General features: G+C 43.1%; 1 protein-coding gene across 4 annotated transcripts; it reads left to right on the top strand.

Annotated features, from left to right (window-relative positions):
* Positions 1-16,014: 16,014 nt before the first annotated feature.
* Positions 16,015-111,067, top strand: HESO1 (Nucleotidyltransferase family protein). 4 transcript variants are annotated; one of them, XM_087678223.1, is made up of 11 exons: positions 16,015-16,229; positions 26,535-27,022; positions 50,670-50,777; positions 50,864-51,100; positions 51,204-51,371; positions 60,396-60,574; positions 60,683-60,778; positions 60,872-60,941; positions 61,095-61,222; positions 91,289-91,405; positions 109,015-111,067. In XM_087678223.1, the coding sequence occupies exons 2-11, from the start codon at positions 26,671-26,673 to the stop codon at positions 110,314-110,316; spliced, it is 2,757 nt and encodes a 918-aa protein (XP_087534349.1). In that variant the 5' UTR covers positions 16,015-16,229; positions 26,535-26,670; the 3' UTR covers positions 110,317-111,067. The 4 variants fall into 4 exon arrangements, with proteins under 4 accessions (XP_087534349.1, XP_087534358.1, XP_087534369.1 ...); XM_087678232.1 differs by lacking the exon at positions 26,535-27,022; XM_087678243.1 differs by lacking the exons at positions 16,015-16,229; positions 26,535-27,022 and adding an exon at positions 27,070-32,469.
* The last annotated feature ends 10,829 nt before the right edge of the window (positions 111,068-121,896 follow it).

A 121,896-nucleotide genomic window follows, 5' to 3' on the forward strand; every position in this document is an offset into this window, starting at 1 on the left:
AGAGGAAGCATCCATACCATTATATGATGGGTGCCGAGTATCTCGGTTGAAGACATTGCTTGCACTCTTAAGTGTGCAAGCAAAATACGGTTGGAGCGATACGAGTGTGACTGAGTTATTCAGGTACCTTGCACACAGACTTCATTGTTTTTTTTTAAAAACAGTATTATTGCAAACATGGATGGATTTTTCAAGGTGTTTTATGATTTTTTCAGGTTATTGAAATATCATATATTGCCACCTGCAAACACCATGCCTGAGTCTCGTGATGATGCACGACATGTTTTACGGAAGCTTGGCATGGACTACAATAACATCCATGCATGTATCAACGACTGCATATTGTTTCGAGATGATACGAGACTATGGAGACATGTCCAAAGTGTGGTGCTCACAGGTATCGACAGGACTTGCAAGGGCAGACCATCCCTCAAAAAGTCCTCAGACACTTTCCGCTCATCCCCCGCATAAACCACATGTTTCGCACATCTGCCATGGCAAGCTTGACAACGTGGCATGTGCAGAATAGGTCTACGGATGGAGTGCAACGAATATCAGCAGATTCGCGCGCATGGAGCCACATTGACTCTACCTTCCCAGGCTTTGTGCGAGAGCCAAGGAATCTTCGGCTCGGTCTCGCCATGGATGGTGTGAACCCATTCGGTCTGCGCTCGACTTCTTACAGTGTGTGGCCTATAGTGCTTGTCAACTACAACATTCCTCCATGGCTTTCTACGAAGAAAGGACATCTCATCCTTAGCTTGCTCATCCCGGGCCGCTACAAAGTAAAAAATATGGACGTGTATCTTCGTCCATTAGTCGATGAGCTTAAGATTTTGTGGGAGGAGGGGGTCACGGTGCAAGATATGAGCAGGCGCGATGGTCGGCGGTCAGCCAACATTCGAGCCATTCTCATGTGGACGATGCATGACTTTCCGGGATTGGGAGAGTGCTCAGGTGAGCAGACCTTTGTTCTCGCCGGTAATATCTATATTTTATTTCATTCAATCAAGTATTCACTAGGTCGTGGATCGCCTTGCAGGTCTCGTTACCTCAGGTTATCATGCATGTCCATTGTGTGGGCCACAGTTAGACTCCCGAAGGTCACGAACCATGAAGAAGATGGTATATCAAGGACACGCCGCTTTCTTGCCGGAGGATCATGAACTCAGGGAAGGTTTTCTTGGACGACCTCCAGCACGTATGAACGCTGCAAGCTGGTACGAGCTGAAAATGGTAAACCCGGAATCACATCCAAATGGAATGCGACGATTCTCAGTTTTCTACGAGTTGCCATATTGGACCCACTTACAGGTCAACCACTTGTTGGATCCCATGCATATTTTCAAAAATGTGGGCAGCTTGCTATGGGACCACATCACAGGAAAGAGAGACACTATAGGGTCACGAATGGATTTAAAGGAGGTAGGTAAGATGGAGGCGCTTTGGCCGCAGTCGAGTGCTGAAGGGGGAGTGCAGCTTCCTCGCGCTCCCTGGGTTTTGTCTACCAAAGAAGAGCGCATTGTGAAGCAAGTAATCAAGTCTATCCGCACTCCGACGGGTATGATGCGTTCTCTCAGGTCCGCATTTTCTAAAGATGACCAAATGTCTGGGCTAAAATCCCATGATTGGCATAAGATATGTCAGGTTTGTGAACAGAATGGATTTTAATTAGCGTGGACATTTTGAAATTTGAAAAGTGACCATTATTCTTAATGCTTTCTCATTTGTGGCAGTTTGTCCTACCGATCGCGATCGCGGGATGCCTAACTCCAGAAATTCGCGGGGCCATTTACAAGCTGTCGACTTTGGTGCAATGGATCTCACAGAAAGAGATTAAGACGTCCTCTATTGAATCCGCAAGGCGGGGAGCAGTTGAGACGGTCTGTCTCTTTGAGAAATACCTGCCCACTAGCATGCTCACGATACAAGTTCACCTTCTTGTGCATCTTGTGGATGAAGTGGAGATTGCTGGACCTGTCCATACGCGATGGATGTTCTTCCTGGAGCGCTTCATGAAAACCCTGAAAGGCTTTGTGCGACAACGAGCTCGTCCGGAAGGTAGCATGGCGGAAGGTTGGTTGGTGTCAGAGGCGTTAGTGCATATCTGACAATGGCTACCAACGGTGGAACCAGACAATGAAATGCTATGGACGCTGAAGGACGATGACAGGCTGACTGGAGATGTGGTGGTTGGAAATGGGGTAGAAAAAAGAATGGATGCCTCAATGGAAGAGAATGTGAATCGCTTTTGTATGTTGCACCATGCCTCCATGGAGACGTGGCTCGCCAAGTACCAGATTGCAAGGCAAGATCGAGAGGAAGCGCGAGCTGAATTTCGACGCAGTACGCGTCACCGACCGATTCGATATCCCAAAGGCATGGAGGAGATGCCGCGGTTTATGTCAACACGATGGTTGCATGGAGCCTTAATCGCAGCATCCAGCAAAGGGACAGAGGTCTCAATGGAGGAGTGGGAGTTCTCGAGGGGATGTAGTCCAAAGGTAATGAGGGGTTTAGAATGTGTCGTATCTAAATTTGTTTGCTACATCTAATTTGAGTGTCTCAATGTGCAGTACAAAATATATAGTGCAGCGTGGTCGCGCGGATGGCATTTTCGGGTGGAGCGTATTGACAAAATGCGCTCCACAATGGACTGTGGTGTCATGGCAAGGTTTGAGCAAGAGAGCCGGCGACGAGCAACGGATCCGAACACGGTTGTGGATGAGATGGAGTATTTTGGGAATTTGCAAAGTATTATTACGGTGGATTACCGTAGCTTCTCCATGATAATATTCGATGTGCAGTGGTTCAAAGTGGTACTTGGAGGAGCTGGCGCAACAGTTCGACGAGGTTCATCTGGATTTCTCGAAATAGATTCCGAAAAAAAATGGATGGATTTGCGCGACACCTTTGTGTTGCCGGCCCATTGTGAACAGGTACAACTAGTCATTTGCTTGCTAATTGTAATACGACATGGTTTATGTCACAATGGTTTGAAGACGGTTTGTAAGTGTTTGTGAACAGGTAATCTTCTATCCAAATCCTCGACAACCTCGATGGTGGTATGTTATACCTTCCACTCCTCGAGGTGCGAGAGTATACGATCAAAGTGATGTTCCAGGCATAGATGAAGAAAATATGCAAATAGAGGGATCGAAATTACAAGGGGTGGAGGCCACCTTGAGCTTGGAGCCCGCATCGGCTAACAATGATGGAAATACAGAAGTCGTAGAATTTTTTGAGAACGAGGCAGACTCGTTCTTTTGTGGTGACATGTCTATCGACCTTCCAGTGTATGCAGAGTTGTGTCAGGAGATTAACATGGGACCATAGAATACTTCATTCTTGGAGAATTGTATTACTCAATTCGTTGTTTAGATCTTCCATAAAGGTAGATGAGATATGCATTTTAAGAGGGATTTTTCAAAAATGATTTATATTAATGTGCTTTGTATAGTTTAAATTGATTATTCTAACATTATTTTTTATCTGTGCAGGTATCGACATTTTCAGGATGAGTCGAGGGATGAGCGATGAGGAGTTTCAGGAGATGATGGCACGTATGTCTCCAGATCAGCTCGCGAGATTCAGAGAGATAGCAGATCAGGAGCTGTCTCGTTCTTCGTCAGGGCGCTCTGCTAGATCAGCTTCAGCGCGATCAGATGCTTCAGCTTCGAGCAGACAATCTCGACGCTCGCGACTTGGGCCAGAGGGAGGGACTGCGACTGCAGGAGGATCAGGGGGTGCTGCTGTGGAGACACGGACGCGGTGTCTCCGTCTCGTCGTTCAGCTGGAGCTTGATCACCTCCAGGATTTGTCACACCTGTGGTCCACTCCAGTTACTCCGGCTTTTGCGCAGCCGTCGGCAGATGTCACGCCTTTTGGTGGCACTCCTTTTGGTGGCACTCCTTTTGGTGGCACCCCTTTGAGTGGCACTCCGGGAGAGGGTACCCCCGTCGGTACACCGGATGTTCAGGGGTCTCCTGGATATGCCCAGGAGCGTGGATGGAGATGGGAGAGGGCCCATACAAGGCACACTCCTAGGGATTATAGATACCTAGTGGATGGCAAGTCAGGAGCCATCATCATGAATGATGAGGGGAGGAGGGTGATGGCTCGCATGAGGGAGTTGTGCCAACAAGTTTTTCGGCACAACGTCCTGGATCATTGGAGGAACATACCGGAGGGGAGCAAGGAGTACATAGTAGCATCCTTGCACGAGGAGTTCCCGGTGCCAGCCGCAGTGGATAGATTCTCTACGGGCTGGATCGCATGCGTGCATACATGTCACATAGACGATCCGACGCACGCAAGGCAATCAAGAGTGGGGCTCCAAAGCCCGAGTGGTTAGATGCAGACGACTGGCGCCGACTGAGGGAGGAGGCTACAAATTTGCCAGGACGTTGGAGTCAACAGCGGGAGGCGGCGAGGGCACGAATCGAGGCCGGATCGGTACATCATCTTGGGAGTGGCGGCCACAGGACATATTTGGAGGACTTTGTAAGTTTCTCTTTTGTTTTGCTTATTTGTTTTTTTGAGATATTCTTTGTACTAACAATCATGTTTCTAACAGTTAGCATTTTGTTTTCTTTGCAGCACTCCATTACAAATCGCGATCCGCAAGGCCTTGAGACTCGATATGCAGAGAGGCACGGTCTCAGATCATTGATTGACCGATTGTATAGACGGGGCGGCCCAGTAAGTCACTCATCTTTCTTGTCCGTAGTTACCATGAGATATTTGAATGCATTATTGTATGGTGGATTGATATGTTGTTTCTTTTTCTGCAGAATCCGTTTGATGCTCCTTTACAGCGGGAAGAGCTTTCGGGGGATGACGATTTGTAGCTCGCCCTTGGATCCTTAGAGCTCACATACCTTTAGTTTTTAGTCGCCCGATCTATGAAGACATTTTCTATGTATTAGTGATATTGTTTTATGATTGTACCAATCGCATTTTATGCGATATCATGTATTTATTTCATCTATCAGTTTTATGATTTCAGTATACATTCTTTTTGTTTGCAAACGCTTTGTATGCAGCAGTGCAGAAACTATTTTGTATGGCTCTCATACAGCACACAGTGCTATGTGTGGCAGGGCAGCTTGCTGCCCTGCCACAATTTTTTTTTCTTTGTTACCGTCGCTATTTGCGTCGCAAATTTACTGCACCCGTCGCTATTGTCGTCGCTATCAGCGTCGCAAATTGTCTGTAACCGTCGCTATAGCGTATAGCGACGCATATAGCGACGATTCTATGGCGTCGTCAATAACGACGCTTTTTGCGACGACGGGGGCAAATTTTGTTGTTTGTATTTTCGTCGCTTTAAACGTCGCTATAAGGTCTATATCTTGTAGTGATAGCTTTAATGGATCAAAAACATTATCTAGTACTACATCTACAATTAGCCCTTGGTTTGGGAGAGTAAGGAGCAGTCCCACATCTTCAGGTACATCTACTAGCATTGTAGATAAAGAAAAAGGAAAGAAGAAAGTATCAGATGATAATGATATATCTGCTAGTCATTTGGGATTAGATGGATTTTCTAGTGACTCAAATATTTTGGATTATGAGCTTGGTATTCCTTTAGATAGAACTCCAAGTGTATAGAGAGCACATGGTAATGTAAAGGTTCCATTGAGTGATCTAGTGATATGCAGATCTAGCAAGGTTAGATACTCTATTAAAAGATAGATTTTGAAGGCTATACAACTCATCATTATGCTTATATGATAAAGGTGGTTGAGAATGTTGAGCCTACTTGTTTTGAGAATGATGTTGGTCATGCTCATTGGGATACAACGATGGATGAGGAGATGGATGCATTAGAGGCCAATAAGACTTAAGATCTAGTGCCATTACCTAAGGGCAAGAAAGCTATAGAAGAACAACAATGAGTTGAGGCTCATCTTCTACTCCACTTTGTCTCTCTCCCTCTCTTCCAACATGGTATTAGAGCTTGAACACCTAAAGCATGAAGGCTTGGCAGTGGCCATTTGACATCAAGACATCAGATCTGAAGAGAACATCATCAAAGGAGACTGTGCCTGCAACCCGTTTTTTTGCAGAAGCTATATCTTACTACAGAAATGGTTATGGAGAAACGGTCCATGCACCTGATCGTTTCGACATGGTCTACAACTTTGCAGAAGAAAGGTTTTTCAAATTCCTCACAGATTTTGAGATATTCAGCACATACCTGTGCATACTAGCTGTTTACTGTAGTAAACAGTAGGTGATTCCAAGGCATTGGTGGCTTTCATCCTAACAATGTATATGCCCTTATTATCATGCATTTGAGGATAATATTGGAGTGTTAAATGCTCAATTTTGGAGCTTATTTGCAAGCTGAAAACGGTGAACTCGTTGTTGTCTTGAATTTGGAAACAATATACCTATAGGGTTGAAGTATCTGTGATGCTTATTTGCTACTGACAAATTATTGGATCATACCACCTGAGTGGTAGACGCTTTTTGGTATATTGGGAGTGTTGAAAGTCCAAAGTTTGAACTAATTTGTTGCTATTATACTAGGGTATTGACTGGTTATTGTCTGCAGGAAGGATACCTATCATCTTCACTTGACATTCACTTGACATACATGCAATATATTCTGACCGGTTGGACATGTATCAACTCCTGCATAGAGTGGCAACTGAATGAGATGTTTTGGGGCTGTTTTGACATCTGAATACTCTTGTTTTAATAGAGAAAATACTACTGGTCATAGCAGTGGGCTAGCTATATTTGGTACTTCTACTTGCATACAGTACAAACATTGATACTTGTATAGATATAGTTTGTTGCTGGGATGTTTTGCCACTACCATAGAATGTTTTGAACAGGTTTGAGCTTGGTTTATGCTCAGTTGGCTATGTTTTTTCATGTTGAAATACAGTTTATAGCAAGCACATTGTCAAGAAAATTGTCCTGAATTGCAGGAAACTGTCATGAATAGTAGGAAACTGGTCATGAACTGTAGAAAAAGGAGTCAAATACTTACAACTTATATACACTGCAACTATGGAAAATGCTCAAGGCACTGATAATATCACCCAAATTGTGGGAGAAAAACTGGACAGCAAAAATTTTGCTTTATGGAAGTTCCGTATGAAGAATTTTTTGGTTGGCAGAGTTTATTGGGACTTATGTATAGGTGATGGGGCTGAACCTGAAACACTTGAAAGGAATCTGACAAATGATCAAAAAAGGGCTCATAAGCTATGGATTGAGAGAGCATGCAAGGTGTTACATTGGTTTTCATTATGTATATCAGATGCTATGGTTATACAAATTATTGGATGCAGTTCCCCAAAGGATGCATGGGACATACTCATGAAGAATTCTGGAAATGTAATACATGCAAGAAAGATTCAACTAAAGCAATAGTTCAATAACATGTGTAAGAATGGCAAAAGCATTCAAGCCTACACTACAGAGATCAAGAACATAGCAGATCAGCTTGCCACCATTGGATCTTCAGTGTCTGAGGATGATATAATTGTAGTGACATTGAATGGACTTGGCAAAGAGTATAAAGCATTTGATATGTCTATTTCTGTGAGAGCTGAATCCCCTGATTGGGATGAGTTGATTGCTTTGCTGCTACATGAGGAAGTTAAGCTTGGGCTGAATACGAGTTTTAGTATGTCTCAAAGTAGAGACATTGCTCTTTACTCTAGCCATTATGGTAGAGGCGGCAAAGGCTGTGGCTCTTTTTGAGGTCAAGGAGACACTCGAAATGCTTATGGACAGCATCAATAGAATGCTTGGCATGGCGCAAATACATAGGGCCAGCATGGATCTGGCGGCTTTAGAGGCAGGAGGAGATCACCCCATGGTAGAGGTGGTGGATCTGGTTCATGGCAGTCAAATGATCAGTCAAACAGAGATAAGGATTGTCATTATTGCGGTAGATATGGACACATTGCTAAGAATGCATCTAGGCATAACATAGATGAGAGATAATACATTGATTTAGGGGCTTCAAATCATATGACAACCCACGGAGAATGGTTTGATGAGATGGCTGCAAGTTCACATGGTTATGTGTGTTCTGGGGATGACACCCAACATGACATTCAGCACATAGAAATTATTCTATCGTTGTTGATTCCTGATGGCAAGAAAAAGAGGCTACATGATGTACTACATGTACCTACAATAACCAAGAATCTTTTGTATGTTGGACAGATGGAAAAACAAAATCTGCAGATGAGATTTAATAGAGATGGATGCTTTGTTGAAGAATATGGTAATGGATGCCCATTGATTGCTAGAGGCCGAAGAGATGACATAATGTTTACTCTTGATCTCATACTTATATGCTATGCCATTAATGCATGTGCTTGGTGGATGTTTTGCTAATGATTTGCCATCATTTTGGTGATGATTTGGACCTACAAATACTCAGTTTCAAACAGTAAATCACTATCGTACAATAGTGGGCTGAAGTGCCTCTGATTGCCTTTGGTTATGCCTATTGGTTTCGGGCTATGTCTTGGATGTATGTAATGATGTATTGACATTCAGGGACAACCTTGAACTTAGCTTTCATACCAGATCATTGATGAGCTTGAGCTCGGCTTTGGAAAGCATTTGGATGCTCCATCTTTGATGTACTTATGGCATGTACTTCGCTTATGTTTGACCGGTCTTGACATGCTTGGCCTATGCCACTATTACATGCTAGTTACATTGTTTGGAGCAAATTGCTACTAAAGCCTTGTCTTGGCTTGAATTTGGATTCCCAGAACTTACTTGGGATATTTCTTGGCTTGCCAAAGTTGTATTTGGGATACAATTGATGTCTATGGATGCTATAATTGGAGGCTACAAAGCCTATATTCTTATGATGTCTTATTGATGCTTGGTCTCGTATCTTCCATCACTGGTGCTATCATATGCCTTTTTGAGATTCTTGGCTTGATCCATACAGCTTTTGTGCCAGTGGGAGCATCTTTGGATGCTTGACAAACATTGAACAAGTAGTTTATGCTATTGAGCTTTGAGTCTTCTGAGACTGGGATCTTCTTCACTTGGATGTTGCATGGTTGATATGCTGTGGTCCGCATACATGTATTTGGGTTGATTTGGGCTTTGTACTCTCTCAGCATGCACCTATTTGTGTTAGGTCTTGGCAGTGTTGTGTACACTTTACCCTATTACATAGGGGGTGTGTTGGCTTACTGACATATTCATTCGACATGTTTGGGTGTTTGCTTGATGTTCGTATGGCTGTCACATACTGATTTATGCCCACTTGATATTGTTTATGCTTTGATAGTCAGTAGTTGACTTGGTGCATTCATTTTGCCTACAATTTGCTCTCATTGTATCTAGTTGTAATTTATTACAGCAAGCGGTTATTCATGGATTGATGTGGAATCTTCACGCTGAATCATCCTGATTTTATGTACTTTTGATGATACTTGGTGGTAGCATTATTAGCTATCAGTTCGTGATCATTTTTCCTTGGTTTTGGTGGTATTTTGGTTGTTTATAGAGCAGAAAAAAACAAGCAGTTTTGAACTATTTGCACCATTTTGGACTGCATTATGGATTCTTCTTCCAATGATAGTGCTATCTTCAATATCACTAAGCTTGATTGTACGAATTATGCCTATTGGAAGAGCCAAGTTTGGTAGGTATTGGTATAGAAATCACAGATAAAGCCACTAAGGATGCATGGCAAGCAGCCTGAAACTATGACTGATGACAAATGGGATGAGCTTGATGAGTTATGCAAGTCCACCCTCATCTTGTCTCTCACTGAACATGTGCATTACAATGTGGTTGAGGAAACACAGAATGCTTGACATCTTTGATAAGATCAAAAACCTCTATGACAAGAAAATTTCAGCAAGTCAAATGTATTGGTTGAAGCAACTTATGGACCTGCACATGAAGGAGAATATGACGATATCTGTTCACTTGAGTCAATTCCATGCTATTCTCAAGAACTTGACTTCGCAGGGCATTACCTTCAATGATGAGGTTACTCCATTGTTTTTGCTTGGGACTCTGAGTGAGTCATGGTACTTGTCTGATGTAGAGAGTGTCCTTCTGCAGGAAGAGATCAACCATAAGAACTTGGATGCCTCTCATGTGTCGCATGCTTTGACTATTAGAGGCAGAGATGGTAGTGGAAAGAATGACCATGGGAATGGCCATGGTAGAGACTCGCAGAAGTCTCGGTCTAAGTCGCGTGGTAAGTCGCGCAGCAAGTCTTGTGGAAGAAATGCTAATGTGGCATATCATCACTGTGGCAAGAAGGGTCATATACGGCCACAGCGTCATGAGTTGCGCGATGAGAAGCGCAAAGAGAAGGGGAAAGACAAAGTACAAGGAAAAGTCATTTGATCGCAGCATGGTACTTGCAAAATCCAGTGTGAAAATCGAGGAGATAAATGTCATGTAGACTGATGACTCTGATGGGGAGTACATACTTGCAGCTAGTTCTTGTGATGCTATGCCATTGAGACCGAGGTTCACTCTATGTATGCGTTGTATTGGCTTTTGGATTTTGGTGCTTCATTTCATGTTACCCATGCCATGAGTAGTTTCACTCCTACCGCACTGTCTCTGGTTCAATTTGCTTGGGTGATGACTGGTCACGTACTATTATTGGCATTGGGGATGTACGGCTTTAGTTCTCTATTGGCAGTACTTTTCTCTTACAAGATGTACGTCATTTACCCGCGCTTACACGTAGTCTTATGTCTGCCATGCAGCTTGATGATGATGAATGGCCCATACGTCCTTGAAGGGAATGAAAATGCTTTCTAGTTTGCAGTACGTACCGCCCCTTGACTATGCATGTTTTGATTCATGTGAGCATTGTCTTTATGGCAGACAAATCGAGAATATACATAAGAAGTCTGGTATGACATGCATGAGTGAGCCCTTGGCATTGGTACATTCGGATGTCTGTGTGCCCATGCCCTATTATTCTATGGGTGGTGCAAAGTATTTTGTGATGTTCATTGATGATTTTTTGCGTAAAGTTTAGGATTACCCCATTAAGCTTAAGTTAGATGTATTGGCTGTGTTTCAGATATGGCTTGCATTGGTTGAGAATCAGACTAGGCATAGGTTGAAATGCCTTAGGGTTGATAATGGGGAAGAATATGTGTCACATGCCTTTGAGCAGCTACGTGACGAGAGGGGTATTAAGCGTCAGTTGACCGCCCCTTGTAACCCACCCCAGAATGGTTTCGCTGAGCAGATGAATAGAACCATCCAGGAGTGTGTACGCAATATGCTTAGCCTTGCAGGCCTACCATAGAGCTTTTGGACTGAGGCAATTAGTATAGCTGTGCATGTCATAAATAGATTACCTTCTAGTGGTTTGGATTTCCAGGTTGCAGAGGAGGTATGGACTGGGAAACCTCCACTATCTTATGCGAATCTACGTGTCTTTGGATGTGAGGCATTCTACCATGTGCCCAAAAATAAGCGTACTAAGTTAGATCCTAAGAGTGTCAAATGTATTTTCCTTGGCTATGGAGATGCAGGTGAGATGGGTTACCACCTCTGGGATCCGTAGGAGTGGAAAGTCATCCGCATCCATGATGTAGTCTTCCATGAAGACAAGATGCATAGATAGCTTGAGAAGGTGGTAGAGATACACGTGGTTATATTCCAAGAGGAGCCACATGCTCCTGCACAACCAGTTGGACAACCCGCAGTAGCAGTTGGTACACATGGCTAGGGTATTGGACATGCAGCAGAGCCTGCAATGCGGTTTACTAGAGCTAGACATCCACCTAATAGATTTGAGCCCTCGATGCATTATGTCTTGGTTACAAATGCAGGAGAGCCTCTCACCTATGATGAGGCTATGCACAGGGGTGACAGTCACTCTTGGGAGAGGACTATGCAGTCTGAGATGGACTCCCTGCATAAGAATATGATTTGGGATTTGGTTGCATTGCCTAATAGCAAGAAGGCTTTGCCTTGCAAATGGGTATACAAGCTGAAAAGTACCCCTGGCAACCCAAGCCGGCTTATAAGGCAAGACTTGTTGCTAAGGGTTTTAAACAGGAGCATGGCATTGACTTTGATGAAGTCTTTTCTCATGTGGTCAAGATGATCACCCTACACTTGGTTTTGGCCTTAGTCGTACGCAGCTTGACTTGGACACATATTAGATGGATGTCAAGATTTCATTCTTTCATGGGGATTTGCATGATGAGATTTACATGGAGTAGCCTAAGGGCTTTGGAGAACCTGGCAGGGAGCACCTAGTGTGCAAGTTGAAGAAAAGTCATTATGACTTGAAGCATGCACCTATGGAGTGGTATCATAAGTTTGATGCCTTTATGCAATCACAGGGCTGCAACATGAGTGCTATGGATCCGTGTCTTTACACGAAGAAAGCCCGTGATGGCTCATTGCTTATTTTGGTACTTTATGTGGATGATATGTTGATACTAGGGAAGCTCATTATGAGATGGATGCTCTTAAATCTCAGTTGAAGAAGAGCTTTGAGATGAAGGATTTGGGATAGGCCTCTCACATTCTTGGTATGCGCATTAAGCGCGACATGCATTAGGGACTACTCTACCTCTCACAGAGGGAGTACATTCATAAAGTCCTTGAGTGTTTCCGCATGCAAGACGCCAAGTCTATTGGTTGTCCATTACCTTCTTATGTGAAGGTTTCACAAGCCGTCCACAGACAGATGAGCTAAGATGGCCAAGATCCCTTATACATCAGCCATGGACAGTTTGATGTATGCCATGATAGACACTTGACCAGATATTGCCTTTGCAATTGGTGTTGTGGCACGCTATATGGCTACACCTCGCAAGAAACATTGGGATGCCATGAAGGGTATCATGAGATACCTGAAAGGCACAACAGATATGTGTATTTGCTATGGTAGTCAGGATATAGGAGTTGTGGGGTACACAGACTCCAATTATGCAAGACATACTGATAGTAGAAAGTCCACTTCTGGCTATGTATTCATCCATGCTGGAGGTTCTATCTCTTGGATGTCTAGGGTTCAGAAGTGTATGGCTCTCTCTACCACTGAGGCTGAGTATGTTGTAGCCATTGAGGCTTGCAAGGAGGCCATATGGTTGGGCCGTTTGGTTCATGACCTTGGGATTGATTCTATACCTACACTGCATTTGGATTCTATGAGTACTATTTAGCTAGCCAAGAATCCAGTCTTCCATGCGAAGACGAAACACATTGAGGTGAGGTCTCACTTCATACGTGGGGTCGTGGAGGACAAGTCAGTTGACCTTGTCAAGATTTCCACTGATGAAAATCCTACAAATTTGCTCACGAAAAGCCTCACTATTGAGCGCTTTGCCTTTCTCAAGAGATTGATGGGCATTGGATGAGATGACGTTTTTTCCTCATCCTGTTGTACATGTGTACATTGTACTGTCTTTTCTTTTTCTTTTCACTCCTCACTGGGGTAGATTCGCCTTTAAGTGGGAGGTTGTTGGGGGAAAAGGTGCCTATGCCTAGCCGCTTGTGTATTACTACACTTACAATACCCGCCAATGCACACTGTAGTTGGCGGGTGTCCATCACCATTACTTTATTCTTTATTCTTTTAGCGACAGTTTGAATAAAGGAAGGCCTGATCACACATTGTGACTGTTGGAGTTCCCATTTGGTCTCTCTCTCTTTCTTGCTCTTGCTCTCCCGCCATAGCTCTTCCAAGCAAGCTTCGATCCTTCTCACCTTTCAAGATCTAAGTGCTCAAACAGAGGTGGGTGTAGGTGGCTGGAAAACACAAGGTCAAGACGAAGGTGAAGTTGAAAATGGAGTTATGAGTTGGAGACAGAGATGACCCGAGATGAAGAGAGGCTAGAGAAGCAATGTATGGAGTTGTGCCATGCTCAACTAAGCTTTGATACCATATTGAAAACACGGATCTAGAGCATGGCAGTTATGGAGGTTGGAAAATGAAGACTAGGTTCATAGTGACATGGACAATGACTAGACCAAATGTTACACAAGTGAATTAGGTTCCAACATGGAAGCTTGGACTCATAAACACAATCTTGTGTAAGAGATTGATAATGACAATGATACTAATTGAAAGCACAAAGCATCATGATATTGCATTACTCATCTTGAAAGTGATAGTCAAGTACAATGCTTTATAGTAGTTGGGTTGTTCCACTCTCCTCATTGTGAATGTGGGATTTATGACATCTCTTCCTAGAGCATACATCATTTGCCATTTCTCAATACTTGGGCGATGAGCCCTCCTTGTCAGGTATGCCATTTACCCTTATGTTCAATCACCTAACTCATCTTTCTCTCTCTTCTTAAAGCGTGTTGTTGATATGTGCACCTCCTTCTTTTGATTCACCTTTTTTCCATCTCCTTTTTTATGTTCTTCTCCAATACCTCTACCCATCCTTGTTGCATGGTCTCAAGCTTAGTATCCATTTCCTTGGAAATTTCCTCCTTTATGGTAGTGATCATGCATTCTTAGATCTCCCCTTCCTCTCATCCAATGCTTTTCAATGCCACAATGTTCTCTTTTAGTTGTTGGATTTTTGTTAATGTAGTTGGCTTCTCATTCTTCCATTGTTTGTCTTCATTTTCGAGTTGTATGGTTTTGTCTAATAAACCATGCTGCACTTGGTTAATGTTGTTGTCCAAGTTTTTTTTTGTCATAGCGATTAGCATTTTCATGGCTTTTGGTAGTGTTTAGCTGAGAGAGAGAGAGAGAGAGAGAGAGAGAGAGAGAGAGAGAGAGAGAGAGAGAGAGAGAGAGAGAGAGAGAGAGAGAGAGAGAGAGAGAGAGAGAGTGTGTGTGTGTGTGTGTCAATCATGCAACCTAGGATGCACTAAAATTACACACAATAATGAGCAACACACAACAAATTGTTGCCTCTTAAAGGGAGGAGCCAAGCACATGGAATGTTTCTTGTCTATTTTTTGCAATAACTCACTTGTTTAAGTTATGAAAACTAAGGCCCCATGTATTTAAGCCATTGGAATGCCTTTTTGTATGGCCACCCTTTCCTTTAATGTTTCAACCATGAGATCCAAGTTTAAACATTATGCTATGCTAATATACATCCAATAATTTTTAAAGTGAAGAATATTGAAGGTATTAAGGTGCTTATAAGAGTAGGAGGGTTGAGATGGGTGCAATAAAGGAAACACCTTTGAGTTAGTTATGTGACAAAAGAAAGAAAGGACATAGGAATCTTTCTTAGATGTCACTCAATGATTTGCTAAAAAGTGACATATTACTAGCTCATAAGCATAAGAACTCTTCAAATTGTATTTATTTACATTACATATTCTAAATAAACAATTATGTTAGAGCAATTCAAATCTTGTGGATATCAGCTCTATATTAATATACTCAAATAAAAAAATAAACATTTAAAATTCCTCAAAAATACATTTTTGACTAGATGGAGTGTAATTGGCCCCTTTGCCATAAAGCCTTTGGTATTTAAGTCTTACTCTTAATATTCAAGAAAATATGATTGAGAAACGTACACAAATCCCATTGTACTCTTCTTAAACTAGCGAATCAAGCAATTTGGCCTTAAATTTTGAAAAGTGAATACTCTTTTAGAAATTTTTTCATTACAAGCTAAAATCCTTTGAGGTTTAAGAAATTCTTTTAGCATCTAGGCTAAAATCCTTGTAGGTTCAAGTGTGATAAGAAATTCTCAATGCTAAATTGTGATAAGCTGAGACACCACTTTCCCGATGAGTGCTTAAGCTATTGGGACCTTGAGAAATGTACACAAATCCGATTGTACTCTTCTTAAATTGGCAAATCAGGCAATTTGGACATATATTTTCAAAAGTTTGTATTATTTTAAGAACTTTCTTTACAAGCTAAAATCCCTCTAGGTTTAAGAAAATCTATTAGCATCTAAAGAAAAATCTTTCCGGGTTTAAATATTATAAGAAATCTTCAAAGCTAACCGGCTTTGAGATGAGGTGAGATACCACTTTCCCAACGAGTCGTTAAGTTATTGGGACCCCTTTTATTCCAAACCGAAAGTTGAAGCCAAGTGGGCGACCTTTTCCTTTGGCATCAGACCCGAGTTCCTTTGACGAGGCTGCATCCTGTTCTGCATCGGGCATCAGTCGCGAGTTCGAACCTTGTCCGATGCCAGTTTACCATTCTACGACGTCCTGTCATTGCAGTTCCCGGCATTGAACTCACAAGCATGATCCTGACTACCGCGGCACAGACGTCTGCGTCATCGTCGGAGGTACGCTCCCCCTTCATGTTTATCAGTCGACATGCTTTTCTACCCAAACAACTCCTCAGGCCAGCTATCAGTTTATGAGGATTCTTCTTTCATGCATCTCTCTCTTGGAGATTCTTGTCCACATTCTATGCTGAATAGCTGCTGGCTTTGAGTCATCGGGCTTTGATCGATCATGTTTAGCTGCTCAGGACATCAGATCATGTATACAGGAAATTTCTGCATATAATTCTTTGTCAAAGCTACAGGCTTCCCTGAAATCAATCCTTGTTGAGTTTGTTGAAAGGTATGAGAAGGGATCTTCCTCATACGGGATACAGGTTTTTCATATCCTGACCAAAGGCCTTCAAAGGATTATACGTTTTCGAATGGTGCTGCGTTCATACAGCCCTTCTGGAACACCTTCCTAACCATGTTGTATGGGCTCACCTTGACATCATCTTTCAGTCGTTCTATTTCTAAGAGACCTTTTAAGAAGATATCCCATGCATGAGAAACCAGTTACCACCTCAGAGAAGTGTGTCATCCCTCGATAAGCGATTAGCAGTGAGATTGGACGCGTTGCGAGTTCTAGAAGCCTAGATGACCTTGCACTTGGCCCTCAGTTCAATCGATCAAGTGTTCTAATCCAACTATGCACTTGTTAACAAGCCTATGCAACATTGTACTTGGGTATTGACCCAACCAATCAAAACTTATTAAGTATTTCACCAACCATGCACTCTATGTCATACTTTATGTGGATAACTGGATCATCACACGGACTTATATTGATTACATAGCTCACACAAGGAGATGTTGAGGAGGGAGTTTGAGATGTTAGACCTTGCCACTTACTTCGTTTCTTCCTTGGGCTTGAGGTGTTTCAATTGCATGTGAGGGCATTTTCATCTCATGACAAAGATATGTGGCTGAGTTGTTGACAACTTTTGGCAATGACTACTTTGAGGCTCATCTCATACCCCATGGACCTAGGGTCCAGGTTGTCCCAGCATGAGCTGAGTGTAGTGACAGAGTCATTAGCTATAGGAGATTGGTTGATCCCTAATTTGGCTATTCATACCCGATTGATGCTTCTACTTACGTTGCTGTTTTGAGCTCTTTTATGCAGAAGCTTCTTGAGCCCCATTGATAGGCAGTTTTGTAGGTGTTGTAATACTTGTTGACACTATAGGTACTTGTTGACACCATAAGGCAAGGATCATGTGTGGAGAGGGGCTCATTGAGAGGTTTGATTGATTTAGATTAATAAGTTAATTAAGACACCTAGATATTCACTAAAGGGTTTTTGCTTTTCCTTGGGCTTGAGTGTTATGGCTTAGAGCAATAAGAGAGAGCCTACGGTTCCTCTTTCTTCTATAGAGGAGTGTAGAGCTGCTTTGTTGGCAGCCCATGATGCTGTATTGCTGAGGCGGATGTTAACATGGATGGTCTTTCCACAAAGATAGTTAATAATTCTGTGTGGCAACCATAACTAGGAATCTTGTGTTTCATGCTCGCATGAAGCAAATTGAGATCGAGTACCACTATGTTTGAGAGCAAATCTTGGATCAGGAGTCGGAGCTAGGGTATTGTCCTTTGGTTGACAATGTGGGGGGCATTTTCACAGACTTTTCCATTGCCTTTACTTATTGCTCAAATTGTGCTTCTTGGGAAATCAAACACATGTAGGATTGCAGAAGGGTTGTAATTAGTCCATCATCATTGCTTGGATGCGAGCCCTTCATTGAGTTAGTGAAGGTTGTTAGGAGCTTTGTCTAGTCATGGTCACTTGGGTTAATTTAGTCCATTTGAGTCAATTTGTGGCTAGTGGCATTTTTGGGCCAGCTCATGGCTTTAGTCCTCCCTAGACACATTTTGTGCCAATTCTATCTCCGATATTCTCACTTTTACTACTCTCATTGTAGCTACACATTGTAGCACATACAAGGGCTTTCTTCTATCAACCTCATCATGAATGTGAGTTTTGCATTGCTTTCAACATTCCACTTTGATGTTCTTGTCTTTTGTTCATGTGTTCCTTCTTTTGTTGCCATTTTGGACACAACTTCAACCTAGGTGCATCATTAGACAACTACATTTTGCAGGCCATATCGGTCTTCTCTCTTGTAGATTTGTGTTTTCCACATTTTTAACCATTGATGGCTTCCATGTCTGTCTTGGATAAAAAGTTGACCGATGACAACCTAAAGGTTTAGAAAAGATCCATCAAAAGTAGTCCTAAGTATGTATTCATCTTGGTAGATGATTGAAGGCAAGACTTTGATTGGCTTTGGTTGCACTCATTTTCTCATTTCCAAGGTTGTCTTTGCTTTGTAAGTGAGCACATGATGGTTTGTCTCTTTGGAAGTATTTGAAGGATAGATATATTGGGATGGACAACCTTTGCCATTATCTTTTAGAAGGAAGGCTTATTGATTCTAAGCTTGAATTGCCAAACCTTTGTGAGCAAATACAAGAGCTTATCGATTTGATGGGTCAGCTTGTAATGCCTTTAAAAATGATGTTTATGTTATGTAGACTTTGCAAAAGCTTTTTGGGTCTTTCATACTTTCAAGACTGCTATTAACATTCGAAGGAAAAATTGCTGGAGTTGTTTGCATTTCACATCATGCCATAAACAAAGATTGCCACTTTCACCATTAGAAGTTTGAAGCGTATGGTAGAGGTTGCGGTTGGAGACATGGCTAAAAGCAACATAGAGATGGAGACATGGGGTGCTATTGCGTATTAAGTTAAGTTAGCCACTTAAACAGCCCCAAAACAAGCTTAATTTAATGAAAATCCTAAAACAGGGAGCAGTTTGAGAGAGTGCAGTGAAACCCTAATTTGGGGGGGTCCATCCTCATCTATAACTAGACAGGTTGCTCCCATTCAGCCTCAATCCTGTCTGTGTAGGTTTCTCACCCTTGAGTGCAGATTTCAGCCATTAGTCTCCCACCACGTGGCGGTCCAACCTTCGCGATTGTTGCTATGATCTCATTCTATTGTTGCGTTGTATTGCCGCATTTTACTATAGTGCTTTGTTGCGGCATTCTACTGCGGTGTTCTACTGTGGCATTCTACTATGGTGTTTTACTATGGTGTTCTATTGCTATGTTTTGCTGCTTCACCCACATCATCAAGCATCATCCTTTGCAGTTGCCTCAGTCTCCTCACACTTTGGTGATCAACGTTTGGTGTTTCTCTCACTCCGTCACCCCGACTGGTGGTCATAGCACTTGGGATCCATCTTCAGTGGATGGCACTCTTTGACATACTACTTTGCCCTTGGGCACATTGTATACTCTTACATTCATTTACAATGTTCATTCACTTTCAGAGTTGTGTTCTTTCTATCCCTTCTTCTGTTTGTGTTTGAGTTTTGAGTTTTGCATTTAGGGTTTGAGTTTTACTTTCTATGTTTATGTTTGTCTCGTTGTGCTTCTGTCGTGGTTGTACATTGTGTTTCCTCAGTGCAAACCCTAGCAATGCCTTTACACTCTTCTTCACATCGTATCAGAGCTAGTACTCTTATAAAGAGTATCCTGTGGATATTGTGGAGTGCTAGTCTTTCCACGAGGCACACAATACAACTCGTAACCGAATCATAATGTCATAGTCACCTTCTCGTGACCCCATGCTGTCTTAGTGAGGAAGACAACACTCCATATTCTCCCTCACCATCACCCTCTATGTTTACACCCATGCAAAATATCCCTTTGTGGCTGCTGCCATCAATTTCCGCGTTCTACTACTGCGTTCTATTGTGGCGTTTTATTGCGGCGTTCTACTGCTGCATTTTACTGTTGCGTTCTATAGCAACGTTTTACTGCGGCGTTCTACTACTATGTTTTGCTACTTCATCCACATCATCAGGTATCATCCTTTGTAGTTGCCTCAGTCTCTTCACACTTTGGTGATCAGCATTTGGTGTTTTTCTCACTCCGTTACTCCGATTGGTGGTCGTAGTACTTGGGATCCATCTCCAATGGACGTCACTCTCCAACACATTGCTTTGTCCTTGGGCACACTATATACTCTTACATTCATTTATAGCATTCATTCACCTCAGAGTTGTATTCTTTCTATCCCTTCTTCTGTTTGTGTTTGAGTTTTGAGTTTTGGGTTTGAGTTTTGCTTTCTATGTTTGTGATTGTCTCATTGTGCTTCTGTCGTGGTTGTGCACTCTGTGTTTCCTCAGTCCGAAACCTAGCACTGCCTCCACACTCTTCTTCACATTGCCTTTTGGCCATGACCGGTGCATGCCATGTCTACTACTTGCCTTTTGCATTGGCACATGCTCTTGCTCTCTTGCCTTTGCGGTGGAACTTGTTGCATTGGCCCATTTCCATGTTTGCTTTTTGCTCTTCTTCACCTTGCTTTGGTATGTTTGGTAAACATGTCTTGCACATGACATGATTAGTTGAAGATTAGGATGTACTCTAGTATCATAAACTGAAAAATAGCCAACAAATCTTACACTCACTCTTTTATAACTCATTGATTAAAACAAAAAACACAAAATTGGAAGGGGAAACAACTCTCTATGCCATTGTGCTGACTAAGGCATTCTTCATCTACATGGTTGTGAGATGCAAGTGGTGTTAGCTAGTCATCACTCAGACAGGCAGACACCACGTGGCAGGCAGTCGGCCAGGTGCCACGTGGCCTGCACTCAGACTGCAGCAGTCAACCGACGTGACACCTATATTTTTCTGGTCATTATTTTCAGCCTATTTATAGGCTTTGTCTCTAGTAGTCTCAGTTAGTTGTGTCCCGCAGATTTTAGGCTACAGACTGTGGAGGCTGCCCTTCGGGCTGATGGAGACCGAGATCTTTGAGGTGGAGACATACGCAGATGTTCTCTCTACACGCCCTTGTTCTTGGAGACCCTGGTGATAGCTTGGCCCCAATGACTGTTCCTCTCGAGCCTATGCCTCACGAGGGGTCTTCTTTGGATGAGGAGCCTAGTTCCTAGCCACCTGATTCACCGATTGCTCCTATGTTGTTGGTGGACCTTCCAGAAACTTCAGCAGATGGAGAGCACTGAGGCGAGATCTAGCCTCCTCCTTGTTGGGCTTGCGACATTCTCTGAGATTCCGGGATTAAGCGGGTCCTTGAGGAGTGGCAATCGCAAGATGGGGACTGCGGAGGTCACGAAGGCACCAGGCACCAGGCACCAGGCACTAGGCACCAGGCACCAGGCACCAGGCACCAGGGACATTCTATGTAGCTTGTTTGCTCTAACTACTATTTGATGTCCCGTGTTATGCAGGATAGAGAGCCTACCTCAGTGAAGGAGGCTTTACAGTCTGATCATTGGCAGAAAGCAATGGAAGCCGAGTTGGAGGCTATTGAGCGGAATGACACTTGGTACCTTGTGCCTCGTCTCTCTCATAAGAAGGTGATTGGTGTCAAATGGGTCTTCAAGACCAAGTACCATAGTGATGGCTCTTTGGACAAGCACAAGGCTCGCCTTGTTGCTAAAGGTTTTTCTCAGTGTCCAGGTATTGATTTCCATGATACTTTTGCCCCCATTGCTTGTATGGCAACGATCCGTGCTGTTCTTGCCAGTTGGATGTGAAGTCGGCCTTCTTGAACGGTGATTTGAAGGAGGAGATCTATGTAGAGCAGCCTCCTAGCTTTGGTTCCTCTTATGGGAAGGTTTACAGGTTGAAGAAGGCCTTGTATGGCCTGAAGCAAGCTTCGCGTGCTTGGAACGAGAATATTGATTCGTTTCTCTAGGCAAAGTTGGGATATCGGCACTCTAGGGTCGTCCGTAGCTTTATGTGCACACTTCCGAGGGTGGTTGTGTGTTGTTTGTTTTGTATGTTGATGACTTGATGTTGCTACAGGTGACCCTGCCCAGAAGGTCGAAGAGATGAAGGCAGCCTTACATCAGAAGTTCGAGATGACGGATTTAGGACTTCTCCATTTCTTTTTGGGCCACGAGATTTATCAGACTTAGAGTGGGATTTTCATTCTTAGCAAAGATATGTCTAGGAGATCTTGGTGACTTTTGAGATGGAGGATTGTCGGTCCATTTCTACCCCTATGGATCTGAGTTGGAAGGCCACTTCACACTCAGATTCTCCTTTGGCGGATGCTACCCGCTACCGTTAGGTGATTGGATCGTTGATTTGGCTCCTCAACACACAAGTGATCCATGTTTTGCTGTAGGTCTCTTGGCTAGGTTCATGAGTGCACCTCAGTGGGTGCATTGGCAGGTTGCTCAAAGGATACTACGGTTTTTGAGGGGGACCTCCGATCTAGGGATTTCCTATCCAGTAGGTATAGGTGCTTCTGATCTTGTTCTTGCAAGTCCGAGTGATTCGGATTGGGCTGGTGATGTGGACCATAGGCAGTCTACTACAGGCTATTGTTTTACCTTGTGTGCAGGTGTTATCTCTTGGAGTAGCAAGAAGCAACCCATGGTAGCCCTATCTTCGACTGAGGTGGAGTATCGGGCCATGTCTTCTACCACATGTGAGATTGTGTGACTTTGGCGATTGTTCGAGGAGCTTGGTTGCCCCCAGACTTGTCCTACTATTTTGTGGTGTGACAATGAGAGTTGCATTGCCTTGGCACGGAATTTCGTATTCCATACCTGGACGAAGCACATAGAGATCTAGTACGACTTCATCAGGGAGAAGCTTGTGGATGAGACCATCGATGTGGAATATTGTAAGACTGAGGATAATCTTGTAGATCTGTTTACGAAGGCACTTTTCCAAGCTCTACTTCGCCAACATTCCAGATTGCTCTGCCTTATGCATTGTCTAGGATCTAAGAGGGGGTGTTAGCTAGTCATCACCCAGATAGGCAGGCGCCGCGTGGCAGGCAGTCGACCAGGTGCCACGTGACCTGCAGTCAGACTGCAGCAGTCGGCTGCATTAATTGCAGCCGACCTGTATTTTTTTGGTCAATATTTTCAGCCTATTCATAGGCTTTGTCTCCAGTAGTCTTAGTTAGTTGTGTCCCTCAGATTTCATGCTGTAGACTGCGGAGATTGCCCTCGGGGCTGACGGAGACCAAGATCTTTGAGGTGGAGATATATGTAGATATTCTCTCTGAACTCGTGTATAATTCTGCATCCTTATACAACATTCTTCACTGCAGATTTTCTGTGTTTCACTGTCTCTTTCTCTCTCTCCTCTCTGTGTTCACTCTTTGTCTTGGTCATTCTCTTCCGCATTGCTTCACTCTGACAAGTGGGTCATATATAGTATGAACTTGGTGTGCATAGAAGAGCAGACATGAATAGGACAAAATGAATGGCGTGATCAAATGGAGTTGAACACCAAAAAATATGTAGACTTTAGACTTATGCTTTATTGTACCTTTATTTTGTTTTTGATGAATCGCTTATGCATCTCTCTCTCTTCACACGCACCACCTCTCTTACTGAAAATAGACAAGAGAGGAGAGAGGTGAAGAGACTAAGAGCACACATAAAAAGCAATGGAGACTTGAAGGTGGCACAATGAATGTGCCATGGCCAAGGATGGACTACGTAGGTGTAGTCTAGTTGTAGAATCATTGGTGTATCCTCATGTCAGTCACCTAACATGCTAGTGAATAATATCCTACAACATCACCAAGGCACGTAGTGGATGCCAACTTATGTAGAGCTTGACCTCAAGCTTAACATGAGCTCGTAAACTCCAAGCATAGTCCTAAAGCATTGAAGCTTCTCAGCTCTCAAAGCCTTGGTTAAAATGTTTGCAACTTGATCCTCGATGTTGACATAAACCAAGTCAATACACTTGTCAGAATCCGTTCTCAAATGTAATGGTATTGGACCTCTATGTATTTGGTCTGCACATGATGCATTGGGTTCCTAGCCAATTGAATGCTACAAAAGGTTATTATAGTAAATGATAATCTTCTTATCCACTTGTATCCCCAAATCTCCAAGTAGCTTGTGTAACCAAGCTACCTTGCATGTTGCAATTGCAACACCTCTGTACTAGACAAGGTAACTATCAGGTGTTTCTTGTTGCTCCAAGTAATAGCAACATTACCAAAGGAAAATATAAAACCACTGGTAGATCGCCAGTCTGAAATACTACTAGCCCAATCTACAACTGTGTAACCATGCAAGTCCAATTGTACAGTTGCACCATGGAATAAGGCATAGTTAGTGTGGACTTTACCTAGTGCAATGTGCGCAACATTGCATCCAAATGTGGCTTTCGTGGAAGCTGCGTAAAATTGACTTTTCAAACCAACTATGTAGTATAGGTTTGGCCTAGCGATCGTCAAATAGATAAGGTTGTCCATAATCTTTCGATAAATAGTGATATCGTCAATTAAGTTACCCTCATATGCACTAAGCTTAGCATTAACATCCAAAGGTATAGAAATAGGCTTGCAATTAACCATACCATACTTCTTCAACATGTCCAATGCATACTATCCCTATGACTTCGGATGTCATACCATATACAACAGCAGTGGGTGTCTTGTTTATAATGTATACATCAGTAGCAACTGGTTCAGTCTAATAGTAATGAGGCAAGTTAATTTTTGTCATCAATGCATAAGTCACCTCTACAATATGTATGTTTTTTAGCTCAGCAATTGTGGGAGAGGAAGAGAAGGGCATCTCCATCTCTTGGTGATGCAACGGAAATGAAGGGAAAAATTAGTAGATGATGCCGAATCCGCAACCTGCCTTTGCCTTCTCTGATGGAGAGGATCTTTGTGGCTCACTGAGCACCTTTAGCTCTGATACCATGTCAAAAAAAACAAGACAGAGACCACAGAGAGAGTAGGGTTTGCGGGGAGAAACACTGAGTGTGTATAGCAAACACTGAGAGAGAAGAGAAACTCAGAAACACAAGAAGAACACGGTGATGATACATGAATCTTGCTATGGGAAGAAAAGCTGATACAATGGAGTTGAAGCTCAGAAGATGACTACATTGTCCCGTCGCTATTTCAGGTGGCAGCACCTGTGGGAATTTGCATAGTGAAGGGAGCGAAATGCAGTCCTCTAGGCAGTGGGCTATCAAAGTAATCATTGGAAGGAGAAGGATAGTTGTTGAGGGAGCAAACCATAGTCCTTCAATGTCATTGGAGATGTGGAAGATGATCACTAGCTGTCGAGGGAGCGAACTTTAGTCCTCAGATGCCAGGGAGATGAGATAGGTTGCCAAATGCCAGATGAATGATGATGCTTGAGACTTGGGAGCTGCAAATGCAGAAGTTTGGAGTGATGGGCTGTAAAATGTAGATCAGGAACAACCCAAAAGCTAACAATTGTTGCTAGAGAAGGTCGCTAGGTGGTAGAAAGTTGTTGCCAGGTGATATGGATTGACGCTTGGTAATGTGAAGGCCTCCAAATGCCAAAACGCAAATGTGAGCAAGTTGCCAAGTGTAAGGAGCTAACACTAGTTGATGGAGAGCCTCCAAATGCAACAAATGCAGAGAAAAGGAAGATGCCAACTGATGGAGACTAATGCCAAGGATGTGGGAAATCCTCCAGGCAGCTAAACATAGATGGAAAGCTGGTCTAAGATGACGCTAGGATGAGAGAGAAAGTCTCCATGCTGGAGGAGAGAGATCGATGCCCACCACGAACCACATTATCCGCTTGAAGGGGTGTGAGGACAGTGGAGAGTGTTGAGCTAAAATGCATAAACAGCCTTAAAACATGCTTAATTAATGAAGAAACCTTGCTTATTTACAAGAAATGCGATCCTAGAGAGTTTCGGTGTCCCATAAGCACAAACCCACTTGGGAGGGCCCAAACTTTCTATAAATACGTATGCTGCCCTTCATTCAGCCCTCAATCTCGTTTTTGCAGATTTCAAGTGTTTCAGCTTGCTGTCCACATCCCGCTTGCGGAGGACATCTCCGTCGAAGCTGTCCATTGCTGTCTACATCAATTGGCGGCTTGATTTTCAGCCCTCTTCTCGTAGTTTGGAGCTGATCTCAACCAGCCGATTGCTGTTCTTGCACAGACATGCTGTCTTGCTTGCGTTTTTAGTCTCTCTCCCCTCACTGCTGTCTGCATTAGATCTAGCTTCTCACTGCTACGTTTGCTGGTGGTGTTTGATATCTGGAGGTTGCCTTTCTGTGATTCGGGATCCGTTCAGAGTATGACACACTTTCGAGCTCATTATCCCTACCGTGATTCTTGAGATACAGGAGTTCAAGGTTCATTATTCATTCATTGAACAGTGTGTTTACTGCATGAGTATTGTATATTTAGTAGTCATATCACTTTATTCATTCAGTGAGTTCATTGTCTTTGAGTTACCATAACCCTAATTGTGTTCTTTTATCAATTTGTGCTTTGTCGTACGGTTTCTGTGTTAGGGTATTTCTTTACATGATATCAGAGCATGGTACTCTTTGAGAAAACTAGGCCTTTGATATGAAAGCTCTACACAAGAAGCAAGAATAACAGTAGGTTCAAATGACTTAGAACACAATAACATCGATTCAGTCAACTATGCCAAGAATTGAGCGAGAGTGGGCGGATCAGCTTGCTCCACAAAGTTCCGACATGGTGGAAGACACTTCTGATTATATGGAAGAAAAGCTAGGCAAGCTGACCTCTGAAGAATACAAATTGATTCTAGCTTATACACGAAAGAAGATTGAGGAGCTCGATCGAAGGATTGCCCTTCAAGAAAAGCGTCTAAATGAAGGTATGTGTGAATTTCTCTCTTCAGATGTTGCACGTAAATCTGATGATGTTGCAGGGCCGTTAAGATCTCCATCAGGGACATGCCCCCCTCTTGGAGAACAAGACTTGGAGTATGTTCCTTTATTTCATCCTCTTCCGTCCACTCTGGTGCAAGGTACTTCAGATTCATCTTTTGTTCCTTCTTCTGTTACCTCTTTTGCTTTGCAATATTTTGGTAGAGATTATGTGGAAGAAAGAGTCCAGTCTGTTGACTATGGAAAAGGTCCTCTTGAGGACCAATTTTGGTATGTTAATACACGTCATGGGGATTATAAGAAAAAGCCAGGTACCTCTTCTTCTAACCTTCCTTCTTTTCAGTCTACTTCACAAAATCAGAATGAATTTGGTGTTTTTTTTTCTTCAATGCATGGTACATCATCATCTTCACACTTTCATTTCCAATCATTAAATATTAAAAATGAACAAAATGCATTTGCACCTCACATACCACATTTTCAAAACCCACCCATCCCACCACTTTCTTTTGTTGCTTCTCTACTTCCATTTATACTATTTACATTTCCATTTCAGACACCTCATGTCGCACTATATATCACACGGGGGGGTTATGGAAACATAAACACATCCTTTAGGACCTCATTGTTTCCTCAGTCGGGTGGTGTTCCACCTACTTCACATATATTTTCAGGATCATTGCAGTTTGGTTATCCCCCCAGTCTTTTCGGAGTGTGGATCAGTTGACTCTATAGTTTGCCTCTATGGGTTTACCTAGTGAACCTTTTGGTCATACTGTTGTGCCCCAGCCTCACTTTGGATAGGGCTTTCGTGTCCCAGTGCCTCCACCTACATCGGCACCTTATAGAAACATTCATGTTCCAGTGCCTCCGCCTCAATCGGCACTCGTTGGACACTCACAGCCTACTTTTGCTTACCCACCTCTACCCCCTTCTTCTACCTATTAGACATATCCACCTCTACCATCTTAACCCATCTATCCAACACCTCATGGTTCTAGCTCGTCTTTTGCCAAGCATGACAAGACTTGTTTTAATGGGTCAAACTTTACCACTTGGTCAAACTTGATGAGACATGTCCTTGACTCCTAGATTCTATGGGATCTTGTGCAGGGTTGGAATCCCAACTCGATCCCGCACTTGTTCCATTCGAGGCCGTCCGCTCATGGAAGGCTAGGAATGCCTCCACTATTGTCGAGCTAATGTAGGGCTTATTGCTTGAGTTTCATTCTCAGCTTTAGTATTTTGACTTAGCGTCTGAGCGAAGGGCACACTTAACTGACCTCTATGCGGCTCGGACGTCATATCAATCTTGACCATGAGCTCCAGCTTTTCAAAATCACTGACCGAGACGACTTGAAAGTCAAGTTGGCTGAGTATTCACTACGGGGACTCCCAAGTTCTTTGGCGATTAGGTCACATTGTTCCTAAATAAATTCCCCAAGAAATATTTTAACTTTGTGGAAAGTATAATTTCTAAGCCTACCATGCCTACATTCTATGAATTTGAGTGTTAGCTGTTGCGTTACGCACGATTGTTCGATCAGTTTCATATGAATTCCTCTTCAGAGGGGGCTCTTGTTACTCATTCTCAGAAAGGGCAACAAGGGAAGGGAAAACAAAACCAAACCTCTACTCAAAATCAAAATCAAAATCAAAATCAAAAGCAAAATCAATCCAAGGAATCACAAGGAACATTCCAATCTCTCAAACTTGGGTGGCAGAATGTACCTAAAAAGAATAGGTATTGTCAACATTGTCAAAAGGCTGGCCATTTTGACAACGAGTGTCGATCAAAGGCACAAGGCACATCACAAAAACCTAAGTTACAGACCCCCGCCCCTCAGTCGGGCAACCCCCAGCAAGGGAGGTAGGGTGATGGCAAGGGATAGTTTAAAGGTCAGACTCATACTGCCACCGCTTAGCCATCTCAGTTGATAACATTCTCAACTTCAGAGGGCTTGTGTGTGACTGGTCTGTAGAGGTCCACACCGTCTCCATAGAGACATTAGATGCGAGTTTTGCCTACATCTGTGAGTTGCCTCTTGACAAGGTTACCGTAGAGGCCCACTTGTCACAACCGAGCACTCCTGTTTGGATTGTGGATAGTGGAGCTACACATCATATGACTCCTATAGCGGACATTTTCCGTTCCCGAGCCCCTACAGCTGGACGGATCTGCGTAGGAAACAACTCCTCGGTTAAGATTCGGGCTCAAGGTTACATTAGTTTTGCCATTGACAAGGGTCTAGATTTGGCTTCGCTGGACAATGTATATCACGTCCCTTAGTTTGGGGTGAACTTGTTATCTGTTCAGCAGCTTTACCAGTTGGGACGAGCAGTCTTCTTTATAGTAACCACAGTCAAGGTCCTTGGCTCTTAGACTGGTTTAGTGATTGCTCGCGGTGAGGCACAGCCTAATGTCCTATACCACATGACACATTTTCTGACCGAGCCGACAGCTGCGGGCTCCGTGTTTCATAGCTTCCAGGCCTTAGCCACATCTCGGGAGCCTACGAACAATGAGCGCCTTTGGCATTTTTGCTTAGGGCATCTTGGTTATGACTCTCTTTATGAGTTGTGACGCCGTGAGTTGGTTAAGTGCCTTCCACGCTTGAAGCTAGCTCAAGATGTTTGTAAAGTATGTCAGCTTGGGAAGCAGCACTGTACTCCATTCCCTCAGTAGACCTCACATCGTGCTGAGGCGACTCTTAGATTGATTCATGTTGATCTTTGTGGACCGACATCCACTGTCGCCTAGAATGGCATGTTGTACTTCTTTTTGATAGTGTATGATCATTCCAAATACATGTGGGTGTACTTTCTCAAGCATAAGTCAGATGCTTTTATATATTTTTTTGCTTGGGTGTTGTTGGTTCGTAACCATGGTTCATTACCAGACTGGTTGTCGTGTCGGTTGCATGAGGAGTGATAGCGGTGGTGAGTTCATCTCCCATGAGTTTTCCGAGTTTCCCCAAAAGCATGGCATCTCCCGTCAGCTCACCTCTACCAACTCCCCTTCTCAGAATGGAGTCATAGAGCGTAGGAACCAGATAGTCATGGAAATGGCACGCTCTATGCTGTTTGTAGCAGAGCGCCATGAGCGCCTTTGGGTCGAGGTTGTTAAGACTTCGGTATACATCCTCAACCAGTGCTCGATTACGGCTCTTGCTTAGAAGACCCCGTATGAGGCATTTTTTGGCTCTCGGCTTGTTATTTCCCACTTCAAAGTCTTTGGATGTTGTGTGTATACACACACACGCTTGATGACAAGTTAGAAAAGCTCACTCCCCGATGTGATCTCCTTATTTTTGTGGGATATTCCTCTAAAGCCAAAGTTTATTGTTTGTTTGATTCTCAGACAAACAAGGTGATCGTTAGGCGGGATGCCATCTTTGACGAGAGCGATCTCCTGTAGGCCTCTGCATAGGATTCTGATCGTATTCCTTCTTCCACATCATCAGAGATCGTGCTTATTGAGCTTGGTATACTTCCCGCTCATGATATTTCCGTAGATTCTTCCGCTCCCAGGCCCCCTCCTCGAGACCTGTTACCTCGATGGTACCAGCAAACCACGAGGGGTTCGGGGATCCTACCACTGAATTCCACTCCGGAAGGACCTAGAAGAATTGTTGGCTTGCTCCTTAGGCATCATTTGCATTGCTGTTTACAGCTGATTATATAGCGCATTCTGAGCCGGATACATGGTAGGAGGCTCTTCAGCGCCCTCAATGGTGAGAGGCCATGGAGAAGGAGCTAGAGAGTATTGATCGAAATGAGACTTGGACATTGGTGGATTGTTCGAGCCACAAGAAAGTCATTGGGACAAAGTGGATTTTTAGGACCAAGCTAAAAGCTAATGGGACTTTAGACAATTACAAGGATTGCCTTGTCGTGCAAGGGTTTTGACAGAAGCATGGCATTGATTACGAAGAGACCTTTGCCTCTACTGCGTGGTTGACTTTCTTTTGGTTGCTACTCGCGCTAGCCGCTCACCCCACGGTTGGCTGATACATCAGATGGATGTCAAGAGTGCCATCCTGAACGGTTTCTTGGAGGAGGAAGTCTATGTGGAGCAGCCATCGGACTTTCCTTCAGGGAACCCTAGGGATAAGGTATTCCGCTTGCATAAAGCTCTTTATGGGTTGCAACAAGTGCCGGGGTCTTGGTTCCATAGGATGGATGAGTTATTGCAGACTCGCAAATGCCATTCTACCCCTTATGACCCGAACTTATATGTTCGATCTATTGCAGAGGGGGTTAGCTATATCCTGCTATACGTTGATGACTTACTCATCACAGGCTCAGATTCTGTTGCCATAGCGGAAATCAAGGGCTCAACTTAAAGCTACATTTGAGATGACAGACCTTGGTTTGTTGTCCTATTTCTTGGGGATGGAGGTAGTTCTTTTTGGGGGCTGTATTTTTGTGTCACGGCAGAAGTACGCACTTCAGCTCGTGGTTCAGTATACTCAGGATTAGCCACAGCCAGTGGCCACACCTCTAGATCCTATTGTCCACTTGTCGAAGGATACCCTAGGACAGCCCTTTAATGAACATACCTATTGTTCTATTGTAGGAAAACTTCTTTGGTTAATTCACACTAGGCTAGATTTAGCTTACTCAGTTAGCATACTCAGTTAGTATTTCACAGCACCTAGGATGTCACATTGGATTGCATGTCTTTGTGTGCTGCGTTATTTGCGGTGTACTTATTCTTATGGCCTGAGATATGGTCTTGGTTTATGTTTGTAGGGGTATACTGATTTTGATTGGACAAGAGATCCTGACACCCGGCGTTCCCATGGCGGCTACCTCTTTACCTTGGGCAGGGCTCCCATTTCTTGGTCCAGCCGTAAGCAGGAGACGGTGGCGGTTTCCACGGCCGAGGCTAAGTACCAGGCTCTCTTCAATGGCACCATTGAGGCCATTTATTTGAGGAGTTTATTGGCGGCACTCCCTTTCCATGTGACTCTCCCATAGTTGTTTGTTGCGACAACCAGAGTGCCATTGCCCTTGCGGGCAATCTGATCATCACACCACAGCCACAGCATGTGGGAGTCCACTTCCACTTTTCCAGAGAGCAGGTTGAGCTAGGCACTATTCGCCTAGAGTTTGTGCCATCATTTGGGAGGGCCTAAACTTTCTATAAATACGTATGTTGCCCTTCATTTAGCCCTCAATCTCGTTTTGCAGATTTCAGGTGTTTCAGCTTGCTGCTCACACCTCGTTTGCGGAGGACATCTCAGCCGAAGCTGTCCATTGCTGTCTACATAAGTTGGTACCTGATTTCCAGCCCTCTTCTCGTAGTTTGGAGCCGATCTCAGCTGGATGATTGTTGTTCCTTCATAGACAGGCTGTCCTACTTGCGTTTTTAGTCTCTCTCTCTCTCTTGCAGGGTGTCTTGCTTGCGTTTTTAGTCTCTCTCCTGTAGGTTGTGTTTTTAGTCTTTCTCTCACTTGTTGCTTACGTTTTTAGTATTTCTCTCTCCTCATTGCTGTCTGTATCAGATCCAGCTTCTCACTGCTACATTTACTGGTGTTCGACATCTGGAGGCTGCCTTGCTTCGATTCAAGATTTGTTCAGAGTACGACACACTCTCCAGCTCATTACCCTTGCCCTGATCCTTGAGATACAGGAGTTCGAGGTTTAGCATTCATTCACTGCATAGTGTGTTTGCTGCATGAGCATCGTATATTCAGTAGTCATATCACTTCATTCATTTAGTATGTTCATTGTCTCTGAGTTATCCTAACCCTAATTGTGTTCTTTTATCAGTTAGTGCTTTGTCGTACGGTTTCTGTTTATGTTTCTGTGTTAGGGTATTTCTTTACAGAGAGACAGGAGGGAAAAGGGAAGAGTGACGAAAAAAGAGGGGTGAAGAATGATTGAAGTGGATGTAGAATGAATGAAGTGACTGTCTATTTATAGGCATAAGTTGTCTAGGGTGACGCACCACTGTGTGGGCGTCAACTAAAAAAGTGACCAAAATGTGGACACTAGCTCTTTTCGGAGCTATGAGTGCGAAACCCTAAATGAAGTGTGTAAACGGAAGAAGTGCTTTCTCAATGTGAGACCTTGAAGTTCACACTATGGAATTGCAATGGCTCCCTTAAGACAGATGCAGGTTATTTTGAGGATACTTGCAAAGGGATCGATATTGCTATATATACTAAGACACACCAGTGTAAAGACGGTTGTCTACCTGATGTATATGGATATAGATGGGAAAGTACATATTGCCCTCAGCCTCGGAGGGTTAGAGAGACGAGGGGATCAGGTGTGGCAATTCTATTTAGAGAAGAGCTCGGACATACAATCCAAGTGGTACATAGAGATGCAAAGGCAAGATACATGTGGATTAGGTTCCTTACAAATAGAACTCGATATATATATATATATATATATATATATATATATATATATATATATATATATATATATATATATATATATAGCCATATGTAACTTTCCCCTTGCATACTCTAAGTTTGCCCCTTAAGAGGCATCCCTGTATACACTACTATATGAGGACATAATGAGATTTATGAGCATTGGGAATGTTTTACTAGGAGGAGACTTTAATACACATAGAGGAAGCAACCAATCTGCTTTGTTTGACACTAGCAATGAGATGTTCAGAGATATTGCATTAGATGAAGTGGGATTAGTCAGATCAGCCCAAGATAGAGAGAGAACAGAATATGGGACACACTTACTGGCATTGGGAAGTGCACATGGTTTGGCCATGCTTAATGGGCTGCCATAGTGGCCAGGACCTAATGCTTTCACATGATAGAATAACAAGAGAGGGTCAACCATACTGGACTGCTTGACTGGATGACCCAACTTGCTACTTGACATAAAAAGCTTTGAAATCTTAGATAAACCAATTGGATTAGCAGTAAATAAAACCAACCTTCCTTCCGTGGATGGATGGTAATGTCAGAAGTGGAGCAGCGGTGGAAGCATAAACATGTGCTGAAATAAACTGCTGAAACACAAGACAAAAAGAGAAAAGAAAAGAACACGATACAGATGAGAACTCAGATGTATGCACGGGAAATGGAATCCATATATCTGAAGACAAGACAGTCGCATACAACAATGAGTCACTGGCTGCGTGGGCACTGGCACTGGCTCCTCTCTCCACAGAGTCTGCAGATGGTGAAGATGAAGTGACTGACTGAGGAGGAGCCACTGAGTATAAATAGGCTGAAAAAGTGGGGAGCAATAATGCTGGTCGGACAGCATTTAATGCTGGCCGATTGGTGCATAAAATGCCCCAATGGCATAAAATGCCACACCAGAAAAATACCTAAAATACCTAATAAAAATGCCCAGCCCAGATCAAGCTCAGACTCACACATGAGCTGACAAATACTCTGCTAACACCCTCTCTCAGATCATGAGGGATCTGATACAAGACAATAGTACAATGAAAAGGGATCAGAAACTATACAACATAGAACCACCAAGTAGAACCATGGATACCCAAGCAGTGGGTGATCAAGCCACCACCAAGGTGCCTCGGAGAGAACCTGATGTCGATGTCGATCATACCAAACACTTGAAAATAGAGAAGATCATAGCATGTCTCTGTGTGCATCACCAATGTCTCGCAGTAGCATACAAGACCATCCTGTCAAAAATGCCACTGAACATAGGTGACCATGGATTCCCTGCCTTTGGCCAGACCGCCAAAGTGTCCCCTCATGTGAGCTCCAGACGAAAGCCTCCCGCTCTCTGTCAGATAACCAGCTCAGCATGAACCTGGATGTCAATCCCAGCTCCAGGATTTGATTCCGCCAGACGAAAGTCGATGCGTCAGGAACGTCCCTCTCTAGAACCTGTGCACCTGTATAAATGTATAGATGAGGCGCGGCTGCCCCATCTGAACACCCACTCACACTCCCTCTCTGGCACAAGAGAGTCGTGAGGGATGACCTCATCACCACCACTAGAAAGCAGCTGAGGAAGGGGCCACCAAGCCCTTCCCGCGATCCAAAGAAGAGGATCCCTTCCGCGCCTTGGACTTCACCTTGGTCAGAGGATCGGAGTCGGAGTCTGATGAAGGAGAGGACTCATCGGTAGAGTCAGCATCCCGCTTCGTCTTCTGCTCCTTCCTGGAAGCCGCTAACTTCTTGCAGTCCTTCTGCAAATGTCCCTTCTTGCCACAGTGGTAACACTGGGCCTTCGACTTCTTCTTCCCGTTACCCCTCTCTGAAGCTACATAAGCCTCGCCTCCATAATGTGCCGGAAGCCGCTCCTGTAATCTCAAGGATGTCGCATGGTTGTCCTCATCAAAATCTTCAGGAAGAGGAAAAGGACGGAGAGGTCGAGCAATAGCTCCACAGACGATGTACCATAGCCGCTTCTGCACAAACCAAGCTTTCATGACAGCACTTCATGTGAGATAATCAGGTCCATGTAACTTATCATCAGTGGAAGTGCACGGAGGAGCCATATGGAGAGGATAAGAAGAGAAGTAGAGAAGAGATGGAATTTAGAGAGGAAACACAGCCAAAACACAAGCACAGACTACAGAAAATGAGAGTTCACATGCAATATAACCCAAAATCTGATCAATAGAAGACAAAATCTGATGCAGAAAGTCAAAAAATCAGTCAAAAACTGCCAAAAACAGAGAAAACGGCCTGAAGGAGCAGTCACCCAGCCACGAGAGATGCTGAATCAGCAAAACGCAGACTGTAAACTGAAGAAAAACAGGTAGAAAACTGTCGCCAGCAGCTGCAGATGAAAAACGCAGGCAGCAGAGGGTGCGTAGGCAGCAGAGGGTGCGGAGGCAGCAGGCGATGGCAAAACTGCAAAAAAACGCAGGCTGAAAACAGCCCCAAAACAGGTCGCTTGGCTGCGACAGCAGTCGTCAGATCAGCAGGGGTACTAAACAGTCCTGAAATCAGCAAGAAAACACAGCAGAAACACAAATCCTGAAAACTGATACCATGTCAGAAGTGGAGCAGCGGTGGAAGCATAAACATGTGCTGAAATAAACTGCTGAAACACAAGACAAAAAGAGAAAAGAAAAGAACACGATACAGATGAGAACTCAGATGTATGCACGGGAAATGGAATCCATATATCTGAACACAAGACAGTCGCATACAACAATGAGTCACTGGCTGCGTGGGCACTGGCACTGGCTCCTCAGTCTGCAGATGGTGAAGATGAAGTGACTGACTGAGGAGGAGCCACTGAGTATAAATAGGCTGAAAAAGTGGGGAGCAATAATGCTGGTCGGACAGCATTTAATGCTGGCCGATTGGTGCATAAAATGCCCCAATGGCATAAAATGCCACACCAGAAAAATACCTAAAATACCTAATAAAAATGCCCAGCCCAGATCAAGCTCAGACTCACACATGAGCTGACAAATACTCTGCTAACAGGTAAATCCCTGATTACAACTTAATTACAGCAGCAAATAGTAAATGCAAATCTGAAAATACAAATTTACCTACTGATCTTGGACAATGCACACCTGATTGGCCCCAAAATTGGTGCCCTTGTCAGTATTTCTTTAGCTTTATTGAAGAAGAAGTTGATTTACAATGGGATTCTCTCGATCCCCTTCACAATCCAAACTCCCCTTGTTGTCCAAAGTGACCAGCAAGTCTTCAATTTGTTTTGCCCCTTGATTCGAACACTTAATTGGCCTTCACTCACTTCATAGACGATGGAAATGATGGAAATGCCCCAAATTCAATGGCTGGCTAGTCCTCCACCTGGATTTAGCTGAAATTCACTTTCAGCCCTGAAAAATCCAAATCTTGGAGCCTCCAATTTTTGGCACGCTTCTCGAGGCGGTTGCTAAACCCTAATTTCTGTTGTATTTTATGGTTTACAACAAAGAAATTTTCAGTTTCTTAGCCTCCAAGGCTCCAAATATTGAGATCTTCAGAGCAAGGTTGTGAAATGGCTGGGAGATGAGAGAGAAAGCTGTAGAGAGAGAGAATTCAGAGTTTTGTCGCGAAGAATGACTAAAAATTAGTCAAATGCAGCTGCTACCCTGCCACAACAGCATTAAATGCTGTCGCTAATAGTTGAGACATCCGAATTAGCTATCACCTTGTACTTGGATGCAATTGCCCAGTTGTGGAGGGTTCGAATTTGCAATCACCTCCTCAAAACTCACTCGTGGTTGGCTACAATGGCTGAAAATAGGCTGGCCATGGCTGCTCATAGCTCTCCCACCTTTGCTACAGTAAGAATAATCTCGTTTTTTCTCTTCTTTAGCCTTTTACCAGTTTATATGGGCAAGTTTGCCAAGTGGCAGCCTTCCCAAATGGTTATTCCAACATTATTCATCATTAAATATTAATTTTCAGCCTTTAATTGCTGAAAATTAATCTAATAATTATTTCGGTACCCAGAAAAATATTATGACTGGCCAGTAATTAAATTGGCTAGGCATCTTCCACTTTGGAGTCTCTTTGTGCCATCTTTGATCATTAGATCGGCGTTAGGTACTATTAAACGCTACATCTCTAGTGTCACCAACTGACACTTATGGCCAAATGAATGACCTAGGCCAACAATTGATACTAGATATTACCAAGTGTCTGTGCAACATAACTTATAGCAACTTTTGCCTTTGACATCTCGTGATTTTCTCAGGTCCCGGGCTCGTGAATTTACTCTAATTCCAGTTGCACCTCACATGGTAACGTTTACTTAATCATGTGATTTAAAATTAATCCGCATGTTAAGTGAGGTTTCAAAAATACATGTCCTCATGACAGCCCTCTACCAAGCAAGTACTTGTGCAACATAACTTATAGCAATTTTTCCCTTTCACATCTCGTGATTTTCTTGGGTCTCGGGCTTATAAATTTACTCTAATCCCAGTTGCACCTCACATGTGCAACACTTAATCATGTGATTAAAAATTAATCTACATGTTAAGTAAGGTTTCAAAAATACATGTTCTCATGACAACAAACCATGCTATTCTAGCTTTCACAATGCAATATGGGCATATACATGAAGCACAATGACACATACCAAAATTACCACGCTATGATTTTGTGGAAATGATCTCACATATATGGAGCATTTTTGTGTGAGATGCATTGAGGGAGCTAGACATACAGGCCTCTCTAGATGAGTTTATAGGATAGCTGGCCGAGATAATACATACTTCAGCGGCCTATGCTTTCCCACAAACTACACCGTCAGATAAGCCTCCTTGAGGTAATGCCCCATAGAATGGTTGCTATGATGATGAGTGCAGAGAGACAAGCACATTTTCAGCGAGAGGTGGCACTTGACATATGTACATACAAGCATGCTCGGACACGCTTCGGATGATTGGTACGCAAAAAGAAGCGAGAATACTTGAGCAAAATAGAAACAGAAATATATTCCATGTTCTTGGGATCGGAGAGCAAGAGAGCATGGAAAAGGATGCATGAGAGCCAACCACCTATATAGATTACTAGACCGGATGATTGGCATGAATATGCTTGCACAGTTTATGATGTTCTCGGCCAAGAGCATATGCCATTCCTCTCCATCTCAAGACCAACAAATTGTAGATTTTTCACAAAAAAAAAGTGAGGAATGCCATATGGAAACTGAAAAACGGGAAAGCCCAAGATCATGATGGTTTAGTAGTAGAACACTTCACGCATGCTTGTGATATCTTGGCACCAACGCTGGCTCATATCTTTAATAGGGAAGTCTGTGAAGGATTTCCAACTAGTTGGTCAGACCATACTATTATGCCACTCTTTAAGAGTGGAGACCTTGCGCTACTTAGTAACTATCAAACTATCATGATTGGACACATGCTGGCCAAAATATCTGGCTCTATTGTGGAACAAGCATTGAGTGAATAGGCTTAGATTCATGGCCTGAGATCAAGAGTACGGACACCTGAGGGCATCTCAGATATATTCAATAGCACCATTGGGTGAAACAAGGCTGCCCACTTTCACCAATACTATTTGGGATGTACATAGATGAAATTTTTAGAATATGTGGATAGAACTAGTGGGGCTGGAGCTAGCCTAGCTGGAGTGTTGATACCATTATTGCTTTATGTTGACGATATTGTACTTACATTTGACTCACACGAGGGACTAAATAGACACTTGGATGCATTATTAACTTTTTGCAGAGATAGAGACCTTAAAGTGAACCTTGGGAAAACTAAAGGCATGGCATTTAACACTTCAGCTGCTTGGGTGACGAGATTTGAGCACCAATTTACTTTCGATGGAGAGCCAGTGGAGATGGTCAGGTAGTATGTTTATTTGGGGGTCACATTGAAAGAACCATAATTCTCTTGGAGAGAGACATTAGAGGCTCATTTGGCAAAGCATATGTAGCCTTAGGTGCATTGGAGAGGCAATGTGCTCACATATAGTTTCATAAATTGCGCACCAAATTGTGGCTTTTTGACACCTTGATCACCTTGGTTACACCCACACTTCTATATGGGGCAGCTATTTGGAGTCCGAGTCTCTTCCACTTGAAGAAACAACGTTTGGGAGACCAAGATGGACCAAAGAAGGAATACTATGAGGGTGGGAGCATATGGAAAGACCATTGGTCAGGATGATCTCACGTATGATATGAGTGAAGAGATCGACCCTACTTGAGATTATCATCTGGTGGCCTACGCATAGTGAAGGTTTGATGTTCAGCAATGGCAATGGCGGAGAGAGAGAGAGAGAGAGAGAGAGAGAGAGTGTGTGTGTGTGTGTGTGTGTGTGTGTGTGTGTGTGTGTGTGTGTGAGCGAGGAACAATAGAGAGTGAGAGTGAGATGCACGATGTGTGGGTACAAAGAGTTGTACCTTTCTTAGGTTTTTGTGATAGTTATATATAAAGTACTAACGTATAAGTGCTAAGGGTGTGTTCACACTCGAGCACGCATAAAAGGTGTGGTGGCCCTTTATTAACAACTTCTTTCCACCTAAAGGCAGCGTGCATGAAGGTTGAGAAAAGAATCAGCTAAGTCTAAGTATATACAAAGCTAAAATACATATGCTATCCAACTCCCATCATTTGTCGGCAATGAGCAAACCGCTCCGTTGGAAGACCCTTCGCGAGATCTGCACGATTATCATCTATATGTATCTTGACAAGCTCAATGCTTTTGCTGTCAAGTACATCCTTGATAAAGTAATACTTCACTTGTATGTGCTTCATCTTTGCATGAAAGACAGAAATCTGTGCAAGCATGATAGCACTTTGACTATCACAATGGAGGACAGGAGTCAGTTAATGCCAAGCTCTCCCACCAGGTGTGAAAGCCATAAAGCCTCCTTGCATGCCTTAGTGGCAGCCACATACTTTGCCTTTGCAGGTGCAACACGCTTCTATAGCCTGGAGATCTAGGAAATTGCTCCCCCTGTGAAGGTGAATACTTACCTTGAAGTAGACTTCCTACAGTCAGTATGACCAACATAGTTTGCATCCGTAAAGCCCACGACAGATGCCTTTTACTTTCCAAAGCAGATGCATAAATCCTTTGTGCCCTTAAGATATCTCATGACACCTTTCATTGCTTTTGAATGCTTTCTACTAGGATGTGCCATGTACCTACTAACCAGTCCCACTGCAAATGCTATGTCAGGATGTGTAGCAACCATAGCATATATGAAGCTACCCACAATTGAAGCATACACGATCTTGCCTATTCCAGCCTTTTCATCATCAGATGTAGGGCTGTCCTCTATACTAAGTTTCACATATGGAGGAAATGGTATACCAATTGCTTCCCCCTCCTCCATATTGAAATCTTGTAAAATCTTGGATACACACTTCTATTGTGACAAATAAAGAAGACCTTTCGATCTATCCCTGAGTATTTGCATAACAAGAATATGATTTGCTTCACCAAGATCCTTCATATCAAAGCTGCTATGTAAGTTCTGCTTCATGTGTCTAACACATGAACATCCCTACCACCAATCAACATGTCATCCACATACAAAACTAGTATAATAAGGTTGCCATTTGCTATCTTCTTGGTAACAAGCAGTGATCCACTTGACTTCTCTTAAATCCTTAAGATTGCATGAATGTATCAAACTTATGATACCATTCACGGGGTGCCTGTTTCAGCCCATACAAGCTTTTGTAGAGTTTACTTGTCATCTTTTCTTGCCCCTTAGCCACAAAACCTTCTAGTTGTTGCATATATATATCCTCATGCAAATCACCATTGGTGTCCTAAAAGTGTCCTAACTTTCAAGCAAAGTGCATAGCAAAAAGGTTGCCTTGAACTCCTCCTCAATGTGAAATTCCAAAGCCATCAGCTGGCTGAAAATAGAGTTAAACTCATTCAAATGTATAGACATGGCTGTACCTTCCTTCATACAAAGGTCCATCAAAAATTTCAACTAATAAAGATGCTGGCTGCACTTTTCTGAGCATATAACTCCTCAAGTCATTGCCACATATCATAAGCAGATTTAATTTTTGCCATGTTTAAGAGCAAAGTGTCTAACGCTGAAAGCTCTATGGTAGAGCGTGCAAGCTCATCTAACTCATCCCACTCATCTGGATCCATGGTTGCTGGTTTTATCCCTTTTGTCTTATAGGCTTCACTTGTTTCTTTTGCACTAAGACATTATAGCATTGCTTTTGCCATATAGCAAAGTTGTGTGCACCCTCAAGCTTCTTAATGTGCAAAAGATTGCTGCTATCACTGTTGCCAGCCATGATTTACAGCTCAAAACTGACTCAAAAGTCAACAAATGTGAGCCCAATTGTCACACAAATGACCAAGGTATAAAGCTAGTACCAACTAGCAATGAAAATTCAAGTAATTGCAGAAATTTTAGATCCCGCAGATCAATTTTCAGAGGTATGAAATGTGTGCTACAGCACACCAAAAGCAATTATAGTTGCATCATGGGCTAATACATTGATTTCATGAGAAAGCCCCAAATTTTAGCTGCAATTTCTGGTCCAAATGCATCTACGGTCATAAATTTGACTCCTACATTAAAAGCCCCAAAATTTCTCAGCTCAAATTGCTCAAATGACATCAAACAGAACTCTCGAATGAATTGCACAGGCCAAATTTACCAAAATTCCACAAATTTTGCAAAAGCCCCAAATTTGACTGGGGTCCTATGAATTTGCATGAAATTGCATTGCAAGTACATACCAAGACCAAATTTGATCCAAGCTTTGCAAAATTTGCAAAAGCCCCAATTTGTATGGGGTCGAATGTGTCAAAATTTCAAGAATTGTACATGTCCCACTACAATTTCTGCACATACATAACAAGCCCTAATTTCTAAGACTCGAGAGTGTGCAAGAATCCACAAATTTTGCTTAGCCGAGTAAAATCTTCATGCATACGACAAAATCCCCAAATTCTAGGAGTAGATGCATGCCCAATCTCTGAGATTTGTCGAGCTATGCTTATGTGCGTGTGATAGCCTGTAGAGCACCAAGGAAAAAAGGAAAAAGAAAAAAAATTCGTTAAAAAAAAGACATGTCAACTGGTCAGGCAGCATGCGACCTGCGTGTCTCTTGCCCCCGTCACTTGCTTGTGTCACCTATCCCTTGCACGCCCCCCTGTGCTGATGCCGCCTGCTTGCACTTGCGACTCTTGGGTTGCTTGACTTGCCTATTGCCTGCCTACGCTAGCCCGTGCCTGCTTGACGTCTGCGCTGCCTAACTCGCCTATCACTTACCTTTTGTGGTTTGCGTGCGCGCAGGCTGCAACATTCTCTTGATTGTTGAATAGTCTTGTGACTTGTTGTGTCATAGCTCGAACAATATCTGGAAGCTCGGTCAGGATGGCCTTCAGCTTTGATACCAGTTTGTGGTGGCCTACGTGTAGTGAAGGTTTGATGTTCAGCAATGGCAATGGTAGGTGTAGAGAGAGAGAGAGAGAGAGAGAGAGAGAGAGAGAGAGAGAGAGAGTGTGTGTGTGTGTGAGATGCATGACGTGTGGGTACAAAGAGTTGTACTTTTCTTAGGTTTCTGTGATAGTTATATGTATAGTACTAAAGTACACGTGCTAAGGGTGTGTTCACACCCGAGCACGTATAGAAGGCACGGTGGCCCTTTATTCCCAACATATTAAAGTTGAGTCAGGAGTATCACCCATGGTAGTTGAGGCCTTGGTGTCAGAGTGTAGCGGTGCGGAAGTGTATGATTGAGACTGAGAAAGAGAGTGAACATGGAGAGGAGAGAGAAAGAGAACACAGATCTGCAATACGGAGAATGCTGAATAAGGAATGCAAATATGTACATAGGCACAGTGTGTATGCCTGCGTATCTCCACCTTGATGAAGTCACCCTGCTGTACACCTTGAAGTCTGCAACAGTCTCCATGAACTCAGCCTAGAAATCTGCGATCAGAAGTGTTTAAAAGTGTGCTGAACATCTGCCATTTATAGCAATAAATATGGGCTAGCCAAAATAGCAGTCGGCTTGCCAAATCTGGCTGACTTATGCCTGATTTGGTTGATTGCACAGAACGTGCTGAAAATGGCAAAAGCTGCCACGTCATCACTGCGATCAGTCTGTTCAACTGCTGATGTGGCCTGTCTGATTGCTGCATGTGCAAATCTGACCTGTGCTGGCATGTGGCACTCCAACAACACACAAACTCTGACAAACTGCTCTTGAATGCATTAATACATGCAGGGGATGACTAGATGACCACATGTAGGATGGTCAATGGTTTCTGTAATAGGCTCCGCCAAATCATAGGACTCCAAGATGGCAAGCATCATAATGCACTGCCAGACGCGGTAGTTCTCTCCGTCGAGCTAGTGATCTGATGGAAGAGCCAATAGGACGGGTACCTTTCAATCCATAATCGCTTGAAACTCCATGTCGGCCTCAAAAGATATCTTCACTTGCTATGCCTGCAAAAAATACAAAAGCAATCCCTTCTGATGGTAGAACGTAGCCTACTAGGGCTCTTCTCCGCTTGTCCCACACCTTTTTCATTCGCCGGAGGCGATGAAAAGGTAAAATCTGCAATTGAAGACTCAAAACTCAGCCTTTCTCCTTCCCGAACAGCAAAAATCCACAGTAGAATCAACAACTTTGCTCTTTTGCTGCATGTCCATGCTTGCCTCAGCCTTGTTCCGATGTACAGCCCTCCTGCTCATCCTTGAATGTTGAAAATGCAGCCTTGTGTCGCGTTGAAAACTCTTTGCTCACGATCAATCAGCCTTTGCACTACTTTGATACCATGTTAGAGTGCAGTGGTGTGGAAGCTTATGATCGAAACTGAGAGATAGAGTGAACATAGAGAGAAGAGAGAGAGAGAGATAGAAAGAGATGGAAGAACATAGATCTGCAATATGAAGAATACTGAATAAGGAATGCAGATATGTATCCTAGTATAGTGCATATGTCTGCGTATCTCCACCTCGATTATGATAGCCTACAGAGTTCTGCAGACTGCAATTCTGCACATGAATCATTGAGTTATGGGCACAGAAGATGCTTTCCTAAAAGGGATGTTGTTCTGGATATGCTGGACAGTAAAAACAATGAATACAGAGTTCTGCAGATTGCAATTCTGCACATGAATCATTGAGTTATGGTCAGAGAAAATACTTTTCTAAAAGACATGTTGTTTTGGATATGCTGGATAGTGAGAACAATGAATACAGAGTTCTGCAGACTGCAATTCTGCACATGAATTATCGAGTTATGGTCGTAGAAAATGCTTTCCTAAAATGAATGTTGTTATGGTCATGCTGCACTGTCCTTATGCAGCTGGGATTTACTTAGAAAAGATGAAAACCAACTGTTCACAAGTTATGTATTTTGGAACATTTCATTTTTGTAACTTTCCATCTTTTAATTGGAAAAGAAATACCGAGAGGGACACTAGTCTTCGGGGCCAATCCGGTGTTAAGCGAGGGAGTGAGGTCTCTGTTTGTGTGTGTGAAAAGACCAGGTGTTAATTGAAGGAACTACTGCTTTATGTGAGTCATAGACCGGTTTTATGGTTCCATCCCCATGATTTGAATTCTTTTCTATAAGGATTTAAGCTCAGACAGTTTTGGGTGAAAAGGCTATACACACAGGTTTTACAGAGATTACAAGACTAGAGAGATGACAGATATGGATAAAGGCAAAGGAAAACTCCCACATGAAGAAGAGTTTTTTTTTTACTCATAAACACCGAAGAGAGAGTATTGGTGCATAGATGTCAGCACCTTCTAGAACCGACATTGAACCATAGGATGATGAGCAAGAATAGGAGGACTTGTTTAAAGCACAACTCCTCAGTATGGTTGGCTCTTTCGAACAACTGGTAAAGAATCCTCAGATGCAAAAATTTATGAAGTCACATAATGAGGATTCTTAGGCTAAGTCATTACATCATACCATGGAGCGCTCAAAAAGGCAAACCTCTAATGTGCGTGAGCATGTGGAAAAGACACCAAACATGGAGATAGGTCCAGTGCAACAAGAAGCACAAGCACAGAATCAGGGAGTGAATGGTCAAGGCAATTATGCACAAGTGGCACAGTAGACTATTCCTTCTTAGTTTGCTTCTTATCCTGGTTACTTTGGTGATGGGTCAGTTTTTCTGTAGAACTCTGTAATTACAGTTTTTAATGTCCACCATATCCAGAACAACATCCCTTTTAGCCTGGCATCATTCCAACAATAAAATGGTCCCATAAATAGCACTAAATCACAGCTGAAAAACCCTGTTCTTATGTGGCATGGTCATCACTTTCTTTAGTTTCTGCATTGGAGAAGTCAACAGCTGCTTCTGAACTTGGACAGTTAGGCTCTTGGCTCAGCAAAAGTGTAAAGAAAACACAGAACTATACCTTCCATGGAATCAACCTATCATGGAGAGTATTTCCTCTGAGAATAGAGAGAGAGTTGACCAAAGAGAGCAAGCTCTACCTCCATACATGAGTCAGAGACGAAGTACTCTCCATAGCTAATGTACTTGCAGCAATCTGCCCTCAGCTCCTCAAAACTTCACTCTCAGATCTACCCCTCATGCCTATTACGTTTTTTTAAAATGCACACACTCTCTCTTTTGCAAATTTGTGCCACATGGCATACATGTAACAATTTTCCTATTTAAACCTTCCGATCTAAAATTCTCTATGATCGGTGCAAAATTTGACCTCGGCACAGATTAGAGAATTAATCCTCGTGCAAAAACGAAGATAATGACGCGAACAGATTCTCGGGTCCAAAAATACTAACTCCCTAAATTTTAGGAATGGTGACCCCTGCATTCCTCAAGTTGTTCTAAGCAACTTTTATCATTGCAACCACATCAAAGAGTGTAATGTGGCTCAGTTACGGTGAATTTTATTCCATGAGCATTCTCACATGTGTATCTTCTGTCTTGGCCACGCTCATTGTCCTGCACCATCTCCAATGGCTAAGCACACAGTCCCAAACCACTGGCATTCTATTCTTCGGTGTCCATTCAATATGGAACAAGTCCTAAGGCTCAGACAAACCATTAGTTCAATTTGTCCCAATGGCTGCCTCTTCTGGCCATGCAAAGATCTCGACGTAATCTCGGGGGTAAAAAGCAATAGCAACTAAAGAAAAGAAAAATAAAATATTTTTATAAGTAAATAAGGAAAGCAACTGCAGAAAGTATCACCACTTGGTGACATTACCCCCTCTTGAAAGAAGCAAGCTTCCTGGTTACTTTGGTGGTGAGGTCTCTGTTTGTGTGTGTATGTGAAAAGACCAGGTGTTAATTGAAGGAACTACTGCTTTATATGAGTCATAGACCGGTTTCACCTCTCCATGTATCTAGTGTGAGTGATCATGTTGTTATGATTGAGGAGCCAAGTGTTTCTTTGTGGCATGGCCGGTTGGGACACATGAGTCAAGCTGGAATGAAAGTGCTTTCTCGTTTGGGTTACTTGCCTTTGTCTTTGTTATGCTGATTTTGAGCATTGTGATCATTGTGTTTATGGTAAACATGCACAGACGTCTCATAAGAAGTCTCTTTCAATGAAATCTTCTCCTCTAGAGTTAGTACATTTCGATGTATATCAGATGCCAGGGTTATCTTTAGGGGAAAAAAAATACTTTGTCACCTTTGTTGATGATGCTACACAGAAGCTATGGGTTTACCCTATTCATAGCAAGGACAAAGTGCTTGGAAAGTTTCAAAAATTCTTGGCATTGGTTGAAAATCAGATTGATAAGACACTTAAGTGTCTTCGCTTTGACAATGGTGGGGAATATGTGTCCAAGGCCTTTCAGGCATTTTGTGACAGCAAAGGGATAAAGAGGGAGCTCATTGCCCCCTCATAATCCACCCCAAAATGGAGTTGCAGAGCGTATGAATCGGACAATACATGATAAAGTCCGTACGATGCTGTCTCATGTTGCATTACCCCATGGTTTTTTGGGTAGAGGCTGTTATAACAGCCGTACACTTGATTAATCGGTCACCAAACAGGTCTTTGGGAGGAGGGGAGTTTCCCAAGAAGCGTGTTCGGGCAAGCCACCTTCGTATGCACACTTGAAAGTGTTTGGCTGCGAAGCATTTGTGCACATACGTAAGGAAAAACGTAACAAACTTGAGCCAAAGTCCTGTAAATGTATTTTCCTAGGAAATGGTGATGAAGGTGAAATGGGGTATAGATTATGGGATCCTGAGAAAAGAAAAGTAGTATGCAGCAATGATGTTATCTTCCGGGAAGATCACATGTACAAACAACCCGAAAGAATGCAGGAAGTCCGTAAGGTTGTATTCTGGGAAGAAATACCTTTTGGACAACAAAATGTGCTTGTCGTGCAGTAGTAAATACTTGTTGTAAATGAACCTGCAAATGCAGAAAATATTACTGGAAATGATCAGCCAGCTATTGCCCATAATGATGAGTCACTGGATGTGCAGGAACAGCTAGGACAGCAAGCTGTTAATGCTGATTTGCAGGCTGAAACGGCAGGACAACTAGCTGAAAACAGAAATTTGCAGGAACAGCCAACAAACAATGATCATTGGGTTAGGAGATCGTCTAGGGCTACTAGACAACCTAATAGATTCGTTCCTGGTGCAAACAATGTGGCTGATTATGTCATGTTGACAGACTGTGGTGAATCGTCTTGCTTCAAGGAAGCAATGGACAGACATGACAGCAAGAAATGCTATAAAGCCATGTTGTCAGAGATGAAATCTAGTTAGAAAAATGGCACTTGGGACTTGGTGGTGTTGCCTAAAGGACAGAAAACTCTTCCACACAAATGGGTTTACAAGATGAAGGTCACTTTTGGTTCCTTGTTGAAGTACAAAGCAAGATTTGTTGCAAAGGGGTACAAGCAGGAACATGGAGTTGACTTTGATGAGATATTCTCTCCTGTAGTCAAGATGACTACATTGAAAACCATTTTGGGCTTGGTTGTAGCTGAAGATATGGAGCTCATACAGATGGATATAAAGACTGCATTCTTACATGGTGATCTGCATGAAGACATATATATGCAGTAGCCTGAAGGGTTTGTGGCAAAACGGAAAGAGAAGTTGGTATGTGAACTCAAAAGGAGTTTGTATGGGCTGAAAGAAGCACCAAGAGAATGGTATCATAAGTTTGATACATTTATGTAGTCTCAAGGTTTTCATAGGAGTCAAGTGGATCACTGCTTGTACACCAAGAAGGCAGCAGATGACAGCCTGATTATCTTGGTTCTGTATGTTGATGACATGTTGATTGTTGGTAGGGATACTCATGCCTTGGACTCATTGAAGCAAAGTCTTCATGGCAGCTTTGACATGAAGGATCTCGGTGATGCAAATCACATCTTGGCATGCGAATACTTAGAGATAGGTCAAAAGGATTACTCTATCTATCTCAGCAGGAGTATATCTCCAAGGTTTTGTGGCGTTTCAATATGGAAGGGGGAAAAACAATTGGGGTTCCATTGCCTCTATATGTGAAACGCAGTGCAGAGGACAGTCCTACATCTGATGATGAGAAGGCTGAAATGGCTAAGACACCATATGTTTCAGCTGTTGGCAGTTTGATGTATGCTATGGTTGCTATACGTCCTGACATTGCCTTTGTAGTGGGAGTGGTTAGCAGATATATAGCAAATTCTGGTAAAAAGCATTGGGAAGCAGTGAAATGTATTATGAGATACCTCAAAGAGGCACAAAGGATTTGTGTATCTACTTTGGAAAGCAGAAGGCATCTGTCGTTGGCTTTACGGATACAGACTATGCTGGTCATGCGGACTTCAGAAAGTCCACTTTTGGGTATGTGTTTACCTTCACAGGAGGAGCAGTCTCTTGGATCTCCAGGCTACAAGTGTGTTGCATTGTCTACTACAGAGGCAGAGTATGTGGCTGCCACTGAGGCATGCAAGGAGGCTTTATGGCTTTCACGTTTGATGGGAGAACTTGGCATTACAGAGTTACCTATTTTCCATTGTGATAGTCAGAGTGCTATCACGCTAGCAAGGAATCCTGTCTTTCATGCAAAGACGAAGCACATACAGGTGAAGTATCACTTTATCAGAGATGTACTTCACAGCAAGAGCATTGAGCTTGTCAAAGTGCATACAGATGATAATCTTACAAACCATCTCACAAAGGGTCTTCCAATAGAGCGGTTTGCTCATTGCCGACAAATGATGGGAGTTGGATAGGTATATGTATTTCAGCTTTGTACATACCTAGACTTAGCTGATTCTTTTCTCCTCTTAAGGCACATTGCCTTTAGGTGAGAGGTTGTTGGGAATAAAGGGCCATCGTGCCTTTTATATGTGCACGTGTGTGAACACACCGTTAGCACATTTGTACTTTCATATATATATCTATCTAAAAAAACCTAAAGAGGTACACTCGTCATTGTACCCAAGAACACCATGCTCACTCTCCTCTCTATTGAGCACTCTCTCTCTTTGTCTCTCTACTGTGAGAAAGCATTGCGTGTCTCAATCCTCACGCTCCAAGGCGTAACAATATGGCACATAGCAACACTATTGCCACATAGCATCATCATTGGACCTCATCTTTTGTAGGTGTCCCTTTGTATAGAGCAGTGGCACTCAGCCACTCTAGGCACCCACGTCCACTTGGACGAAGGTCTAGACATCCACACCATAGACAAATTAGAGCAATCATAGAGTGCCACAGGAGATAGATGCCAAGATGCCTTAGTCATGCAGAGATACATCTCCTTAGAGGATAGACATTTCATTGATGGAGAGTTTCCTTTTTCTACTTTTACTTTTAGATCCTTGATATGTTTTCTTTTTTTAGGACACTATTTCACTTTTCAGTCTTATAGGCATGTTTTTCTTCTTTTCTCATTCTAGACGAGAAACATACCATCATTGTATGTATTGCTTTGGTCTTATAGGTCACATTGGGCTTTTAGAGATGTTAGTATACTCTCTCTCTCTCTCTCTCTCTCTCTCGCACGCGCGCTCTCCATTGACAAACTCTCTGCTAATACAGCAAAGCATGCTTCACTTATTGCCATAATGGCTGGCATAGTTCTTGTTGTGCTGTCCTAGATGGGGGACCGATAACATTAACACCATGGTGATAAAGAACTTCCCTTTTGAGAGATCATATGTGGGTACGACAATCTATGTTACAGTTATCTTCAACACTGGAATAAAGTGATCAAATGAATTATGACTTGTAATTTAGTTCTGGCACTATCATTGTGCTGGCTGTGCAGATTTGGTATGCATTTCTCGGATTTATATCTGAGCAAACACTTAACAGCATTCAATCACTCGAGCCTGAGTATCTTAATTGCTTTCATATGCAGAAGTTAATTCTGATTGTGACTTTGAAGTCTGTTTTCTTTCAGGTTTGCTTTACAGGCATTGGACCCTTAATATTTTAAGGAGGTGTTTAAACTACATTGAACTTACCACACAAGACATGGAATTTGAGTTCGATATTCTTGGTGATCTAAGTGAGTCATGTCAATGTCTATTTATAAACTTGTCAATTCATAAGCTTCCAAAGAGGCAAGTGTGAAGTCACATTGCATTTTGACAGGTCTTAGTGAGGATGAGAACAGCTCGTCTCAAGTAGCCATGCAAGCATATGAGCTAGAGCTACAGCAGCAGCCAAAATCTGTTTTTTCAGAATGGCATGGGGGTACAGCAGAGCAGTTTGATGGTTTTCTTGGTGACCTTGTTTGTGAACTCCAGCCAACTAATGATGATTACTTGGTGAGAGTTGACATTCTTAACCGGCTATCGAATGTGATAAGCTCTATGGATCTGTTCAGAGGCAAGTTTGTGAGCTTTTACTTTCTCTGCACTGCCTTTAGGAATGTAATTTTTCTGGCATTTGATTTACAGGCTCATCATAACTTCTGTGAAAATGCCCTTAGGTGCAACCATCTCCACTTTTGGATCTTTTGAATCAAATTTCTATACTCATTGGGCTGACTTGGATCTATCATTGGAGCTTCCGCAAAGAAGTACTCTGCTAGAACCCATTGGAAAAAAGCTAAAAGTCAGAGTGCTGAGATCCTTCTGGAGAACGCTTGTAAATATGGGTAAGTACATATCTTCATTACCATATTCCAATATTGAGATAAGATGCTAATCCTGATGCGCAATAAAGAAATACTTCAAAATGTTATGTTGTGTGATTGGTATGGCTCATATTAATATTGAGATAAGCCGCTAATTCTGATGCCCAGTAGAGGAATAATTCTTATCAACAAATTCCCACAATTAATTTCATGCTACAAGCTGTTGAGCAAGGAAAAGTAAAGGCCTAAATTATTCTTAAGTTATCATGAATTATGGCCTATTTAACTCATAAAAGTCAGCCCCCAAAAAGGTTCATATCATAAAGAAAATAATGTCTATTTTTGGTAGGAAAAATACTCAAAACTCCCTATAAAAAGGTAGTTGTGGTCATTCCCAGCCTTTATCCTGATCATTCTCCTCATCACCAATACTTTTTCTTCATTGCCATTATCTCTCCCCTGCTTTGCAGTCATTGCCATCATCACCCTCTGCTGCATTTGCCTCTCTCTTCTGCACAGCGACTTTTGGCCTGTCCTTTGTCGCCGTCGTTCTTGCCTAGATGTGCTGCTGTTTGCTGCCCTTGGAGGTCAATCATCCCTACATTTTCACTCCTGCAGGTCTGCTGCTAGCATTTCAGAGCCTTGGCAGGCTGTCATTCGGTGGACTGCTGTGATGTTGTGTTCAGGATCCGCCTTGACACTCTTGGAGCTTTTCAGCATCTCTGACACCTATTCTTTGCTCTGGTCCTCCAGATAGGGAGGCTTGATGCCCCTTTGTAGCATTCTCATTTCATTATGATCTTCTCCTCATTGAGAATTCATCGTATTGTGTTTATTCTGTTTTGTACACTCTATGTTCGTCTTTGTTTTCCCTAGCATTTCTGTACACCATCTCCATAGAAAATTCAAGTTGAATTGAAGCATCTTGTTTTATGTTTTTGGTGAATGTATCTAGGACCGAGCATGTGTGAAAGATACAATGGGTGGATGTTTTATACATTTTATTGGCTCTTCAATTTACGGAGTGAGCGTATACCTTACATGCATCTTCATATTTACATCGAGGTATAGAGGGAGGCACGTGTGAAGATACATTAGGGTTTGTAGAGAAAACATGTAGAGTGTATGAACGTGACACTCACACATTGAGCTCAAACAAGAAGACTAATTGTTAGTGAATGCAATAATGAAATGAAGGATGAAAGGAAAAGATACAAATGAACATTTTTCAAGGAGTGAGGGCTGTCAAACAACCACTTGCTAAAAATAATAGGTATGCTTTGATACCATGTCAAAATAAGTGACAATGCAGAGAGACAGTAGGGTTTGCGGGGAGTAACACTGAGTGTGTTCGGCAAATACTGAGAGAGAAGAGAAACTCAGAAACACAAGGAAAACACGGTGATGATGCACTGAACCATGCTATGAGAAGAAAAGCTGATACAATGGAGCCGAAGCTCAAAAGATAATTGCACTGTCTTGTCTGAATTAGGCGGCAACACCTATGGGAATCTGCATAGTGAAGGGAGTGAAAGGTAGTCCTCTAGGTAGTGGGCTATTGAAGTAATCACTGGAAGGTGAAGGATAGCTATCAAGGGAGTATCTGATGCTGTTGGAGATGTGGAAGGTGATCACTAGCTATGTCGAGGGAGTGAAGTGCAGTCCTCTGATGTTGGGGAGTGACTTGGGTAGCAAAATGCAAATCCCACAGTGTTGGAGCTATCAAACGTAGGGAGAGCAGCCTTGATATTGATGCCAAGTGGATAATGATGATGCCGAAAGGTGGAGAATGAGCCGGGCTGCAAAAACGTAGGTCCCAGCAGCTCCTGTGATAGACGGGTGATGAAATAACTGATGCTTGGTGATGGAGACTGTTGCTAGAGGCTAGGATGCTGATGCCAAGTTGGAGATGATGACGCCAGGCAAGGAAAAGTTAAGCCTGATAGAAAAGGGTGGTGATGCCAAGCAGAGGATGGTGATGCCAAGTGGAAGATGTTCCAAATGTAAGGCATGATGATGGAATAGGGCGCTTGAAGTAGAAGAGAAAGGGTGAAGGCAGCCACGAGCCATGAACCGCAATGTCCTCCTGAAGGTGTGTGAGGGCGATGGAAGGGGTTGGTGAGAGAAGGAAAGGGTGTTTGATGATGGAGGAAGAGGGGTGAAGAATGACTAAAGAGTGGTAGGAGTGAAGAATGAATGAAGTGATAGCCTATTTATAGGCATAAGTTGTCTAGGGTGGCACACCATTGTGTGGGCGCCCAATGAAAAAGTGGTCAAAATGTGGACACCAGCCGTTTTTGGGGCTGTCAGTGCAAAACCCTAAATGAAGTGTGTAAATTGAAGAAGTGGTTTCTCAACACCACTCTCCTCTTGGGGAGTGGCTAAGAGAAGACAATTCGTTTCTATGAATGGGTTTGGAGTGTAGCACACCACAGATGTCTTGGAAGAAAGCTGATGTAGAGGGCTGAAGATAGCAAGGCAGTTGGTTGGATGTTGAAACACAATAGTGTTGAGGTTGCGGATGAGAAAACATAGCAATGTATTGCCTAGTTATAGTCTTTGTCAAATGCTGAGACAACTAGTAGCCAAAATGCAAATGTAGGTGATGTTAGAGTGAAGCAATGCAGAAGCGAATGACCAAGACAAAGAGTGAATAGAGAGAGAGAGAGAAAGAGGCAGTGTGACACAGAAAATCTGCAGTGAAGAATGCTGTATGAGGATGCAGAAATATATAGGGGTACAGAGAGAATATCTGCGTATGTCTCCACCTCGAAGATCTCAGTCTTCATCAGCCCTGAGGGTAGTCTCCACGGCCTGCAGCTTGAAATCTGTGAAAACAACTGTGGGAGACTGTTGAAATCAGGGCCAATAAATAGGCCAGGAAAAATGCCAAAAATGGACAGCAGCTGCCCAACCTGCACTGTCCAACTGCAACAAACCTGACTGGCTGTGCTATGTGGCACCTGCGCTCATTACTGGCTGTTGTACAGACTAATTGCCATGGGGACTGCCTGGAGAAACTGCTGCGAAACTGCTCAGATTTGAATCGGTGTGTCCAAGGAATGCCAATCTCTAACAGGTGATTGCTGGGTAAAATGGAATCGTGCTCCATAGTGTATGGGATTTCGCAGGTTTTCAGCCACATTAAATGCCCAACATATACATAGAATGCAAATGTAGTTAATGCAATAGGAGCATACTCATGTTGCAAGGTATGATGCAAAGGGTAGATACAACATGGAAGAGATATTGATGTCGAAGACAAAAGGATGAAGCCCAACCTGAATGTATCATGAGGGAAAGCAACCCCTCTCAAACCATGGATGTCAATGCTGAAGGAGGAGTTCAAGGTGGCTCATGCTATGGAGAACCAAATGAAGAAGTTGATGAAATAGAAGCACCTCAATTGGAAGAGCTGTGCTAGAGAAGTAGCCATTGTGGTAGCATCAAGAGATGCTTGAAGCTCAGCCTCAAGAGGGGAAGCCTCAATGCCTAACATGTAGGTGCTAGGATAATCCAAACTTGCATACTAGTGCTTCATATTTGAGATGCGTTGGTGCTAAGCTAAGAAAGGAAACAAAGCTAAGCCAAAGGGGGAGTAGCATGCAATGGAAGAGAGTGAGTGGAAGAGAAAGAAACTGGCTCAACTCGATTAGCCTAAGGACCTAAGAGTGGAAGAAGTGCTAGATTAGTCTAAGGATGCATAAGCTTAAGGGAGGGCCCACCATTGTGTATGTCCTTTGACACATCTCTAACAAGCTGAGGGTTAGCAGCCGATTAGAGACCAGTGGTGCGGAAGCGTATGAGCAAGACCGAGAGATAGAGTGAACACAGAGAGAAGAGAGAGAGAGGAAAAGAGACAGAAGAACACAGAAGATCTGCAAATGATGAATGTTGAAGAAAGAATGCTGATATGTACACGGACACAATGTGTACGCCTATGTTTCTCCTCCTCGATGGTCTCAGGGGTTGTGAACCTTGACATTTGTGCAACAATCTTCACGATCAACAATTTGGAATATTGCAGTCAGATGATGAAAATGTGTGTTGATTGAACTGACATAAATAGCCCCATAAAATAGGAGAGTTCAACTAATAATTATTGGCCGATTGCACACAAAACTAAGCCAGGTGCCTACTGACATCACACGTGGCACCTGTAGTAAATGCGTTGATTGCTCTTGCACATGAGAATCCACCTAGTACTGCCACATGGTGCCTGTCTGACTGCTCACGACTGACTAGAATTGCCAAACTGCCACATGAAGGGACCAAATTGCAGGCGACAACTCTGGAATGCCTGTCCAAGGGATGCCCATAGCTCTAACATCCCCTCTCAGATCCTAGACAAGGCATGAGGCGGAGGGATCTAGAATGTTGCATATCAAAGATAGGGCAACCGTGGGTTGCTTCTTGCTACTCCATGCAATAGCACCAGCACCCAAGGTAAAGCAATAACTTGTCGTGGACCTCCTGTGATTCACAAATCCAGCCCAGTCCAAATTACTTCAACGTGGAAGCACAAGATTTGAACCATTTGCACTTGCTAGGTAGTAGATCCCTAGATCAAGGGTTCCCCTCATTCAGGAACCGTAAAATCCGTTGAGCAACTTGCCAATGCACCATCTTGGGTTCTCTCATGAACTCATCCGGCAAACCTACAACAAAACACAAGTCAACATGAGTGTTGAGAAGCCATATCAAGGACCCAATCAACTGCTTGTAGTGGGTAGTATCCACCAATGGAGAATACGCATTGGCTGTAGCCTTCGAGTTCGGATTCATAGGAGTAGAAATGGCCTTATAGTCATCCATCTCAAATGCGGCCAAAAGCTCCTGCACATACCGTTGCCAGGAGATGAAAATTCCGGTTAAGAGTTTGGTAAATCTTATGGCCTTAAAAGAAATGGAGAAGGTCCATATGTCATCTGGAACACCTCGTGTAGTGCTGCCTTAGTCTCCTTAACCTTTTGGGCATGGTCACGTGACAAAATAAGCTCATCCACATAAAGCACGAGCAACACGTATACTGCCTCAACCTCTGCAGGGTCCATGCGAATACCATCAACTGATACAATATGTCCTAAAAAGTGAATTTTATGCAAGAAGAATTCACTTTTCTTATCATTGATAACCAGCCTATGCTCACGTAGTTCATTGAACACAATGTCCAAGTGCCTTCTATGCTCTGTCCTGTTCTTTGAATATATAATCATGTCATTAAAGAAAGTGCCCACAAATCCTCTGTGGCCTTAAAATGCAATCCATCATCTGATTGAAAGTGGTTGAGAGAAGCGGTCAGTATACATTTTCAGAAATGATATGCAATCCTTTTCTAACTTGGACGTATTCCCAACATTCTCACTATCATCTTTATCCTTAGTAAAAACCAAATATGCTAAAAGATGATTTTTTATTACTTTAAAAGTGACAACTGCAGATACAATGAGGATAGATTCACCTTTCAACTTTACATTAAGTGTGAGTGCCTTTTCCTTACGTTGAATAGTGATCTCTTTTGCATGAGAATCAATCATTGCATGCATACGGTGACACCATGGCATACCAAGCAATACATCACAACCCTTAAGTGGAGCAATGAAGAACTCTTCGGTGTCCATATATCTTGTATATGCAACCGAAGCTTTTCAATGAGTGGTGTGACAGGCTCTGTATAGCCTTTACATGCCATTTCAACTTTCCCCATGGGTTCCATCTCATCCTCTTTGATGCCTAGACAGGCTGCCATGTCAACAGAGATGAAGTTGACTCGTGCACCATCATCAAAGAAAATCAATGCATGTTGATCCTTAATTTTACCCCATGCTCTGTACAACTCAGTAGCATCATCATTGCGCTGATCACTAATAACATTGGGCACCAATTCCACTGATGTTTTGGGCTTTTTTTCTTTAGAATCTCCTTGATTTTGTGATTTTCCAGCTTGTTGCCTATTGGGACAGTCTCTTGCAATGTGACCCTCCTGTTCACAAATAAAACATTTATTTGCAGCTATGAATTCCCTTTAAGATCTGCCCCTTTTCTTAGCCTTAAATAACTTTTTATTTAGCTTCTCCCCACCCTCTAGGAAGCCCGAATCCTTCCCACACAATAAAGCATCTGCTGTAGTAGCACTCTCTATGAGTTGAGACATGCTAGAGACAATGGATTTAATGCAAAAATCCCTGATTTCTTTGGGTAGCCCACAAATATATTTTTTCACTTGCTCATGAAGGGGTATGGGGCGATAAGAAGTAATAGGCAGGAATACATCCCAAAAATTCTTATTGTATTGCTCAAAATTCTTACATTCCTTAGTATCCGGCTTATTTCAAGTTGTCATGATGTCCATCTCAAAGACACTTATCAATCAATTCGATGGAAACATTTGCTTGAATTGTACCCATGTTGACGGTGCTCTACCTTGCATCAAAAGAGTGGACCACCACTGCAATTCATTCCCTTTCACGAAAGTGGTTGCCTTTCGAATCTTTGAGGACTCAATGAAGTTCCCACCTGAATACGCTGCATCAAATTGTTGAATGAAAGTCAAAGCTTTCGGCTTATCTTGTGCACCACTGAAGGACTCAAACTTCATTGCTTTTCCACCCTCATCATGGTCTTTTGTTGCCCCTTTGGGTATCAAGTTGTCATACATTGGTTGTGGCAGAAAGGGTGCATTTGCTGAATTTACATTAAAACCAACACCAAATGGAGCATTTGCATGACTAGCATTCATTCCTTGAATCCCATAAGCATTCAGGGATACAGATGCATCACTAAACATGCTACTTTGTGCCCTAGGCATCAAAACCAATGTTGCTATACATAGGGTTTTGCATATTTCTAGCCATACTTGAATACATTGGGCCTTGCACACCATGCATTGGCTATTACATACCATAGGGATTTGTGCCATAAATTTCCATATGCAGTCCCTTTCCAACCATAGTATGAAAAATCATGCTTCTACCAAAGTATCTTGGCCTGCTCTATCATAGCATGCATGCTAGACTGTCCAAAATCCATTGGATTGGCATGTCCATGATGGCCTTGCATTTGTATTCCTTGCCCCGTAGGTATCAACTATTTTGCTTCATTAGCATCTTTGGGAGCTTCAAATGAAGGCTTTGGCATTACCTGCATCCTACTATCCCAAAGGTGTAGAAGATGTCTTTTCCTTGCCCTTGCTGTCCTTCTTCGGAGAGTTTAAAAATAGGTAAATTGAGGATCATTTGCTAATTCAGCAAAGGGATTTGCTGCTGTCCTCATCCGATTCTTGAATTGGTCATCAAAATCCTCTTCACTTTGCTGGTCATCAGCCTCATTATGCCTTGAAGACCTTGCATCTTGCCCAAGAGCAACATTTTCAGCTTGTTGTCCATGGTCTGAGCCTTGTCCAAGATCAGGCATTGCATTTTTTTCATTCCCATGTGAATGCTCATATTGAGAGGCATCATTACTGCTTGATTGCATCTCACTTTATGAAGACATATTGCTGTAATTTCTCAGCTGAGAGCAAAAATCAGCACTAGCACAATGCTTTGGCTTGTAATCACATGCCTCCGGCCCACCAAATCAAGGGATTGAGTGGTATCTTGGCAATGGAACCATGAAACCAACCTTCCATCTTGGAAAGGGTGGTAATTCCTTGATTAAGCACTGAAACCATTATCTAGCCATTTAATTAAATTTTTAGAATTAAATAATTCTGAAAATTAAATTCAGCCCTTTTGACCCTATCCAAAATTAAATGTGCCCATCTATAATTGAATTGGCTAGGCCATTTTTGACTTGAAGTGGTCCCCAACTTCTGTTGACCCTTAGACTGGCATTAATTAAGTAATTAATGGTAGTCCATAGTGTCACCATTGACACTTATTGGCCAAAGCATTGCCCTAGGATCGAATTTGATTCCAACTGACCAACAAATCGAGTCGGCATAACTTATCACAACTTTTTCCTTTGACAGTCACTGCATCCTTGGGGTCCTTGGCTTGGTACTATGGAATATTTGCCATGTGCATCACATGTACTTAAAAACCCTTGCACATTTGATTAATAACTTCATCAAATGTTATAAACAAGATTAAAGCATCTCAAAATTTCATGTCCGTGTGACACACATTGACGCATAGAGTTGTGTGTTGGGGTTGATTGTTGCAGCCTTGTGCCTTCTACCATTGTAGTCACATTGTTCCTCCTCTTCGGCATTCTTCCTTTGTCTGCTTCTCTCTCCATGTTCACTTTCCTCTTTCCGTTGTGCACTCTCACAATTATGTGACTTGCTTCTTGGCAAGTGTGTTTGTATGTATTGGTGCATGTTAGATGGCAGCATTGATCATTGCAAAGCTGGGCTTGGTCATATTTGATAGAGTACATAGAAATGGTGATGGAAGAGTTTATAACTTGGGCTGTGCCCTAGTTGTAGAGGCTTCTTATGAGCATACAAGATGTAGGGACTGAGTACCAGCCAAGAAGTTTTTTGTAATACAATAATGAGCATAGCATAGAGGTTTAATTAATAGCTAGAACTACTTAACTCATATAGTATAGTTGAAGCAATAAGTACAAGCATGAGTCAGTTACACAGTATGCAGGTAGAGGCTTGATACTATAATGAGAATAGACTAAATGCTCCACACACCGTGCTGAGCTCTCTAGTGAAGGCCAAACTAGTCTCAAGTCCTTTTCATAAAATAATGGTTCAGGGTTTCTTCTACTGTAGCGTGTCCTAAACAGGTGCATCTACATCAGGCACCACAATGCTATAAGGTGCCTTTCCAGCTTACAAAAGGCCTATGAACTTGCCCTAGCCACAAAACAACTAGAATGGGCATTTAAACCCCCCCAACCCACCCCCCCACCCCCCCCAATTGCCTTTTTTGTATGTTTCCAAACTCCTCACATTTGTAAAATTGGATTGCTCAGTTAATGCTAATAATAACTTGGTCCCAATTGCCTTTTTGGTATGTTTCCAAACTCCTCACATTTGTAAAATTGGATTGCTCAGTTAATGCTAATAATAACTTGGTCCCAATTCAGCTGCAGTGCAGAATGCACAATTCATACCTTATGCTCGTGTGCCACTTCTTACATTTAAAGATTCCCGCTGCCGCATTTCATGTGACATCTCAGTTGACAATGGTGTTGCGATTTTGAAGTCCCGATTCTTGCGTTGGATAGGTGATGTGGATCCCAGGTGTCGTGATCTAATTTTCCTGGTAAGTGTGTTGTATGCTATGTCACTTGTTCTTTTGGGTGTCTTCTGCTATTTTGTTGAAGTACAACCTTATAGCTATCTAATAAATTTTTGATCAAGATGGTGTCAGGTGAAATGCTGGGCAAAGGCACATCATGTAAATGACCCAAAGACTGGAACATTAAACTCTTTTGCACTTTGCCTGCTTGTTGTCTTTCATTTACAAGTAAGCATTGCATCAGTATGGTGTTATTTTACCCATTCACCAAGTTCCATTAAAGTCCACGGTAATAATTCATTTCCTGGTTTATTTTTCCAGACACGATCACCACCACTGCTTCCACCCCTTAGTACTGTTCTGGATGAAGATATTGCTAGAAATCTAAAAGGTAGTAGATAGATTATCATTAGATATAAACTGGTTTATAGAGTTTGCCTATACAAGAATGGCTAGCAACAATCATGCACATCATGAATTTCATTGGAAGAATATTCAGCTTGAAGTTTTCCTAAAAAGAACTATTGTGCACATGGATTTACAGAGGGGTATGCAAGCAGAGAGCAATTATTGAGCAGGTTGTGGGAAAGGATCCAACCTTTTATTGTCAACAAGTTTGGTGTCCAGAATAAAAGCTCTGTGGCAGAACTTTTTGTGTCATTTTTCAACCAGGTATTATTGAAAAGAAACATGTCTTTCTCATTTGCAGAGTGTATTTAGCAACACACTGAACAGAAGTAAAGTGATGGCTGAGCCAAAATATGGACATGGTGTTTCATAAGGAATTAAATAAATGGCATGTAATCTAGAGGAATATTCATAAGTATACTGCTTAAATACAGGATGAAATTCCTTGACTTGAAACTGTGGTCCATCACATTCAAGCTTTGTAAAGTAGGTTGGTGCTGTGCACTGCTATTTTGAGACCTTTCAAGAAAAAAAGGCCTAGGTTTTGGGGGGGGGGGCAGGGGGCAAAATACCCTCACATTTCAATAACTACCGAAATGCCCCTGCTTAAAATTCCCAATGTACTGCTCCATGTCTGGCAACATTTCTGAAATGTGGCTCAAATTTTTCTAATATACCTAATAGACCCCTCATCATTGTGTGCACATTTTTTCATCAATGATATTGGCAAGTCTTACAAGGATGACTTTGTTTCATCAATATATGAAACGAAGTAGCTCATGAGTCATGAGACAACTGCCACTATTCTTGAGCTTTTTGTGGTGATTTATGTATAAGGTACTTGAGTAGATCCCAGTTTAGCAAAAGAATGGAATATGCATAGTTTAGAGTAGCTTGACCAGAAAGATACAAGGGTATTTTGGTAATTTTGAAATTTCACAAAATTTAGGGGTATTTTGCTGATCAAGACTGAAAGAAGAAGAGTTAAGTGATTTAATGTTTTGCTTTACTATTAGTGGTTCATTATTCACTGTCTTTTTGGTGAGGAGTAGAACTTTAGAATCGATGGTAGTCAACACTAGAATGTTCCAATTGCCATGGGAACATGCTAAGTAACAAGAGTGGGAAGTAAGCTTGCTTCAGCACCATTGTAACCAAAATACTCAACCTATACAATATTCATTGGTAAACACACCAACATACTCACTATCATCCTCACTTATGTCCCCTCATCCCTAGTCTGCAAAGGTCTTGCTATCTTGAGTGCAATTCTACCTTTTTTAATACATATTTCAAGCATCCTCGAAGCTCAAGACATTGTCATCTATATTTATTTATCATTTTGGTTGGAGGTTCAGTATCTCTCGAACCTCCATTTCTTTCCCCGAGCCTATTTTTGAATCCCAAGCCTGTTTTGAATTTTTGAATTGCATGCACGCAGGGTTGAGGGAGGTTAACGTGGCTTTAATACCCCACGACCTCTTTCTCTCATGAGCCCTAGTGTCTAGCTATAGCTCTAGCTTGAAGTGCACCATTAATTGCCTTCCCTAGAACAAGGGTGGAGAAGGAGAGTACTAGAACAGCAGCAAGATTGCTACAAATCAATTATTGGCTTTTACATTGAGACACGCAATCTTAGTTCTTTCTCTTTTAGACCACCCTCAGCTTCCTGCATGGTGCGTGGTTACCAACTACAACACCAATCATAATGAGTCTTGATTTAACTATTAGAGAACCTTCTCAGCGCCCTCCAATGACTTGAGTACCAACCTTGGCAATGACTTATGATGGAAATGGTTCAGTGCCTTTAACCCAAGCACTTCTTACGCCACTTGGGGTGGCCTTAAGTATCACTAGAATGTGAATTGTGAAAGAACTACTGGCATTCTAAATAAACACCCAAGTGTTTTAATAAAAAATACTTCTATTTTGGTATCTCTAGCTTTGGGCATGGTGACCATTGCATTGGCATTGAAGCATACGGGTGCTAGACATGTAGTAGACATTCTAGGCCATGTGGCACATGGGGAGGGCCAAGAAACGAGTCCATAATCTAAGATTTTAAGGTTGTAAAACTTTAATTTGAAGTTCAGTCAAAATTTCAAAAGTGGGAGCTCAAAACTTAAGTTTGGGCCAAATTTTGGGCAGCCACTTAAGCTTTTGGACAGTATTAGTTCTTAGTCCTAACCTTTAGGATTAACAAATGGTCTTGCTACTTTTCAATAGATGACAGATGATCTATTTCACCCATACCTCAAAAAATGGATATTTGTTCTCCTCAATGACATACTTATTTTATAGTAAGTCATTGGAGGAATGTTCAAACCACTTGCGTATTGTCTTATGTCTCCTAAGTCAAGAATGCTTGTTTGCAAAATTTCCCAAGTGCAAATTCTTTCGTATGGAGCTTTTTTATCTTGAGCAGGTCATCTTGGTTGATGGTATCCAAATTGATCCTAAAAAGATTCAAGTAGTGCTTGATTGGCCAATTCTGAGGATCATAAGACAAGTAAAATTCATTACCCCATAGGTGCTGTCCTTTATCAGGATGACCAATATGTTGCATTTGAGAGCCGTAGCTCAGGAATGCCCAAATGCGCTACACCGCTCAACAAAAGGAATCAGTGGCGGTTATCCATGTACTTAAAATTTGGCGTCATTAATTATCCAGTACTTTGTTCAATATTTGGATTGATTACCATTAGCCAGTCAATGGCCGCAAGGTGAGATGGGCAGAGCTAATGTAGGAGTCTGATTCGAGATTCATTACTAGAAAGGTGCAACTATTATGGTTACTGATGCCCTTAGTTAGATCCTTGAAGTCAATGCTCAGTTTTTCTTTGAAATTTCGATTGATTTCTATTATTCTCTCAAAGGACATTGTGAAAACGATTCTAACTTTGGTAGGATCTAGCAATTTGTCAAGGATTGACCTAGTAGCCGAGGAAGATTTGGAAGTTTGGACACCCGAAAGCTGGCTTCTAAGGGAAAGATGGTGGAAAAGTATTCCATTCATAATGGATTACTGCTTAAACAAGACAATGTATGTGTGCTCGATGATATGGATATCCACAAAAAGATTTTGTATTGTGTCATGATGTATTGAGTGCAACCTTGGATCCGCTAGACTTTGGCCTTGGCTACACACTACTTTTATTGGCTGCACATGAAGACTTTGGTTGAGTCTTATGTGCATGAGTGCCTACAATGTCAATTGAGTAAAGCTGAATGACACAAGCAAGCCATCGAGTCGGTTGGTCTCTTTGTGAGGTATCTATGTAGACATTATGGTTTGTGCAAAGAAATTGTTGGTGGCCATGATCCTAAGTTTACTAGCCATTTTTGGCAAATGGTCTTTTAGAAGTTGGAGACTTGATTGTCCATGTCATCTTTGGAGCATCTTGAGACTCATGGATAGACCCAGAGAACAAATCAAACTATGGAGGATGTGCTGCATACATATCTCATAAACAATGTGATTGGGAGTGTTACCTTCTTCAGATTGAGTTTGCTTATAACAATGCTAAGCATTTGGCTATTGGGTATAGCCTATTTATATTAATGTATGGTTATGAGCCAAAATCATTGATTGCTGTTGAGTTGGAGGGGTAAAAATGCAATCCATGGTCAAGTTTCTCCACAATATGCAAGAAATGTTGACAATTGCAAGGGAAAACATTAAAATAGCCTAGGATTGTGCAACATTTTATGCCAACCAAAGTCGTACTCCTCAAGAGCTCTAGGCAGGCATGTGGGTTTATCTTAAAAGTCCCAAAGGACTCTAATTCAAGAACTATTGACAAGTGCTATAAGTAATCTTCCAGGTAGTGTGATTCTTGTTGGATTACGAAGAAGATAAGTAGCCTGTCTTATGAGCTAGTTTTACCTTCAGAGATTTGAGTTTATTCCGTGTTCCATGTGAGTCATTTGAGAGAATGATTAGGGCAAGGCGAAGTGATAGTTCTGATTGGAAGTCTTGCAACTCAAGGACACTGCTTGTCATGTTCCACTCGAGTCCGAACTGGTCTTCATCATAGGACTAAATAATCCCATTTGACCATTTATCTTGAGTATTTGGTCAAGTGGACAAACCACTCGGAGACAGAGGCTACCTGGGAGTCGGTGTTAGTAGATTAGTTAGCTCATGAGTGAGTTTGTGCAGAGGTATTTATGGACTGGGGATATTAGATTAATTTAGGTATTTTTCTAGTGATTATATTTAAGGATTCTGGCATTATTTTGTGGCATACCAACATTATTATTATTATTTTATTGATGGCGGACCTGATACATTATTAGCATTTTTTGATGCCTATATATTTAGGCTTCCTCCTCCTTGGCCATCATCATCCACTTGTAGACTTTCAATGCGGATTTTGTTGGAGAGAGGGAGCCGGTGCCAGTGCCCACATAGCTAATGACTGACTATTTTATGTGATAGTTTTGTGTTTGGTACATGGCTTCCATTTCCTAAGCATACCTCCAAGCTGTCCTTTGTAGTGTTCTTTTACTTTCTTTTGTTTTCTCTTTTCACTTGTGTTGTGTAGTCTATTACAGCAATCTCCTATGCTTCCATCAGTGCATCCACTTTTGAAATGGTAGGGACAGCTCTAGCGGATGAAGTTCGAGCTAAAGGACACTATGCAGTCTTTCTTACTTCGTGTTACACATGTACATAATCAACTTTGACACATGCAGTCCATGCTTCGAAAGATTCATCTTGTGGTGACTGTGCTCTATAAGCTCCCTTGAGAGTTTGATGGAGTGGCCAATACTTTGCAAGCCATCATTGATGCCAATGAGCTTCATGCATATGTCCTCGATGTTGCTTGAGCATGAGGTGTCATTGAAGTTATAGGGGAGGCTTTCATCTCGGTATCGTAGACATGATGAGGCATTTGCAACTTTAGAGAGGGGTGGCAGTAAGAAAAAATCAAAGATCCGATGTTATTAATGTGATAAGAAGGGACATTTATGGTGTCATTGAAGTTATAGGGGAGGCTTTCATCTCGGTATCGTAGACATGATGAGGCATTTGCAACTTTAGAGAGGGGTGGCAGTAAGAAAAAATCAAAGATCTGATGTTATCAATGTGATAAGAAGGGACATTTATGCTAGGACTGGAATGAGTTAGTGGCTTTGCGAAAGGAGAAGAAGCGGGATATGGACTTGTACGATGTGTCATCCTCATCCTATTCTCACTTCGATTCGGATCCTCCAGCCAAGGCAAAGGCCAAGGTGCGAAAGGGGTCATCTTCTTTGTAAAATATGTTGGATCTAGAGCATGGCAGATGCGGAAGCTATGGAGGTTGAAAGAGAAAGAAGAAACTCATGAATACATTGACCTTGACAAAGACAAATTGTTACACAAGTGAATTAGGTTCCAAGATTGAGACTTGGACTCATAAACACAATCTTGTGTGTGGACAGTGACATTGACACTTTACTAGAAAGGAAAGAGTACACTTGCAAAGTGTGGGCACACCATAAACATGGCAAAACACCAGAGGCTATCGCAGAAAAGGCTAAGTGTGGGTACCACAAACATGATGGACATCTAGAGGCTGCAGCAGGGATCTCACAAAGTGTACAGAGGCTGTAGTACAAGGATAACTGAGGAGTTTACAAGTTTATGTTTGAGGCATTAGCGCTAGGAAATACAAAACTAAAAACGTCTATTTGAATAGAAGGACTGATGAGGTTTGTCCTTCTCCTGGTGGTCTTCTTCTTCTTCTTCTTCTTCCTTTGCTATGTTTTCTTCTTCTTCTTTGACTGCAACTAGATAGGCCTTTTGGTACCTCTTTCTGGCGTGGTAGAACTTCTCGGTGTGTCCTGTCCTTTTGTAGAAGTCATAGAAGAGCTGATCCTTCTTGCCTTTGTCCTGTTGCCAACATATAATGCTTTTTCATGTCTAGAGGTACTTGGTTCTTCCTTAGTTTTTAGCAGCTGAGCAATGATGAATAGAAGTTGGAAGAGCAGAGAAGGAGGCTGAGATGAGCTAGGCCATGCCCAACTTGGCTCTGATACCATGTAAAATATGTTGGATCTAGAGTATGGCAGATGCGGAAGCTATGGAGGTTGAAAGAGGAAGAAGAAACTCATGAATACGTTGACCTTGACAAAGACAAATTGTCACACAAGTGAATTAGGTTCCAAGATTGAGACTTGGACTCATAAACACAATCTTGTGTATGGACAGTAACATTGACACTTTACTAGAAAGAAAAGAGTATTGCATTAGAAAAAGAATGCAAGTACAATGCTTTATAGGAAATGAGTGGTGGTACTTTCTCCTACTGTGCATATGGGATTCTGGTCCTGAGCCCTCATTGCTTCTCACAAAGGGATTGAAGTAAAGGAATCGATTAGGCATGGAGATCGAGACAGACGGTCATTACGCGCAGTGAGAGAGACAGGGAGAGTGCAAGAGAGCAGAGTATAGAGTGAATACTTTTTTAGGTACAATGATGAGTGTACCAGTTTAGGTTTTAGATAGATATATGTATGAAAGTACAATGTGCTAAGGGTGTGTTCACACCCGTGCACATATAAAAGGCACGATGGCCCTTTATTTCCAATAACCTCCCACCTAAAGGCAATGTGCCTTAAGAGGAGAAAAGAATCAACTAAGTCTAAGTATGTACAAAGTTGAAATAAATATATCTATCAAACTCCCATCATCTGTCGGTAATAAGCAAACTGCTCTGTTGGAAGACTCTTTGTGAGAAGGTCTGCAGGATTATCATCTATATGCACTTTGAGAAGCTCAATTCTCTTGCTATCAAGTACATCTCTAATGAAGTGATACTTCACCTGTATGTGCTTTGTCTTTGCATGAAAAACAAGATTCCGTGCTAGCATGATAGCACTTTGACTATCACAATGGAGAACAGGTAACTTCGTGATGCCAAGCTCTCCCACCAGACGTGAAAGTCATAAAGCCTCCTTGCATGCCTCAGTGGGGCAGCTACATACTCTACCTCTGTAGTAGACAATGCAACACACTTTTGTAGCTTGGAGATCCAGGAGACTGCTCATCCTGTGAAAGTAAACACATACCTAGAAGTGGACTTCTTGCAGTCGGCATGACTAGCATAGTCTGCATCCGTAAGGCCAACAACAGATGCTTTCTGCTTTCCAAAGCAGATGCACAACTCCTTTGTGCCTTTAAGGTATCTCATAATACCTTTCATTGCATCCCAATGCTTCTTGCCAGGGGTTGCCATGTATCTGCTAACCACTCCCACTGCAAAAGCAATGTCAGGACGTGTAGTAACCATAGCATACATCAAACTGCCAACAGCTGAAGCATATGGTATCTTGGCCATTTCAGCCTTCTCATCATCAGATGTAGGGCTATCCTCTGCACTGAGTTTCACATATGGAGGCAATGGAACCCCAATTGTTTTCCCCCCTTCATATTGAAATGCTGCAAAACTTTGGAGATATACTCTTGCTGAGATAGATAGAGTAAACCTTTAGATCTATCTCTGAGTATCCGCATGCCAAGAATGTGATTTGCATCACCCAGATCCTTCATGTCAAAACTGCCATGAAGACTTTGCTTCAAAGAATCCAAGGCATGAGTATCCCTGCCAGCAATCAGTATGTCATCAACATACAAAACCAAGATAATCAGGCTACCATCTGCTGCCTTCTTGGTTTACAAGCAGCGATCCACTTGACTTCTATGAAAGCCTAGGGATTGAATGAATGTATCAAACTTATGATACCATTCTCTTGGTGCTTCTTTCAGCCCATACAAACTCCTTTTGAGTTTACATACCATTTGTTCTCTCCCTTGTTTAACAAACCCTTCAGGCTGCTGCATATATATGTCTTCATGCAGATCACCATGTAAAAACGCAGTCTTTACATCCATCTATATGAGCTCCATATCCTCAATTACAACTAAGCCCAAAATGGTTCTCAATGTAGTCATCTTGACTACAGGAGAGAAAGTCTCATCAAAGTCAATTCCATGCTCCTGCTTGTACCCCTTTGCAACCAATCTTGCTTTGTACTTTGGTGAGGAACTAGAAGTGACCTTCATTTTGTAAACCCATTTGCATGGAAGGGTTTCTGCCCTTTAGGCAACTGCATCAAGTCCCAAGTGCCATTTTTTTCAAGAGATTCTATCTCTGACAGCATGGCTTTATACCATTTCTTGCTGTCTTGTCTGTCCATTGCTTCCTTGAAGTAGGACAGTTCACGACAGTCTGTCAACATGACATACTCAGCCACATTAATTGCACCAGGAACAAATTTGTCAGGTTGTCTAGTAGCCCTAGACGATCTCCTAACCCAATGGTCATTATTTGCTGGCTGTTCCTGCAAATTTCCATTTTCAGCATGCTGTCCTAGCATTTCAGCCTGCAAATCAGCATTAACAGCTTGCTGGCCTGGCTGTTCCTGCACATGTAATGGCTCATTTTCATGGGCAATAACTGGCTGATCATTTTCAGCATCATTTCCTGCATTTACAGGTTCATTTACAGCAGGTATTTGCTGTTGTACAGTGGGCACGTTTTGCTATCCAAAAGGTATTTCTTCCCGGAATACAACCCTATGGACCTCCTCAATCTTTTCGGGTTATTTGTGCATGCGATCTTCCCGGAAGATAACGTCATTGTTGCGCACTATTTTCCTTTTCTCAGGATCCCACAATTTATACTCCATTTCACCCTCGTCACCATATCCTAGGAAAATGCGTTTACAGGACTTTGGCTCAAGTTTGCTGCGTTTTTCTTTACGAATGTGTACAAAAGCCTCGCAGCCAAACACTTTCAAATGAGCATATGAAGGTGGCTTGCCCGACCACGCTTCTTGGGGAACTCCTCCTCCCCCCCAAAGACCTGTTTGGTGACCGATTTATCAAGGGAACGGCTGTCATAACAGCCTCTGCCCAAAATCCATGGGGTAATGCAGCATGAGACAGCATCGTACGGACCTTATCCTGGATGGTTCCATTCATACGCTTTGCAACTCCATTTTGGGGTGGATTATGAGGGATAGTGAGCTCCCTCTTTATCCCTTTGCTATCAGAAAATGCCTGAAAGGCTTTGGACACATTCCCCACCATTGTCAAAGCGAAGACACTTAAGTGTTTTATCTGTCTGATTTTCAGCCAATGCCAAGAATTTTTTAAACTTGCCAAGCACTTCATCCTTGCTACGAATAGGGTAAACCCATACTTTCCGTGTAGCATCATCAACAAAGGTGACAAAATATTTATTTCCCCCTAAAGATAATCCTGGCATTTGACATTTGAATATAGTAACTCTAGAGGAGAAGATTTCAAAGAAAGAGACTTTTTGTGAGAAGTTTGTGCATGTTTGCCATAAATATAATGATCACAGTGCTCAAAATCAGCATAATGAAGGCAAGGCAAGTAACCCAAACGAGAAAGCACTTTCATTCGTGTTTGACTCATGTGTTCCAACCGGCCATGCCACAAAGAAACACTTGGCTGCTCGATCACGGCAACAACATGGTCATGCACACTAGATACATGGAGTTGATATAACGTATCACTCTTGCAATCTCTGGCAATAATCCTAGATCCCTTACAGATCTTCCATTTTCCATCACCAAAGGTGGTATGAAAACCATCATCATCCAGCTGCCCTGTGCTGATCAAGCTCTTCTTGAGCTGAGGTACATGCCGTACATGATGAAGTGTAAAGACAGAGCCATGTTGAAACTATAACTGCACACTGTCAATACCTGCAATCTCACATGCATAGTTGTCCCCAAGATGGACAACACCATGTCGACCCCATGTATATTCAGAAAACCACTCACGATAAGGGGTGACATGAAAAGAAACACCTGAATCAAGAATCCAGGTATGCATGTCATCGTCTGTATTTGCAAGTAGAGCATGTGCACCAAAATGTGAAGAGACAAAGAGTACATCACTCCCACTGTCACTGTCATGAGTGACTACATTCACCTCTTCAATTTTTACACTGCTTTTCTTAGGCTGACTGTCCTTCTTCTCTTCCTTGCAATCATCTGTCTTCTTGCCTTTTCCTTTCTCTTTCTTCCATTTGTAGCAGTCACGTTTAAAGTGACCCTTCTTGCCACAATGATGGCATTCAACATCTTTGCCACGTGATTTACTGCGTCCCTTGCCATCATATTTGCCCTTGTGCTGTGATCTGCCCCTAGTATGCAAAGCACTGGAAGACTTGCTGGATGTATTGTTTTGTCGATTCATCTCTTCCATAAGTAGAGCACTCTCTACATCAGCATACAAAAGGATCACATTAGAATTGCTCATGGCAGTCCTGAACGTATTCCAACTCTTTGGTAGAGTGCAAAGCAAGAAAGTAGCCTTAAATTCCTCATCAATCATGAACTTCAAGGCAACCAGCTGGCTGAAAATGGAGTTAAACTCACTCAAGTGAGTAGACATTGCTGTACCTTCTTTCATACGCAAATCCGTAAGCTTTTTCAGCCAATACACTTTACTTGTAGCGCTCTTCTGTGCATACAGTTCTTCCAGTCTAGTCCATATAGCATATGCAGAATCAAAACCTTCAATGTTGAAGAGCAAGGCATCAGAAATCGATAGCTCTATGGTTGAGTATGCAAGCTCATTCAACTCATCCCAATCATCCTGATCCATTTCCACAGGCTTTGCCCCTTTAGTTTTGATTGGCTTTGCCTGCTTCTTTTGTAACAAGATATTGTAGCACTGTTTTTGCCACACTGCAAAATTATGTGCGCCTTCAAGCTTCTTTATATGCATCAAATTACTGCTGCCATTGCTGTCAGCCATGGTTTTCAGCTCAAAAGTGACCAAAAAACCAGTAAATGCAGGCCCAAATTGTCACCCAAGTGACCAAGGTACAAACGAGTACCAATCAGCAATAAATGACCACGCAGAAGTACAGATTTCAGATCTGTAATTCAGTTTTCAGAAGCATGAAACCAAGTGCTACAGCATTATCCAAACTGATTACAGCTGTTCCAAAAGGCATGTGCATCACTTTACATGAGAAATCCCAAAATTTCAGCTGCAATTTCTGTTGTACGTGTACCCATGGGCATAAAATTTGACACGAACGGTCAAAAGCCCCAAAATTTGGTGCTTGAAATCGTCAAACACATATCTGTAGTCATGCATAGGACTGTCCAATTTTGCCAATATAAAGCAATTTCAGCAAAACCCCCAAATTTTACCAGGTGTTGATGTCCAAATTGCGTGGAATTCAACCTGCATGTACATAAAATGACCAAATGCTACACAAATTTTGCCCAAATCGCAAAAGCCCCAAATTGCACGGGGTCCAATGTGCCTCAATGTCGAGAAATTGGGTCAATTTCAGCCCAATTTGTGCATGTACATGAAAAGCCCCAAATGTCCGGGACGAAATGTCACAAATTCCTGCAATTTCTGAGACAAATATCACTGTTGCGCGCATGAAATCTAGACAAATCCCCAAATTTTCCAAGTTTTACGTGCACTAATTTCAGTGAAATTGAAAGAATCTCACTAAAAAATGTGAAAAGCCCCAAAATTCATGGGCAAATGTGCACCGACTTTGCAAGTTCTGAGTTAGATTGTCCAAGTCTGTGTTGAGATCCCCAGATTCGAGAAAAGCCCCAAATTTCTGAGCCAATTTTGCACAGATCTGAAGTCTTGTGCTTATGTGCGCGAAGCCCCGTCAGTGGGTGAAGCAATTTTCAGAGAAAAAAAAAAGGTTGAATTTTTTGAAGAAAAAGAAATGACGGGGACGGGTCCGTTGACCCGCCAGGCGTCGCCTGATAGTCACGCCCGCCTGCTGGTCGCGTGCTGGTCGCGTTCATCAGCGTTCGATGCAGTCCCGTTGCATGAAGCTGTTGTGCCCTGCTACAGGTCTTGTTGCGCCGCCTGATGCCACGCCTGGTGACAACGACCAGACCAAGTCTGACGAAACAGGCCGCATGCGACAGCTCCCGTGGCATCAGGCGGCGCAACAGGAGTGCAGCACTACAGCCTGGTGACAACGACCAGACCAAGTCTGACAAAACAGGCCTCATGCGACAGCTCCCGTGGCATCAGGCGGTGCAACAGGACCTGTAGCAGGGCGCGACAGCTTCATGCAACGGGACTGCATCGGACGCTGACGAACGCGACCAGCATGCGACCAGCCGGCGGGCGTGACTGTCAGGCGACGCCTGGCGGGTCAAGGGACCCGTCCCCGTCATTTCTTTTTTTAAAAAAAAATTCAACTTTTTTTTTCTCTGAAAATTGCTTCACCCACTGACAGGGCTTCGCGCACATAAGCACAAGACTTCAGAGCATGTCCATGGTCCTATTTTGGTGGTCTTTGTTGTATGGATTATGATGGGTCATTATCATTGTATCATTGTATTGTATCAGATCACCCATGATCTGAGAGAGGTGTTAGTAGATTAGCGAGCTCATGAGTGAGTTTGTGCAAGTATATTTGTGGGCTGGGCACATTAGATTATTTTAGGCATTTTTCTAGTGATTATTTTTGAGAATTTGACATTATTTTATGGCCGACCAACATTTTATTATTAGTTTATTGCTGCCCGACCTGATGCATTATTCGCGTTATTTTATGCCTATATATTCATGTTTCCTCCTCCTTAGACATCATTATCCACTGGTAGACTTCCAGTGCGGGCTCTGTTGGAGAGAGGGAGTCAGTGCCAGTGCCCACACAATTAGTGACTTAGTATTGTACACTATTGTCTCATGTTTGATATATGGATTCCATTTCTTGAGCATATCTTTGAGCTTTCCCTTTGCAATGTTCTTTTGTTTTCTCTTTTCTTGTGTTTTTGCAGTCTATTACAATAGTCTCTTACGCTTCCATCACTACACCCAGTTTTGAGAGTCCGTACGTTCATGGAAGAGTCATTTTTCTTATTTCATTCCTCAGGATATTGTTGAGGACAACAATCATCCATAAGGGGGAAAACGTTACATCCTTGGACACCTAGATGGCCGCTAGTAGCATTGGTCCTCACAGTGGTCATGAAGTCACTTAGTGCAAATGCACTAAGGGCACTTCAGGGTTAGGGTAGCTGGGTCCTATTTATAGGACTCAAGCCCTATTGTGCACATCATTATGTGATCAACACTCTTGGACTCTTGGAATCTTGGCCTGTAGGCCAATGTGCTCATACACTAGGATGGTGTGGGCTGGTGGTACGGAATGCTAGCTCTCGGGACGTGGTTGTGACCTGTGTTGGTAACTCCTAGACTTGGGGGTGAGCTTATTTGGCTCTACAGGTGAAAGGTGAGTTTGGTGTCCAATACTAGTATGTTTGTGGATATAGCTTGTGTTGTGTCTTGAGTGTAGGTTGATTCGTAGGTGGGTGTTTCACCCAAGATTAAGCACACCTTTGTATTCTTACTAGGGGGTTGCTTTATGGGTGGATATCATCCGCACCATCTTGGTTATGCCTACCTCATGGTCTTCTTATTCTATTTTTGTAGCCTTGTGTTTTGTCAGCCTTTTGGCTTCTTGTGTTGTTTTCTACCTAGCTCTTTAAGTCCATTCGGTGGCTAGAAGACCCTTTTGTAAATATTTCAACTCAGTATTCAAACCTCTTCACACACACACACACACACACACACACACACACACACACACAGAGTGTGTGTGTGTGTGTGGTGCAAACAGTATGGAATACATCATGCTACCTTGTGTAGGCAATGGTTGCAAGCTGCTAAGCAATTCTTGGCTCTGACACACTTTGTTTTGATGGACTTGCCACAAGATCCCCTTTTACTTTCCGTCTCCATAAGATTGGCATAGCTCGTTGATACTTTTTTAATAGAGATCATACCAGCATGGCAAACTTGTTGCACTATCAGAGGAATTGCAGGACAATGATGGGTGTCTCCTAGATCTCTTGGCACCATGTTTGCACTCCCAAAAGAATGGGCGGTGGGGCTCTTCTGGACTTGGAGATGCATATGATTGCTCTCCATTGGTCATAGTTTTAGGCCTTGTGCAAGGGCAAGCAACCTTGGCCTTTGAGTGCTAGGTTTTTCCTTGAGACTTAGGGTATTAAGCATGGGAACATTGGGATTTCTGCCTCATGGTGGCATCTGGTAAATGCTGAATAGCCTTTTCATCTTAAGTCTTCTATGCTGTTGAATCATTTGGTCCACTCTTGGAGATTGGTCCTTGTTAAATCTTCTTGGCACCCATCTTCGGATTGGGAGTCCGCAAACTCCCTCGAAGCAGAAGTGATGGCGGTTTCGAAGACTCTCTCTTGGCAAGGCAAAGAGGAACAAAGGCTGATGTTGAATAGGATGGTGCGCTTGGGACTCATCGCTGTTGCTGATGCTCTTCTACTTGATGCTCTTCTACTTGTTAGTGGGGCTGTTATGTCCTTCAAATCAGTTCGATGCTACTTTGGTGTTCCCCGAGGCTATCGCAATTTGTGGAACGCCATCTCCACCTCTTTACAGGCCATGCAGCCTCTTTTCTCTTCGGACCAAGAGGATCTTTGGTAGGATTGGATGATTAACGGTTGGTTGCTTTTGGATTGTGCTTTGGCTAATCAAATATATCATTTGCTTATATGTGATAAGGATTGGCTTGTCTAGAAAGGCAATATCACTTGGGGTCTCTAGAAAAGCGAAGTGTAGTGGAAATTTGTGGTAATGGCAAGTTGGTTTAACAAAATGCCTTTCTGATCCAAGGTTTTCATTTGGTAAATGTTGATTGGTGTGCTTTGTCTTGCCTTTGCACTCTCCAAGCAAAGGTTTTCCAATGGGTGCTACTTTTTTTATTAGACGTTGGTGACTCAATAGAAACCCCCTACCGTTGGTTCCTTACTTGTCCGGTGGCACAAAAGGTTTGGTCACTACTATCAGCCATTGCAGAGGCGAGCTCAAGCTTAACCACCAAGACCCACGGACCGCTTATTCTCTCAAGGGTTTCAAGCGAGCACTAATGGCTACCTCTCACATAGCCGACACGTTATCCCTCTCTACGAGTGTACTGACCTTACCTTGATGCCCGATTGAGTTGCCTCCTCTCTCAAGCACGCCGGTAGCTCCACGATTCTTGATGCAAGCTCAAGCATCCTCAAGTCTCTTCCTCCAAGCTCTATCCTCCATAGCCACGCGCGAGACGAGAGAAGAGAAGAGAAGAGAAGAAGATGAGAGGAGATAGTGGAGGGCTTCACCTCCAAGATCCCTCACCCTCAAACACTCACTCCCTCCCTCAAGCACTCACAAGCAAGCAAAGAGAAGAGAAGAGAAGAAGAGAAGAAAAAGAGTCTCTTGTTGCCATACACCAAAGAATGAGCTCTCATTCACTTTTTGAACTTTATATACATGCCCTAAAATCCTATGGGCACCCATATTCTTTTTTACATGACCGGCCATTGTGATAAGGTCCTTTTTCCCATTCCCTTCTACTTGGCCCATTTCTTTAGTTTATGCCCGACTACCCTTTTATAATTTGCATAGGAGGGAGCCTAGCGCTCTTTTTCAAAAATTTTGAGGCTCCTTTCATTTAAAAATGCGCTTTTGCCTTTAGCTTAATTTTAGAGGCCGTACTTGCGCCTTTGCTTGTTCTCTATCCTACTTCTTCCATTGCCTCCGTATTTTACTTTTTTTTCTTCCGTCTCGAGCTGGGGTTAACATTACCCCCTCCTAGTATAGTGCCAGTCCCATGGCACTGATGTGGAGTGGTAGGAAGGAGGGATGGGTGTAGCTGTGATGGTTATTTTGAGTGTGTATACAAGCCCTTGCGGGGGTTGGTGTTGGATGGACCGGCTCTTGAAATTGGAGATGAAGTTGGGGTGGGTCCTTCTTTGCTACTGGTCATGAGGGAATTTGTCCTTTGAAATTGAGTATGGTGTTGGACGGATCCAGAAGCTAGATTCGTCATTAGAGTGAGGCGGAGAGGGAGGCTTAATAGATTTATTAAGGAATTGGCGACTTTGGAGATACCCCTTGAGGTCTAGGCGAATCTGAAGGGTGTTGGTGGAGAGGAATGGATGATTGCAGCGGGTAAAGCAACTATCATTCATGTCCTCTAGAAGAGCTAAGCAAAACGAGGGTAGTAGAGTAGCTCGCATCATTAGTTGAGCCATTGCACAACTATCTATAGCATTAGGATCAAAATGGAGGACTGGGAGGCCGTGCTTTTGAGGAGTGGGGTCTTGCCTATGAAGTATCCTAAGCAATCTAAGGTAATTATAGGTGGTAATAAAGGCGGGGTTAGGGCATGAAGAGGATTTGTTATTGAGGTGGATTAGGGTATCATATAAATTTTCGGATGTGAAAACCAGGGCATCTTCATATGTAGTATAATGCGGATTATAAATTATTGGAAAGTCATAGTGGCCATGGACACTGGAGTCAAAATCCACTCCCACCCTTCCAGGATATGGCATGAAAGTTGGGCCGTTTCGCTCGTTGAGTGTTACAAAAGGCCATCCAACTGTCCATGTTGGCATCGCAGATCCTCCTTCTCCATGTGGGTTGGCATTCATAACTAGGCACAAACCTTGGCACCTCAAAAACTCTGTCTTACCAAAATTCCGCATCTTTAGTGCCCCATAGTGTGGGGTTCTACTCCCTCTCCTTCAGCCACTTCTCCCCAAGCCTGCCTCCGACATTAATCACCTCCTCCACCACCTTGATGGGAAAAATCCTACGCAGGGTGGTGGGGAATTGGAATTTAAAGTCGAAGGGGTTCTTGGCCGTTTCTTGCCTTTCCCAAATTACAAGGTCGGCGTGGAAGCTCGTTGGGGAATCGTTCTCGCAAGGGGGAATAGGTGATGGTGGTGCTCTTACTCCTTTGGCATTCCATTTTCTTCGTGTTTCTTCCACCATTTGTTTTCTTCTTTCTCTTACCGCCGCCTTTCTTTCTGTGGGTGTATGTGCGTGTCGTTGCTCATCAAGCCGTGGGGAAGGAGGTGGTGGAACAAACTCTTTCTCATTCAGCCCCATTTCAAAGTTCATGTCCACCTCCTCCTCTTGCCTTGGCTCTTGCTGCTCTCCTTCTGTGAATCCAAGTGCATCCACTTCTTGTGGGGTTAGGCCTGCCAACAGGAGATAGTGACATTGCTCTTTCAGGCTAGGGCCAACTCCCACAGGTTGTGGCGGCATCTGGAGGCTTGCTCTCAGGGCCTTGTGTGCCAATCCCAACTTCTTCTTGATAGCTTCTATGGGCTCTCCCTCCTCTACTTGCCTGACGTCCAACAGGGTATTCAGGAAGGTGCATTGCTGTGTTTGGAAGCCCACCTGGGCGCTCTCTGCTCTGCTTTTAGCAACTACTATGTCTTTCTTCACTTGAGCTAGACAACGCTTTAGGGTTCTCATGCTCCCTTCATTGCGTATTGCCCACTCTTCTGCTCTCCTTATTAATTCTTCACTGCCTTCCCCTTGTCTTCAAGCCAATGCCATGAGCCTCTGTTCCTGGTCTTCAATTTCCAATTTGAGTCGCTATTGTTCCTCGTGTTCCAAGGCTGCCTCTTGTATGAGTTTTTCTATTCTTTGGTGCAATTTGAGGGTTTGCTCTTACCTATATGTTTCCAATGTTGTAGTAGCATCAGTGAGATTCACCATTTCAACTTGTAGTCCTTTATATAGCTCTCCCAAATCCGCAATGTTTTGTTGCATTTTCACGAAGCTTTGCTCTTGCTTGGCCAACCTTGCCTTCCACCGTTCGTCATCTCCTTCCTTTGTTCTGAGCGCTTCCCTTAGCTCGTGTATTTCCTTTTGGTGCATGGCCACATGTCGGGTCTTTTCCAGCTGGAAGGCCGCCATTGACTCCTTTACGGCTTCCAACTCAGCCATCGCTATTCTTTTTTCCTCCTTGGCTTTCCCTAGTTGGGAGAGTAGCTCCGTGACATACTTGTCGTAGTTAAAGGGTGGTGTCACAGTTGTGGGGATGGGAGTTGTGGAGGCTCCCACCTTTTGCCGCTTAGGGTCCTGCCTTGACTCGGCATCGGCTGTTGCTGCCGGTCTTTTTTGCCCTATTGTCGGGGTTGCCATGCTCTTGACTTGAGCTAGTTCCTTATTTATGAAATATTGCACCCAGGCCAAGGTTAGTGGCATCGACCATAGCCGGGGTGCTCTGAGTGGTTGTCGCTGCTGCAGTGGTGGGTATCAAGAGGGTTGGGATGGGGTCACTAGGGGCTTTGCCCTTGCCTTCAGCAACTACCGGGTGTGTCATGTCTGGCACTTGTGTACTCGAGCTTGGGTCTTTATCTCCTCGTGAGCTCAAGGTGCCCAGCTTGTCTAGCCTGCCTTGTTGTTCGATGGACAAGCGTGTGGCTAGTGCGATGTTCTCCTCTTCCTTCCTCTTCAATTCCTTCTTCTCTTTAGCGGCCTTTCTCTTCCTCTGTTCGTTGGCTCTTTTTGACTCTGTCGCTAGCCTCTCAAACTCTTCTCTCTCTTCCTTCGCCTCTTTCTTCGACTCTTCCTTGGCCTTCTGCGAATTTGCTTTCTCCTTTTTCTTCCTCTCTTCCTCATGCTTTGTCTGCATTGTTTTCTTTTTAGTCCTCTTTGCTTTCCTTCAGTTGGATTGAGCTTCTTGCTCCCCCTTCTCTTCACTAACCGTTCTCTCACTTGATTGTTCTTTGTCCTGATGAGGAGGTGACCTACTAGGTGTTTCATCTGCTTCCTCTTCTTCGTCATGTGTCTCTTTTATTGCTTCTTGGATAAGGGTGGTCAAGATTCCTCCATACCCAATAAACGAAGCTTTTGCTGAAGGCTTCTTCCTGTAGGTTTCTTTCGATGCTGGGGACTCTTCCACCTGTTTGTTTCCAAGGGCTAGTGCTTTAATAGATTTGTCTATGGTCTTCTGTACATAGCCATTCCAATCCACCTCATCCAACGAGTGAGCCACCACACTCTCTAGCACACAGGTACGCTGATTCTATGCATGAGTGAGTTATACTTGTGGCTGGAGAAGAGGGAGTGGATCACCTTGGCTTGCAATCAGACTTCCGTGTCGGGGATATTCTAGATGCTTATGCCATCGTTCGTCAAGACGCTCTCATTTCTCATTCTTAGCATAGTATAGACGTCTCTTTTCCACTTTCGGTTCCAATCCCAGTACCTTCTCCACCAAGGCCTTACTGAGCGGGACCTGCACCTGCTTGATTCCTTCTATGCTTCCCACAGATACCGTCCCGCACTTCTTGTCCGGGCTATATGTCCTCAAGAACTCCACACACTTAATGTGGTCAGGCTCCGAACTTTTTGATGTACTTGGCAAGGTTGCATTGGTCTACAATCCTCTTGACGGCCTCCTCACTGGTCACCACCCCTCCGATGTTGTGAAGGCTCCTGAATTTGAGCTGGCTGTGTGCCCGGTTTTCGAGGGAGAGACCGTACTTTGCTCTTTTCTCTTCCGTGAAGGGGAGGCGATGGGCTTGGTCTTGCTACGACATCTTCAACTTTTGTTATAAGCCATGGTTTGTCATTAGTGCTTTTTCAAAACAGTCACTTGCTGGAAAGAAACACTTCATTTTTGCTGAATTAAAACGTTTTTAGTATAGAAATAGACTTCCCTTCCAAGCTTTATTTCCAAGTTTGTGACATTTTTCCAAATCGCTATCTAATGTTTTCCTTCCTTTTCTATTCTTAGATGTGGATTGAGGCTTTTAAGATGTGTTTTTCCTTTTCTTGCTTCCCTAGGTTTCTTGTTCCCCTAGGTTTTTGATTTGATTTTGATTCACCTTATCCCTCCCCTTTTGAAAATAAGAAGAATCCTTCCGAGGATCAAAGGGTTAGAGGATGAAGGGCCTTCGGCACATAGTGTTAGTGTTTCACTTTCGTTTGAGCCAATCGTAGAAATTTGGGTTATATTCTAAATTAGCGTAGTGCAGAATCTAGCTAGCATTCCAATCTTTTCTATTGTCCTCAACTATTTTTTTCAATATGTGGAGTAAGTTCTTGTTGAAGCTCTCAGCTTGACCATTAGCTTAAGGATGGTAGGGGGTAGACTTTTTATGTATGTAGGATCACGTGCATGACAATGAGCTCCTAAATAACCTGATTCAAAAAAGGCTTTCCTTGATCATTGACCAACTCTATAAGGCATCCAAACCTAGTCATAATGTTAGAATACAAAAAATTGGCCACATGAACTGCTTTATTATCCTTCAGGGCGACTTGAGCCTCCTCCATCCACTTTGTAGCATAATCAGTGCAAACCAAAATATATTGATTGCTCGTCGTCCGAGGGGCGTATGCCTACATGTGTAACGTAAGTGAGGACATTAAGCAAGAAGTCGCCGGAGTTCACTCGCGCAATGTGCAGCTTCTCCTCAGTGAGAATGCGATCTAAATAAGGATATCACTTAATGTGTTCTTCCAGGGGTCGATTACGAATGGTAGTTAATACCCTATAGGAAGTTGGAGCTACATATGTTGGGTCATATTCGGATGCCTTGATTGCGTGTCGCTGCTCGGTGTTGATCATTATTTGGCATTCCTCTAACTTCCATTGCAATCGAAGAGCATACCATTTTCGCAAGGAGGATTGATTCGTTGTCAGCAAGTTGTTTCAACTTTTCAATTTCTTGGTCTGTGGCCATGATCGCGGTCCTGTTATACGACGTAATGAGATGTTGTTTAATTGCCTGTTCTTTGGATATCTCCGTTGCAATTAACTCCTCAGCCACTTCGGAAGCCTTAATGAATACAAATTCGGACTCCTCCCAAGAGCAAGGGAGTGTTCGCATTTCCGTTGCTATAGGTTCCTCCAAGAGGCCTAAGTCTAGTCGATCGTAGCTTTTAGCGAGTGTCATGAAAGTCGCGTCTAAGCGTCTAAGACAAGTAACCAAGTCATCCCCCGTATTTTCAGCTAAGTCCACGGCCAAGGTCAGAATTCACATGTTGTAAACAAGTTGTGGGCAGTTATAGCTCACACCTCTTGGAGCTTTCTTCACTTGTATCTTACTTCCAGCCTATCAAGGCTTGCTGAGGCTTGATGTAGGCCTTCTTTGGCCCTCATTTGTGCCCCCTTTCGGCCCCATTGTTGACACGTGGGATAGCAAACCCCCCCAGCTAGTTCACATTTTTTTTGCGCCTGTTTCAAAATCTGGCCCAAAAATCACTCTTTTTGTCATATCTCGGGCATCCGTTATGCTTAGGTAAGCTGGTTCTACAATGTCCTCGTCCTCATCATTCATCTCGGTGATAGTGGCTACTCATAGTTTGACAGGGGATGCTAGCATTGGAGGCTCATGCAGTGGATGTGTGGGAGGGAAATACTTCTTTATGCAGTTGCCATTGAAGAAGTCTATGCCCTCACCTTTTAGGGTTTTGAGTTCTACATTGCTAGTTATGCTGATGGTTCGAACTCTGGAATAATCTAATCCCCTAAATTTCATTTTTTGTTTGTGGCTCTTGACTGAGTACAGCGGTATTAAGTCACCCTGTTCAAAGTCTTGCTGCTTGACATGCTTGTTAAACCAGTTTTTGCGTCTTGCCCTCTCACATATTAGCGCATGGGTGGCTAGAAGCTGAGTTTCCGATAAGCGTTTGAGCTCAACGAGGCGTTCCGTCCATGCCTCCTTCCCATTCCATCTCTCTTGAAGGGCTATCTCAAGCTAGGAACGAAGAATTCTAAGGATAGAATTGCCTTAGTTCCATAGGTCAACCTAAAGGGAGTTTAACCCACGACTGTTTTATAAGCCGTACGGAAGGCCCACAAGGCTGCCATAAACTTGTTATCCCAATCGTTGCGCGAAGCAAAGACTAGTTTGGTCAGGACATTTACCAAGATTTTATTTGTGGATTCAGCTTGGCCGTTTGCTTGAGGGTAATAAGGGGAAGACTTCGGGTGGATGATTAGAAAGGTGGATAAGAGATGAGCTATCACTTCGTTGAGGAGGTGCGTGCCTTTGTGAGTACGTCTTGCATTTCATGCTCACACATACATCTGCGCAACAATTCGTCTTGTCCTAGCCTGTAGAGTTGGCCTGCTATCAACTGATAGGGTTGGATCTTTAGGATGAGTCACCTAAGTCGGGCCTTTTCTATTGGTCGTTCAGGTTGTCCATGCTCAAGCACTTCGACTATGTCATCTTCCCAATACGACATCATATTGGCTCTAACAAATCTTTTTCACTGGATAAGCGGAATAGATGCGTGTCCAGCAGTTTGTCCACAATGCCTTGTCCAACAGCTTCTCTCGTGGGGATGCGAGACATATGGTCAGCGATGTAGTGTTGCCTCCCTTTATGCACCACCATGGAGAAGTCAAATTCTAAAAACAGAAGTAGCCATTGAGCGATGAGTCCTGTAGCACAGGGTTTATTAACAAGATATAACAGGGCTTGATGGTCAACAAAGAAGGTAAATGGCGTAGCTAAAAGATAATGCTGAAATTTCTTTACAACAAATACCATGGCCAAACCCTCTCTCGCCGTTGTTGAGTAATTCATTTCGGTCTCAGTGAGTTGTTTGCTAGCAAAGCTCACTGGGTAGTCTAGGTTGTGTTTACCAGGTTGGCACAACACAGCTCCTACGGCGAATTTTGAAGTGTCAATGTGCACATGGAACATGAGTGTCCAATCTAGGGCTTGTAGAATTGGTGCCGTGGTTAGAGCCTTTTTCAGTTCCTCATATGCGCTTTGGCATTCCTCTGTCCATTCGAATATGATCAATAGCTTGTATAGAGGTCTAGCAATCAATGCATAGTTCATTACGAACCGTCGATAATACCCTATATGGCCTAAGAAGCACTGAACGCCTTTGTAATCAGTTGGGGGTGGAAGATCGACAATGACTCTAATCTTCGAGAAATCTGTGGCAATGTCGTTCTTTGACACCACGTGTCCTAGGATGCATCCATGCTTCACCCAAAGCTGGCACTTCAAGGGATTTAATGAGAGACAATATAGTCGACACCATTCAAAGACTGCTCGGAGTCTATCTAAGTGTTCTCTCCAAATAGAGTGAACACACAAGTCATCCACGAAGACCTCTTAACTTCTTCCTAAGCATGTCTTTGAATATCGTGCACGTCAGTCATTGGAAGGTGGCTGGCGCGTTAGTTAACCCAAAAGGTATGACTATGTAGGCAAAGACGCTCCATTCGGTGGTGAATGAAATCTTATGCCTATCATTAGGATGCACTTACACCTGATTGTATTCAGAGAAGCCATCCAGAAAACTGTAGGCCTCTTTGCCAGCCACTCTCTTGAGCATGTGCTTGGTGTATGATAATGGATAGTTCTCTCTCTTCGTAATGTGTTGATTTATAAACATGTTGGTAGCTATAAGCCTTGACTAGATTAACTCCTGTTTGTCATGTCACCTGCTACCTCGCCTTCCGACTGTTTCTCACGCCCGTCCCTGTCCATTGCCATCGCTTGTAGCTTCCCCTCCCTCGCATGTGGCCCTCGCTCTCGCCCCTTGCCCGTCACCCCCCGCCTGCGGATAGGTGGCGCCTGCTTTGCCCATTGCCCCCTGCCTGTGGATTGGTGGCGCCTGCTCTGCCTGTCGCCTTCGTGCCCACTGGCCGTCGTCCCTGTCTGTGGCCCTCGTCTGCAGCCTGTTGCCCCTGTCTAGTGACGCTTGCCCTGCCCGTTGCCTTGCCTACGGCCGAGTAGCGTATCCGTCCCGTGGCGCCTCCGCTTGGTGATGCGTGCCCTGCTCGTCGGCCTGCCTGCGACTCAGTAGCGCATTCCCCTTCCTTTCCCCCCCCCCCAAACCACCACTACCACCCGTGGCGTGCCGCCTTGCTATCCCTCCCCTCACCAGGCAAAGCCCTATGCCAGACCCCCTCCTCCCTTTTCCCCACCCTCACCCCTTCACGCTACCCCCACCTCTTCCGCCTTGAGACCCGGCTAGGCAGACACACCACCTAATTGGAAAACAGCAAACCCCCTCGCTAGTTGCTCTCTCTCCCTGCAACAACCTCCCCCCCCAGTAGCACAGTAGCGTGATAGGTAGATTCTCAGTAGGGACGCACAATGGAAACCTCTGGTTAGACGCCGGCGCATTCTGCGAGTGCCCCCCAGTCAAACACCTTGCATATCATCCTCTCCGAGGAACAACTCTTAGCTGTACGTGCCACAGAGCTGGAGTTGAAAGAAACAATGATCTTTGGTCAAGTCGTTGGACACTCCCCATCGAGGGCCCAGCTGCGGGATTGGCTCCACTCCACGCTGCGCATTGGCAGCAGCTCATGAGCTAGTGGAGAGCGCACCCTATGTCTCCACGAAGGGGGTCATTTACATGGTTTCTTGGTATAGCAACTTCACAGTGGAGACATTTGCTCTCCATAATAGATTCCTCAGACATCCAGTCACTTTACTTTTTCCCTCACTGGCAATAGAGTACCGCCAGTTAGTGGAGGACTTTGGACGGCTCTTCGACACAGTTCTTCTTGTCTCCTTCGCGGATGTAGTGACAGCTGCAGGAGTCCCAAAGGTAGGAGTGGCTGTGAAAGACATAAAAGAGTATACTAAAGTTCTTGGAGATTGAGATAGGAGGTTACTCCTTTAGGCAGTAGTTCATTGTGACTGGGCAACCAGGGCAGTGCCTGCGTTGCCACGACTTTGGGCATCAGGTAGTAGATTGCAAGTGTTTCGGAGCCAAGGCGGCTTTGCCGATAGGCCCGTAGGTGGACGTTGACGGCTTCACACGGGTCGAGAGACGACCGAGAGGGAGATAGCAAGGGGGCCGTAGCAAGCTCCTCAAACGCAGCAATAGCAGGGAGCAGGAGGGTGAGCGATGCCCCCTCAGCAGAGCACTGCGCAAACCCCCCCTGCATGCCCCACCTGGTAGGACCGCAGTCCCCCACATCCACCACCCGTGCCATGGACTACCTCACCTGAGATTCCATAGCCCCCATACCCACCTACCCCCACCTCCCATGCCTCCCCCACTGACCCTGGCCCAAAACCCCCTCCTTCTAGGGCCACCATTCCCTCCTCTCCCTGCCCCCCCGCAACAAAACCCCCCCCCCAAAACCCAACACCCGCCACGTACCTCCAACCATACCTCGATCCTCTTCTCCCCTACCACCTCCCCTGCTGAGCACCCCCTGCGATCCACACCTGTTTCAAGTGATCCCCCCCAAGCCCATCCCCCCTCCTCCCACAGGAGGTGATGAGCTACACATGCCTACATCCTCCTTGCACCAGCAGCTTTTCCCCTCCCACACAACCACTAGCTCATCCGCCCCTGCTGCCCATCACACTTTCCCGAGATAGACACAGTTGTTGCCACAGGAGTTCTTCCGCAGTGGCCTGTGGTCCTACCTGAGAGTTGCGGAGCGCAGAGAGTTTCCACTACCTCTAGAGATGGGGATCTTCGTGGTTCGTAAGTCAAGGAGGGGCAATGCCCATCTACTATCACAACCGGATGGACCAAACTACGCCTTTTTCCTTCAGTCTTCTCACTCAGTGTCGAGGTCTCACACTTGAGCATTATCTTTCGAGCCCCTCCACAGTGGAGAGCTCCGAGGGATGTGAACGGGTGGCCCCTGGCACAGGTGGCCCGTTTCTACTAGTATACAGAGTCACGACTCTCAGCATGGTTGATAGATGCACTGGTAGTACCACCTGGAGCATCTATCATCCCCACCATGGGGGATTGGAGTTCAATGTCCACACCTGTGGCAAAGTGTACTTGCATGCCCCATAGTTTTTCCTCCTCATCAGCAGCCTCCACACCAAACAGATGCCTGTTCGATCGATCACAGGTTTTCCCATGAGCTTACACCTTGCATCTTGGAATGCGAATAATCTCCGCTACAGTGGGGCACGTGGTTCCAGGAAGTTGATTCTTCGGCAGGAGTTACAGTTGGCCCTTGCAGGACGGTTAGACATTCTATTTCTACAAGAGCATAAGCTCACCCTCGCCCAGGTCCATCGGGTAGGGAAGGTTCTCCTAGGTAGGTCACACACCTACTGGGAGTACGCCATTGGTACTTATCGGTACGTATGCACCTCTATTGGCCGGAGCCTTATCACCTGCGTACGGGATCACGGGGCAATTGTGGCAGGGAGAGTTCTATGGGTCTGGTTGGATATTGGAGACTCGTGCCTCGAAGTCCTCAATGTGTATGCCCCCACCTAAGGTCAAGGCATGCAGCAGGTTCTGGGTGGAGATTGTAGCAGGACTCCCAGAGGTGGACTCTTGGATTGTTCAACAACATGGAGGCCTTAGAGGATCAGCATGGTAGAGGTAGAAACTACTAGGGCATGGCTGGGGAGGAGCAGGAAGCATGGGAGATCTTCCTACTGGCAGTAGGAGCTTGCGATGCTTAGAGAGACCCAGCTTTTCACAAGAGGGAAAGGTTGTTGGCCTTCTTGTGGGGATACAGGCGGCTAGGTGGAGTCTTGCTGGAGCGGTTGGACAGGTTCTATGTGGGAGAGTGGGGATGCTCTTGCAGAGGCCAGATAGGGCAGTTGGCTGGCACCACTCTGTCACTGCCCGGTCCTCCTGACACTTGACCCCCTTGCATCTTCCTTAGGTACACGATCATATTGGATCCTTGACTCGATCTACAGGAGAGAGAAGGTGAAGAGACAGATAGAGCAGATTTGGACTAGGGAGTGGAGCAGGAGGGACTGGATCGTAGAGGAGGTTGTAGAGGTCCTAACTGAGTCGAGCAGTGTCTGCCAGGAGGCAGCCCTACAGGCCAGGCAGCAGTGCTGGGAGGAGGAGAAAGAAAAGGGAAAGAAAAGATGGTATGTAAACTCAAAAGGAGTTTGTATGGGCTGAAACAAGCACCAAGACAATGCTATTATAAGTTTGATACATTTACGCAATCTCAAAGTTTCCATATAATTCAAGTGGATCATTGCTTGTACACCAAGAAGGCAGCATATCTTGGTTCTATATGTTGATGACATGCTGATTGCTGGCAAGGATACTCATGCCTTGGACTCACTGAAGCAAAGTCTTCATGGCAGCTTTGACATGTAGGATCTTGGTGGTGCAAATCACATTCTTGGCATGCGAATACTCAGAGATAGGTCAAAAGGATTACTCTATCTATCTCAGCAGGAGTATATCTCCAAGGTTTTGTGGTGTTTCAATATGGAGGGGGAAAAAACAATTGGGGTTCCATTGCCTCCATACGTGAAACTTAGTGCAGAGGACAACCCTACATTTGATGATGAGAAGATTGAAATGGCCAAGACACCATATGCTTCAGCTGTTGGCAGTTTGATGTATGCTATCGTTGCTACACATCCTGACATTGCGTTTGTAGTGGGAGTGGTTAGCAGATATATAGCAAATCCTGGTAAAAAGCATTAGGAAGCAGTGAAATGTATTATGAGATACCTCAAAGAGGCACAAAGGATTTGTGCATCTGCTTTGGAAAGCAGAAGGCATCTGTCGTTGGCTTTACGAATACAGACTATGCTGGTCATGCGGACTGCAAAAAGTCCACTTCTGGGTATGTGTTTACCTTCACAAGAGGAGTCTCTTGGATCTCCAAGCTACAAAAGTGTGTTGCATTGTCTACTACAGAGGCAGAGTATGTGGCTGCCACTGAGGCCTACAAGGAGGCTTTATGGCTTTCACGTTTGGTGGGAGAGCTTGGCATCACAGAGTTATCTGCTCTCCATTGTGATAGTCAGAGTGCTATCAAGCTAGTACGGATTTACATTAGGCCAAGCTATCCTTTGGCCTAGTTTTATTAGCAATGTGTACTAATGCTTTGGGTTGGGTGGTGCAAAATGAGCTGTGAACAAAGGTAAAATCAATAGGATTAAGCTACTTGATGATTCTCAAATGGTGCTGAATTTATTTATTGATGACACTAACATATTGTGAAAAATGATGGAACATCAATTATAAATGTTTGGAACTGCTTGAATACCTTATGTATGGCTTTTGGCTCTAGGATAAATCATAACAAAACATGTATGAGGAGTCTAATCAAGCTTCCACCACCTTTCTTGGTTGATCGATCAAGGCTACAAAATCACCACCACCACCACAACAACAGTCAACAACCCAAACCACCACCAACAAAAAAAAAAAAAAGTGATTGTTTTTTGGTACGATTTCGTACAAATTCGTACGGTACGAATCGTATAGTACGAATTGGTTCGTACTACGTACGAGTGCAACTATGGTTCTTATGCTTGAGTGAGTTCCTTGTTAATTACAAACAGTCCTCAACTTACTCTCACTCTGTGTATGTGTGTGTACTGTTTTCCGTGCACTGTGCGCAATTAGACTTTAGCTTTTCTTAAGTGTGTTTCGAGTGCTGGAAATTAGAGTGAGTGAGAAAACCAAAGTGTCTAAGCGGTCTGGTTTATGGGTTTGGCATGATTGGCTTATATATTCAGTTTTTGGCTGTCCTTGCCGCCGTATAGGGTTCTTCACTATACCTCCCGCCCCGTCAAGATTTGTTTGGGGTCCACGACTCCGCTTTATGCCGCTAACAGACTGAGTCACTAAATAGTCAGGTAGTGTCGTCTTTATGCCTTCATCTCACTGGTTCTTCTATTCCTTGCGCCAAAGGGATGTTTCAGGTGTTTGCATGGCCTTCAGAGGTTTGTATGATCGGTGTCTAGGTGGATTTGGTCCAAAACTTATAAATTTTGGGAAAAATCAGATTTGACCCAACAAGTTTAAGTTATAGGGGCCGAGTGAATGACTCGGACGGACCGAATGGCTGAGGCTAAGTGAAACTAGGCCAAATTGAGATGGTCCAAGGGCCGAATGGTTGAACGGTTGGGCCGAGTTGGGCAGCTTGAGGCCAAATTGTAAGGGTTGAATGGTCGAGCGGATGACTCGGACAGACCGAGTCTGGGTGGGCCGAGAGTAAGTGTGTGTCCGAATGTACCATGACGACTTGAATGGGCCGAACGACTAAGGACAAGTGGGTCGAGGGCCGATTCTGGGACTCGGTCCGAGTAGCTCGGATGGGCCAAACGCCACACGTTTTTTCCGAAATGACGAAAAATTCTTAGTGCCGATTGATTCTGAGCTTCACACCTACCAAGCACTTCCAGATCCTATCTATGCATGAAGGAAAAGGTGTGCGTCTACCTGTAGTGGGCAACAAACGTGTTAGCGGCAAGATCGAAGTGGATCTATGCAATGGAGCTCTCTCTCTCTCTCTTTCTCTCACAACCAGGGTTTCAAATGAGCTCTCCCTTGGTGTCCTGGATATTAAACCTCTTCCCAGAAAAGTTCTTGCCACTTCTAATTTCTCACTTGTCGATCTTAATCCCCTCGAGCACTCTTTCTTCCCGTTTTTCTTGATTTGTTCCTTGGTCGGGCCTGTTTTACAGCAGCAAACCCTACGCTTTTCGAACTGATTTCTTAACCTTAAAATGCAACAAGAATCGAAAGTAAAGTACTGAACTGATTTCTCTTATTTTGCTATTCATCCAATCATTAAAATAACTAAAATACTTACTTGTTTGTGAAGATAAAAAACCCCAAACTTCCTACCTATCTCAAGCTCCGGTTCGGGGATGAAACCCTTACTTCAATGCTCGATTTGAAGCGCGCAAGCGCTGAAGCTTGAATCTGTTGTCATGGCAACAGAACCAAAATGTAGAGGCGACGAGCTCAAGCTCAACCACCAAGACCCACGGACCGCTTATTCTTTCAAGTGTTTCAAGCAAGCACTAATGGCTACCTCTCACATAGCTGACGCGCTATCCCTCTCTACGAGGATAATGAGCTTACCTTGATGCCCGATTGAGTTGCCTACTCTCTCAAGCACACCGGTAGCTCCATGATTTTTGATGCAAGCTCAAGTATCCTCGAGCCTCTTCCTCCAAGCTCCATCCTCCATAGCCACGCGTGAGACAAGAAAAGAGAAGAGAAGAGAAAAAGAAGAGAGGAGATGGTGGAGGGCTTCACCTCCAAGATCCCTCACCCTCACACACTCACTCCCTCACTCACACTCACTCTCTCTCTCAAGCACTCAAGCAAGCGAAGAGAAGAGAAGAGAAGAAGAAGAGTCTCTTGTTGCCACACACCAAAGAATGAGCTCTCATTCACTTTTCGAACTTTATATATACAGCCCTAAAATCCCATGGGCACCCATCCCTTTTTTTACATGAGTGGCCATTGTGGCAAGGTCCTTTTTCCCATTCCCTTCTACTTGGCCCATTTCTTTAGTTTATGCCCGTCTACCCTTTTACAATTTGCCCTTCTAGTCAAAGGAAAAAAGAGGAACCATGACATCTCAAGGGCAATCTAATATGTATATTTTTATTTGTAATGAAGTGTTGCTTCTGTTTTGGGATGAATTTAAGGCTTTCTAGGATACTTGCTGGGCCTCACATCATTTGGTGCATCACAATAGTCAACTCTTAACACTATTGGAAGAGGGGGAGGGGAGAGATGGATGTCTACAGGTGTTCTAACAAGTGCCACTGCAGTTTTCAGCTGTGAAAGAGCTTTGGCTGGATGGATTAGTTGTATGCACATACACAGGGAGGTGGGGTGATAGAACTTCAACCAGTTCCCAGTGGATCAGGAAGAGATATGTAATGGCTGTAGGTATCCGACCTTAAAACTTCCATTTTCAAGTGAGTACATTCTTTTCTGAATGCTGCAGATGCATTATTTAGTATCTTCAAAATACTTCCAAGTTACTTTGATTCAATTTTAGCATGTTGCTACATTGAACATTGACTTGTTCTAAATAATTTCCTGAAGGGAAACAAAAAAGGACTGAATAGTTGTAAACAAGTAAGATAGAAATTTCATTGTTTTTTATTATGAATTTGAAATCAAGTTCCATTTAATTAAACCTCTCAAGGTAATTCTGTTAAGAGCTTGATAGAACCTATGGTCTTATTAGCACTAGCAATGGGTAAGAATAATCATATGAATGTGCTGAGTATAATACCAATGTTTGAATTTGATATTTTCTCATATCTTGTCAGGAGAATCTTGAATACTTGTGATGGTCATGATCTTTGCTATTTTCATGTCACAAATAAAAAATCTTGACGTAGAAAGATGTTGTTCAAAGCCGTGTTATAGGCGAAGCTTAATAACTTTTGTCATGATATTTAAAGGAGTTATCTCATGTTACAAGGTAGTTTAATTTTGTCATGAACATGGGTCCAGCAAAATATCTGCTATTTTGAGGTATGCTTGCTTTGGAAGCTTCAATATGCCAATGTGTGGTGCAATCATAGTAGCCCTTTTGTGTAGCAGTTGGGCTTTGGTAATGATACAAACAACTTTAGGCTTACAGAGATGTCTTCTGATTTCTTAATGAATGAAATTTATTTGAGCATTGTTAACGTTCTTTACTTGTTGCCTTGTTCTTGTTATGCTTACCTGTTAGAAGAGATTCTCTTAATATTGCATTCTTGAAATGCACAGAGAAGCCAGCTTAGGAGTTGCCTAGTTACCCAATAGATGAATAATTCAATGTATTTTTCGTCATCAACATTTTCCAACAAAGATCACAGAGGCTCTTTGACATAGATACGAAATATTTTATGGAACTTGTTGAAATATAAAAGAGGGGCCGAATAAAAATTAGAGTCCCTAGCTCATTTGTGCTTTTCCCTTGTTTTTGAACATGGCTGATTGTTGTCCAGACAAGGAGGTTGCAGGTCATAAAGTTAGCTTGCTTCCCTTCTCTTCCTTTCCTTGCTTCCTAATTTCATGCTTGTAAACTTCCTTTCCATTGCTTCCTAATTTCGTGCTTGTGAACTTGTGAAACAATTCTGTAGAAGCTACGCTTGCGGCCTAGACCTCACGTTTAATATGTTACTTGTTTTCTGGAGGTTTTGAAGAGGTGTGCTGTTGAATAGACTGTTCTCTGTGCTGTCAGAGTTGTTGTCAAGATCCAAGTCCAGTCCTAGAATGTGGAAGACCTGCAAACATTAACAAACACAAGAAATCACAGAAGCATAAGAGAAACATATATCGTGGGTGCATGCACACTTACTGCTCGACTATGGGAGTTGAAGGAAGAATCTGGATAATTTAGCGCCTCACAGGGCGAGCCATGAGCTAGAGGCCCTAGATCCATGCTTAAAAAGCTATGCTTGGCTTTGCATAGCTGATGAGGTCCTATAGTGTGTGAGGCTAAGCTTGATGCCCTCTTTGATCCTTAGTGTGAAAAACTTAGCTTCCAAGTGCACATTTATCCCCATCAAGGAATCCACTCTAAAATAATGCAACAGCAACCACTAAGGAATAGAAGAAGCACAAAAGCTGAACCACCCACAACTAGTATGTCTTTGATTAAAACTCCCGCCATCACAACGCAATGCTGGATCCCGTCTCGACTTGTAGTACAGTACTGAATTGCTGTTAATTGGAGATTGGGTACTGATTTGTGCAGTGTGGGCAAGCTTTTCGAGGAGTTTGATAGTTTTATACTTGCATTAAGATCTCATGTTGGGATTTTGGTACTTGGGAGTGTACATTTCACACTTTAGCTTGGAAGTGTTTGGTTGGTGAATTTGTGCATTTATTTGGAGCAAGGGCAAATCAAGACACCAAAGATTATAGCAACATTTTGAGAGTCCTCACTTAGGAGGATAAGTTGGATGGCACCAACTATCCCTTGTTGAGTTTTATGGTGAGCAATCTACTTGTTGCAAAGGATCTTTGGGACCATGTCACTGGTGATTTGTAGTTAGAGACTGGGAGAGCTTGCACCTCAAACATCTTAGCGCAATGCTAGAGGACAGCTAGTTGCCCTTGTTGCTGCCCCCACTCCTCCTACAACATATTCGAGGAGATGGGACTCAAAGGATGTACAAGCTTTGTAATTGATTGCCTTGTCAATCAAGAGAGTGATTATATCTCATATTCAATCATGCAAGACCTCTGAAGGGGCTTGGGATGCCTTGGAAAGCATGTTTGCAGCATGGAATAAAGCTAGAGTCTCTTACTTGTGAAGAGAATTGACTAATGTGCATATGGATGAGGGTGATAGAATGACCGATCACCTTACTGTTAGAGATCATCGCCTGACCAGGTGCAGTCGGACAGTTTCTGTCCAGGTGCAGTCGGACTGCCACGTGGCAGTCCAACCTGTCCTATCAGTCGGCTGCATTTAATGCAGCCGACATGTCTTTTCTGGGGCCCTGTTTTCTGGCTATAAATAGCTGAGGTTTTCAGCAGTCTCCTATACTTCTCTGCTCGCAGATTACAGACTGGTGGCACACGCAGATTCCGTCTCTGTTCGCAGATTTCAGACAGGAGACAGTGCAGACTGCAGCGGACTTCGAGGTGAACAGTAGGTTGCATCGTCGAGGTGGAGACACGTAGTCCAGCGCACTGCGCCCGTGTACATATCTGCATATCTTTGTATACAGCACACTTTATACAGCAGATCTTCATCTTCCACTGTCTCTTTCTCTCTCTTCTCTCTCTGCGTTTTCTCTCTCAGTCCTACGCTTCCGCACCGCTGCACTTTGACATGGTATCAGAGCAGTGTTAGAGGGCTGACTGAGCGCAAAACCAACCTGAAGAGGAGTTTCTATCGCGACACTAGGTTGCGTTTTCAGCGTTTGAGGGCAGGCAGGAGGGCTGTGCCTCGGAACAAGGCTGAAGCGAGCGTGGGCGTGCAGGAAAGGAGTCCAGGTGGTGGATTTGCTGCTGTTTACTGCTGGTTGACGAGGAGGAAGTTTGAGTTTTCAGCTTTCAAATGCAGGTTTTGCTTTTTCATCACCTCCGGCGGATGAAGAAGTTTCAGGACGCGGAAGAGCCTTAGCAGGCTGAGTTTTCACAGTCAGAGGGGGCTGCTTTTGCGTTTGTGAAGGCATTACAGGTGAAGATGTCTACAGAGATTGACTTGGAGTTCCAAACGATTATGGACCAGAAGGTGCCTGTCTTACCGGCTCTTGCCGCAGATCAGAAGCTCGATGGCGACAACTATCGCATCTGGCGCGCCATGATGTTGGCCATCCTTGAGTCCTATGATTTGGCGGAGCTTGTACAGGAGGAGATCGACCGGCCCTCGATAAGAGATGAGTCCAAACTCTCTTCCGATGCTCGTGCGGAGTTGGCCAAGGCTCAGTCTCACTGGGACAAATTGAATGCCAAGATTCGTTCCTTTCTTTTTCTGCCTTGTACTACAGCCGTGATAGCTCACATCGAGCACTTGACGGTGGCTCGGGAGATATGCTAGAGCTTGATCAGATGTATAACTGGATGACCCTAATGAAGCGGGTTTCTTTGGAGGTTCAGATGCGGACCTTGTCCGTAAACAAGTCTTCTTCGTTGCGGGAACATATCAACAAGATTAGACAGCTTCAGATGCAGGTTCAGAATACGGGAAAGTCGATTTCCTCCGAAGACATGGCGATCACACTATTGTCCCAGTTGCCGCCACGATTCGGTACTTTCTACTCCGCCCTTATTGCTTCGGGGCGAGAGTCTACTCTTCGGCGGGAAGAGTTGGTTCCTATGATCTTGGACCAAGAGGAACAATTAAAGGGACAGAATGCTTCCAAGTCGGAGGCACTGACAGGTCAGGCCTCTCAGAAGAAGGGGAAGGACCAAAAGAAGAAGAAGGGGGATAACAAGTCAATGAAGGACAAGGACAAGGACAAAGAATCCACTTGTCATATTTGTGGCAAGACTGGCCATTGGAAGAAGGATTGCCCTGACAAAGACAAGAAGGATACCAACAAGAAGGACACGAAGGATTCTGGAGCGGTGGCTGCACCCTCATCAGCTGCATTTCTTCATCTAGCTGTCATTGAGGACTCTTCACCGAATGCTTCTGATGCTGTGATGACGGCTCCCTAGGCTCGAGAGTGAATCGTTGATAGTGGTGCCTCCCGGCACATGACTCCTTCATCAGATGGTGTTGCCGAGTTGCGACCCTCGCGTGGGCAGATTCTCATTGGAGATAGCTCTTCCGTGTCTATTGCAGGACGGGGTAAGATGCAGCTTATTCCAGATGGACGTGGTGGTACCCATACCTCAGAGGTCTTGCATGTACCAGGTTTAGGGTATCATCTCCTGTCAGTTCATAAGATTTGCTCCCTTGGACTTTTGGTGGAGTTTGACAGTAATTCGGTGCAAGTCCTTGATCGTGGGTCAAGGAAGGTTCTATCATCCGGATATGAGGAGAACGGCATCTATAAATTGAAGTCTTCCACCGCCCTCTCTACTCTTCTTCTTACCTCTCAGACACAGTCAGAGTTATGGCATGCTCGGTTTGGTCACCTCAACTATGATTATCTTCGGAGGGCGTCACGTGGACAGCTTGTTCGAGGGTTGCCGGATATAGTGGTGAGCTAGCAGCCATGTGTCTCCTACATTCGTGGGAAGCAGCATAGGGATGCCATTCCCCACACAGCTTCGCGGCGGTCTATTTCACCGCTGGAGCTTGTATCTACGGATCTATGTGGCCCTATGAGGAACGAGTCCTTGCGTGGGAGCTCGTACTTCATGCTGATCGTAGATGATTATAGCAGGATGACATGGGCCTATTTCTTGGCATTGAAGTCAGAAGCTTTCTCCCACTTCAAGGATTGGCTTCTCTTTGAGGAGAACCGATCAGGCCAGAGATTGAAGACCTTGCGCTCCGACAAGGGTGGTGAATTTGTTTCTAATGAGTTTGCTCATTTTTGTGCAGATAAAGGTATTCACCAGGAGTTTGCTAATACCAACACTCCTCAAGAAAATGGCATTCTTAAACGGAAAAACCGCAGTGTGATCGAGATGGCGCGCACCATGATGGAGCACTGACAGACCCCTCAGGTTCTGTGGGTCGAGGCTGTGGCTACTGCAGTCCACATCCTTAATCGATCCCCCACTTCGGCCGTTGATGGGATGACACCTTTTGAGGCTTACTTTGGGACTAAGCCCGATGTTTCTTACTTTAGGGTCTTTGGGTGTGATGCCTATGTTCACATTCCCAAGGCTCACCGTGATAAATTTGAAGCAGCTTCCCGAAGACAGGTATTTGTTGGCTACAACTCCCGGTCCCAAGGCTATCGATTGTATGATCCCGTCAAGCGGGATGTGTACACTAGTCGAGATGTGTGGTTTGTGGAGGTTCCGGCCATATCAACGGGTGAGGAGCATCCCGTTCTTGGAGATCCAGGGGAGAGTTGGGCTCCCGCTACAGTTCCTTTGGAGCCCGTGCCTTTTGATTATGATTCTGTTTCTGACACAGAGTCTACTATTCCACTGGTCACCCCTGAGGAGTTACCACCGGTGGATATTCCAGAGTCTTCAGCTGATGGAGAGAGACGAGGGGAGGTTCGGCCTCCTCCTCGATGAGCCCGTGACACACTCCGTGATTCAGGGATCGAGGGGGTTCTTGAGGAGTAGGGACCGCAGGATGGTCCGCGGCGGTCACGGCGGCACCAGGCACATTCTACGGAGCTTGTTTGCTCTAACTATTGTTTGATGACCCATGTTATGCAAGATCGAGAGCCCACCTCCGTGAAGGAGGCTTTACAGTCCGCACCATGGAAGAAAGCTATGGAAGCCGAGTTGGAGGCTATTGAGAGGAATGGCACTTCGTCACTCGTGCCCCGCCCCCCGCATAAGAAGGTGATTGGCGTCAAATGGGTCTTCAAGACCAAATATCTTAGCGATAGTTCTTTGGATAAGCACAAGGCTCGCCTTGTTGCTAAAGGTTTTGCACAGCGCCCAGGGATTGATTGTCATGATACTTTTGCCCCCACTGCTTGTATGGCGACTATTCGAGCTGTTCTTGCCTTGGCTGGCCATAGGAGATGGCCTGTCTACCAGTTGGATGTGAAGTCGGCCTTCCTCAATGGTGATTTGAAGGAGATCTATGTTGAGCAGCCTCTTGGCTTTGGATCTTCCGATGGGAAAGTCTACAGGTTGAAGAAGGCCTTGTATGGCCTCAAGCAGGCTCCGCGTGCATGGAACGAGAAGATTGATTCGTTCCTTCAGTCTCAGTTGGGATGTCGGCGTTCTCAGACCGATCCGCAGCTTTATGTACACACTTCCGAGGATGGTTGTGTGCTTTTTGTGTTATATGTTGATGATTTGATTGTCACAGGTGATCATGCACAGCAGGTCCAAGAGACGAAGTCAGCTTTACATCGGACGTTCGAGATGACGGACTTGGGTCTACTCCATTTCTTTTTGGGCCATGAGATTTATCAGTCTCAGAGGGGGATCTTCATCTCTCAGCAGAGATATGTACAGGAGCTCTTGGTTTCTTTTGCGATGGAGAATTGTCGGCCCCTTTCTACTCCTATGGATCCGAACTGGAAGGCCACTTCCCATTCAGCTTCTCCCATGGCGGATGCTTCCCGCTATCGTCAGTTGATTGGATCCTTGATTTGGCTCCTCAACACTCATGTTGATCTTTATTTTGCTGTTGGGCTCTTGGCAGGGTTTATGAGTGAACCTCAGACGGTGCATTGGCAGGCTGCTCAAAGGATCCTTCGGTCTTTGAGGGGGACGTCTGATTTAGGGATTCATTATCCCGCAGGCACAGATGGTTCAAATTTTGTACTTGTAGGTTGGAGCGACTCGGATTGGGCCGGTGATGTGGACCACAGGCGGTCTACTACAGGTTACTGTTTTACCTTGGGTGTAGGTGTTATTTCATGGAGTAGCAAGAAGCAGCCCACGGTGGCCCTTTCGTCTACTGAGGTGGAGTATCGGGCCGCGTCTTCCACCACATGTGAGGCTGTGTGGCTTCAGAGATTGTTGGAGGAGCTTGGTTGCCCCCAGACTCGTCCTACTTTGCTGCAATGTGACAATGAGAGTTGCATTGCCTTGGCATGGAATCCTGTTTTTCATGCCCGGACGAAGCACATAGAGATCCAGTACCACTTCATCAGAGAGAAGCTTTTGGATGAGACCATCACTGTGGAGTACTGCAAGACGGAGGACAATCTTGCCGATTTGTTTACGAAGGCACTTCCCTAGGCTCTACTTCGGAGACATTCCAGATCCCTCAGGCTTCTGCCCTGCCCAGGCTCTGAGAGGGGGTGTTAGAGATCATCGCCTGACCAGGTGCAGTCGGACAGTTTCTGTCCAGGTGCAGTCGGACTGCACAGTCGGACTGCCACGTGGCAGTCTGACCTGTCCTGTCAGTCGGCTGCATTAACTGCATTTAATGCAGCCGACAGGTCTTTTCTGGTGCCCTGTTTTCTGGCTATAAATTGCCGAGGTTTTCAGCAGTCTCCTGTACTTCTCTGCTCGCAGATTACAGACTAGTGGCATGCGCAGATTCTGTCTCTGTTCGCAGATTTCAGACAGGAGATAGTGCAGACTGCAGCGGACTTCGAGGTGAACAGCAGGTTGCATCGTCGAGGTGGAGACACGCAGTCCAGCACACTGCGCCCGTGTACATATCTGCATATATTTGTATACAGCACACTTTATACAGCAGGTCTTCATCTTCCACTGTCTGTTTCTCTCTCTGCGTTCTCTCTCAGTCCTACGCTTCCGCACCGCTGCACTTTGACACTTACACACTTGCAGGACTTACATGAGTAGTTGCTGAATATTGATGTCCTCTCATGATGCTTTGGCAGTTAGCACTCTTATGCTTGATATGCGCAATGCAGAGCTATGGCTTGCTTGATTTGGTCACATGAGTTTTGACAGTTTGATGACTCTTCAATGTTGTCACTAGGTAGATGGCTTACCTCTTGTGGAGACCCCACCTCCCCATGCATGTGAAGGATGTGTCTTGTGTAAAATGCATAGCTTTGCTTTCAAAAAGAATGGTGCATGTGGGTAGTTTGAAAATAGTTGATACACCTTGATGTTTGTGGTCCTGTGAGGACACGAGCACTTGGGGGTCATTTTCTATTTTTTCGCTTTTATAGATGACTACTCATGGTATACTAGAGTGTATGGATTGAAGGAAAAATCTGATGTATTCATGCATTTTAAACATTTGGTTGCAAAGCTTGAGGTTGAAACTGGTTTAAAAGTGTAGATTGCACAGATAGAGGAGGAGAATATATGTCTCATGCTTTTGAGACATTCTTACTTGAAACGAGTATCACGCATTAGGCCACTATGAGGATGACACCTCAGCAAAATGGCGTTGGTGAATGAAAAAATCAGACACTCATGGAAATGACTAGATGTATGCTTAAAAGCAAAGCGCTGCCACATAAGTTTTGGCTTGAGGGCCTTTAGTGTGCTAGTCATGTCTTGAATTGTGTACCGACAAAGACACTTAAGACTATCATATCTTTTGAGGCTTGGCATGGAAAGAAACCAAAGATTGACTACTTTCAGTATTTGGATGTATAGCATATGCACATGTGCTGAAAGAGCTTCGTGGAAAGCTCAATGAAAAGGCCTTAAAATGTATTTTTGTTGGCTATAGTTTGGAAAGAAAAGGCTATTGGTTGTATGATCCATGCACAAGGAAAGTGTTTGTCAATAGAGATGTTATTTTTGTTGAAAATGCTGTCTTTTCGCATGACCAATTTGAAATGCTAGCCACTTATGACTCAGGTGATGTTTTCGAAGACCCCTCACCACTTTCTTTGGGGTCTGAGCATGCTGTAAATGGCTGGACATGCTTATTACGGCAAAATGCTACTGCTACATGACCCCGAACAGCAGGTACTTGATGATGATAGGCCTCTAGCAGTGGAAGATGCAATACAACAAGAAAGGGCTGCTTTAAATGCAGTAAAAATAGTCCCTAGATGGTTGTTGCAAACTCTTTAGGATAATAAAATGGATGCTTCCTTACCTCAGTGCTCTAGCTCTATAAGGGCTGCTAGACCAGCATATCATGCAGGGGGCTCATTTGGTTGATATTACAGAAGTAGATGATTCTTGTGATGAACATGTGTTCATGAGCTCACTGTTAGATGATGATGGGTCTACTTCCTTGGAAGAAGCCAAGCAGGATGTACATTGGATGTAGGCTATGCAATAAGAGTTGGATTCTATTGCCACCAACAATACTTGGGATCTTGTTGAGTTGCCACATGGCAAGAAAGCCATTAGTACCAAATGTGTTTTTAAATGCAAGTGCAAGGTTGATGGTACTATAGACAAGTGCAAGGCATGTTTGGTAGCAAAAGCTATGGATAGAAGAAAGGCATAGATTATGAGGAGACATTTGCTCCTACATGCCGTATGACTACAATTGGATGTGTCATTGCTATTGCTGAAAATTATGGTCGGAAAGTACATCAGTTGGACATCAATACCGCATTCTTGAATGGTGACCTACATGAGGATGTTTATGTGCTATAACCTCCAGGGTTTGTGGTGAAAGGCAAAGAGCACATGGCTTGCAAATTGCATAAAACTCTTTATGGTTTACAACAAGCTCCTCATGCGTGGTACTCTAAGATTGAGGCTTATTTGGCCAGCATTAACTTTACAAATAGTCCAACTGCTCCCACTCTCTACATTAAGAATGAAGGGGGGGATTTGTTGGTAATCATTTTGTTAGATGATATGTTGCTCATTGGACCAATAGAGCATAAAATTTGTAGATTTCAAGGCTGAATTGAAACATGCTTTTGTTATGTCAGATATGGACTGCTTACACTACTATTTGGGGATTCAATTCATCCAAAATTAGTATGGCATCATTATGTGTTGTTAGTTGGGTTAAATCAAGTTTACACCACCCTTGCCAAGAGGAAAGGCTGGTTTTAGTCTATGCCAACTTCTTTGCAATCCTTTCATCTTGTAGCCAATCCCTTGCCCAAAGCTGTTTGGTTTGTCTTTGAACCTCCTCATGCTCGTAAATTGAGTCCAAAATCCAACGTAAGCATGGGTCAAGGGTTGAAACATGTGCATTTAGAGAAAGGAGGATGGGAGTATGATTTGATAATATGGTTCGTATCAATTGTCCAATCTGCCCTCCACATGAGTTTCCCCACTCCCTTGCTGGGAACTTGTCTAGCTGCTCTAGGAGAATGTGACCCAACTATAATCCCAAGAAAAGTATAGCTAGCCATCGTACTTACAGAAAGCCAGGTCTCTCCAAACATTACAAGTGCCTATTGTGAAGATGAGAGCCTCCCAAGCCTCTTTCTCATTATCAACTATACCTTGGATGCCAATGCCTTTGCCTTGCTGATCTGCTGAGGTCTCCAAGTCAGTGAAGTCACTGCCAACAATCCTTTGCTAGCATGGGAGGAGAGAGCTTATACTCCTAAAGGAAACGGATGTCTTTCCTTTACAAGGGATGGTTGTAGTTCTTGGTGAAAGATCAACTTTCTTGGACCCCATGCTCCATTGAAGTGGACATTGTTCATGTTTAAAAATGCTAGGTGTATGCTTTTGGAGTTACTCTAGGCATAGAGAGAGGGAACGCCCGTTCTGGCGCATAGGAACGGATTAACGCGTTCCGGGAGGTACGAGCCCAGGAAATGCTGGCGAAACGTTTCCCCCCGTTCCTTGGCCCGCTCCCGCCCGCTCCTTGGCCGTTCCCTGTTTGGAACGGCCGTTCCAGCAAGGTAAGTTTTAAATTTAAAAAAAAAGTCGCCCGCAGCCCGCTACTCCCGCCTGTCGCCCGTCCACCTCCTGCGTGTCGCCCGCCTGCATCTTGTGCATGTCGCCGGCGAGCTTCTCCCCACTCCCGCCTGTTCCGCTTGCTCTTGCTGCTCCGCCTGCTCCCGCTTCACTCACCTGCTCCTGCCACACCTACCTCGCCAAGGCCGTGTGGCGTGCCTACTTTTGCCCACCTGACTCTCCCACCTGCCTCTCCCGCCTACGTCGTGTGCGGCACACGGTACACCTCTATTGATTGCTTGGCTTGACTCCTACCCGCGATTAGGTGAGGTCCGAGGAATCGAGATTCTTGATACTCATGTTGAAATTTTGGCCGAAATTTCTGCAATTTCATTGGACTTTCAACTTTGGTTGAAATTTTTGCAATTTCATTGAACCTTGACACATGGATGTTGAAATGTTGGCTGCAAATTTGTGTAATTTCATTGAAGTTTACTGATTATTTGTCACTTCTATATAGATGGCAGCATTGACATCTATGGGATCTTCATCATCCTCAGCAGGTACTTCGTCAACAACTGGACGAAGTCGAAGCACTACTTGGTCATGGTGGGATGAGGTAGATGCAGGGGTGCCATTGAGAGGTGGAGGGGCTCGCCCTTGGAAATGCAAACTTTGCCCTTATGCTCGCACTAGTGGGGCTGATAAAGTGAGAGCCCATCTTCTACGTGAGGAGGGGAAAGAGGTGCGTTTTTCCACCAATGTATCAATTGAGAAAAGGCAGGAGTTACTTGACCGCATAGCCACTTCTATGGGGAATTCACATGCCAGGAGGACGCCAAATATAGCAGTGGATCCAACAACATGGACTCCCAGGCTAGCAGGGCATGGTGTTTCATGCAGAAGACCACCAGGATTAGTGGCTACGCAGCCTTCTCGTGGGCCATCAATGGCAACAGGTCGTGGTGTTAAACAGAGTTCATTGCACACTTCATGGGAACCAAAGAAAAAAGAGGAAACAGATGCAGCAATGGCACGCTTTTTTTACCATGACCGTATTGCATGCAAATCAGCCAGGTCACCTTATTTTTTAAATATGGTGACAAAGATTGCAGAGTATGGACCCACATATAAGCCCCTTTCATCAGAAACTATCAGGACTACATTGCTTCAAAAGGAGAAAGTAGCCATAGAGATTGCAACATCAAATATTTGCAATCAATGGGCAAGAAATGGAGTGACATTGATAGCAGATGGAGTGACACACGCCATAGGTCCATACATGGTGTTGTTGCATATTCTCGTGGAGATGTATACTTCATTGGTAGTCATGATGCTTCAAAGACTGGAAAGAGTGCAGATGTATTGGCATCCGAGTAGTGCGAGGCAGTGCACGCTGTTAGGGCAGAAAATGTAGTGCAGTTTGTGGCAGATGGTGAACCTACAAACAGGGCAGCAGGAAACGTTTTAATGGCAATGTATCCACATATCACCTTTAGTCCATGCATGGCGCATTGCTTGAATAACTTGTTGAAGGATATTGGGGACTTGCCATGGATTGCATCTCTTGTTGCGAAAGGCAACAAGATTAACACATTTATATGTAATCATCAGTACTTGCATGCTGAGTTTCGCAAGAGAAGTGACAAAGGACTTCTTAAATACTCGGATACACGATTTGCATATAACTTTCTTATGCTTGGTCGATTGCACTATTGCAAAGGTGCAATTAGGGAGCTATTTGCTAGTGATGAGTATGAAAATTGGACTGGGGCTGCCACTGCTACTGCTGTGTTATGTAATGCATATGTTTTTTATAGAGATTTTTGGGATGAGGTTAATCGCACCAACCAAATGGTTGATCCTATTATGCACATGTTGAGGCTTGCAGATGGCATGGATCCATGCATTGGGAAGATCTATGAAGGTATGGATCGCATGATTGAGAGGTTGGAGAGTTTGGAACCAAATGCAGATAGGTATGAGCAGATCAAGGAGTTATGCATCAGCAGATGGAATGAGTATGACTCTCCTATGCATGCTGCAGCATATGTGCTTGATCGTGAGTTTCAAGGAAAGATGCAAGAAAGAGACCTTGAGGTGGTCAAGGCTTGGAACACATTGCTTGCAAGGCTTTATCCTAGCCGTAAAATGGAACGCAAAATTAAAAATCAGCTCTCTGTATATCGGCAAACATTAGGGATATTTGGTACAGAGGATGCACTAGAGGATAGGACAAATATTGGGGCTGCTTTATGGTGGGAGGACTACGGGACAGAAGCTCCAGAGTTGCAGAGTTTGGCTATTCGTATTCTTAGCCAAACAATTAGCTCTTCTTGCTTAGAGCAACTGTGGAGCTCATTCAATCACATTCACTCAAAGAAGAGAAATCGTCTTGGTACAATGAAGACGAATGACCTAGTTTATGTGAGCTCCAATCTTCGCTTGCTAGCTCGTACATCAATTGCAAAGGCTGATTCTTTTATATGTTGGGAAAAAGATGACGATGATGATGATGGTGATGGTGATGGGCAGGATGTTCAGCAGGATGAGCATTCAGACACAGTGGAGCCATCTTCCATGAATCAGAGCACTTAGTAGCTAGCCTTTTGGAACTTTAGAGTATTAACTTGGAAATTGGAGCTCTTGTAACTTGGATCTTTACTATTTAGGCTTTAAAGTTGAGTGCATATTTTGTGTTTTTGCAATGCACACTTGTTGCCAGTTGGACTTATGCAACATTGTTGATTACAATGTTGAATTATGAATGCGACAATCCATTGCTGGTTACAATGTTTTGAATCTTTATTATTGTTGAAACTTGATTATTATGTCTCTAGAGTCTAATTTCATGAATTATGGTTGATATGATCTCTCTCTCTAGATTCTAAGACAAGTGTTGACTCTGTGTGTGTGTGTGTGTGTGTGTGTCCCGTTCCCTCACTTTGGGCGTTCCCCCGTTCCAGGGGGTCCCGTTCCCGTTCCCCGTTCCTGGTAACCATGACTCTAGGATTCACCAAATAGGCCCTTGGCATGGTCAAAGATGAAGAAGATGGAGAACGAGGGGCCATGTAGTGGTGCTTGGTTGTTGGTTTAGAGAACAAACTCCATTCCTCCCTATTGGCCCATGGGCGTAGAGGGTGGATAATGTCTACAACTTGAACTGTGAGTGTGCCTCCATGATCCATGTTATAAGGCAAGCCTTTGAGGTGTGATATTGTTGAGTAGCCTCGGCTAGCAGCCACTTGATGACATCTAATGATAGGTACCACTATTGTGGTGCAAATGAGAATGCTAAGGTGAGGGATCTCTACAATAGACCGCTAGTTGATGTCCATCATGCATTTGGGCCGTTGATCCGAAATCAACTCTAACGGTGTGTCTCCTAGCCCTTGGGACATACACTCCTTCACTTGCTTATAGATGACCTCCTCCACCTAAGCTTCCTAGGATCCACCAAAGTGGGTTGTCTAGAGAAAAAAGTAGTTTGGCCCAATGTGTTTCCTTTTCATTTGAAAACAAAAAAGGTAGTTTTCTTCCGGACCTACCACAACTTCTATTGGCCTCACATGCCTGCAATAAAAAATTAGCTGATGGAAGATGTTTTGCTTTACATGTGGCAAAATTTGATTCAACAACAATGTTAATAAAATTTTGTGATTGGTTGTTGTTAAATAATAAAAACTATATTTCAATGCATTTCCGCCACTAGTGTGAATGCCCACGGTAGACTTCTTCTAGATTGCTTAAACTTCTTCTCCATAAGTGTGAACTTGACCTTATTCATGAAGACTTCCACTTCAAGTGAAAGTGGAAACTCTCCACGACCCACAACTCTCATATATGACCAATGCCCACAAGGATAGAAGTCGTATTGCAAGAGTTGTGTGTGGCGAGGGAAGGCATGACCTGTTGCGGGGGTTGTAGTGCTCCCCCAAGGGATGAAAGGGTTGCTTCGTTGCTGCTGAGAAATCATAGGGGTGTGGGGTTCATAGTGCTTGTCCCAAGGGGGCCATTTTGGGGGCCGTGGGGGGGGGGGGGGGGGGGGGGGGGGGAGTAGTATTAGGGGTTAAGGGTGGGTGTAAGGTATCTAACATCTAGGAAGGTGGTCCGCTTTGCTTGGGGGGCGGGGTTTCTAGGGAAGTGGATGGGGGTAGAGGTGGTGGGGGTTTGCTGTGTGGTTTTTTGGTTTGTTTGGGGAGGGGGCGATTGCACATGAGATGGCTGCTTTTTGCTTCTGTTGGGGACTGAGTCAATATTGAACCTTGAAGTCATTCTCCATTGACGAGTGTGATTGATGAATGGCCCCCTGCTTACTAGCCTTTACCCCAAGGCATGCACACGCTAAGGCTTGGTGTTGGAAAGGATGTCATCTAAAGCATTGCCAAGCTATCTATGACTATTAGAACTTTAGGTATTTTTTTGATGTCTACCATTGCCACACACACCTTTGGCACTCCTGCTTTTGTGACCGTATTGGTAAATGAAGCAGGGAGTACTTTGTCAAAGAGTTGGCCAAAGTCCTCCAACTAGTGGTACTTGACCACAAGACCTAGGAAGAGAAGGGTGACTAGTTATCTTGGAAATCTATGGATAGATACAAAGGAGAACTTAAAGTTGTGTAACATGGAAGCATGTAGATAAGCTCCTTAGTTGATGCAACCGGAGAGTTGTTGATGAGCTTTCGTGTAGTATCCATTGAGGTAAGGTGAACCATGAATATGCCTTGGCCCATTAGCATGGCCTTTGCTATGCGCAAGGTGTCGATGCAAGGCGGAGTGACAAGTAGGGTATGGGCTCCAAGAGGGCTTTCCAGTATGATGAACGCTACCATGAGGGTGAAGCAGGGGTGCCCATTTTCTCCTACTCTATTTGGTGTTTATATCGATGAGCTTTCAGATTATGTGGATAGATTGGGGGACGAGGTGCGAGCTCGGTAGGCATTTTAATACCATCATGTTGTATTAGATGATGTGGTATTGATCATGGACTCTACCAAGGGCTTGCAAAGACACATGGATGCATTGCAAGCATTTTGCATGAATAGGGTAATGGTATTTAATACCACACACTCTTGGAGGACTCTAGTGAGGCATGAATTTACTCTTGGAGGGGGGATATGGTTGAGTACACTAGATCCTATGTACATCTCAAGGTCACATTTACAGGACCTACATTTTCATTATGAGAAGTAGCAACTGCTAGGTTGGGTAGAGGTTATGTAGCACTTGGACCACTTGAGGGGAAATGTGTGTATGCTTAGTTCTAGGAACCTTGACAAAATTGTGGCTATTTCATACATTGGTTACACCAGCCTTGCTATATGGATGCTGAGTATGGGGCCCTGGTCTTTGCAAAAAGACTTGGAAAAGTATGGAGAGACCACTATTGATGATGGTTGGTTGCATGATACATAGGAAACCATCAATACCCCATGAGATTATTACTGCAGAGATTGGAGCAGCACCTATAGTCATGGAGGCATTATTTTAGTCAATAACTTGCTTACAGAGGATATGGGAGCTCCCTAGATATGGGAGCTCCCTAGATATGTGTATTTGTGAGCGAGCAAGTTCGTAAAGATTTCTTCAGCACTAGCTCCAAAGTTAGCACACTAGACACTACCACTATAGCAGCACCACCACACCATCCACGAGTTAGAGGGGTCATAGCAAACCAAGCAGCACACTTTGTAGAGCATGGTTTCCACCACCCCATCACCATGCCCACATCCTTGCCTTCGGTAGATTCGAGCCATCATTGCTAGCCATAAGAGACAAGTACCTCCTCTCATTGGACTCATTGTCTTGGACCACCTTGTGATAGAGATTCTTGCCTTGAGGAGAGTACAATGTTTCTAGAGAGTTGTATTGATTGGGGTGGGATCCAACAGATCAGCTGAAGGATCATCAAGAGAGCACCTTGTACATGATGGTAGTCTATACTTGCAGTCGTTAGAATCGTTAGCATTGGAATAGTTGATCGTTTTCATTTTCATTGTTGTTTTCGAGTTGAGATGACACGGTCAGATGTACTTATTTCTTTGTGTCATAGGCCATTCTGGCTTTTTGGAGAGGTAAATACATGTTTATTTATTGTTATATTCTCTGTCTTTGTCTCTGTCTCTGTCTCTATCTCTCTATGGGGCCTGTTCTGGCCCCCTTGCTGTCACATCTTACATCCCCCCATCCTCACTTGATGGAGTTAGATTTGCATGGGGTTGTCGTACCTCTCAGTCTTACATCCTCAGATGAACATACTACCTTGATGGCTCACTAGATGATGAGGCACACACTCATTGCACAAACAGGATTTTTCATTTTTCACTTTCCTAATACCATGAGGATATTCTCTTGAACATGGATACATCTTATACCCGGTTTGGCCTTTAGGAGATGTTAATCTCTGTGTGTGTGTGTGTGTGTGTATGTGTGATGTTGTGGACTTTGTGGGTGCTGTTTTAACTTTTTTATATAAGCCATAATGAAGCCTTTTAGTTCCACTTGATACTTGTACATATTGTTTAATATAGCAAGGGTAGTTGAAGTTCCTAAAAGTTTAGTAGTTCTGCTATAGGGTTAGTTTGTAAGCCCGGAAGGCAATTGGTCTGAGATTGAGATTGCAGGAGCACATGTAAATTGATGTATCGTTGCTACTTTGCACAGCAAGAAAATTTTAATCTGCATGCAGCATTTCACATCATGCTTGTTTGTTCCTGATTTCGTGGTTTTCATAGGTTGAAGATCCTTTTGACCGCAAGGAAAATTGTGCTAGATCAGTTCAAACATCAACTTTTCAGTCTATCGTGCATGCTTTCTCATCAACTGCAAGTGCATTGAGTCATCCACCACTTCATCTTGGGTTGCCTTCACTGCTGGAAGTTCTATTTCGCTGGCCAGTTGATGTTCAGGCACATGGAATCAGGTTCTGGCTTTCAAACTTGTACTCCACAGAGAGTAAGACAATTCACGTGAAAGCACATGAAGTTCTTCCTTCTAAAGGGAGGAATAGAATACAACGGGGAATACGAACATCGACAGCATCTTGTAAGAACCAGCCATCGGAGGCCTTCCTTGAAAGCACCTTTGAAGCACAGTATGGGAAGTGGATAGTGGATGATCGTGAAACCTATCAGAGGAAAAAACAAGGAAAAAAGAAAGAGGACCCCTCAACAGTGCATTTTACTGATTTGGGTGCAGATGGACACACAGCAGAAGTAAAGGAAAAGAATTCTCTTAAAAGACTCAGCAAAACCACTTTGAGGAACAGGGCTTCAGATGTAGACTGTCTTGTTGGAGCTAATACAGAGACTTTCTACCGACAAGATGAGATTCACAAGAGTTTGGAGGAATGTTTTTCAGATGGTAGAACCCATTGTGAAGGCCCTGCAGTAACCAATATTGCAGACAGTACCTTCCAGCTGGAAAAAGGTGGCAACCCAACAAAAGCAAAGAATCATCTAAGTGGAAAAGGAAAGAAAAAGGAGAAAACTGCCACCCAGGTTATTAACACAGGCAGTGAAAGCTTGAAAAATGAGAGGATTGAAAGTTCTAGAAACTCAAGAATGAATGTGCGGGATGATATTGAAAGGCAGTCCTCCAAGACACCTCCAGAGACACTGAAGACCGTGTTGCAGGATCAAGTGGACTCAGTAATAGAGAAAGATCTGAACAGACAGAACCGCAGACAGAGAAGACATCAGAGAAGACAGAGAAGGGCACTAAGTGAGGAAAAACATGCATTTACTTTGATTGCTAACAAAATTGATTTTCAAACATTCAACATAGAATCCAGTAAGGGTACTGCACCTGATTCTGGTGACCATTGTTCAACAGAAAGGGGAAAGGCTGTTCAAAGGAGTCAGCTGCAGACACAGTATCAGATTCCAAGAGCACAAAGGTGGACCCGGAAATTGAAAGGTGAGGAGAAACAAATCGCACTAGGTAAAGAAATTTCTAGTAACTCAATGCTAGCAGAGCGGGTGCAGAGCATGAAACTATCAGATACAAAGACTACATCTGCAGATGAAGTATTATAATGGAAAATTTGGGCTCATGTTAATTGCAAAACTGGCCAGTCGGGGTCAGTTGGAGGCCCTTTGGTTCTTCACACGTGAGGTGCCTTGTAACATAACTTTTTTGCAACTCACTGAAGGCTTTCAACGAAAGCTTGGTAGCAATTAGTTTTGTCTATAATGGGGAATCATTTAAAGAAACTTGTGTGTAATCTATTTCACATATACTGGCTAGCCTCATTAAAGCTCTGTACTTATAACATGTTTTCAAAAAGTAGTGTTCTCCTTAGTCGCAATTTAAAACATTGAAAATGAGTGAACACTTCACTCTCCTGTTTTATGCAGGGTTTGTCTCTGTATGTAGTACAGACTGATCCATACAGTACTGTACCGTACGTATTCATACAATTCTGTATGAAAAAACAGGGCCTTTTGGTCAGAACTCCCTTCCCCTGTTTGGATTGTAGCCATCATTGAGCAACCAAATGGTGACCATTGTTTTGAATCACCAATTCCTTAGGCATGAGTTTTCTCAAAGATCACAACAAACGCTATTGAAATGCTCTGACACAAGGTTTTTCCATAACTTCTTGGTGCTGGTCCAATTAAGAGAATGTAAAGGTGCCTTGTGACAATTATTACTTAAGGATGAGTTCACATCATTGGCATTGGCAGGCACACCTATTAAGTATTCTATGCTCACACACACACACACACACACACACACACTCTCTCTCTCTCTCTCTCTCTCTCTCTCTCTCTCGTAAAGAATATGCATACCAATCAAAACAGAAGTACAAAAGTCAAGGCAGGGTCTCTCTCTCTCTCTCTATAGCGTCTTCCTCTCAACATCTCTACAAAGTCCACACTTCTCTTATTTGTATGATTACTCTTGTATAATGTATACACTCCCATCTATGTGCTCGCAAGTTATAGCACATGTGCTTGGAGCATATGGCGTAGAGATTTTGGTGTGTTACCCTTAAGTATTCATCTTATATATTCTAATAGCATTGCTATTTAGACTTTAAACATATGTTTTATTATCTTTGGTCCAAAATAATCAAGTTGAAAAAGAATCGTACTTATATCGTACCATATGTTGTAATATCTTAAGGTACCATTTAGTAATATTGTATGGTATCGTACCTGTGATATCTAACAACTATGTTTTTATGATAAAAACTAATACTTACCTTGATATGTGGCCATCTATGAATGTGATATAGTATCCATTGCCATGTTGAATGCATTTGTGGATCCCCATGATTGCATAGATATCAAGTAGGCCCTTTCAAAGCCGTAAGACCATGTATGGGGTTTGATGCTTGTCCAATGCCAAAAGGCTAGGAAGTTGGTGTCCTAATAATAGGAATTGAAACCTTAGTGTTTGATAGTTGTAACTATATTGGGTGAGGTAATAAAATTTCTATATGCGTAAGTTTCAACTTGAACAAAAGGCATGACGATCTGTAAGCTTAATTTCACATGCTGTGTCCTAAAACTAATATAAGGAGATGCATTTAAATACTCTAATAATTAATCTAATTACAAGATTTTGTTTCAAATATCTAATGACATGTTGATATGTACATTGACGTGACTATTGCACTTATGCCTTAATGAAATTACTTTTGTGCCATATGCAAATGTTGCAGGCTTAGAAAGATGTACTAACATTCACATTGCTTTGCAATAACATACCTTAAAGAATCCCTTGAAATAGATAGTAATGCTCTAAACCTCTACCTCATCTACTTGCATTAACATGTTTTTCCACTATCTTGTCACTTTCACTAGAAGTACAGAACTCAAGGGAGGATTGAGAGATCAAGAAGATGGGCCACTTCTACTTGTCAAGTTTCCAATCAAGACTATTCAAAGCATGGCTTTCCTAGATGTGAATGCGTTAATTCTTTTTTAATTTTAGACAAAGGCTTATCTTAGGACTTAACCATATCTAACAATGTTATTCCCTTCAAGGTGAATGGTCAAAAGGATGAGCAAAAGTGAGAGCACAAGTAGAAGCAAGAAGCAAGAGCAATGGAGGTTGGAGCAAGAAGAGAAAGCGAGACCACATGTGGAAACTCCAATTGTCACAATGTGCTACTCGTCTTTTCTTATTCTATTATCATAGTAAGAATAAAGAACACAGTGGGAGTGATGGGTAGTTTGTACTTGCAGTGTATAGGTGTGCAGACAATAAGTACAAGATAAATGTAGACAGCTAGGTACATCTGTCGTTTAGCCCCCAACAACCTCCCATTCACTTAAGTAGGAAATAAGGAAAAAGCGACAAAGTACAATGCATACATATAAGTACAATAGGATGAGGAATAAACTTCATCTCTTTCTATGCCTATTATCTTTCTAAGGAAGGCATAACATTTCACTAAGAGAGTTTTAGTGAGCAAATTTGTAGAATTTTCACATCTAGAGATCTTGATACGCTTTATTTGCTTGTTCTCAACCACCTCTATGCTAAAGTGGTAATGAACCTCAATATGCTTGGCATTTGCATGAAAGACCTGATTATATGCCAATTAAATGGGACTCATAGAGTCTGGATGAAATGTAGGAGTCATATTTGGAATATCAAAGTATGTAACAAAGTGGTCTAACAATAGGGTCTCCTTGCAAGCATTAGTGGTTGCGATGTACTTAGCCTTAGTAGTAGACAAGGCAATGTATTTTTACACCTTGGATATCCAAGAAATAGTACCTCTAGCAAAGTTGAAGACATAGCCAGAGGCTGCCATAGCAAATGCACAAGTTTTTAGTACCCTTGAGATATCTCATGATATAATTCATGGTATCCTAATGTTGCTTGCCAAGCATCGCCATATAACAAGCCATAACTCCCATTGCAAATACTATGTTAGGGCAAGTGGCTATCATGGCATACATCAAGCTACCCACTACGAATACATTTGGGAACTTGACCATCTCAACCCTCTCATCAACTGACTCGGGATAATTTTTTCTGACTCACCGTCACATGAGAAGGTAAAGGGGTGCCAATTAGCTTTACACCTTGCATATGGAACCGCTTTACTTTGTGAATATACTCTTGTGACAAGTAGAGTCCCTTAGAGTGATTGCGCATATACCAAGTATATTAGAAGTATGCCCTATGTCTTTTATCATCATGTTCACTCCCATCAATAAACATGTCATCAACATATGTACCAAAATGATAATGCTACCATGATGGGTCTTCTTCATGTAAAGATACGGATCCATATCACTACAAGAATATAACTATGAATGCATGAAAGCATCAAACTTGTGACATAATTTCCTATGTGCTTGCTTAAGTCCATCAAGACTCTTTCTCAACTTGCACACTACGTGTTCCCTACCCTTTCTACAAAGCCCTTAAGTTGTATATAGATGTCATCATGCACGTAGATCCCCATGTAAGAAAGCCATTTTCACATCCATCTAGTATAAGTCTAGATTCGTCTGCACAACCAAGGCCAAAATCAAAGCGAAGGGAGGATAGTCATCTTAACTACATAGAGATTAACTAATCAAAATCAACTCCATTTTCATATTTAAAATTCTTAGTTATCAAACATACCTTATATGCTAGCTTAGGGCGACCAGGGGTGCTTTTCAACTTATACATACTTGTATGGAAATGCATGCTTGGCGCTAGGTAATAGAACCAAATTCCACATATGATTCTTTTGCAATGAATCAAACTCAAACTACATGGCCATATTCCAAGAGTAACTATAACCTTTTTGCATAGCCTCTTGATAAGTAAGAGACTCACCATAATCTATCACCATAACATAATGCATAGATGACTCATAATGATCAGGACGGTGCCAAGCTCTATTAGAGTATCTTGAGATGGGCCAGGGTGCCTTACATGTTGTCCTCTTTGTCCAAAATCATGATCCTGCATAGAAGGTGAATCGTGGGTCACTACATCATCAGCAACTGCTGTAAGCTATCTAACTTAGCTATATAGTAACAAGAGGCTCCTTTTGAAAGATCACCTTGTGTATCTCAATCACTGGATCTAGTTGCTTATACATCTTGCCTGTATGAAAGATAACATCATGGTTGTGGATAACCTTCCAAGCTTGCAGATTCCAAATGTGATAGCCCATCTCACCTAGATCACCATATTCAAGAAATATGCATTTGGAGGGATCCAACTTATTGTGTTTCTCCTTGGGTATATGGTAGAATGCCTTACATCCAAAGACTCACAAATGGATATATAAGGGAGGTTTTCCAGACCATATTTTCTTTGCAACTCTACTAGCAAGAGCAAAGCACATGAAGTTATTAATGAAGTAAATGGTAGTAGTAATTGTCTTAGCCCCAAACGTATGTGGTAAGCCTTCCTAACTAAACATATGACTGACTTTTTCTAGAATAGTCCTAATCATGTGCTTTGCAACACCATTCTGGGGTGGGATATAAGGGGTGGTCAATTGATGCTTAATACCCCTTTTATCACAAAATTGCTCAAAAGCACATCATACATATTCACCCCCATTATCAGATCTTAGGCATTTTTGCCTATGCCCCAACTAGTTCTCAACCATAGCAAGAAAGCCTTGAAAAGTAGGCAACAAAACTTCTAACTTTTGCTTTATGGGATAGGCCCAAAATTTATGTGATTGATTATCTATGAATGTAATGAAATACTTTGCAATACCCAAGGATTGGCAAGGCATGGAATCACAAACATCCGAATGAACAAGAGCCAAAGGCTCAATTGTGCACATAGTGCAAGACTTTTTATGTGTTATGAGTCTATCTTCTATATAAACAAAACAATCATCACATGAAAATTCTAGGGGTACAAAATATTATAAAAATGAGTCAAGAATTTTCTTTCTTTGAGGAACATATGCATAAGAGGGCGATACCAAAGAGATACATATGGAAGATCAATCATAGCCATGATCAATAGTGCTAAATTCAAGTAAGAGATAAAGGCTACCAGTCTTGGCACCTCCAATTAAAATGAGGTTGCTTTGTGTGATTTTCCATCCAAAATCACCAAACATAACATAATATCTGACATTATCTAATTGCCTTGCAGAGCTAAGTCTTTTAGTCAATTCCAACACATGGCAGTGTATTGTTGAAATAAACCCTTGGTCCTAACATAACTCTATTGAAGCATAAGACCGACCAAGGATAAGGGCTCCCTAGGCCCTACACTAAGTGCATCAAATTATTGGCTAACCCCTCTACATAAATAGCAAGGGATGTCTGATGAATATGATGATAAACGATCCTATGTGTCCATGACAGAATAGGAAGGTTCTCAATTGCTACATGACTCATAACCCAAACTAGCCATTGGCGGCTAAAATAGGACGTGTCAGCAAGAAGGTCCCAAAGTATTCCTGAGATAATGCTAGAAGGTAATTGTAAGAGCTTCCCTAGTCCACATTTGAAAAAGACATATTTAACAAAAGCATAATTGGCTAGGGAGTTTGCAACACGATTCCACTATCAAGGAACTAGTCGACAAGTCACCATCTCAAAAATATGTAGCATATCCAAGGCTGCACAACAATACATTTGTAGGATGGGATCCAGCACACTATAGGTCCCATTTAACTAATTGATCACTAACTGCAAGTTACCTTTCACCAATAAGTGGCAGGTACCACTATATCGGGCTATATTCAGCCCCATAATCAAGGCTTGATATTTTGTCATATTGTTAGTAAAAGAGTGTCCTAAATATACTCCCATTTTTATAACAACCCTACGTCAGGGATCTTTAATCACCACACCAATGCTCGCATGTTTAGAAAGGCGTCTAAAAGCTCCGTCAAAATACAAAGTATAGACCCAATCTTCATTGATAGGCCATGCCATACTAATTAGGTCATTGTACTTATGATAATCAAAGTTGAGCCGAGAGAGATGATGTATAACAGGTACAATCCCTCCTTCCTTACTAAACTAGGAACACTAGTTAGAATTATATGACAATGGTGGTACTAGACCTTAATATCCCACATGAAAGATCCATCTTGAACTCAATAACATGATAACCTTTACTCCACTAGATCACTCAACCTTGGTTGTAACAACGCTCTAAATATGGATGCTCAAGATAAGAAATGATTCTTCCCATCCGGTTGTCTTGGTACCTACTACTGCAAGTTAAAGTTGAATCATGAAGGACCTGCATAGGCACCAAGTCTTATGTCGGCCCTTACACATAGTAAGGCTTCACCTTATTCAAGTTAACTTTATTTTAAAACTCTACCCCTTGCAAGTCTTCTAAAAGGGCTGAAGAGCCATTCTTTCCTATATGTACAATTTTATATGGTCCATCCCATTTGGGTTCTAGTTTACTAGGACATAGCTCACAACAAGCATCGTAATACAGCACCAACTGACCCTTCACAAATTTATATTTCTTAGCCCAAAGGTTGTGAAGTGTTTTCATTTTCTTCTTCCCTACCTCTTGATGTAATAAAGCATGCAATCAAATTTCAACAAGATACGCAAGAGAAATAAATATTTCCTACAATGCTTCTACCTCACCTAGCGAATGATTGAGAGCAAATCGCACAGTGGGCAATTTTATATCCAATGGTAAGACACACTCTTCCCCATATACTAGCTTGAACACAGGGTGTGCCCTATAGCTCTTTTAAATTTCATATTGTAAGACCAAACTTCCACATACAATTTCTTATCCCAATCTCGCTTACTTTCACACACTATCTTGGATAAGATCCCTACAAGCTATTTATTCATACTCTCGACTTGACCATTTGCTTGCGGATTATATGGGGTAGTTATATTGTGTTTAATCTTCAAAGCTTCCTTCAAGGCTACTATGACCTTATTCAAGAAGTGTGCCCCTTGATCAAACACTATTTCCTTAGGTGGACCAAAATGGCAAACAATCTGTTCCATAATAAAATTGGCCGTCTCCTTAGTGTTATCCTTCATTGTTGCTCAAGCTTCAAACCACTTTGTAAAGTAGTCAGTTGCTACAATAATATAATGCTTCTGCATAGTCGAAGAAGGGTATGTTGGTCCAACAAAATTGATACCCCATTTTTTGAAGGGTAATGTAACTGAAATACGGTTTAGCGGCCACTTACGATTCTACTTGGCAGCGTGTCTTTGGCAGACATCACAGTACTTAACATAATTGAAAGATTCCTAGAAAATAGGTGGCCACCAATATCCAACATGGAGAGCTTTTTGGATAGTAAGCCGTCCAACAAAATGTTGCCCACATATTGAATCATGGCATTCCTCAAGAATAAATGGTACCTTGTCGGGTACTACGCATCAGTGATAAATCTCGTCCACACCTTTTCGATACAAGATACCTGCTATAATTGAAAAGTGTAGTGCTTTCTGCTTAATCTTTCTCTTTTCTACTTTGATAGAGTAGCCCCAAATCCCCCTATAGATAGATAATGCATTATAGCTGCATACCACGAAGGGATGGAAGATGTATTGATTTTGAATAGACCTTCGATGTCACTCCCTTTAGCCAAAATTTCCTTTGGCTTCTCGAAGTCCACAAGACATTACACAATGCCCAGTAACTTTGGTGGCTTACTCTTAATCTCATAATCAAACTCTTGCAAAGTAATTAATCACTTTGCTAAATGGTTAGGCCACCGCAACTTGTTCATCAATAGTCTAAGTCCCTCCGCCTTCATAAAAAATGCCAACTTCTCATAGAGAATATAATGCCAAAATTTCTTTGTCGCGAAAACCATTCCAAGGCACAACTTCTCCATATAAGTATAATTGATTTCAGCTATCCCCTATTTATGACTAGCAAAGGCTAGTGGATAATACCATTTCTCTTCTCGAATTCGGGCTAAATAGTAGCTATGATACTATGCATTGTTGCTACAAAATATGTAGAAGACCTCACCTCTTTTGGGTGCTTTTAGGATTGGCACTTTTGCTAATTCTTACTTTACATCCTCAAAAGATACCTAAACAAGCTTTGCTCCAATTAAATTGATAGTTAAAAGATAAGAAGTTTGTCAATGGCAATGTTCTTTTTGCTAGTGTATTGATAAATCTCTGACAATACCCCAATGATGACAGAAAGCTGTGTACCTCTTTTGGATTGCATGGCAGACTCATAGCGACTATAACCTTTATCTTTTCAGGGTCAGTCTCACGATACCAGCCAAGCTAACCACATGGCCTAGTAACAACCCATAGGGCACCCCAAAGATGCACTTTTGTGGATTGAGAGCAATGTAGAACTATCTGCAATGCTCAAAACATTTTCTTAAAATAATGAGTTGTCTTTCCCTTGTGGTGGTCTACCCCCAGATCATTGATGAAAACCTTTAACTCGTCTACGGATATGTCACCAGAAGTTTTATCAGTTATACGTTGTCAAGACCCTGGCACATTGTAGAACTAAAAGGCCATTACATGATATGCAAAGGTACCAAATACAATGATAAATGTCATTTTTAGCTTATCTTCCTCCGCAATAGCCTCTTGAGCCATTTATGTAGCATGTCTTTGAAAATTGTACACGTTAGTCATTGAGGATGGGAGGAGCATTAGTCAATCCAAATGGTGTGACACGATAAGCAAAGATTTCCCATTTAGTAGCAAAAGATGTTTTATGCTAATCATATGCACAGATTTGCTTGATTATATCATGAGAATCCATCAAGGAAGCTTATATGCTTCCTTGCCTGCTAATTTTTCAAGCATGTGATCTATATAAGATAGGAAATATTGTATCTTTGTGTTCTAGCATTGAATTTCCTGTAGTTTTCCATACTTGAATTTTGCCATTCTTTTTAAGTACCACAACTGTGGGTGACATCTTTGCATGCTCAAGTGCATAAATGAACCATAGCTTTTATAGTTTATCTAAAATCTCTTCACATGATGTGCATAGCGAGCATTCATAGGATAGGGCATTTGCTTGGTTGGTTTGGCATTGATTCCTAAGGAAATGCTATGAGGTGAGTAGCTATGGTGGCACTCCTTTCCATGCAAATACATCATCATATGCCTTGAGCAACTACATGAGCACTTCCTCATCTTCTTTATTTAAATATTAAAAAAATACAAGCTAAGAACTTCCCCCTCCTTTGTCAAATTCACCTCTTCTTTTGGGCCTTCAATGGGTCCATTGGTTGCACACTCTCTTTTAGCACCAAACATGGCAACAATCAAACCACCTTTCTTAACCTTGGTGAAGCATTTTGAGAGATCCTCAAGCTTGGGTTAGTAAGCTATCTTCATGTTTGGTTTTGTTTATGCCTGCTTAAGATGTTTCCTTCTCACATAGATAAGGAAATTGGGTTGGGTTTTGTTGAGGGGTCTTAGGATTTGTGTCAAAACTTCTATTATTTGACTTAGGGCTATGCTTCTATGATGTCTAAGGAGCATCAAAGGACAAGTCCTTAGGTCTTTTTTCCTTTTACCTACAATTACATACTCTTTTATTGTAGTTTTATGGATAGCAATGTTGAAACTCATTTTTGAGTCCTTTTCTTGAGAGAAAACACTTGATTTCAGAACTTTACTGCATTTATTTCATGGACAACCATACATTCTATTGCATCCAACCTCTTGTAGTTTTGGGTTGAATTACTATTATTACAGTAGCCCATTCACTCTTTGCTTTGCAGTCATAATGGGATATGCTTCAAGTGCTTTTGGAAATAGTCTCACTTTGAACATAGATAAGTTTGAATGGCAACAACTTTAACCATTGGAAAACCCAAATATGGCAAGTTTTGGTTCCAAAGAAGCAAATTAGACCATTAAAGACTAAAGGGATAAAGCCCAAGGAGTATGATGTAGAGGCTTGAGCTGATCATGATGAGTTATGCAAGTCCAGTATTACCTTGTCTTTGTCAAAGCGAGTTTACTCTAATTTTAGTTAGATTGAGGGTGGCACTTGGGAACTATGGGAGAAAATATATAACCTTTATGCTAGGAAAAGCCCTACTTCACAACTATATTGGCTTGAGAAACTCATGTATCTTCATATGAAGGAAGACATTGCTATGTCTCCTCATTTGAATGAGTTTCATTTCATTTCCATCCAGCCTACTTCGTAGGGAATTACCTTTGAGGAAAATATCAGGGCCATGTTCTTGCTCATCAATCTCTGTGAGTCTTGGGATACTTTCCACACTACCATAAGTACAAATACTCTTGCATATGGTTTTAAGCTCAAAGATGTAGAGGTTTCCTTCTTGTTGAGGAAGTAAGTAGAAATAATATTGATGCAACCCGTGCATCTCATGCACTCACTGTTACACGCCATAATGATAGCAGATATGATAATGACCGCAGTGGCAAAGATGCATAGTAGGGCATGTCAAAATCTAGATCTTGCGGGAAAGGATGCACTAAATTCCATGGCCCCAAGTCGTCTATTAGATATCATTATTGCATGCAATAGGGTCATATTTGGCCATTGTGCCATAAAATGCACAAGGATAAGTGAGATAAAGGCAATGGAAAAGCGCATGATAATACTAGGACTTCAGATGATTGTAGCATCACAAAGTCCATTGCTAAGATTAAGGAGACAAATGCATTGGAGTTCACTTTTTATTACATTTTGGCTGCTACTTCACCTAATGTCCAGTTGACTAATACTTAGTCATCTTTCTCTCATTATTGGTTGCTTTCATGTGACCCCATATCATGTGACCAATATCATGCTTGGTTTTATACCTATCATCCTATGATAGGTTTTGTGAGAGTGAAAGATGATCATGTTTGTGATATTGTTGGCTATTAAAATGTATGTGGTGCTAGAGGCCATAGGTACTAGAGTCATATGTAACCAAATCCCATAAACAAAGAGGTTAGTGTGTACCCAAGTTGAAAACCTATAAAGAGATCTACTTACTCAACTATGAATCAATCAAGTTATCCTCCATTTCATTATGATCTCATTTCCATTCTTCTTCTTCCCTACTTAAACTCCTATTTCTCTTGTGCTCTACCATGTTTTGTAACATGGTATTAGAGCCTCCCTCCAAGAGTTTGTGAGGTTGTCAAAAGCTTCCATTGCTGCATCGTGAGGTTTGGGAGTCCAAGTATTGAAGACTCTACTAGTCTTTGGAGTGGAGATTGAAGCGTCGTTCATTTTGAAGGCCTTCACTACCAAGAAGAAGAGGAGAGATAGCCATTAAAAAAGAGGCATAAAGTTTAATTTTTTGGTTCTTCTCTCTCTTTTCCATCAACTAAAAAGGGGTTGCTTAAGGGCTCTACTTGTGGCCAAGAGTTGGGGAACTGCTTGCATCAAGCACAAGGGTAGCTTGAAGGTATAAGTTGAGGGCTTACTTCCTTGAGAAGCTAAGGGGAAACTTCCAAAAGCTTGGGGCTTGCTCATTGTGTCGATAGAGCTAAAGAAGAGAAGAAAGGGAGTCATTTGGGCTTAAGGAAGAGCTTGAAGCTCTAAAGATTGATCACTTGTTGCGGAAGGACGTGCTCCCTATCATGATACATCTGAGACATGGTGCATTTCACATTGTCTAGCAACATCTTGCACCATGATTTTCTTCTTTTCTTAATCTTCCTAAATGTTTTATTTAAAAACTTAGCTTTCATTTAACCCCTGTCACACCTTTG

Source organism: Lygodium microphyllum, chromosome 1 (assembly GCF_053477565.2).
Source record: "Lygodium microphyllum isolate KBCC chromosome 1, Lygodium_microphyllum_v1.1.10, whole genome shotgun sequence".
NCBI classification, from domain to species: Eukaryota; Viridiplantae; Streptophyta; class Polypodiopsida; order Schizaeales; family Lygodiaceae; genus Lygodium; species Lygodium microphyllum.

Bases quoted from the DNA above. Each gene is read 5' to 3' on its own strand.
- HESO1 (XM_087678223.1), top strand. From the start codon at position 26,671: ATGCCAAGAATTGAGCGAGAGTGGGCGGATCAGCTTGCTCCACAAAGT. The intron at 51,372-60,395 runs GTAAGTACATAT...GTCCCAATTCAG, and splicing joins GAGAACGCTTGTAAATATGG to CTGCAGTGCAGAATGCACAA. The intron at 60,942-61,094 runs GTAGTAGATAGA...ATGGATTTACAG, and splicing joins TATTGCTAGAAATCTAAAAG to AGGGGTATGCAAGCAGAGAG.